Raw genomic sequence first — 124,163 nt, 5'->3', positions numbered from 1 at the left:
CCTTCCTCCTGCCTGCTCTTTTCAGAGGCGGGTCTGCCTGCTTGCAGCCGGGCTTTGTGACAGGGCAGTATTGCAGGGTGAGTTGTGTGAAGCAGACTTGGGATTTATTGAGTAAAGTTTCTAAGCTGGGAGTGGAGGCAGAAGGGTCAGGAGGTATTTACAGCCGCATAATTTGAGGCTAGTCCAAGACTGTAAAAAAAAAAAAAAAAAAAAAAAAAAAAAAAAAAAAAAAAAATAATAATAATAATGCAAAAAAAGGGGGGGTTAAAGATTTACCTTTATTATCTGTGTTTAATTGCCTGTCTGTCTGTCTGTGTATCTGTGTGTGGGTGTGCACTGTGTGTGGGTGTGCAGTACATGCTCTTAACCACTGAACCATCTCCCCAGCCTCGAGGAAAAGATTTTAACATCAATTAAAGTAAAGGCATGAGGTGAGTGAGGGCGGAGCTTAGAGAAAGGACGCTGTACATCCAGAGCATGGGTGCTGCTCCGAGTGTCTCAGCAGCGAGAACTTGGTGGCTTCTGAAGTTACATTGCTCAGGGGGTTACTAAGGGGTGTGTGTGTGTCTGTGTCTGTGTCTGTGTGTGTGTGCGCACATGAGATCCCGGGTGGCTTCTGGCGTACACTGGGTAAGAGTACGGGCTAATAGGATGAAGCAGAGGCCAAAGGGACCCTCACGACACGTAGTACACAAGGAAGCGGAGGCAGGCTTGGACCGGAAACAAGGCGCTAAGCTTGTCAGGGAGATTCTCAGGAAGTCACAGCTTTAGAGCTGGGAAAGAACAAGGTTAAGCTCCCTCATCGTGCGTGCTGAGTCTTAAGCAAGTTTGCTGCTATTTTAACGTTCTTACTGAAGTGTCTGTGTGAAGAGTACTGCCTCGATGTAGACAGTCATCACAGCACATTAGTTGGGCCAGTATTCTTGACTCAGCTGCCAATAGGGTTTGATCAGACTTTCCTGTGCCCTTAATTTTCCCAGTTCCATACTGCCTCACTCTTCCTGGTGTAGATACTGCCGCCCAGTTATAGGGGCATCCGTACAAAGACTATCTCTGCTATGCCCACCCTGCTCCTTATTCACTGGTCAAAACCACTCCTGGTCTGCAGTTGGCTGCCTGCACCAGTGACATCCCCTCCCAGACCATCCATGCGGGACGGCCTCCTGAAGGAGAGGGAGGCCTGTGGGAGAGGCAAGAGTTGGCTGGTCTCTGTTCCTGGAGCGCTGTCTCATTCTGTACAGTCAGGAAGTGCTGGTGGGGGTCTTCTCTCCCACCTGGGCAGGTACAGACAGGAAAAGGAAATGAGAGAAGACTGCGATCCATGACATTGCCCTGTATTTGCTACCAACCAAGTTCTGATGGAGGAGGGTTCAGGCACAATTCAAGAAGAGACACCACACACACTTCCCAGATGTCCAGATGTCTTTCCTGATGGTGGCGGTTTGAATGAGACTGGCCCCCACTGGCTCATGTGCTTGAATGCTTGGTCCCCAGTTTGAGAAAGACATGTGACCTTATTGGAGGAGATGTGTCTTTAGGGGTGGGCTTTGAGGTTTTAGAAGCCCATGTCATGCCCAGTTAGCTCTCTAGCCCTCTGTCTCTGTCTCTGTCTTTATCTCTCTCCCTCTCCCTCCCTCTGCCTCTTGCTTGAGGATCAGATACGAGCTCTCAGCTACTGTTCCAGCAACATGCCTGCCTGCTGCCATGCTCCCTACCATGATGGCCATGGACTCACCTTCTGAAACTGTGAGCTTTCAAATAAACTCTTCTATAAGTTGCCTTGGTCATGGTGTTTTGTCATGGCAATAAAAAAAGTAACAAAGGCTCTGACCTAACATGGCTGTGAGAATCACCGCAATAAAGTCAATGGTGTCAGATTAGGATCTGGGGCTCTAGCAGCCTCCAAGCTCACTCATTTAGGACACTCCCTAGGGGTTGCCTGGGTGCAGCTGGACCCTACTGGGTAACACAGATAAGTCTCCCACATTCCAATATGCTGAAATGACCCAAAGGTCCATGAAAACATAGGTCCTAGCTCGAAGGTAGGCTGGCCTGAGATGCTTGAGACTGGGCTAAGTGGGATCCTTGGCTGGCTGTCACCTGGGAACTTGTGAGATCCCCAGAATCTCACCTCCCACCCAGGATCTGCGGGATGGACACACGGGCAAGCTTGAGCAACCTGCTCCAGCCCAAGCCTCTTACTTGAACTTAATTCAAACGTTCTAGAAAATGTGCTGGCCAGCCATGCAAATACATTCTTGCTGCCGCTTGCTCATCCTCCCGAAAGACTCCCCGTGTCTCCGAAAACTGATGACTTCAGGCTGCTGTGTGCAAAGGTCCCTCACCCCGGGACATGTAATCCAGGCACAAAGTCCAGAAAAACATGGAAAGAAAAGAGCAGACACAGGGATTAAGAAGCTGCAAAATACAACCAAATGGTGCTCTCTTCTTATCCCTTTGATTAAAAAATACCTAGATGGAGGGGAGAGGGGGGATTCGGTAGCAGAGCACTGGCTTAGTTTGCACAAAGCTCCTGGGTTTGGCTCCTAACATTATTGAGAGAGAGAGAGAGAGAGAGAGAGAGAGAGAGAGAGAGAGAGAGAGGAAAAAATTAACTCCAGGGCAGCAGGTACAGCGACTGAAGAAGCACAGAGACCTGGGTGTAGCTAAATGACAGAGTACTTTCCAACCATGTGCAAGTCTCCATGTTCAACCTTCAGTACTCAGGGCTGGTGACGACGGGAGAAGTACGGAGAAAAGAAAAGGATGCTCTGTGGGGAAATATGGACCACTTGCTGTCAGGAGCATCAGCCACAATGCAGCCCAGCATGGGGAGAGATGTGAGCATCACTCGACGCTCTTCAATGCCAGCTGCTTTCAGTGTCCTGTGAGATGACAAAAATCCGAAGAAACCGTCTCGGCCAAAAGCCATGCCTCTTCCTGTTTCTGAGACTGCAGCACTGGAATGACATGGGTCAGCCAGAAGCTGGTGGTCCCGAGGGCAGCCACGAAGGAATAAAACTTATTCCTCTCCTTTTCAAGGCACAACAATGAGTCTTTACTTCCCTGATCTGGAGCTCAGTTTTTGGAAATGGCCAGAAGTTATTCAGAATCATGCCAGCTGGTTGAGGTGGGTGAGAGAACTAAGCTCCATGCTCAGAGATAAATCTGAAATGCAGCAATAACATAACATCTCTGTGTCTTCCTGCAGGCTGTCACCTTCTTGAGTGAGGACAGTTGCGGGTCCCCAGTTATCACATTCCCAGTCTCCCACCTCCATCTCAGTTCCTACCCAGTGGTCTGCCATTATCTATGACCGCGCTTTGCTTTGTGATAAGCCCTATCCATTTGCTATGCTACAGTCTGTGGATCTCATCTGAATTCTTTCAGTGGAGATCATAAAGACCAGAGAGCCCCGGGGAGTCCAGAGCCAAATCTCTGCAACAATGTCTGCAGACTCTTGTTGTCTAAAGACCAGCTACAGTCTCTAGGAAGTAAGCCTGCATATCGGGAGAGCCGTGTTTGGCTTAGAGAAGAGGGGCTAGAGACTAGTGTCTGTCATCATTGCTAGATCAAGCTGGCATGTGGGCCCTCCATCCTCTCGGCTCCCCAAGGAGGACCCCATTGAGATAATTGTGTTCTGATTCCAGAATGAGTTGAGTGGTCCACTCCCATCCTATTTGACTCTGATACAAGTTCTCTTTGTGTCCGGGGTGTGAGCTCAGACAGCTCAGCCTGGCCAGGGCTCAAGCAGATCTCCCTGTCAGGCTGGCTCACCACCCGCTCTCTACCGGTCTCACTGGTAACCACGAGGGCTGGCTCTCTACCGGTCTCACTGGTAACCACGAGGGCTGGCCGTCTTGGTGGCTTCCCTGCTCCCGGCTCCCAGCTTTTCATCTCCTCTGTCCCCCAGCCTGGATGAGTCTAAACGCTGATCTTCATTCTGTTGGGCACCAGGACAATCAGCATCACCTAGAGTTGGAAGCAGATTCTAAGCCTGCTCCAGACCTGCAGAAGTCGTCTCCATCTCCCCCTAAGGCCTCCGGCACCCACCACAGGTAGAGGAGCTTACAGAAACAGCGGCAGGGTCTGGCCCTCCCCTCCTCCACACACGCTCTGCTCTTTTCTCTCCCAGCAGGAGAGCGCAGGCTGCCTAGGAACCAGCATGCGGTTTGGAAGCCAAGCGGTGCTCATTTGGTTTTATTTATCTTCTTGGAGCTTCGTCTATTTTGGGTCTCAGCCATTCGGAAAAGGCTTGGGCTGTTTTACACTCGCCCAGGGTGGGGTGGGAGTGCTGGAGAGAAAGTTAACATTCCTGTGCCCGTGCATCGCGGTTGTAGGCTTGCCCAGCGGCAGGCCCAGTCTCCACCTGGCCGCCTGCCCAGTAATCGATGCGGACCATCTGGGTCAGGCCCTTCCCGGGGCCGTATCTGTTGTTCTCAAAACAGAAGAGAGCGCTGCCCTTTCCTTTAGAGAAGTTCTCTTCTGGGAGGAGCAGGGCTTCTCCCCACAGCATGCCATGCCTCCCTCCAGCACTCGGTGCAAGTCACACGGCGGCGTCAGGTGATTCGGGCTATGTGTTCCTGACCAAGGGTGGTTGGCCCAGCGTTGACACGTGACTGAAACTAGCCCTTCCGGTGGTCTGTGGAGCCGCTGGCACTGAGGCTGAATGGAGTCTGTCCGAGGGATTTGTAAACTGCAATGACATCCGTGAGTGCACCCCTCACCCCGTTTTCTCCTATTCAGCAGTTTCCTGGACACCCACAGGAGCTGGGCTCATCTCAGACAAGCCCCAGATCAAAGTCGGACCCTGAGGAAGGCTTCACTTTCTTCTGAAGCCTGTCCCAGTCCTGAAAGCCCTGGACCCCCCCGGACTCGGAGCTCCCCAGAGTCTCAAACCATTGCCCTTTCAGTCAGAACGGCTTTGAACTTGATTTGTCACTCAAAAAGCTCTAACACACTCCCTCCGTGGAAGTCTTTCCGCAGCGGCCGTGGCGGAGACAAGGACCTTAAGCTCCCAATGCGGCTCTTGCCCTGTGTTTCCTCCCGCGGGAATACAGCTCCTGCCCTTGATCTGCAAAGGTCTAAGAGCCTGCTGGGCTCTCCTGGTCCCCCCTTCCCTCTGGATGCCTCAGCACCTGCACCCGGGCAGCTGCACAGTTCTCTCGCAGGGCACACAGGTACGTCTCTGTTTCCTTTGCTTCCCTGTGCACCCGAGAGCCTGTAGTCACAGCAGTTTTGGAATCCCAGGGCGTCTCTAACATCATAGACACAGAGCATCCAAACTCACCTTGAGGCTTTTAAACTCAGTGTCTGTGGAAAAAAACCGTGTTGTAGTAGATGTTTGTGGACGTGCACTTCAAGAAGAGCCATGTTCTACTACCCAATTTATTTATTTTTTTAATGTTTTCAGAAAGTGGTGGCTGGAGACGGCGCAGTGGTGAAGAACACCTGGTCCTCTTGCAGAGGCCGAGAGTTCAGCTCCTGCACCCACAGTGGGCAGTTCACAGCGGCCTGTTAACTCCAGCTCCATGGCATATGGCGCCCTCTTCTGGCCTCCACGCGTAACTGCACTCATGGAAGCCCACACATCCACACACAAAAGTAAAAATCTAAAGCAGGTATTTTCATAAGCGGAAGGACACTGGGCTACATATCTTCATCTGTAATGGAGGCAGCACTGAACTTCAAGGTTTCAATCTCTGCGAACTTCGCTTCTTTACATGGAGCAGACACTAGTATTACTAAGACGTTAGTATAATCTGGCAGAGGTTTTTTTTTTTCCCCCAAAAAACAACTTTTAAGTTCCATTTTCAAAATTTTCTTCACTATATTTACTCCTTAAAAGCTTAATTTTTATAAAATGTAAGTGAACTGCGGTGACGTAGGTTATTCAGGTCAGTTTGGGAGAACAAAATAAAAGTATTAATTCCACTGCTTATTGTAAAGAAAAAAAATCCCGAATAGCCAAAGCAATCCTAGAGAGAAGGATCACAGCTGGAGGTGTCATAAGACCTAACTTCACATTAGATCACAGTGTTATAGGGACAATGGCGGCCTGCTGTGGCATTAAAACCAGGTTGACTAGCCAGGCGGTGGTGGCGCACACCTTTAATCCCAGCACTCAGGAGGCAGAGGCAGAGGCGGGAGTCCCAGGACAGCCAGGAATGTTACACAGAGAAACCTTGTCTCAAAAAATCGAAACAACAACAAAACAAACAAACAAAAACCAGATTGACCGGTGGATGGAAGGGTGGATATTTGAAAGCTATGGCCAGCTAACTTTCCACAGTGGCAACAAAATCACACAGTGGGAAACCATACGACAAGTCCTGCTGGCAAAACTGGAAATCCCCATGCAGAAGAAGGAAATCAGATTTTTATTTTTCATCTTACATAAAAATCAACTCAGAAGCCAGGTGTGGTGGCATGTGCCATTAGTAACAGAACTCGGGAGACAGAGGCAGGTTGATCTCTGGGCTAGCCTGGTCCACATAGCAAAGTCCAGACCAGTCAGAGATACCTAGTGAGAACTGCTCTCAAAAGAAGAGACAGGCAAAAAGGGGGTGCACGGGGGGAGGGCGGGGGGGGGGGGCTGAATCTGAAGTGGATTAAGGACCTCAATTTAAAGTCTGAAGCTGCTAGAAGAAAACAAGGATGAGCTTCAATGTGTTGAGTCAGTAAGAACTTAGCGTGACCCTCACAGCGCTGGGACTACCACTGAGAAGTGGTAGATGAGGCTGCCTTACCTTCAAGGGTTTCTGCACGACGGGAGAAACAGGCAGAGCCTGCAGCCCACTGGACGGGAGAGTCTGCCTCAGACAGAGGGCTAACGTGGAGCTTAGGAACCTAGCCCAAATGCCCAAGAAACAGAGCTAGCTGCCAGTCCACAAATGGGCTAATGCCACAAATGAAGAAATGCCAGTAGCCAGTAAGTATTTTCAGAAGCGTTCAACTTTCTTAGTTGTCAGGACGATGCGAATTGAAGCTGTTTTGAGATACCGCCTCACCTAACCCCAGCCCAAACGGCTGTCAGCGAGGAATCTAGCAACAAATAACAGAGAGGACACGGAGAGGGAATGAACCTTTATTCCCTGCTGGCGGGAGTGCGCTTTAGTACAGCCAATATGGAAATCAGTTTGGAGATAGCTCAAAAAATTAAAAATAGAACTACCTACCATATGACCCAGCTATTCCACCCCTGAGCATGTACCCAGAGAACTCCATACCCCACCATGTAGAGATATTTGCACATTCATGTCTATTGCTGCTCCACTCATGATAGCAAGGAGATGGAACCAGCCAAGATGTCCATCAGCAGATGAACAGATAAGGAAAATGTGGTATGGATACACATTGAAATATCGTTTAGCTATACGCATCCAGCTATAAAGAACAATTGAAATCATGAACCTTCTAGGAAAAATGAATGGACCTAGAAAGTATAAGTAAGCAAGGGCTGGAGAGATGGCTCACTGGTTAAGAGCACTGGTTGCTCTTCCAGAAGACCTGGGTTCAATTCCCAGCACCCATTAAAAAAAAAAAGTAAGCAAGGTGACCTAAAATCATAAAGACAAGAATCCCATGTTCACCATGGTATACAAATCCTCGACTATAATGCATACATGGAGCTGTGAAAACAGATATGAGTGTGGATAACGTCTAAATACTTGGAAAGGAGGCCAAGAGTGGCATTGTTAGGTGACAAGTAGGATTATGCTCCAGAATACATGACTCCTGAGTGAGGATGAGAAGTGAATATCTTCTGGTTTCTACTCCATCATACTGTGTCTCCTCCATGGTAAACATGTGCGGGCCCACATCTTGAACTGCTAGCAAGATCGGAGAGCAAACTGGGAAAGGCACAAATCTCTGAGACTACAAAGTCGACCCCCAATGACATGTTTCCTCCAGCAAGGCCACATCTCATAAACCTATCCAAATAGTGCCATCAACTGGGGACCTAGTGTTCAAATGCCCAAGACTACGGGGGGACATCTCATTCCCACCGCGACACTCTCTGACAGGTCCGCTGGGTTTTAGTAGGTTTTTCTGTTCCTGCCATCTGAGTGGGCAGCCCTAGGCTTCCCAGACAGGCTACTGAGAAGAAACCATTCAACCATGCAAGGGGACTTGTGATGACCCCCACCCTGATTTAAACAGTTTTTAAATGCTATATTTATTTATTCACTGTGTGAGTGTGTGCTCCATACAACAGCAGGTGTGGGGGGTCAGAGGACAACCTCCTCCACATCTACCATGTGGCTTCCCGGGGGTCAAACTCAGACTGGCAGGCTTGGTAGCAAGTGCTTGATCCACTGAACCATCTCACTGGCTCTCACTGAGCTGGGTGACAGAGCTATCCATCCACAGACACAGTGACAGAGAAAAGAATATGTCCCTGGACACAGGCTTCTTCCTTCTGCCTGTCCTTTACTCTGTGACAGCACCTTTATTTTCCTTGAGGATCCCCTAATCCCCATTAAATCATAAAAAGAGAGAGAGAAAGAAAGAGAGAGAAAGAGGAAGGGATCAGAATCCAAGAGGATACTCCAAGAGGGACCTGCCATATTGCAAAGTCCACTGAAGAAGTGAGCTGAGTACCAGCCCAGTGCTACAGCTCTGGCGTGATTTGTGCCCCCAAAGGTACTGTTGTAGACAGGAGGAGGAAGTAGGTCCTTGGGGGGCATACTCTGTAGACTACTTTGGGACTCGGGATGCTTACGCCCCCAACCCCACCCCTCCCATTTCTCCTCTGCTCTCTGCAGCTCTTTCCTGTCCACCATGACCTCCTGCCGTGGTGGCTTGAATGACCCCTGACGCCATAAGCCCTAATAAATCTTGGTTCTAGTGTGTTGGCTACTTTGTTTCAGCAACGAGAGAGTCAGGGGAGACTGTCCTCTGGCTTCAGTGCATACATAACTCATCCTGGCATCCTGGGACAGGCAAAGTCTGCATTTCTAATGAGCTGGGGTCGGGGTGGTGGTTTGAAATTAAGATGCCCCCCCCCCTGAAAATCCCACAGACTAAACTGATTTAGAGAATCCTTCCTCAAAACTGTCTTTCTAGGTGATTCTAGGTTGTGTCAAGTTAATCAAAAGTTAGCTATCACAGACTGTGCTCCCAGCAGAGTCTCGAGATTATTCTAGAACAGAAAGGTTGCCCTAGATGATTTTATCAGAAGTTACCTCCAGCCTCCATAATGGTGCCGTATCAATTACTTCACACACAGTTGGGGTCTAGAAACTGATTTTTTTTTTAATTAATGAAAGAGACTGTCGATCAGGATACATGTTTGTGTACTTTGTAGCTCTAGGGAATAATCAAAGGAAAAGAAAACTCAGCAGAAGTAGCTACATTTGTTTACCGCCAATTGTGGCCAATTTATTCATTTGTTTTCTCTTGGAGGGATTTGGGAAGCTCCATTTTTAGCATCTCCCCTGCTCTGGCTAGAATGTCTTTATCTAGTCTGTAATTCCTAGCCTCTCCACCAAGAGGAATTAGTGAGGCAGGAGCCGCCTCTCCCCGCTTACCAAGGATTCTTAAGGCAGGAGAGGCAGACACGGTGGCCTTAGAGGCAGTAGGGTTGTCCCAGCTCCCCACCTTGGCCATCTCTGTTCTACTCTCCAGGAGGTTTCCCGAGAGGCGGATGGATATGCCTCCCGGAATATTCTTCCGCTTGCAAAGAGAAAGCCTGTGGGTGTTGACGCCACAGTGCCTTCCTCCCACCTCCATTCACGGCTCTGCCAAACCATCCTGTCCAAACAGCGGTTGATAAGGCTCGCTGGAAAGCGTGGGGCAATCCAAACGGAGCACAAACCCCATCTTAATCCTGGAGACGCATTTGACCAAGGATAGTCATGACACATACGACCAGGGCCTGGCGCAAGGTTGTTCTGACTCCAGGAGGATGGGCTGGACTCTGCAGGGTCTGCCTGGCAATGTGCAGACCATCCCCACCTTGACTTGTATTCCCAGAAGCTGAAAGAGCCATTATTTCACACTGTGTGTTGTGTTGCTTGTATGTATGCATAATATATAGCTATATGCATATATTATTTATTATGTGGTTTATAGATATACATACATACATGTATGCTTAGTATTACTTGCATGTATGTATAGTATTTCAGGGCTCACTACTTGGTATTGAGAGCGCCTCCCCAGGAAAGTCTAATTCTTCCTCTTCCTCAGTCATTGCTTACTCATAGTCTTTGTCTAAGGATGGGGGCCCTGCGGGATTCCCAGTTTAGGGTGAGTTATTGTTTTGTTTTTGAGACAGACTGTGTAGCCCAGGTTAAGCTAGAACTTGCTACGTAGCTGAGGTGACCTTGAGCCTCTGATCCTCCTGCCTTTATCTTCTGATGCTGGTGCTACAGGCGTGTGCCTTGCCTGGCTCATGAATGCTGGGGACTGAACCCAGAACTTCGTGCATGCTAGGCCAACACTCTACCAAGTAAGCTACACCCTCAGCCACGCCATGAATGTCTGTTAACACAGTTAGTCACCGCGTAATGACATTTCTGTCAACACACCATCTATAAGGTGGTGGGCCCAGCACAGGACCGTGGAGCTGAGAACTCCTGTCACCCACTACTTTTATTGGGCTTTTTCTACATTTGAGCACATAAATAGCACTGCACAATGACTACACCCAATAGTCACGACAGTAAATTACTGGGCATTGTGTAGAGGGGAGGCGACTACACTGTGGGCCGGGTACATCATTCAGCTTTGCAGACTTACACTCTAATGTCTGCACAATGACGAATCTGCCTAGCGAGGCTGTTCACACCCATAGTTAAGGGGCACGTCAGTGTGCACTCTCAGCTCTTGCCATCATTATCCTAACCACCTCAGGAACGGGAAGAACAGGAAACACAGCAAAATCCCACGCTGAAACAGACGCTTTTGTGCTGTCCTTGGTGCTGAGGACATGCTCTGCATCGTGCTCTGCATCGTGCTCTTCCCGGAACCGAGCATGCTGCTCTCTCTCCCTCTCTTCTCTCCTGAGGCGAATACAAAGCTGCTCCACTGTCTCTAATTTATATTACCGTTCGGCCTCAGGAATCCAACACTGTGGGCCGGGGAGGTGGCCCAGCTGGGAAGAGGGCTTGCTGATAAGCCTGACAGCGTGGATTCAGTTCCCAGCACCCACAAGGTGGCAGGAGAGAACCATCTCCCAAAATGTGGCCCCTCACCTACACCCGCACATAAACAAATCAATTTGTTAACTGAAAAACTTTTAAGAAATCCAACAACCCTTGGGAGGCAGAGGCATGTGGAGCTCTGTGAGTTCAAGGCCATCCTGGTCTACATGGTGAGTTTCAGGCCAGCCAGGGCTATATAGTGAGACGCTGTCAAAATGGGGGGTGGGCAGGGGGAGATGTCCAACATGTAAGCAGAGGTGAGCACTGGATTACACTGTGTTCCTTTGGGTTGCTGGAGGGCTTCTCTCCAGGTTCCCCAAGCCCCGCCATCCCACAATCCACTTATAAAATAATCATTCAGACGCTTATATCACTTATAAACTGTATGGCCGTGGCAGGCTTCTTGCTAACTGTTCTTTTATCTTAAATTAACCCATTTTTATAAATCTACACCTTGCCACGTGGCTGGTGGCTTACCAGAGTCTTTACATGCTGCTTGTCCTGGCGGTGGCTGCAGTGTCTCCCTCCTCAGCCTTCCGCTTCCCAGAATTCTCCTCTCTCCTTGTCCCACCTACGTCCTGCCTGGCAACCTACTTCCTGCCTGGTCACTGGCCATCAGTGTTTTATTTATATAGAGCAATATCCACAGCACCTTTGGCTTCTGCAAATTCGTACCCAGCCAGAACCCCTGCACAAGACCCTATTTGCAAATAGAGTCTTTGCTGGTGTGGTTAAGATGATGCTATATGGGTAAAGTGAGCATCCTTATGAAATCTGCTGGATAAAGAGGAAGAGGGAGGCAGGAATTTAAGTGGTGCATCTATAAACCAAGGACCATTAAGGACTGCCAGAGACCAGCAGCATCTAGGAGAAGCAGGGAAGGAATCTTCCTTGGGGCCTTGGGAGGGAGAGGCCAACACCAGGTCTGGATTCCTAGCCTCAATGCTGTCTCAAAGTTGAGCCCTATCACCAGAGAGGATAATGTGGGACAGGAACTGAGGCCAGGGGGCTCAGAGGGAGCTCCAGAGGCTGTGACGGAACAGTCACACTCATAGCCCTACTGTTCTTCTTCCCGGTGCCGACAGCTGCTTTCTCTCCACAGCAGCAGATGCACAGTCATGGCAGAGTCCGTGAGACGCAAAAATATTCCATTGACAGAGGATGCAGGTTCCTGGAAGCATCCAGGTCCCCTCTGCTCACTTTCACCTGTTCCATCTCAGGAATATGAATTCTGGGGCCCAGCAATGCACAGTCATGAGGCCAGCATAACCCAGGCTTCTGTGTTCGTCCCCAGCCTGGATGGCCAGGCAGACAAACGCTCCTGGCCGCGCTCTGGAAGAAGAATCACCTGAGCAGGACGACAGAAGGCCCCAGGGAGGAGACAAGCTGCTAGCTCCTGTCTGACCAGGGCTCCCTCCAGGGAGATCACTCTCAGGGCTGGTACCAAGACTATCAGGATAAGCACTGGGCAGAGTGGTGGGTGCCCTCAGTCATTTACTTCTATTGTCAATGGGATTAGTGGAGCATCATCCCACATCCTCAGGCCCCGTGAGTGCCCAGCCAAGCCCAAACCCCCGTTCCTGTCCCGATGTCTGCACGGCCTTGTCCCCACTTTATGATATACAATTGTGTTATTTGGTGTGGGTGACAGGAACAGACCCTACCCCCCAGGGGAAGGTGCAGAGGCCCCCAGTATGGCACCGGGGACCAGCAGCGCTCAGATGTTATCCTGTTGGGAGACATCGCTAAGAAAATTAAAGAGCATCCGGGTCAATTACAAAAAGTTCACAAGGTGGGAGGGAAGTGTAAACAGTGAGCTAAGAATGGTTTTATACACATTTAAATAACCGAAAGGGTGACGCGTAATGCTTAATGCTGCAAACTTACATGAACTTGTAACTGGTGTGGAACAATAAAAGATTTCTTAGGCTTATTTTCATAGTATGTGTTTAAGTGTTTGCCTGCATGTGTGTATGTCCACCACATGGGTACTGGGCGACCCTGGAGGCCAGAAGAGGACCTTGGGCCATTGGAACTGGAGAAATAGATGGCTGTGAGTCACCGTGTAGGTAGTGGGAACTGAACCCTGGTCCTTTGCAAGAGCAGTGTACACTCTTAATCACTGACTCATCTCTCCAGGCCCAACAATAAAGTTCCATGGGGACACAGGTACACTTTTCATTTTCACACTGTTGGTGGCTGAATAGTCATGACAGGGAACATGTGACCCGCAAAGCCGAAACTGTTTTCTGATTGGTGATCTACAGAGAAAACGTGCTGGACTCCAGCAGCCAAATTGTCCGACTGTGAGTCTTAAATCCTCTCTGACTGGCTGTGTAGCTCTAGGTCAGTCAACCCTCACATTCCGCCTCCGTTTCCCCAGCTCCGAATGGCCAAGATAGTCTCCTGCCAAGATACGTCAACGAGGTTTAGGGAGATTAGTATTTTCAAACTCTTCCCACGGTGCCTGAAGCCCTGACTTATCATAGATGGCGTCAGCTTCTACGTCGGCTTCCTTGTGACTATGACAAAATGCCAGAAATAAAAAACACATAGAGTGAGAAGGTTTGTTTCGACTCACGGTTCTACTCCATGACTGAGCGGACCTTTTCTTTTTAAGCTTCTGCTAGGAGCAGAAGGCATTAGCCAAGAGCATGAGGCAGAGAAAAAATGTTTAATTCATAGCTAGGAAGTAAAAGATACCAAGGATGGGGCTTCAACCCCAATGACCTAAGGACGACACCCCCATAGGCCCCACCTCTTCCAGGTTTTATCATCTCTCAGCAGCACCTGTGGACAGACATTAACATGGATCCAGAGTACAGCTGACGGACTATATGACTCTCCAGGCATGGTCTGGGCCCTCATTCTCCTGGAATCCTTAACACCCCATGCTGGTCTTCCAGATCAGCACCGAAAACCTCCAGCCGCCTCCCCACTTCATGCACAGAAGTTCTTCAAAACTGACTCATCGTTTTTCCGAACTCCCCCCCCCCCATTGCTCCATATGCAAGCAGACTCAGGAAACCTGAGCTCGGATTTCTCAAGTCTCAGATGGCTTCTAATTTGTTACGTGGGAGGAAAACTCTGCATCCCCTCGCAGATGCACAGGGACTGTTTTATTCATCTCACCACCACTTCCGACTCTTCAGCGTGGAAAGATTTTTTTTTTTTCAAGCTCTGTTGGTCTTCATTCTGAAATGTTAAAACAAGGTGATGGGGCCTGGGTTTCCTACCAGGCCAAAGCTGTTACTGAACTGTTTGTGGGGGTGTGACCTGGGCCCTTGCTCTGTGATCCGGGAGGAAGAGATGGAATGGGATGGAGGATGTTGGCAGCTGCCAGCCACAGGAGAGAGCAGAGCTGGCACAGGGCTGCCCTGCTGGAGATCCCACTGCCCAGCAGGCTGGGCATGTCAGCATGGTCACATGACTGAGTGCACCCTGCCTCAGCCCCCACTAGAAGGCAAATGGAGGTGACAGGCAGCATTTCTGAGTCTGGGTCTCAAGACACGAGCGTGTGCTCTTCCTCTTCCGGCTGCTCCCTCTTCCTGTGGACTACAGCCATGCAGAGGAGACAGTCTTGGGGCGGCGACGCAAGTGGGTGGAGGTACCTGCTTCCCTGAAGGACCCATGGAGCACGGGGCCTCTACCATGAAGAGGCCCTCGTCCAAGGGTCCCTAGAGAGAGAATCAGCTACGTGCTTTAAGGCACAGCGTGACTTTGATACAGCTTGTTTGCTCTGTCTGCACAAAGGCCATGTGTTCCCTTAGCCTCTGCAGACTACAGACGAGGGCAAAGATTGAGAGGTCCCCACTTCCTAAAGCCCATACTTGGTTGTAAAGCTAGATTCGCACGGTGAAGCCCTGCGCTGCGCCCACGTACCTTCAGTGTTGTCGAGAGACGGAGCAGTGTCTCTGCAGCTGTCCGTGGTGTGCCGGCCGGCAGCGTGACCGTCTGGACCCAGAGAGGAGAAGGATGCTACACAGTGATTTGAACAAGGCACACTTGTAGCTAGAGTTTTCCTGCCTTGCCCACAGTCAAGACAAATCTTTGTCACCCGCCAGTCCCACAGCCACTCAGACCCAACCAAGTAAACACAGAGACTTATATTGCTTACAAACTGTATGGCCTTGGCAGGCTTCTTGCTAACTGTTCTTATAGCTTAAATTAATCCATTTCCATAAATCTATACCTTGCCACGTGGCTGGTGGCTTACCAGCGTCTTCACATGCTGCTGGTCATGGCGGCAGCTGGCAGTGTCTCTCTGCCTCAGCCTTCCACTTCCCAGAATTCTCCTCTCTCCTTGTCCCACCTACTTCCTGCCTGGCCACTGGCCAATCAGTGTTTTATTTGACATACAGACCATCCCACAGCACACACTGAATGCCGACTCAGTGACTGTAACAGGATTGGAGCGTGATCGTTTGCCTGGTAGAAGAGGAGGAATCCTACAGCACCTATGAAAAGATTCAAGGAAGAGCCTTTGCTCCAGGACTGGAAGGAGGGCTCAAACTGGAGGTCCTGGAGGCGGGAGGGCGGAGCCTGCAGCCCAGGTCGTGTGGAAAGTCTGAGGGATGTGGCTTCATCTTGCTGGGAATCAGCCCTCTAGGATGCCAGAGGAAGCTGCCCATGAGTAGACAGACCTCTTTGTCAAGTCTTCTGCTACAAATCCCCTGTGAAGCTCGCTGGGCCGCCTCTGTCCACACAGGTCCGAGCGCGCCATTTCTGCAGACATCTCAAACACAGTTCTGTATAACCAATGATCAACTTTTGTTCCTCTGCCTACATTTTCTTTAGATGCTTTCGAACTTTTTTTTTTTTAGACTAATGTGTGATTCTATTCAAAACGCAAACCCATCCATAACACGGATGATGAAAATAAGACATGGAAAAAAGCCGAGTCCAGGGCCCAGCTCAGCAGCTGGAAACTGGGGGCGCTGTGGGGGGCTATAGGAAGCCTTTTGCTAGGTGAAGCTCTTGTGCGGCCTTGGGACCCTGGAGAGGCACCCTTCAGTAAGTCACGCCCTACCTTGGACCCCAGAACCACGAGAGGGATAAGTCTGCATGCTCTGTGAGCAATCTGGTCTGTGGGATTGTTATAGCAATGAAAACGGACCAACACCTCCCCCACACTTGGTGAACAGTCTTCCATGAAACCTTCCTCTCAATTCTATTCAAGTATTCCTCACAGGCAGCCTGCTCTACACACGCTTCCATTGGGAACCAAGAAATTAACCCCTACCCCATCCTGTCATTTCCGCTGCCCAGGAGCCACATTCTCTTCCCCTTTGATTTTGAAAGCAGGCTCCCCAGGCTTATGGTCACACAACCGTCATTCCCATTTTAGCTAACTGACCTTGGACAAGAAGCTGGGTCTTTACCCATAAAGTGTGGGTGGCAGGAGCCTCTTTCCGAGTGTGAGAACTCAGTGGGATGCAAGGCTCTTACTTGACACAGGACCCAGCCCAAAACGGGTGCTAGGGAAATGCATTTTCACCCAAGCCCAGGTGCTATTCTGGCCCAGGTATCTTTCCAGCCTCCAGACTCTCCTCAAGAGCATCCTCCAGGCCCTTGTTATGCTCTCTCTTGCCCCCCGGTCCTGGTCATGTCCCTGCTCCTCCACTCTATGTTGATCTGAATATGAGGTTAGGGCTGCAGTGGTGGCTGACTGGGACATGAGCCCAGAAGCAGCTCCTTCTCCATATGAGGTCAGCTGGCTCCAAGTTAGCACAGAATAGCACAGGACCCCTGCTCCCTCCTGATGGCTGGGCACAGCCACCCTTTAGAGACCCCTAGGAAGACTGGTATCAACATGTCACATTGCTCAATGTATTTTACCTGTTGGGTCTTCTGATTTCACTGAAAGGCAACGGGGGGGGGGGGGGGATATACCAGGAACACAGGCTAGTGTGGTAGGTGGGTGGGGCCTGAATCTGGGGCAGGAAGCCCGAGTGTCCCTGCTCTTTCCTGGAAAGATGTTAAACTCTTTGGTGGCTTGCCCCAGGGAGATCTGTGAGGAATTCCTTCACAACCAAGGAGAGCCAGCCGTCTAGAGCAGATGAGCACCCGGGGTTCTGCTTCTAGGTCTCTGAGCCCTGTTCAGTTTCCGGATGCTAGGGCAGAGATTCAGACCTGCAAGCGTCTCAAGGACCCGTGGAAATGATTAGACTCTAGAAAAGAATGACTGCAAATCATTGAAGAAGCGGAGTCACTCTGCTGAAATGATTAATTTATATATTCATCTCCATTAATTGCCAAATTGAGATAAAAATCCGAGTACATTTGAAAACCATTTGTAAGTCAGATTTTCTCACTTTACAAGAAATCACAGTGTACTAGCAAGTGACAGGAAATAACAGCTGATCAGGAATTAAATGAGTGATTGTAGGTAAATCATTGCAGTAGCAAATGTTTGTGCCTGCCCCCTCCTCAGGCCTCCTTCACACCAGGTCATCTTGGTCTGCCCTAACTCCTCAGGCCTCCTTCACACCAGGTCATCTTGTGTCTGTCCTAACTCCTCAGGCCTCCTTCACACCAGGTCATCTTGTGTCTGTCCCCTCCTTATCACCTCTTCTGTCTTAGTTAGGTTTTCTATTGCTGTGAAGAGACTCCATGACCACAGCAACTCTTATAAAGGAAAGCATTTAATTGAAGTGGCGGCTTACAGTTCCAGAGGTTTAGTTAGTCCATTATCATCATGGCATGGAGCATGGCCACATGCAGGCAGACGTGGTGCTGGAGAAGGAGTTGTTACATCTCATTCAGAAGGCAACTGTCTCACTGGGCATGGCTTAAGTATGTATGAGACCTCAAAGCCCACCTCCACAGAGACACACTTCCTCCAAAAAGACCACACCTACTCCAGGAGGTCACATCTCCCAACAGTGCCACTCCCTATGAGCTCATGGGGGCCAATCACATTCAAACTACTACATTCCACCCCCATATTTTGTAACAATACCAAAATGCATTTAGTTCAACTTCAAAAGTCCCCATAGTCTATCACAGTCTCAACAATGTTTAAAAGTCCAAAGTTCAAAGTCTCTTTTGAGATTCATACAATCTCTTAACTGTAATCCCCATAAAATCAAAATCAAAACAGATCCCACACTTCCAACATATAATGGCACAGGATACACATTACCATTCCAAAGCACAGGAAAGGGAGCACAGTGAGGAAATACTGGACCAAAGCAAGACTGAGAACCAGCTGAACAAACTCCAAACTCTGCATCTCCATGTGTGATGTCAAAAGGCTCTCCAGATCTCCAACTCCCTTCAGCTTTAACTGCAACACACTTCTTTCTCTTGCTCTGGTTCCATTCTCTGTTAGCAGCTTTCTTCAGCAGGCATCTCATAGCTCTGGCATCTCTAACATCTTGGAATCTCCAAGGCAATCAAGGCTTCAACTTCATAGCTTCATGCAATGGCCACTTCAGGCCTCCATTCAGGGACACCTGTGGTGATATTTTGTTTCTGCTCTAACAAATAAAGCTTGCCTAGAGATCAGAGGGCAGAGCTAGCCACTAGTTAACCATAGAGGTCAGGGAGTGATGGCACACACCTTTAATCTCAGCACTTGGAAAGAGGAAACAGGAAGTGATATGGCTGGACATATCCTCTCTTGGAAATGATAAGGTGGGGTAGAGACAGAGGCTCGGCCCTTTTGGTCTGAGCATTCGGATTCAGTAGAGCTAAGAGGTCTCTCTAGTGGCTGCTCCTTTCCTTCTCTGATCTTTCAGCTCTTACCCCAATACCTGACTTTGGGTTTTTATATTAAGACCAATTAGAATTCGCAGTATAGACATCCTTGACCATGCCTGGTCTCAGCAGCTTTCCTTGGTCTCAGAGGCAAATCCCACAGCTCCTTCTTTCTATCCTTAACTCCAGAACCACATGACTGAACCCACCAAGTTCTGCTGTTCTCTGGAGCTAGAACGTGAAGCCCTCGTTCAATTACATCTTCACCAGCTTTCTGTCCGTCACTGTCTAAGCTTGAACTTCCGCTACAGACCAGGCTGGCCTCAAACTCAGAGATCTGCCAGCCTCTGTCTCTGGAGTGCTGGGATTAAAGACGTGCATGACCACACTGACTCTAAGCTTTTCTTTCATTCCTTTTCCCAAGTTGGAAACTTAGCTGGGTCGGATCCTGCCCTGAGGCCACCACTCCCTTTATTCCATTTCTTAATCCATTTGTCTCCTTGAGCACAGGACTGAGCTCCATTCCACTTCCTGGTGCTCCTTTTCTCCTCAAAATTTTGTAGTTTACCCTGACATCAACTTGTGGCCTCAACATGTGCCTGCAAAGGCAAGCACACACACACACACACACACACACACACACACACACACACACACACACACTTGTCACTTCTGGCTTTTCCAATTCCCATTCTCTAACTACAATTAACTAATTATTGGGATATTAACCAGACCTTTTTCAAAGCTGCATGTATTTGTTCATTTTTGCTGTTGTTGTTGCTACAGTAAAATATCTGTAGTGGGATGATTTTTAGAAAGAAAGATTTCTTTAGTTCACAGGCTTGAAAGTCCAAGGACATGGTAAGCCTGGCACAGGTCTGACTCTGGTAAGGATGTAGACATAGGAGCACGTGGGAGAGGGAGAGATCACATCACCAGATGAGCCAGAGAGCAGGAGACACAGAAGTCCTTGTACTCACAGATAAGCACTAGGAAGCCAGCAATGTCAAACATACAGAGCTGTCTCCTCAAAGGGAGAGAGAGGTATAGCCTTTATTTTTCTGCCCAGGAGGCTGGGAGCTGATGTAGTTCATATCCTGGTGACATTTCCACCTTGGTCACTGTGTGACAGAGACCATACCAGATCTTCCCCCAGACCCTTAAAATGAGCTTGTCAATCTATAGAACCCATCTTTATGGAAGATGTCACATGTACTTTACAAAGCTTCTACGAAGTCATGTCTCAGCTTTACTGTACACGTGGGATTGAGTTAATTATTACTGTGGATGCGGGCTTTGAGGTCTCATATAATGCTCAAGCCATGCCGAGTGTCTCAGACCACTTCCTGTTGCCTGAGATCAAGATGCATCAACTCTCAGCTCCTTCTCCAGCACCATATTTGCCTGCATGCTGTCATGTCCCACCATGATGATAATGAACTAAACCTCTGATAATGTAAACCATTCCAATTAAATGTTTTCCTTTATAAGAGTTTTTCCAGTGTCATGGTGTCTTTTCACAGCAATAGAAACCTTAAGACACCAGTGTTGGTGTCTTTTTCTGTTAGCAGTTCATGACCTAACTTGCTAAATTAGGCCAAAACAATTTGGGAGGAGAGTTAAAAACAAAGGAATGTGATATTGGCTCATTTGTGTTTCTTTCTAAATTCATGTGTTGAAAGTCTTAAACCCCAATACCTTAGAATGTGACCGTTTGTGCATAAAAGGGTGTTAAAGGTTGTGACATTCAGAAGAAGTCATCAGGATAGATCCTTGACCCAGCATGACTCTTGTTAAGAGAAAATCAGGGCAGAGTGTGCAAAGCAAATGTGGAGAAGCCAAGGTGGTGGAATCAAAACATGAGAGAGGCTCCTGAAACTCCCAGGAAGTAAGGGAGACTTACAAGGTACAGAGTTCCTGAAATTTACAGGACTCAGGAGGCCGCTCCTCAGGGTTACGTAAAGTAATAATAATTGCTGGGGATGGGAGACTCCAACCAACCAAACTGCCTGGAAGGGAGCTCCAGGGAGGTGCTTTCGTGACTCATCACCCACGCTCCTGTAAGTAACCCAGCAAACTCACTGGTCCTCCAAGATGAATTTGTCAGTTCATGTCCTGTCTGGGGAGGGAGATTTCAATCTAGAAGTCAGCATTAACTAGACACACCGATTAGATCTGCTCTAAATGAAACACATTCTGTACTGGACAGCTCTGTACTTTCTATGGCTGCCAAGCAATTCACAGATGATTCTGGATTATGCTAAATTCACTCACACAAAAGCAAAAAAACAACACCAGTGACTTAACATAAAGTCTGGCATGTGTGTTTTTTTTTTTCTTTTTATTTCTTTATGTTTGAGACAGAGTTTACTATGTCAACCAGGCTGGCCTCAAACTTACAGAGATCTTCTGGGAATAAATGCATGCACCACCATGCCCTGCCATAGTTTTGGGGTGGGTGGGGGAGATGTTTGTTTTTTAAATAGAATGCAAGTACCTCCTTGTCCAGAATTTCATCTTGGAGGTTATTGGCTGGTATGCACTTGGGTCTACAAAGCTCCTATCCAAATCTGCCTCCCAGCCCAGAGATACTGTGCTACCAGTAGACCTGAGCCAGCCTGGCAGGCCAGCAATTCTGAGCCCTGTGGGTAACCCCAGTGAGGAGAGGAAGTGGGTTTCGGTTACCCACACTGTCAGCTCCGGACAAGACAGAGGGAATCAAGTATCATTCCAAATTCTGCCAAACAGAATTCACAAGCAAGTCCTATGGGCACTGTGTAACCTGTGCTCCTGGCTCAAGAGGCATCCATTAGGTCCTCTTGCCCCTGACAGCCACTGAGTGAGGTCACTTCTGCTGACTTCTCATGACCAGAATAGCTGCCCTCTAGTGGCCCGGTTGGAGGATCTCGCAAGCCTGATCCAGCTCCGGGCTCCTAGGAAGCCACTACACAGGAGGACTATCTCCTCCCTGCACGGACTCTACTTTATCATTTTCTGATACCTCCTTCTCCTCACCCAGGTCTCAATATATAGCCCAGCAGGCCTGGAGCTCAGGGTCCTCCAGCCTCTGCCTCCACGTGGTGTGATCACAGGTGTGTGCCACAGTCCATCTATCTTCTGTACTTGTCTGATCAGGCATTTGGAGACTAGTCCGTGTTCTCTGTCTTCTACCGGCCCGTGGTCAATCCAGGGACCACGCTTGAATCCCAGAGCCCACGAAATCATCCCAACACCCCATCCCCAAACCTCCATGGTGTCCCTGTCTTGCCTCCTCCTTCCTTCAAGGCTAGATCTGGCTTAGTCTGTTGAGGTCTAGGGCGGACTGGGGCTTTTCCTGATGCAGGGAGAAGGAACTTGGCTCCTTGTCTAAGACCAGGAATATGCTTGGTAAGGCCAGTAGTGGCCTTGGGGGCTGGGGGAGCTGTGGCTTTGAATCCTGAGCACCCAACTCTTCTCACCCTAAGGTGCTGTGGTTATCAGTCCCGAGGCTGCTGCTGTGCGTTTGGTCTCTACGCCCTTGCGGTATCCTGTGCTCTCTTTGCCCAACACTGTTTGATCAGCTTCTTGCTGACTTTGTCCCATTGTATAATCGCTTTTGCTGACACTGTCCCATTTCTTTCAGGAAAACTGTACACAAGATGCTGCATTTCTTAATAAACTTGCTCACACGAGCCATCCACTTATGCAAGACCTCCTGACCCAAAACTTTCCAGTCTTCTCCATCTTCTCACCTCCTGGCCATCTCTCTCTCTCTCTCTCTCTCTCTCTCTCTCTCTCTCTCTCTCTCTCTCTTTCTCTCTCTCTCTCTGACTCTCTCACTTGAACTGGGAAATGACCTACTGGTCCAGATCACAGCTCTCTTCTCCTCTCTTCTGCTTTCTCCAGATCCTTGTGGACCTGTGTGGGCAATGTGCCTCCTGTATCTAGAAACTTGTCTCTTCATACAATCATTTCTTTTGCTGTCTTACTATATCTGACTAAAGTTAATCCTGGCTATGTTTTTAGCACATTCCCTGAAGCAGAGTCCTTCAGAGAGGGAAGGGGGAAGATGGAGGGGCCTGGTGCGCCCAGACAGCATGTCTAGTGGCATGCTGTCAAAGGGATCTACAATAGGCAGGGCTTAGGAGAAGTCCAGAGCTTCTGGCCTGGCAGAAAAGAGGAAGCTAGATAGCTATTTTAAAGGTTTAGGTACAGTTAAGGAGGAACAGAGTGTATTGAAGAGTATCCCCCACAGAGATATGTATAGATCCTGACCCCCAGATCCTATGATTGTGGTCTTTAAAAAGGGGTAATCAAGAGATGAGGGACAGAGAGATGACTTAGTGGGCAATGGCTCTTGCTGCCAAATCTGGTGCCTGAGTTCCATCCCCAGGACCCACATGGTGGAAGGAGAGAACTGACTCATGCTGCTTGTCCTTTCATGTCCACACACACATGCACACACTCATACACACACACACTCATACACATGCAAGCACGCACGCACGCGTAATAAAAACTCTCTCCAAGCCAAGTGTTGAAATGTTATTTTGTTGCAGTAGCCACAGGAAACCGGAAGAGGAACCCTGAAGGAGGAGATAGTGAGGCAGCAGGCAGCCTTTCTGTTCTGCTGATGGTGTGCTCCCCCATCAGTACAGGCTTTCCAGACATGCAGCTTCTGTTCAATTGCTAACTCCAGCTTCGCCACCCCCTGTTGCTGTAACAAAATGCCCCAAGCTAGTTCTTCACTGGAGAAAAGGTTTGTTTGGTTTCTGGTTCTGGACCAAGGGTCCCCTGGCTGCGTCACAGCGTGACGAAGCAGACGAGAAGCACATGTGGCACCTTCATTTGATGGCAACTCTCCCAGCACACTGACATCCCAGCACCAGGGTGGCTGACACAAAAGGATCACGAATTTGTGACCAGCTTGTGCCAGGATGTCCCTAGACCCTCTGACCAAAACAATACAAAAAAATGGCAATTGCAGTAGCCCCAGTATTCTGCGGACTAACTCTGTGAAGCGATCTGTGATGGTTAGTTAGTTCTCTCAACCGGACACAAGCAAGCATCATCTGGGAAGAGTCTCCACGAGGGATGATCTAGTCCAAGTTAGTCTGTGGCAATGTCTGTGGGGAATGTCTTGATTACATTAACTGCTGTGAGAGTTACATTACATTAAGTGCTATGGGAGGCACTTGCCGCTCGCTGGGTTTGGGTTGTGGACTGCATGGAAAAGGGGGAAGGTAGCTGGGCAAGCTACACCATTCCCTGTCTGCTTTGGCCGTGGATGTGACTAGCTGCTTCAGATTCCTGTCACCTTAACGTCCGCCCCCTTACATGTGCGCCACCACATGGCACCCAGCCCCAGCACCTGAGCCTTCCAGAATCCACACACTAGAACCGTCTAGAAAGCAGAACAAAGCCCAGTTCTTAAAAAAGAAACTTTTTAAATGAACTTGCCAGACAGGGTGAGATGCCCACAGGAGGCAGGGGCAGGGGGACCAAAGCAAGTTCAAGGCTAGCCTGGTCTACATATGGAGTTCCAGGCCACACAGAGTTACAGATCTGTGTCCAAAAAAAAAAAAAAAAAAAGACTCTCAGGACCCCACTTTCTTGGCTTAACAACAGAAACACACTGCCTTACACTGGTTTCCATCAGGGTGTCCTGTTTCAGCCTCTAGAGTTCCCCTGGAAATCACTTTGAGCTGAGCACTGCACTTCTGGCACCCAGGGCTTAATTTTCCTATGGTGATGGCTCATTCTGCGGTATGAGCAAACAGGCCTTGGAAGTTGTGCTCTAGGGGACCAGGCCCTGTGTCTTTCTCTCTGGAACATGAGTTGTCTAGTCTCAGCTCTCACAGCTCTTTTCCAAACGGATATTTACGAAGCACCTAGTGACTGACCAGGCCTGTGCATGTATGTAGCCGTCCTCCAGGTCAGGGGTTGGTGGCCCACAGGACCAGGCCAACTGTGACACTGACATTGAATTACACACTGTGGTGGCAGAGGCTGTGGTACCTCCTCCTGTGTCATGGCCAAGGGACAAGTCAACCTGAGGAGACCCACACAAGCACTGGATTCCACAAGCTCCAGGGCCAGGGCTCACGGTCATGTGCTAGGAAACCAGTTAGGGGGCAGGGACAGTGCGAGCTAGGACTGGAGTCCAGATGAGTCAGTTTGTGCTGTGGATAGCGCTCTGTATAAATAAAATGCTGATTGGCCAGTAGCCAGACAGGAAGTATAGGCAGGACAAGCAGAGAAGAGAATGCTGGGAAGTGGAAGGCTGAGTCAGGAGATGCTGCCAGCCGCCACCATGACAAGTGAGATGTGAGATACTGGTAAGCCACAAGCCACGTGGCAAAGTATAGATTAATAGAAATGGGTTAATTTAAGATATAAGTACAGTTAGCAAGAAGCCTGCTGCGGCCATACAGTTTGTAAGCAATATAAGTCTCTGTGTGTTTACTCTGTTGGGTCTGAGCAGCTGCAGGACTGACGGGTGAGAGAGATTTGTCCTGACTGTGGGCCAGGCAGGACCAGGAAAACTCCAGCTACAAGTTTGGAAATGCAAGCCATGACTTGAACTGGGCAGCCTTGCTGGAAGGCCTGGGATACAGAACTGAGCTCATGACATGTAGGTCATGAAGTCAGCCTGAGAGGCACAGCATGGGTCAGGCAAGTGGCATCTGGACAGGCAGAAGGGACAGTGCCAGTACAGACACTGAAAATAACACAACTGTCAACATCCTGTCCCACCTCTGGAGAGTGGTGTCGGAGGGTAGCCATGAGGGAGGGACTCAACCACCATGGTAGGGTCTGAAGAACAATCGCCAGGAAGCACACAAACTCAGGAAGACGCTCGTCTGCTGCCCCTATCAAATATTTGCCTTACATTTAATGTTAAATTGTTATTAGGTGGGGGATAGGAGGAGCAAAAGTTCAAGGTCATCCTTGGCTACATAGTGAGCTTGAGGCCAGTCCAGGATGCATTTGACCCTGACTCAAACACAGACAATAAGCCCGAGCTTTGGCCTTGACTGTACAGAATAAGTAGGGAGAGACGGCTCTATCCTGTGAGAGCTTGATAAAAAAAAAATCATGTGAGGCTGGAGACATGGCTCAGAGGCCAAGAGCAACTGCCGCTCCTGCAGAGGACTGGGGTGCAGTTCCCAGCACCACAGTGGGCAGGTCACAGTCACCCGTGCGTGACTCCAGCTCCAAGGGATCTGATGCCCTCTCCTGGCCTCAGAGAACACTCTCTCACGCATGGACAGAGACACATGCGCATTTTCAAGACAACCTTGTATCAACTGAGAAGACTTGCCTTTGACTGTGGGCTAGAATTCTTTGTGTGACCTTTGACAAGAGGCAGACTCAACACTTGCAGTGTTTGCCTTCTCGGCGGGGAGATGGGACCTGGTCTTTGTGCTTTAGCATTCTACCACTGAGTTACATCCCCAAACAAAACTACTGTTTCTCTTTGTTTCTATCCCAGCCCCATTCCAACTGTTATTTCTTGAGCCAGTTCTTCATAAGTTATAGCTTTTAAAATGTGCACATTTCATCCATGTTAGGAAATGTTCCAGCTGTGAATACACCTGTCACGGAAGGCCCACCTCCAGGGAAGCCTGGGCACTGGGGAGCCAAGTGTCTGTGATTCCTGTTCTAGGCAGCAGGGCTGGGTACTTACAAGCTCCCGCCTCACTTCCTTCCCTGCACTCTCCAGATAAGTTCACCAAGACGATCATGGTGCCGCTCTGCGGCTGCCCCCCTAATGGCCCCTCCGCGTGATCACCTGCCACGCCACACCTCAGCTCCACTGACAAACGCATCACACCGAGCGGTTAATGACAAGCTGTATTGGGCGCCAAGGCTTTCAAAAGCACCACATTAAATGTGTTCCTCTCTGTATTAACGGTCTATTCTTCAATTCTTCAGAGCTTTCTTTTCAAGGCTTCCTATATTGACTTCCGTGCAACGTAGAAGTCCGAAAGTCCTATCATGCCATTCTTTTTAGATTCTCTGGATGGAAAACAGAAGGAGATGCGATTAGAAATGTAATTTTTTTTTAAGGATGTCACTTAACTGACAAGGTTATCTCAAACACAGGGCACTTGGGATGCCTTACCACAGACTCCTGCCAGTAAGCAACAGTCCTGAGCTCTATTTTTCTGTACAACAATGGCTGCTTATTTCCAGGTCAAGCGTCAGTGCTAGGGAGCCACTCGTGTTAGCAAGTGGGCAAGAGTTGCCCAGAACACGCCACACCACGGTTCTCGTGACAGCCAGGGACCACACTAACCTGCCCACGACCCCCACAGTGCTCTCTGTCGCCCACCCCAGCGCGCTCCCTCTCTTGTACATGGGCCAGAGGGAACCAGGACCGCAGAGCCCACATGGTTTGCTGTGCCTCAGCAGCTAAGACGAACCATGTGCAGCATCCCTGTCCACGGAGGCACAGATATCAAGGGCTACAAACGCTGTCAGAACCAAGCAGACAGCAAACGAGTGGACGGATGGAGGGTGGGCAGAGAAATGAATCTCTAGTAGGCAGACATAAGCAACAGCTCCCTCTGTGGAAAAGAAGCCCAGTTAAAAGTTGATGAGGAGGAGGAGGAGGAGAGGCAGGGCAGCCCAGGGAGCCTGGCCTCGGCTTCGGGGTGCTCACATGCTATGCTGCCCGATATTGGTGCATTCTAAGCACACACAGAGTGCTGGCTGGGGATCCCAACAACCCCAGCCCATGCCTTGCGTGGCCCCCAGCACACAAGGTTCCTTAGGTAGCTGGGTCCTTCTCGCTTCCCTGAACCAGTACAGTCAGGATTTTCCAGGGCGGGTGCAAATGAGGACCTAAAGAGCCGAGCTGAGCTCTCCCCTCGGCATGTAGTGGCCCATCATGAACCTCTCCCCACTCATGCACTCCGCCCACCTCTGTGCCTTGCCCTCCAGCCACACGGGTCAAGCCACGGACCATCCTTCTATCTCCCAGCCAGCACTGCGGTCTGGCTTCAGCCAGCACGCTCCTCGGCGGCCATGTTTGGCTCTACGGTCAGGCTCCGCCCCCCACCCCCACACACTCTCACGGAGTTACTCCCAGGGACATCCCTGAGATATCAGCCAAGAACCTATCAGCTTCCCACAGACTTCCAGGCCAAGATGACAGCGCTCCCACATCCACAGAGAACCTCCCAGATGTGGGCACCTCAGGCCACTTACTACAGAGAGAAGAGACCAGCCCTAGGCAGCCAGGAGTGAAAAGTTAAAAGCCCCCAAGCACCTTGACTTTCTATCGATGCCAACAGCATGAAGATACACTGCACAGGTGCCATGTGCCAGCTCCTCACTCGGGAGCCGTGGAGTGACATCAATGACAGTCTGTGGATAACTCGGCACCTGTGGGCTGCAGCCAGGCTGCCCACTGGTAGCAATTCATCTCTACGTTTCATGTGTTGGTGAGGTTAAGTTTATCATTGTGACTTTTTAACAAGCTATCGTTTAAACTATCTGACAGTACACGCTAGAATTAAGCTTTTCCTGTGACAGGACACATTTTCTCCATCTAAAGTCTAGGAAGATGGACTCCCACTGTGTGACACGGAGAAGACAGACGGAGGGGCTGCTGCTCTTTGCTGATGGTCTCTGACAGGCAGCTCCCCTTCGTCACTGCTGGAATCAAGGCAAGCACCTTTGCCTTCCGCCAGGGCAAGTTCTCAGCAAAGAGAGGTGGACAGAGGAGACTCTCCAACTCAGTCCACAGGACACCCACCGAGAGCTATACTTACGCCTTCTCTCTTAAAGTGGCAAGATAGGTCTCTGTGTCTGAGGCCGGGAGTTCTGGGTCCAGGTCAGATAAGTACTGGTAGATGTAGGCATAAGTTTCAAACGGAATCCGAGCAGGCCCACCCTCCGGGTCAGTAGTGAGGATCTCACAGACGTTCTTCATGGCAGTATTCAGTGTCTAGGCAGGGAATGGGACAAGGATTGGACACAGTCACTCTTGGAGTCTGAGATTTAAAGACAACACCAGTGACAGAAACGCAAGTGTGCGCTGTAGACATTCTTTGGAGTGTGTTCTCCATCTTAGTGAAGATCCAGGTGGATGCATAGCTTCCACAACATAAAGCGAGAAGGAAGGTTTGACCAGGATACAACTGACCAGACATGGTGAATTCATAGATTTTATACCTAAATGGGAATGACTGCCATAGACAAGATAAGTCTGGCTAGTTTTGTGTGTCAACTTGACACCAGCTAGAGTCATTAGAGAGGAAGGAGCCTCAGTTGAGGAAATGCCTCCATGAGATCCAGCTGTAAGTGATCAATGGGGGAGGGTCCAGAGTCCATGGTAGGTGGTGCCATCCCTGAGCTGGTGGCCCTGGGTTCTATAAGAAAGTAGACTGAGCCGGGCAGCGATGGCGCACGCCTTTAATCCCAGCACTCAGGAGGCAGAGCCAGGTGGATCTCTGTGAATTTGAGGCCAGCCTGGGCTACAGAGTGAGATCCAGGATAGGCACCAAAACTACACAGAGAAACCTTGTCTCAAAAAAAAAAAAAAAAAAGTAGACTGAGCAAACCAGTGAGCAGCACCCCTCCATATGGCCTCTGCATCAGCTCCTGTCTCCACGTTCCTGCCCTGTGTGAGTTCCTGTCCTGACAAGCATCAATAACGAACAGCAATTATGGAAGTGTAAGCCAAATAAACCCTTTCCTCCCCCAACCTGCTTTTTGGTCATGGTGTTTCCTCTCAGCAACAGAACCCTAAGGCAATGAGCATATCATTTTAAACCATGAACCTCCTCCATGTGGTTCTGGGTTTGAAGTCCAGCACCATTTAACAATGAACTTTAGCGCTGCAGCCCCACCAGATCCAGAAACATCCTCTGCACCATGCCACGGTCCACAGGGAACCAGTGCCCACCAGAGTTGGCTCTGAGGAGGGCATGACCGGCAGGGCAGCTGGCCCTGTGCATCTATCACTACCCTGGCTGCTCAGTTTTCGACCTCACTCACACAGAAGGCTTCAGGTCTCTGTTCCTTCACAGAACCTCACTAGGTTGGGCTATAATGGCTCCCAAGAGAAGCTTAAGGGCACAGAGTTTATGCCGGGCAGAAGTCAGCAAATACAGAACTTAGAAGGGTCTCAGTGCCAGTTCCACAGCACCCGAAGGGACACACGTGAGCAGGCAGTAAGCCACGACTCCTCACTTCTTGTATGGCACTGGACCCCTGTGGGGCGTTTACCCACCAACCCCACGGCTCCCCAGAGTTTTCTTGAGTGTGGGCAGCAGGAAATATTAGATAGAAGGATTTATTGAGGAGAATCTTGCGGAGATAAACAGATAAAAAATGAAGGATAGCCTCGAGAGGGCCTGGAACCTATTCCAACGGCCCCCGACTGTCTCTGCCCCAGGGTTTTTATAGAGACACCAAGGGGTGGAGCAAAAGACCTTTTCCCCCAGCACAGCCAAGTGCAGACCATCTCAGACACCTGCACTCAGGCCTGTGATCCTGATCATCCTCTATGCGGACCTGCTGGGTAAAGCCACGAGGAACCCGAGAACGGGCTCTCACAGACCCCCAGCTGGGGGTACCATTTCAGGAGCTTGTGGGACCTTTAGGAGATGGGACTGAAGTAGAGGAAGTGGGTTTCTGAGAGGGCTCAGTCTGAGGCTGACGTCTCACTTTCTGATCCTTGGACATGTGAGCATTCACAGCTCACCTGCCTTCCACCATGGAACCAGCCCCGGGAGCCGCCATGCCTCGCCCACCACAGTGGAATAGCATCTCAAGCCAGGAACCAGCCTCTGTCTTTGCTCCCTGTAGTTGCTTCCTGACAGGCACTGGTATAGCGATGATTGCACCCAACATACCTACCAGCTCACGTCTTCATTTCTCCTTGTGGAATGTAGTGTGTAAAAAGCAGAAAATGAGATGTACTCCCTTGCAGTTCCGATGTGTTCCTAGTGCATGTCCCGGCCACAGAGGAGCCTGCACGGGCAGCTGTGGTCCTGTCCGTGTGCTAGCAGCCACGTGGGCGCTTGGGTGCCTCCCTGCAAGCACAGCCCACACCGAGACAGAGCTCACTCTCCACACACTGTGGGGCGGGTGAGACAGGGCCGAGCAGACCCCTGTACAGGGATGATGGAAGAAAAGGCTCCGCACGCCCAGCTGCACTTGACCCAAGTTACACTCTAGAGCTTCTATGGCATCTATCACCTAAGGGAATTAAAGGCAAGCCACAAGGTCAGTCCCCCAAAATGACCTAGGTTAGGGGGCAGGAAGGAACCCTCTGTGACCAGTAGCTTTTTGATGTAAATTTATTTCCTAACGACAAAGCGGCATAGAAGAAAACAGGAACTTGATTGTTTTGACATAGTCACAGTAGACGATGAAAGCTCCATTCTTTACAAAATGGCGCCACCTAGTGTCACTCACTGTATATACAGCTCAGATTTATTTTCATGACTGGAGAGGTGGGACAGAGTAATCCCTAAACCATGAATTATCCTGTTCTTTCTCATTGTTAATATTAAACTTTCATGCCTATTTTTTAGAGGCTTAAGCCATCAACATTAACCTCAAATGTTAGATATTAGTCCCATGCTATGAAAATGTTAATTTCAGAGCCCCTGATGAGTGGCACAGTGCCTGTTTCTCTAATAACTAATCGCATTTGACTTTGTCTTTCCAGAGAATACCCCACTGGGCAGCACAGCCCCGGGAGGACACCTGCTTTGTCAATGTCCATGACTCAGCACAATGACGTCAAGAGCTGACCAGAAACCACATACCCAACCATTGCTGGACCTGAGGTCACCAACTTGCTACCTGCCTTCTCTCAAGGGACAGAGCTTCCTCCTGGAGCCCGAGCTGCAGTATATCCATGCACCTGGCCAACCATGGACTGCAGTAGAGAAAGGCACACAGCTCCGCTCCTGGGAATGAAGGGAAGTTCTAGAGACCCCTGCATACTAGCCCATCGGAAACGGAAAACAAGAATGGCTTTTATTTGAAGTAAAACTGAGTAAGAAACGTGCACATGGACCAAAGCTGGGGGAAGGAGGGGTCAGAGGCTCAGTGGTTCCGAGCATGCACTGCCCTTCCAGAGGACCTGAGCTCAGTTCCCAGCACCCATGTCAGGAGCTCACAAGGGATCCAGCATCCTATTCTGGCCTCCACAGGCATTCATTCATGTTTACAATCCCCAGCCCCCCACATACAAATTTAAAAATTGATAAAGAATTAAATAAAACCCTTTTTTAGAAGAGGAGTGGGACATTAAGCAAGGATCATGAATTATGTACAGTTATATACTCAGGAGTGTAAAGACTGAAGGAGCAAAAGAAAGTGCTCATCTGGACAGCAGAAGGCTGCTTCTCCCGAAGTGCCTTTCTTCACAAACACCACGGCTCCCTTCACTTAACCACAGGCTCATTACACTCGGGCCTCCCAGGAAGCTCCACCCACTCCCTCCCACTCCAGCCCCCACCCACCTCAATCATCCTGCTGTCTTATTCCTAAATTATTGGAGTTATATTTTGAGGGCAGTAAAGTTACATTGTATCTACTACTTATTAATACTGCATAGCATAGTAAGTCAAACGGAATTTTATGTCTCTTCCCACAGAAGAAGAAAATGTTACCAGTTTTCAAAATTATATTGTTCAAGTAAAAGAACTCATTGGTACATCCCCTTTGAAAACCTAAACATATTTCAAGAGTATCCATGTGTTTGCTCTGCTCTTAACGTCTTTTAAATTGGGGTCTTCATCACATAACTAGTCTGGTCTCCAGAAAAAAAATAACTCCTTTCCAAGAGCAAGTTAGTAATCAAAGTGTTTTCTGTAGCTACTTAAACCCAAATTATTTTTCAGTCAGGTACATAATTACACAGATTATGCTGTTGGTAGATACATACCCCACCCAGGGAGCTACATCCAAGAGCTAAAAATTTTATCCACTCCACTTTTTCTTCACATGGATCCAGTTCCAGGATAGCTCTGAATTTTTCTACTGGCAGACACAAGTTTTTCCACTTCTTCTCAAGGTCTGGTAATTCCACGTATTGTTTGTGGCTACACTGTTTAGAAAACACAATATGACATGCTAAATGTAAGTAGAAAAAGCATACACATAGATGTATCCATACACACATCCAACACACATTCACAGAATGAAAAGTAATATCTATACATACAAAAGCTAGCTCTTGGGTTCTTTCCAAGAATCAAAGTCATCTTCAAATGTGGCAGAGCAGGCCTGGGGACAAGGGGCAGCTGTCCCAATGTTGCGAGGGGCACAGAATGGCCACAGAAGCACAGACAGTTTAGAGGTTCACCCACCTGCTTGTGCAGGACCTTCAGGAGTCCCTGGGTCAGGCCTGTGTCGGTCTTCTGAGTGGCCACAGGCATTTCAATTCTGTCCTTTATAGGAAGTGGGTCTCCTCTGGACAGGGCTGAAAAATACCTGGAATGAGAGACATCACTGAAGAGCATCCACACACAGGCAGCGGCCAAGGCACGCAGGGTCTGACAGGCCAGCTGCAGACACGGAAGCCCTGATCCCTCGGCTGAGCGATCTCCTGGACCTTCACTGTGCACTCTGGTTTCTCAGGCACGAAGATTGGTGTCTGAGGATCCTGGAGGCACCAAGTGACCGAGAACTCGGGGGGGGGTGGGTGTGTGGGGGGGGAATGGACTCACTGAACTGTGCTCATCTCATTGTTGGTCTCATTGATCCCCTTCCTCCAAGAGCTTTGAAGATGTGGACAAAGGGACCAGAATCCGATGTTGTGTTACTTCACTTTTTTAAAAAAGATCTTTATTTTTATTAAATATAGCGTCTGCATGTGGGTAAGTGAATGCCGAGTGCAGATGTCCTTGGCAGAGGTGCCAGATGCCCTGGAGCTGTGTGACAGGGTGCCAGGGGTTTAACTCGGGTCCTCTAGAAAAGCAAGCAAACACTCTTTTTTTTTTGGGGGGGGGGTGTTTCGAGACAGCGTTTCTCTGTCTAACAGTCCTGGCTGTCCTGGAACTCACTCTGTAGGCCAGGCTGGCCTCAAACTCACTGAGATCCACCTGCCTCTGCCTCCCAAGTGCTGGCACAAGCAAATACTCTTCAGGTTGACCCCTCTCCAAGCCCCACACCTAAGGCTATTCATTGTTTTTGACAGCTGCTTTCTGAGGTATTCAACATTAAACACCTAGGATACAAAGGTCACCTACTTTCCATTTTTCCATTTGCATACTTTCATTGTCTTCAAACACTGAAAAAAAAAAACCAAAAAAAAAAACCAAAAAAAAAAATGGAACAAAAAAAAAAAAAAAAAAAAAAAACAGTAGTATGGTAGCTTTCCACTTGACTAATACTAATCAGCTTCTAACTATCACATCTCCTATGCTGACCAGACGAGTTAAACATATCAATGCTATCTGAAGTAACAGAGACCAGAACACCACTGGACTGCACTTCACCTCTCCCGGATCCTGTAACCTATCCCTTTACTTGTTGTAAGTTACCCCAAAATAAACCTCCCTTTTAACTACGTGGAGTCGAGTTGCCTTAATACATCCTCCAATAGGTATGTATGAGTCACCAGAAACCGTCTACATCTGTAACATAGGTGGATGTGGACAGTGGAGACAGTAGACCAAAATCAACTCTCTCTCCTGGCCCTTGAGGGTCAACTCTGCTTATGCGGCTAAGACTTGTGTTCCTCTGAGGAGTGTGAGGACAGGAATGAGAGACGTCCACCTAAATGGCTACAGGCTAAATAAAGGGGGCGGGGGCAATACTGTGGCTCAGCAGGATTCACACCTATTTCATAGTTGTTCCTTAGCACCAAAGGAATCATGAAGTCCTTGAGAAAGCCCTTCAAAGTAATTGTGAAGTGTTCTCAAGTGGGCCAGGGTGGGGGCAGGGTCTTGGAGTGCTATAAAGAAACTTTGATAAAACCCTTGTCTTTCCTAAGGCTTGAACAATGGTTAGAGCCAGCGACCATGATGGTACAGGAGACGTTGAGAGCGCGGGCAGGTGCTGGGTTCACAGGCGACCCTGATGGAGTTAAGTATGTCCAGGCTCCAGCCCTTGGAACCTGTACATGGTGCTCCACAAGTCTTTGCACAATGAAGGACTTTAGATGGGGAAATTGTCCTGAATAAACTGGATGCCTCCCAAAGGGATCCTCGGGAGAGGAAGGCAGAGAGAGGACCCATGGACATAGAAGGGCCACCAGAACACAGTTCTGACAAGGAAGCAGGTGGCCTCTCAAAGCCATCCCAATCACCTGTTGCCTGCTTCAACTGATGAGTGGCTTTTCATCTCTGCTGTTTTAAAGCAAGTCAAGTTGCTAAAAGAAACGAATCCGATATGCCGGGTAGCGGTGGCGCACGCCTTTAATCCCAGCACTCGGGGAGAGTGGAGAGGGCAGAGAGAAGCGGATCTCTGTGAGTTCGAGACCAGCCTGGTCTACAGAGCGAGATCCAGGACAGAAAACTACTCAGAAAAACCTTGTCTAAAAAAGAAAAGAAAGAAAAAAGAAACGAATCCACTCTTGGCTATATGGTTCAGAGACAGCAAATTTTAGCTAAAAATACTTATTCTCGTGATTTTTAAATGTAGGAAAGAGCTGTCTTGTAAAACCGAAAGAATGAGTAGTAAGACTATAATGATCTGGTCCTGGAGACGGTTCGTGTTTTTTTTTTTTCTTTTGTTTGCTAGCTGTGAGCTGTGCTGTCCAATTTTCGCGGATGACCACCCAGCATAAGCACATTGTTCTAGGCGGTTTCTTTTATAAACGTCCCTCTAACTGATTTTTTTTTTTTTTAACTCAGTGGGGCCACTTTTGGCCCAGCGGTTGGTCTGTAAGCTTTAGTCTACACCCACAACTGAGGCGTCTGTACTCGGAAACAGGGTGAGGTCCCGGCCGGCGCTTACCCCGCCGACCACTGCAGCACGTCCAACGGCTGCGTGCGGATGGCAGCCTTGGTGAACTGCTTCAGAATGTCGGGCAGCTCCGGGGGGATGTGGATCTGCTGCGCGCAGAACATGGTGTCGGGCAGCGGCATCGTTCTGGGCAGACCGCGGCGGCCAGGGACGATCCGGTGTGCTGCGGGGAGGAGAGGCAGGGGTCAGCGCAGCGGCCGGTCTCCGCTTCTTTACCGGCTCCTCCGCCCGCTCCAGGGGAACTGAGGCTCAACCGCCCAACGCCCGAGCGCGCGCGGTTGTGGCGTGCGGTCGGTATCCAGGCAACCGAGCTGCGCAGGCGCACGGCCTTGGCGAGCGAAGGGTGGACGCTGGGCCTAGTCAAAGTGTCCAGTGTGTTACCCGCCCCACCCCGCTCCCTGCAGAGGGGAGAGCGCTGTTTTCCTAAAACACAGAGGCTGAGCCAGTCTGGACCCCAGGAGGTCGCCAGCTGTCTTCTGATGAGACCAGGGCCTTGGCTTGGCGCCTCAAGCTGCGGACTAGGCTCTATTTGGTCCACACACACACACACACCGCCCCCCATATGAATACATGTTTCCAAACCAAAGCAGCTTTGGCAAAAAAAAAAACCCATTAAAGTTGATAGAATGGTTAAGAACTCTCAGATAGTGTTGACCGAAGCGTTCACATATCTGGGAACTACTGAATTTCCTGATGCCTTAGCTATATTGCTAATATAGCTATTAATATAAACTGTTTATCCTATGCAAGAACTTAAGCTGGGGTTTAAAGAGTAGATAGAAATGCCCATTAGTTAGTTAGGTAGGTTAACTCTCATTAACACCTAAATCATGGTCTCCATTCAAAGGAACGCAACGCACTTTAGGTAAAATCGACACAGTTCAAGCTGGGTGAGGGGACTGGCACACAGCAGTTTCAGTAACCCAGGCTGGGGCGAGGCTGGGCTTCATCTGGGCTCAGAGTTGGGAGAGCAGCCTGGGCAACATTTCGTGTTTCAAGAAGTAACCAGGTCTGTCCCCACCCCACACCACCACCACAAAAAATTAGGCACATGGCCGGTAAAGCTGGAGATATGTAGAACAATCGGGGTATCAAGGCACTTATTCTTTTTATTCTTAGAGAAGTCTCTTGCAGGTTTTAATTTTGGCAATTTTTCCTTAATTATATCTTTAAAAAAAAGTGTGTCTACTATTGGCCTTCAAAATAAAATTTCCTCCAGAAGTCACTGTTTTGGGCGTTACTTAGGACTGAATCATTTTGCCTTTAATTAATATTTACCTATGGTATCAACCCCTTTGCTTTTCATTCTGTAACCAACATCCAATTACTTCAGTTTTTCAGCAGTGAAGAACCCACTGTCTACCTATTGGAGGGTCTGCTTTACCCGACCCACAGACAGTTGAAAGGAACTGGCCTTCTAAGCAAAGAACAAGTGTGTGGTTCCTGAGCAAGAAGCTCCTACTCCAAGGGTGTCCTAAACAACAAATGATGGCGAGCAGACACTTAGGCTCTATTATACAGGCAAAGGAAGAAAAAAATTCATAAACGGCCAAACTGACTTGGTGACTGTGTACCTGTGGGCTTAAAGGAGGTGAGCGCCAAGAGGCAGCAGAAGGCTGATGGAGGAACTAGGTGTGCATCCCTGAGGAACTACAGATGCCACGGAGGAAGCAGCTGGGTCCCGTGTGCTGGCCCAGGTGTCTGACTTCCCCTCCCATCTTTGGGTCACTGTGGTCCTTGAAGGCAGCCATCTTCCCTGAGAGACTATCTCCTAATCACTATGTGTGCAACGAGTGGATAAGGAGAACTAACGGCCAATTGTTTTGAGTATCGGTTTCCTTTGATGGAGACTTCCAACTTCACAGATTAAAGATATGTGATTCAGAGAGCGTTTTCTCACCACTCCAACTTTAAGTAACAATGTATTTAATTAGGTGGAGATACGAAATTTGTTGAATGCTTTTGAGAAATCAAGATGTCTTCACTCTAAAGGAGAAAAGCTTTCCTTCTCTGGTATTTGGACAATGACCTAAAACGGTTTCTGACATGCACTTAGCAGTCTCCATCACAAATTGAAGGCTCATGGCATGAAGACACAGGAAGGGGGCAGCTTCAGCCTGTGGTACAAGCAAAGAGGCCTCACTCCACTCAGTAGTGCGCTCCCCACTTAGGTTCAAAGTAAACACACACAACCAAAAAGAAAACAAGGCTACAACTAACATTCACTTTATTCAATTCTGTTCTCTTGACTCAGAAGGCAACAAAGGACCACATATAAAAGGGAGCATTTTTGAATATATGTACATAAAATTGGTCTGGGTACAGGCGTCACGGTGATAGAAAACTGACATCCCACATCACTAGTGCTCTAGTCCACTCCTACAACAGACACGTCGAGGCCTTAGTCCTTCACTTCCATCTACGGCACACCAGGACTGTCAGGATTACAAAGTGAGGCACTCATACAGACAGGGGTGGAAACACACAGCACCACGGTACTGTCTACCCTTATACTAACGCCAAAGCCACTGTTGGAGAGTGTTTGAAAAAAGCCCTCACTCATGACAGCTGTTTAAAGATTTGACACAGCAGCGACACGCTGAAAACAGGATATCTGATTGGCAGGGCAAATTAAGTGTGTGGATACAGGGCAGCTTAAGCAAAGAACTTAGAGACCCTTCACAAAAGAGGTCTTTAGTAACACTTCAGTGGTACTCTGCTTCGTCTTTTCCCTTGATAATGACTGAACAGTTAAGACTCTAGGCTTGTTTTAAACAAGAACTTTGAATGTCACAATGTAAGAGCGAGGCATCACAGACTAGCCTGATACCCTCCATCCTGGAGAGGAAAGGAGCAAGCTACTTCGCAGCACCGTGCTGACAAGTGCCAGAGTTCTTGCTTAAGGGCACCAGCTCCTGTGTCTGTAAACACAACAGTGTAGAAACATCCAAATGCATCTTCTGTGTTTGTCTTAAAAATTCATCTGTTCAACCTAAACTTAAGAACCTACTTTAATGGCACATCTGTGCAACACAGACAACATGCCTAATAGATAAATTCATCGGTGGAAAGTTACTGTTACTTGTGTGAGGGGAAGGACGATCTAAGACTTCACAGTATTAAACCAAATGTTGAAATAAAAATCACTTGTTCACATCTGCAATAGAGATGTCCTATCTCCTCCTTTCCCCCCAGAGCACGGGAGTGGGGGGTGGGGTGGGGGGCACAACTATAAACACAGAACTTTAAGGCTAGCTACACACACATTTTACACTGGCATTTTCTTCCGCTTTCCTCTAAACTATTAGTACTTTGTAGTTTAAAAATCAATCCATAATTTGTTAATAGTGAACAACTATACATTTCAAACTGACCATCTGATCACTGGTCATGTAAAACTAATCCCAAATGGTGATTTGTCTTCAAATTACAAATAATAAAGCACAAAGGTCTTTCCTAGTAAACTTCCTTGAAGACTGGATTAGCCCAATTCAAAATAAAGCAGAAGTCTTTAAATTCCCTGTAAAAACAGGCAGCAAATAGGAACACAGTTTCTGAACTGAGCGTTTTAAATGTTTATGACATTGATGAATAAAAGCTGTATGCCACCCCAGCAAATATTATGCACAATAAACTCTTATGAGGACATATCTAACTGAAAGCCCCAGGATAAAGCAGAGCTGAAAAACCCTGGAGGAATTCCACAGTAAGAGAGCACAGAGTCTCCTGCCAGTAAAATGGGGGCAAATTTTGGTAACCTGTACTGTTTGTGTTTGTTTTTCAACAAAACAAGGTTCATTTAAAATTTTGGAGGATTAATAATTTTAAACTTTTTGTGGTAGATCTATAAATTATTTAAAATTAAAAATGGATCGTAAACAATGTTATATGCCCAACTCACGGACATCTTTCTCCCCAAAAGACTGGTTTTTATAGACATATCCAGGGCAGGTGGCAGGGCATCTTAAAATGCTAAGTCTTTACAGCAGGACTCAGTCTGTGAGTGAAGGGGGCTGCTGGAAGGACCTTACTTTACACACAGGAGAAAGAACTGTTACAAAGTGACAAACAGTGTTAACACTGGATCCCATGGCAAGCACTGTTTCTGTTTCAAATATACTGCAGTTTTAAAACAAAATATTTGCTTATCACTTAGTGAATAAAAACAATAAACAAAAGCAGAACACATCGCTCTGTATATTGGTAGCTTATGTTTGGCTTTTGTACTTAAAAAGAGGGGGGGGGGGACCAAAACTTAGACCTTCCCATCTATGGGTTTTAATACTCCATGGAATTCTTTTACAGTCTATGACAGCTTCTAACACTACCCTTACAATACACCTTCACCATTAAACACTGGGATGATGGACCAACCATCCTAGTCTCTTCAACTTCACGGCTTGAGTATTCAGTTCTCCATGATCTCACAGCACTTCTGCAATGCAACTCCTTCCTATGTAGAAGACCAGCTCAGGTTGCTTCCTTTCTACAAACAAAATTTAGTTTTATTTGCAGTTTTCCATAAACAAAAAGCTTTGGAAACTGAGATTTCCTGACGTTTTCACTGAGCCTCAGCTGTAGCATACTGACAGCATGTCGGGTGTTCCAAGCCCCACACCACAGCCTAACGTTAGCCTCCCAGCTGTCACAATGTGTCACAATGTGGGCTGTTGGTGTTATCCCCGAAGATTTCTCACCTAGCATGACACTTCTGGCCACTGCTGACAGAAAGAGCGAGCTGTATGGAAGGGGAGGAGACTAATGAAAATCTTCATTGGTAGTTTATCTAAGTATAGACATGCCCCTAACAAGCATAAAACCCCAACTCCCAATGCTGATCACTAGGAATATTAAATTATCAAAATTAAAAATAATTTCCTCATCTAGCACAACATACTATACAATATTACAAACACAGACACATGAAAACAATCGGGCAGTAGAAAATGTACAACAGCTTTGGTGTTACACGGAATAACTTCCAAACATGACTGTCTGTGAGGCACTCTGTCCATGTCCCTTCCCAGACTCCACTGCTCCTTCGGCTCCTGGTAAGGACTGACCAGCCAAGGACAGGATGCGGTTACCTGGTGAGAATTGCTGGCAACACCATCAACTGTGCTCCACAAGATGTCACTCAAAGTCTCGCCTATACACTACTGCTCTGTGGCACATTTCCTGTCGAGATCACAGCAGGTCCAAAATAAAGTGACAACTAGATTTAATAAATTAATATACATTTGTTAAAGATGTACAATGCACATTCTGTTTAATCCAAGGTTTTAGGGCGTCAAGGAACTCCTATTTACACATGTACAGAGGTCAGATAGCAGTGGTGTCGGCAGATGCAGGGAGGAGCAGCAGTGCCGGACGTGCTGCTCTCTGAACGCTGAGGACACAAGTCAAGTACATCAACTTAAAACAACGCTGAGAGATCACAGGGAGAATCTCCAAAGTGAGAAGTCCACAAAAAAAGGACACGGAAAGGCAAGGAGAAGGTCAAGGAGCTGAGATAAGCACTTTATTCTTGGGACGACTGTGGAGGTGGTGTGGACGGGCCTTGCTTGCCAGATTTGCGCTCATAGTTCACCAGGCGCTGCCCCACAAGGTACCTAGAGTGCAAAAACAGGGTGGTTACTTTCCTGTATCACACACACACACACACACACACACACACACACACACACACACACACACACCATTCTTCCAGGGAGCTGCCAGTGACACCTTGTTAAATGTACTCAGATCCACTTACTAGCACTCTTTCAAAAGGCAGGCCAGAGAAGAGCAAGATGGAGCAAGATCTTAGGTCGGGTGTGGTTTGTGGGAAAGTGCCAGAGGGTGGAGACTGCACACGATGTGCAGTGCCTTTACTGCAGTGGGGAGCTGAGGTCCAGAGTGGGTGCAGCAAACAGATGAAGAGCATTTTCTTGTTTCCACTGGTTAGGGCTCACACTACATAAGCCACCTTAGTGTTCAGATTTTAGGAAGCAGCCTACAGACATGACGGGCAAAGGGCTGGGACCTGAAACACTTTGGTTCTAGAGCCAAGGAGCAATGGAGATAGCTGGTGAGACTGAATCATGTGACCGAACAGAGGAGTCTGCTAACTTACACGCTGTGAAGAGGGAAAGGCGATGGCAAACAGGGTGGGCTCTAGTTGTGAGGTACACAGTGGGGAGGCTGGAGAACCTCCACAAGGAGAGGAACATCTGCCCACCCGCAGCAGGACAGAAGAAGAGCTGCAAAGAGGGCTCACTGAGTAAGCAGATGTCCTGGGCCCCGACGCCTGAAGGTGGCAGGAGACAAAGCCAAGGGCATCAGCTATCAGAGCTGGGCACGTGTGTGTGGAGGCACCTGCTGCAGGCTCTGGGGCAGACCGGGGTGGGCCAGGAAAGCCATGCAGGTGTGTGCTCAGACTAGCGCATGCACGGAGCTGTCAGGAACAGAGGGCTGGGACCCCAGCTGGTTTTTCAGTGACACAGGATGGTAATGTCGTGCCACATGATTATTCTGAGGATAGGAAAGCAACCCACAACAAAGGCTTGGCACATGTTAAGAGGCTCAATACGGCCAGCTCTGGATTCTCACGATCATCTTCTAACCATTTCACGCATCTCTTTTCTGTCAATGCACACAATCCTCAAGACATCACTCAGCTTCTGCTGTTTATAAAGCTCACAGGTCTTACTGCTTCTGTATCCATGATCTCAGTATCTCAATTCTTTTTTCATGAAGTTAATCATTCTTTACACCACTGCTCCCCGACAAAGCAGTGCTTTTTGAAACTGAGGATTTTATAAATGTCCTAAACTATGGTGCTATCTCGCAGAATACATGGAGCCCTATCCAGCACACATCATCACATGTACATCACATCATCAGGATATGTCAAGAATGCGGGCGACAATGAACAAGCAAAGAAATACAAGTATATACACACTAAGTGATGGTGATTTGCTCAAGACCCAAACTCATTCAATGACAGAAACAAGATTCTGAACTCATGTTCTACTCTTTCAACCTCCCTCCCTCCTGGAAGTCCATGCCCCCTTCTCTCTGCACCTCCTACAGATCACGCTATGCCCAACGGTACATACACAGACACACAGCACATGCTAAAGAGTGCACTGGGCCACCGAATGGGAAATAAAGCGTGGACACTGGAACCCAAACCTTCTCCTCTCAGTGACAAGGAAGAAGGAAGGTGGTGACAGGAGGGAGAAGGAAGGGATGACTGAGAGGGAAGAGGGAAGAGAAACGAAAATGATGCTTGAAAATACTATGATAAAGCAGTATTCTGTCTGCTAATTAAAAAATAATACACACATTAAGAGAGAGGTGAGCCCAGAGCTCGAGAAGACTGAAAAGGGTAAACATGAGGAAGGAAAGAGGTAGGGAACTCTGCAGTACTCCTACCAAAGCAGTACTTCAAAACTGACCACACTGAAAACCATCCTCTTCGATCTTGCAGGGGCACTGTCCTTTATACTCCGTCTGTCGGTACTTGTATTTGTATGTCATTACAGTTTTCAGAGACGCCTTGAACGATTTAACTTTCCTTCTTGAAAACATTTCTCTTAGTATCCTCAGAATAAGGAAGGTGGCTATGGACTCTGTCTCAGACAGGCATGTACCAATGAAGGGCAGCACTGTCAGCACGGACGTGATGGCTCCCAGGCCATCAGGCCCAGGCAGTTATAAACGTGCTTTCTTTGTAAGACACATGAGAGCACAGGACTCAGACTGCTCTGAAGCCATCGAAGTTCCCTAGTTTGATCCTTCCCAGGATGCCCTCCTCTCCAGCCACAAACACTCCATGCACTCAATCTGTTAGCTAACCCTGTTAATGCTACATACAAAGTACGTCCTCTTCATTTTTCTCATGGTTTATCATATTGAGCACAAAACCCACAAATGACATCACCTTAAGAGTAGCTAGATGAACAGAATTCTGGACTTACTTGTCATTTTTAATGTGTTCATAAAGGCGCTTAAACTGGCGGACCTGGAAGGACAGGATCCCCATCAACACAACGACCATCAATAAAAACGGGTAAATCCGCCGGTGGACTAAGTTCTGCATCTCCGCAGTAACACCTGGTCAACCAAACAAAGACAGTCTTATTAAAGCAAAAGAAAATGGACTAATAGGCCTGTGGACTACGGTGAGGTCTGGCCTAGGACAGCAGAGAGACTTCACAAATGCTCTCAGACTCGAGGACTACACACAGGCAGTGAGTCTTACACTAACATCTGCTTCTTTTCTGTGAAATAACTTGAGTGCAGGTAGGTGCTTCCCAAGTTTCATCAAATGCAAACTTCCTGGACTCCACAAGCAGTTGGTGGTGTCATTTATGTATTTCAGCTGTATCACCATTTAAAAACTGAAAATACTGTGCTTATACTATACAGAGAATGGACTAGGGCTCAATGGTAGAGTGCTTGCCTAGCTGAGTGTGGCCTTAAGTTCAATTTCAAGCACTGAAAACAAACAAACAAACACTGTGCCTAAAAGATAGGAGATCTGACTAGGGATGAATTGGTATAGTGGTTGGCCAGCTGGGTTCGATACCCAGCAGCACTGCATAAAACCAGTCAGTGGAACACACATATAATCCCAGTGAAAGGGAGACAGAAACAGGAGAACAGAAATCCCAGGTCCTCCTCACCTATACACCAAGTTCAAAGGCAGCCTAAACTACCTGAGACCCCACCTTCCCACAATTCCAAACACAGTATATAATCAAACATGTATTCGTTTTTATAACACTCAAATACTTCCTTTTCAACTTCCAGCTTGAGAATTTTAACTCTCCTTTGGAATAGGGGAGGCTTTAAAACCAGAGCAAGTATTCTGAAGGAAGTTTACCTAAACTGGTTTACCCTAAACATCATTCATCTACTGTGGTGAAAGATCATGCACTCTGGAGCCCAGTGCAGCTAGAATCTCCCTTTTCTCTTCTTAAAACTTACAATTTGAGGAAGATGTTCAATCACTATGAACTTTAATTTCCTCACCTCTAAACTGAAGTTGATAAAAACCTTCAAGAGGTCTTCTAAGAACAAGAGACAGGGGTGGGGAGATGGGCTACACAGCAGAGGACCTGGGTCTGACCCCTGAGCCCACAAGGGAAATTTTGGCACGATGGTGACACTTGTAGTAACATTGCTGCAGAAGCAGAAACAGACAGATCCTTGGCATTCAATGACTAGCCAATGTTGCCTATTAAGTGAGCTCCAGACCAGTGAAAGACCCTGTTTCAAAATAAGATAGATTGTTCCTTATTGTTACCTAAGCAACAATATCCAAAGCTGCTCTCTGGCTTCCCCCAACACACACCATGAAGAATAACAACAATAACTAGGTAAAGCACCAAGACAGTGCCAATAAGTGCTTTATTATTCATTTACTACTGTTACCCCTTTGATTAAGAGTTTCCCAAGAGGTATAATAAAATTTACTTTTCTCCTTTTCATTGAGACAGGATCTTGCTATGTAGCACAAACTGGCCTCAAACTTAAGACTGTCAAGCTTCAGCCTCTCAAGTACTTGGATTATTAGGCTTAATTATTAAAATAATTAATAAAATAAATTAATTGGAAATTTCTAATCCTTTCCTATGACAGTTTAGGTGTGGAAATCAAATAGTAATTTGTGTGTGTGTGTGTGTGTGTGTGTGTTTTGAGACAGGGTTTCTGTGTAGCTTTGGCTGTCCTGGAGCTCCCTCTATAGACCAAGCTGGCGTCAAACTCACAGAGATCCGCCTGCCTCTGCCTCCTGAGTGCTGGGATTAAAGGCGTATGCCACCAATGCCCAGCTTTAAATCGTGATTTTTGTGTATACAGTGTTCTGCCTGCATGTGTGCCTGCAGGCCAGAAGAGGGTACCAGATCTCATTACAGATGGTTGTGAGATACCATATGGTCACTGGGAATTGAACTCAGGACCTCTGGAAGAACAGCCAGTGTTCTTAACTGCTGAGCCATCTCTCCAGTCCCCAAATAGTGATTCCAACTCTACATACTATCAATGGGGAAACTGTAATATACTTCAATAAACATATTAAAAAAAAAAAAAAAAAAAGCCAATGGGATATTCCAAACAGCCAAAATGGCAACAAACTAACTTTGGTTTAACTTTAGTATTTTTTGTTGTTGTTGTTGTTGTTCTTCTAATAAACATACTCTTTGAATTACCTACCTAGTAAAGGAACCACACCAGAAGCTATGACATACGGTATACACAGGGAAAGTAAGAGCACGGAGATCACTGGAGCCGCCAGCTTACGAATGATATAATGAAGGTCGATGTTCCGAATGCCATTCGCATAAACCTGAAATGTTAAAAAGCAATGGTTACGGTGTAGGTCATTGAAATGTTCAGAGGATAAAGGTGACTGTCATCAAGTTTGATCTCTGGGACCCACAGAACAGCAGGAAAGAACTGACTCTCCCAACTTGTCCTCTAACCATCACATGAGTGCTGGGGTACCCAGGAAACCCTAATCATCTTAGAAAAATGCTGCTATGTAGTTCTGCAGGAGAAAAAAAATGGATGAAAGTGGGAAACCTTGAAAATGAAAAGCACTGTTGTAGACAAAGAGATAAGACAGAACTGTCTTTATTCTCTTCTCTTGGCTTCATGGCTTCTTAGAAGCCAGGGTGTGGCCCAAGCCAAGCCCTTATTCCAAGATCTGAAGAACAAGCAGGCTTAAGCCTCTAAAGACATGGTCCACCTCCTAGCAAAGCAACCTGCATGTACTATCACTAAGGAGCAGCATCCCCGTGCTTCTCAGTCAGCCCTCATTATTTTCCTCATCTTGTGTCCCCTTGTCCCACCCCACCCCCCCCCCACTCTAAAATGCAACAGACAAAGGGATCCCACAAACAATAACCTTTTGTGGCTCCCAGCTACAAATAAACACTATTTCCAGACGTCTTTGCAAAGGTCAGAGAGTTTCAATTGGGAGACATTCCAGTGTACAGGCTCCTACTTCTACTAGCAGGGCTATGCTGCCACAGGCACACACATGGTGGCCTTCTGATGTACTATTTCCTGGCCTGACTCTTGGTCTAAGAATCAACAGCTTGAGGGTCCAGGACTACCTTCAATGATTTTCTCATGTACGCTGGCCAGAGAGAACTTTAATTTCTATATATCAGGAAGAGGTGGGTCTTAAAACTGCTGCAGACCTGTAAGACTATCTATCTAGCAATTTCCTAACAATAAAAAAGCTGAGCTACTCTGCAGTACATTTTCTAGATAACTAAAGTTTAAAAAAGCAAGTACTAAAATAAATCTTTTCATAGGCTATTTGGATAGAAGACATCTTTCTGAAATAAATTACTGTACATCCTATTGGTTAGCATTCAAAAGCACAATCCACTTTTTTCAAGGTTAGCACCATAATAATCAAGTTACCTGATAGTTCCCTAATAGAGCAACTGTCTTAGACACTATGTAACCAGAGTATCCCTAAGCAAGCCTGCCTCTATCTGTTATTTGAGTTTTGTCTAGTACAGGTGTAGAAGTAGGAATACATCAGAATGTCTGCAGTGGAAAAATGACAAGGATCAGTTTTCCTTCACTTTAGACAAACCTGTAGGTATTTTAATTTACTGGCTAACCTCTGGGTGAGTTATGGGTGACTGACAAAAACCCACCATGGTGTGTGAAATCAGAATGAGCACTCAAGTGCCTTGGCATCCTCAGCATAAGTATGGCAAGCAGCACCTGAAGCAGCACTTGTAGGAAATCCTCCTTTTCGCTCTTTACATAAAAGCAAGATACAAAGGGTGGTTCACCCTCCTGAGCCTACTAAGAAGGGCAAGTGTAACGCAGAGACAACATGAACCTTTATAGGCCTAGAAAGGACCACAGGAAACAATGCTGATGAACCTCATTATGCACTGTCTCGGCTTTTTCAACAGGGTCTCATGTGGCCCAGGCTGTTCCTGAACTTGCTATATAACTGAGGATGACCTTGAACACATGATCTTCCTTTCACATCTCAAATGTTGTAAGTCAGGAACGCAGCAGCACACATGGCTATGAACCACTTCTTTATCATTTCTCTTCTTCTCCCAAGAAGCTGCTTATGGTTTCAAAATTCCTTTTCTTTGGTTTATCTAAAATTTTGTTAGTCTTTCTTAAAAAACAATGTTATCCGCTAGAATTCAAAGTTACCTCTTTAATAATTACTTATTCTCAAGGCATTATTACTTTAACAGCCATAATATGAGAAACAAAAGTGCCTCCTCCTTAAAAAAGGGAAGAGAGGCCGGCAAGCTGGCCACGTGGGTAAAAGTACTTGCTATGCAACCCTAATGACCAAGTTTAATCCTGGAACCCCACAGTGGAAGGAGAAAACCGACTCCCAGCACGTGCACACACGCACGCATGCACAGAGAGAGAGGAAAAAAACTGTATGTGCACATTAATGAAAATAGAGAGCTCAGAAAAGCAGAAACATGAAAACTAAAATTCCATTAGCTAAATACAACCAGGACCTATTTCCCAGTAACTTTCTCTGAAACTGACTTCTTACCTGTTCAATGACAGTTTTCAACCACCACTGAGGACCCATCAGAGTGATAGCTGCGATAATTTTGGCATGCAGCACTCCTAGTGCCCAGTCCTATGGTTAGAGAAAATCAACAACACTTAACACATCTTCACTGACTTTGACGAAAGTTTACACAATGCTGTTCAGTTTCAGAACAGAAGCTGCACAGGACTGGGAATGCTGACAGCTTCTGGGAGAGAGAGAGTCAGTTTTCTTTAAGAGTTCTACGCTGACCAGGAGGAGGCAAACAGATCTCTATGAGTTCAAGGCCAGCCTGGTCTACAGAGTGAGTCCCAGGATAGCCAGAGCTGTTACACAGAGAAACTCTGTCTTGGGGAGAAAAAAAAAAGAGTTCTTCGCTGGTGGGTAAAGGCCACACACCCACAAGTATATACGGGTAGCACATATTTGATGGATTAAAAATACTTTTCTTCCCAAAGGAACAAAGTTGGGAGCCAGTGAGGGAAGGGGGGATGAATCTAGGAAGAGTGGAGGGAAGGAATGAATGTGATCAAAATAAAGTGTACAAAACTCACAAAAAACAAAGAGCGGGGATTAATATATAAAAGCTCAAGATGAAGATAAATCTTTTAGAAACCTACATTATTCTCTCAAGAGAATATAGAGAAGTCTGGGCATTAATGGAGACCCCAACAAGCGAATAAAATGAATGCTATTATTTTATCAACCATACTTGTTGCTTGTCCTGTGTTATTGGTATGGACTGACCAAGTTATGTTGTAATAAGACATCTGGGGCCTAAGAAATTACTCCAAAGGCTCACAAGCTCAGGTATTTGTGGTGTTCCTGAACTGTTACCAGATCAAGACTATTTTCCACTCCCAGTACCATTGAAACTAAGGTCCTCATGGTACCCTGCCTCCAACCTCTCCCCTTCAGCTAGCCAGTGACTACCCTATCCATCCCATCCCATCAAGACACTTTAAACAATGTACATCAGACCCTACAAGCATTAGTCCTTGCTTAGAAACATAAATCCTCATGACGACACAAAATATTCCCTTACATTTTTTTTTAAATTTCATTATTTATTTTGGGGAGACAGGGAACAAGTGCATCTCATGGCACATGTGTGGATCAGTTCTTCCACGAATCTGTGAGTCCATATATGTGAGTCCTGGACAGCAAGCTCAGTGAAGAGCAACATTTCAATCCAAAAGTATTCTGAGGGAGGGATTTGTATAGCCTTTATATTTTAAAAGCAAGAGCAAAGTCATTACTTTAACATCTTTACCAGGGTTCCCAGAACTGAAAAACTATCTTCCTAAACCAACTGCAAAAAGTAAACTAAGATATTCAAAGCTATTTTTTCTGATCTCAAACCATTAGCAACAATCACAAGGATAAGACACACATACCTGCCAAGGGTAGAAAAGGGGAGTCTGGTCAAGAGGGACCCTCAGAGGAGCAACAATAACCAGCTCAAACAGGAGCCCCAGTAGCAATGGGACAACTCCGGCCAGCAGCACAGCAACTATCAAAGTCTTCATGATCTAGGAGCAAACAGGACACCTCATCATTACAGAGGAGACTCTGTTATAACAAACTCTAGTCCACTATCAGGCCTGATGCCCATGGGCAACTGTGCTATTTTAAAAAACATCTACACACACTTTTATGTTAGATACTTCAGTGAAGTTTCTTTTTTTAACGCATATATGTACATGTCTTGGGACATATGCAAATGGAAGCCAAAGGACCATCTCAAATGTCACCCCCTCCTTTAAGAAAGAGAGTCTCACTGGCCCAGAACTCATCAATTAGGCTAGGCTGGTTAGCCAGCGAACCCAGGCAGCAAGTACTCCTGTTTCTGCCTCTTCATAACTGAAATTACAAGAACACATCACCATACCCAGGATGTTATGTGGGTCCTGGAGACTGAATCTGGGTCCTTCCACATTGTGAGGCAAGAGTTTTATCAGACTAGTCATCCCCAAACCCATGAAGTGAACTTGCTAGAATGCATGAATGCAGAGCTCTAGCTGCAACAAAACCTATTACTACTATGGAATATTGCTGTAAAACAAAATTTTTCCAAAAATTTCATTTACTGTTCTATACAACTAACAAGATGACTTTGCTATTTTCCTCAAAATATCTTTCTCAGTACTTGACTTTTATCTGCCTGCAAAAAAAAATCTACTGATTCGCCAGAGCACTGACCTAACAGGTACCTAACTCATAAACTGATATGAACCCTCAGATGATTCATCCTAACTCTATTTAAAGAAATTAATCAAGCCAATCAGACTGACCACATTAGAACAGTCTGGTTTTCTGATGAAAAAATAATCTGATCAATACATTAACGACTAGAGCTAGTGTATTCACTATGCAGCTTTAGAATTTGGATTAAGTAGCAAAATAAGAACAAATTGATAAAAGGAACTACAAAATACTTACAATGAAATCAGTCTTACAGTGACTCTGGGTTCTGGTGACCTCTTTACAAGGTGGTTTCAGTGGACACAACTATTCTAACATATGACCAAACATGGGATTGGTGGAGTAATACATACTACCTCTTTACATGGCATTTGTGACTATATAAAAGACTACCAAATAAAACTAAAATTAGCTGGTTTCTGTATTAAACATTGTTAAGTTGCTCATTATCCTAAGGATTAAGTAGCAATGAACTCCCTCCGCTCATAATCTACAATAAATCTCTCACTACACACGTGGATTTTATCAATACACAGTAATGATACAATGGTGGAAAAATGAAATATGCTAGTTTGATTAGAACACACCTCATATACACAGGTATTAATGAGTTAGCATGTAGGTGCAAATAAAAATTATAAAAATTAAGAATGGTTTCAGCATAAATATAAATATATAAACTCTAAGAAAGCAAAATATAAACTCAGATTACCCAAATGACTACATAAAGAAGTGCCCTACCGTGTTCACTAGCCCAGCCAACAGTGTGTACAGGTATGCATGCCCACACTCAGGTAAGGATCTAACTGACTCTGTGAAATCAGGGTTTGAGATTACTTGTTCATTACTTGTGCATTCACATCTCCAAAAGCATTTTCTATAATTCTTAATTATTTCACAAGATCACTTAGCAGCATTCTTCTGTTAACTCAAGTGCATCTGGGTACAGAACTGTGGCTTTCAAGTGAAACGGAAGGTTACTACCTTAAAGGAACAGTCATTCTGATAAAAAGATAAACTCTCCTGAAAGACAGTGACAGAGAGAAGATAAATAGGAAATAGCTGTTAAAGTATTTACTACCATCAGACAGGACCAATCTCTTATTACAGAAACCTACCATGAGGGACCACTCTTTAACCTTCTGGAAAATCACTCTGCGTCCTTGGGGCATCCAGGCCACCAGCACCGTCACCGCCCTTATGGTTAGCCAACATACATAGAGACCACAAGCAGCCGTGTACAGCTCGTGGATTTTGGCGGTCCCCGTCCAAAATGACATTAACCAACGGCCAGCAAATACTGAAAATAGAAAGGCTGACAAATGAGACATGTGGCTAGGTAAAGAGAACTGTAATCTTGACATTCTGTAAATATTTTCACATCAGAATAAACAAAAACAATTCTCTAGAAAACAGAATCACTTCATTAAGAAATACCTGAACACAGGGAATCAATGAGCCGACTCTCCCAGAAATGCACGCTGGCATGCCATGCCCTTTACCAATTTCCCCTATCCTATCCTGGGAAGTTAGGAGCATTGGTGCTTTCATTATTTTTACTGCCAACTAAAATTATTAGCTAATAGGATAAAGATAGAAATTTTCTATTGTTTGTGCTGTCAACACTTTATCTAGGAACCTTATAAACAATTTAGGTTTTCTTCCAAATAATCCTGTCATTTGCACAGAACACTCAGTTTTATAAAATAAAGGAGTGGGCACAATAACATTTCAAAACACAGTATCAAAGAATACTGTATAAACCTTCTTTTAAAAAATCAACACCAAAATAGAACAACAAGACTGGTTTGAAATCTCCCTAAAGGTTGCTAGTTTTGTGCTTTGTCTTCTGTTTTGAGACAGGGCTTGACACTATATTCCAAGGTGGTCTGAAACTCAAATGCAGTCTTCCTGCCTCAGCTTCCTGAGTGCTGGGATCTCAAGTGTGAATCACAGGGACAGCAAAGACTGGTTGGGAATAAACTCTATGGCACAGCCACCCAGTAACCTGCTCAAGCATATCATTTACAGGATTGTTTAACTTTCTGTCCATAACTGATTGTCAATAAAGCTGCCTACAATCTCTAGTGCTCTCTGATGGACTGCCTTCCTCCCCAGTACTGCGTCTGAACACCTAAACAGAGCTGGTCAGTGCGTGAGCACTTTCACCTATCCTCTCACTCATGCTCCGATGGTCAACCATTCATCCAACAGACATGACCTTCACCTCAGCCACAGGCCTTGACCCAGCAGTCACAGAGCAGAAGATAGATCTGAATGCGTGTCTACATAATAAAGCTCATGCTTTTGCCTGGTAAACTGTATAATACCTCTAGTCAAACTAAGCTGGCTCAACAGTCAAACATTACAAGCCATACCATAATAAGCACAGACTTCTCATCATCTCACAAACTAGTCTGAATATGGAAATAGCTCTTTTACAGACAAACACTGCACTGGGAGTACAGTAAAGCATTCGTTAAGCCTGAGGTTCAACCAACAAAAAAAGAGGATGGATATATTTGTTCCATGAAATAAGTAAATGTGCATATTAATCCTAAGACACCAAAATCACCACTGACACCCTGCCAAAGTGTTTAGTGCTCTATGTAAGTGTCTACTCAAGAGTTTGTCTCTGAAATGCCTCTATTAGTTTGACATTTAATGGCCAATTTCTATTCTCTCTCTTCCTTCTGTTCTTCTCTCCCTTCCCTCTGCTTCTGAGAAGACGGGTAGCTTTCGGCCTATCAGTTAAGTTGTAGCTAAGGGAGGTAACCTATGGGAAGAAGCAAGACTCCATTAGCCTCAAATGTGCACCTTGTCAAAGCTCTTCTGTAATGAACTAAAACTACTCTTCCTACCATGTAGGACTAGATTAAAGGAAAATGTTTAATAACCATATTCAATGACGCTGAATTACTTTCATATTACAAAATTCAAACATAAAAACTAGTTTATTTATTTTTTAAATACTGGTAAAACCATGGGCATGGAACATAAAAACTCTGAGGATGTTCACATTGTAGCTAGGTAGTTAGCCAGCTGGGCTGGAAGAAGGACAAGGAAGCTTCAAGTCTTACAAGGTCAGAAGTCTTCCCGCAGAGTGTTCAGCCAAGAGGACGTTTGCATCACACATACTCCCATTCCCCACGGCTCAGAGACCATTGAGGAAGAGGGAACAGAAAAGGTCAAACACAGCAGAACAGGCCCACTATACTCACAAACTCACAGCAGCTGTGTTTGCTGGCACATGATCTCAACAGGATCAAGCCAATCGACTTCTAGCACCGAGTAGGAAGGAGTTCATGAGTCCTACCCCTAACTGGGGAACAGCTGATGGCTACTAGGGAAGACTCTGTTTTCTGTAAGGGTAGGGGCTCCTGACAGGTCGACCACTCTATAGTGCTGGGCGGTGGTGGCACATGCCTTTAATCCCAGCACTTGGGAGGCTGAGGCCAGTCTGGTCTACAGAGCAAGTTCCAGGACAGCTAGAGCTACACAGAGAAACTCTGCCTCGAAAAATCAAAATAAAATAAAATTCTCAAAGAATCAATAAAAATCTTTTAAAAGTCTCCATGTAGAAATAGTAAAACTTCACTTTTAAGCAAATGAAGGTAAAAATCATAATTTCTCCAAATTAATAATTTTTTTAATTTTTAGAAACATCACTTTAAATTAATTTTAATGTCCCTAGTTATTCTTTCCCATCCTTATAACTACTCATGGAACAAATTTTAATACAAATTTGATGTATAAAATTATTGAGCTAGTATTATAATCAAGAATCATTCACTATACCATTTAGTGGTTAATTACTATCAGTATTATTTGGAAAGTCTTGACTGGACATAAACAACAGGACAAGTTATTCTGTGATTTGTCACTGGCTTTGTACACTCCATCCCACTGATAGATGACCTCTGGAGAGGACGGCAAGCTACTGTATCCAATCAGAGAGGTTTACTTGTTAGATGAAGAAATCCTGCTGGTTGGTTGAAATGTTTAGCAAAGTCAAGGCCAGAGAAGATCAACATTTGTGAATCCCAGAGTTGAGGAAACAGTCTAACTTTATAAAGTTCTTTACATACTGACTGAGAAAATGTCTTAAGTCTTACAAATGACTTTGAAAACCCACAGTACGATGCACCATGAAAACTGAGAGGCTGTAGTGCCAAGCTCTAGAATAAACCCACAACTGTTTTTGGAACTGGTGAACCTATGCACTGTGGAGTCCAACAGGATGAAGTACCCCTAAGGGATCAATAGCCTATAAACCAAACAACTATTTCCATTTCTATTTGATGACAAATCTCTTCTCCATAAGATATACCCTGCTTTGAGAAAAGAATCTTAACATCTAATAGCTGAATGCGAGGATAAACTCATACCTGGTAAGGTAAGGCAAATGAGGCTGGCAATTAGTAATGTTATGCACATGAAGACAATCAGCAGAAATATCTGCAAGAAAAAAACAGAGGTTGTAAGTGGTTCCCATGTCCTCAATGTATTCTGCTACTCCTCAAAGAATCCACATAACACTCCCACTAAAAAAGCCTGCCACTGGGAAAGGGACACATGCCTGTAATCCCAGAATTGATGAGGAAGAAAGAGGAGAGGGAGGCGGCCTGCACCTGTGCTCTCGGGGGAAGGAGTGTTTTCACACAATCCGATAGACCCACAATAAAGAAGCAAACATTTATACTCAGTAAAACAAACTCAACCAAAATTTAATATTAACAAATTTAAAATATCCATCCTTCTAAACAGTGCTATTCAATTAGATGTCCTGTGTGGTGATAGAGACATCTAGTTCTGCACTGTCCAACACAGCAGCCACTGGCCACATGTGGCTATTGAGCTCCTGACATGTGAATAGTGTTGTGTAATGATTTTAAATTTTATTTTCATTACTCTTAACTATAAATAAATACATATAGCCATTGGCTATTGTCTTGGGAAGTAACAATGGAACAACAGTGCACACAACAGCACACACAGGGAAGAGGAGCCCCCTCTCCTGGGCTGAAAGGCTGCACTGTAGTTCATTTTCTACCTTACCAGGTACACCTTCCCAAGACCAGAGGGCAGAATTCTTGAGAAAAAGCTCATTAACACTCTAACTTTGCCTGCCTGAACAGCCTTCGTGATTCTGTCTCCAATGGCCTTTTTCCCCCTAATTCAGCAAGAGGGCTGAGTGAAGACCACGGAATAATGAAACAGGTGTTCACTATGAGGTCTGCTTTTAGAATCCACAGAAAAAGGAACCTTCTTGTTTCCTTCCCCACTGTAAGCAACATTTTCTAGAATATGTTGTTGCATCAAAATAGATGTGTTTCTCAGTGGGGCAGGAAGCACAAAATCACGAGTGCCAACTAGTATACACATGATGTTCAAGACTCTCCACTTGGCTGTAGCCCATCCAAGAGTCCTGTCTGCCACTGCTTCCTTTGTCCCTCATCTTTCCTCTGCATACACCCCCATCCTCTAAATTACAATCAGTTATCCCCAGTTCCAAGCTTACCATGTCCCAGGTGCCCTTTCCTGGCATATGCCTGGAATGCCCTTCCTACTTTGCACTTCTTAATCTGCTTGCCCTTTCAGCACTAAAGACAGCTTGGGTATCACCTTCCCCATGAAGATTTCTATGCACTTGTATTACAAACCAGTGCCCTCAGTAAACATCTACTCTGACAACCCCAATCTGCTATTATTTGGTTTTGCTTTTTAATCTCCCAAAGTTCTCTGAAAGTGGTTTCAGGGCAAAGACTGCATGCATGATCTCTATAATCCTAATACTCATCAAAAATACCACAGACACTCAAGGTGTGCTTAGACAATGGCTACATATGACCCACAGGTAATCGAAAAATAAGATGACTATTTTTACAAAAAAAGAACTGAGGATAAGAGGTTTAAAAAAATCTACCCAAATTTCAAAATAATCAGACTCATAACTTCAAACCATTATAAACAGGGATTTGAAATACAACAAATTGCATGTAAATGGCACTAATCATCAGGATAAATTTCTGACAGGATTGTGAATCACAGAATGACTGCTAGCTTCAAGACCATGAAACAGGCATATTTTCAGCCAAGCTGGTCTTCAGTTTCATTAGATATCAACATGAGATGACCACCCACATCTGGCACATGCCAGGTCCTTAAGTATATACTGGACATGGTAAGCTTGGAATTACAGATAACAGAATATATTTAGGAGATGGTATATGCAGAGGAGAGGTCTGGGATGGGCAGGAGCCAGAGAGAAGAGCCTTGAAGACCATACATACACTACTCCACACTCACTGCATTGTGCTTTGTGGGCCTTTGCCCACTGAGGAACACAGTTCTGTTCCAATCCAATAGCTGCAAGTGGTGGGGATTAAATCAGAGGCAAACACTAACATGTCATTACAGTTCCTGACACACACTTGAAATGTTATCCATCTCGCTAGCTTCTAATTTACAATCTTTTTTTCTCTCAAACAACAAGAGCTAAAGTCCATAGAATCCTAATTCCACACAGTATCCATCTCTAAAACCTGATAACTTATTTTGAACGTCAAAGCTGCATGAGTAATAAAATAGGTTTGTTTCCAGGAACCATAAAGCATAACTACACAGCACCAATTTAACAGCATTAATTCTCAAAAGAAAATTGAAAGAAAAGACTAATATACAGAAATCAGGCTATATAGACTTACCCTGAGTGGGAAATTAAAAGGCCGGCGGTAAGGCTGAAAGCCGACAGGTCCTCCCTGCTGGAGTATGGCTTGATGGGCTGCATGCAGACCCTCCCCAGCAGGAACAGCATTGTTGTTTCGAGCAGGCTGGTTGTTGTTGACCTGCTGATTTGCACTGTTCTCATTTTCTTCCTGGTCTCCCAGTAAGTAGGAATGAAGGTCCCTACATAGAAGTTACACCAGTGAGTCTCATTTCAGGTCAGAGTGACAATGACAAGCATAGTGTATTTTCTTAAAGGACAGAAAACGTGTATGTGGATTCTATAGAGACCATTGCTCCTGCTATCTAGACTAAATGCTAGTGTCTGCTTCAAATTAAACTCTTCCAACTATGTTAGCTAGCTTGTGGGACACTCCACAAATTCAACCTATTTTGTCTCCTCACCCAACATCTGCGAAGAAGTCAGTGATTTAGAGGAAAACATAGACAGTTGGCATTAGGCTCCAGAGTGAAAATCTTTTTCTTCTTCCCAAATGATTGCTGTGTCTCCTGTACAAGCTACAAATCAATTTAGACAAGAATAGCACTGGAGAGAAGGATGGTGTTTTATCAAATATAACCAAGTCTACACCACACAGTAATTTACCACAGTTGGCCAAATATTTCACAGAAACTCCCTTATCTCATAGACTCAATAAATAAATTCAGCTCAATAAATACAAATGGTTGTGGGGATTAACCCTGATCATCAACCTGACAAGATCTACAGTCATAGTGTTGGCCAGTTTTATGTGTCAACTTGACACAGGCTACAGTCTTCTGGGAAGAAGGAACATAATAAATTAAGAATATGCCCCCATGAGACTGGCCTGTGAATAAGCCTATAGTGCATTTTCTTGATTAGTGATTGATGAGGGAGGGCCTATCCCACAGAGGGTGGGTGCCACCCCTGGGTGAGTGGTTTGGGGATGGGGTGAGTATAAGAAATAGGATGATAAAGCCCTAAGAACCAAGCCACTAAACAGCATTCCTTTATGGCCTCTGCATCTATCCTGCCTACAGGTTCTTGCCTTGAGTTCTCACCCTGACTTCCTTTGGTGATAGACTGCTACCTGGAAGTGTAAGATGAAATAAACCCTCTCCTCCCAAAGTTGCTTTTGGTCATGGTGTTTTATTATAGCACTGGAAATCCTAATTAAGACAAAACCTAGGAGACAGGCCTCTGGAATGCCAATGAGAGAATATCTAAATTAGGCTAAGGTGGAAAGAACCATACTAAAAGTGGGTGATACCATTCACTGGGCAGGCCAAGGATCCTGAACAGAATAAATTAGGAAAGCTAGCCGTGGACTAGCATTTCTTTCTCTCTGCTTCCTGAATGCAAATGTTATGTGAGTAGATGCCTCAAGCTCCTACTGCCAAGACTTCCCCACCACAATGAACTCTACCCTCAAAATGTAAGCCAAAACAAACACGCTCCTTTAATCTGCTTCTGTTGGGTATTTATCACAGCCACACGAAAAGTAACTAAGTAACAAACAAGAAATCAAACCTTAGAAACTTTCTTTACCTGGTTAGCATCCCTAACAAAGTAAATATAAAATAAAGGTAAGTTAGCTTGTCTTTAAATGCACTGCATTTTTTAACTTTTAAGTTAATTTGTATTGATGGAACGGTCACATTCCTATATAAGCACACCATGCAGTCTAACTGTGCTGCTGGCCCCAATACCCTTTGTTTGCCACATCTAACAGCACAAAAGAAGGTGCAGCAGTGAGCCTGCACCAGGAGACAGGGTGCACACACCCTCCTTGAAAGGTAACCTGTGGACAGCACTCAGCTGTTATTAAACCTAGGGTTTTCTAAGCGTTTTTATTTACATGTGTGCATGTGTGTATATATGCCATATGTGTGGAGGTGCCCACAGAGCCAGAAAAGGTGTCAGATCCCCAGAGTTGGACTCACAGACAGTTGGGGGAGCCTGACATTAGTTCTGGAAATGAACTGGATCCTCTGGAAGAATAGCAAGAACCCTTACTGCTGAGCCATCTCTCTGGACTCTAAAACTACTTTTTATTGACTGGAATGAAGAACGCACTTCTTTCAGGAAGGTTATAAAACAAGATAGGCCATGGTAGCACACGACTGTACTCTCAGTATCAAGAAGACTGGGGCATGAGGACTCTATGGTAAGACTGTCTCAAAATTAAAAATAAAATATGGGGCTAGAGATGTCACTCAGTGGTATAGCATTTGTATAGTATGTATAAGGTCCTGGCTTCAATCCCCAGTATCAAAAAAAAAAAAAAAAAGGAAAAAAGAAGTTATAGAGATAGACAACACAGAAGCCCAGGGAGTCAGCTGCCATACTCACAGCAAGTATCCAGCGGTAACGGTCCATGCACGCACAAGCCCCTTCAGCCACTGCCTCGTGTGTCCCTGTTCCAGCAATGCTGGCAAGACGACCTGCAGCAGGAGCAGCTCAAGGGACAGCTCACTCACTGGAGCATCACTACAACAGTTACAGATTTACGACATGAGTCCTATTTCCATTATGATTTATAAAACATCTAATCAGATTAAACAAGTTTCCAAGCCAAATGAACCCATTGTCTTTATTGCTTTTCTCCCACTCGCTCTTCAAGTCAGTGAGGCTATCCTCCCAGACTCCACTGAAGCTGCTCCTGGTCCCTTGGTGTCCATGCCACTGTGCTCACTTACACTGTGAGAGCAGCATATTAGAGCTGCTCACTCATCCTCCTAACTAGCTGCTTCCCCAGTCTAGAAATATGAGGCCCCGTTCTGTCCTCTTTTTCAACTAAGCTTATTCCTTGTGTGACTGTGACTTGCATACCACCTTCATTTACTACTGATATTTCTTCCCTGACTCCTAACTTGAATATCCACGATGGAACTCAGTGCACCACATTGATGTGCACTTAGAACAAGCATCCAACCAAACCATTAATCTCTTCCCACTGTCACCTCAATACATTAAGCCCATATTTCCCATGCTAAGAAAGAACTTCTGATTTCTGACTTCCTTCTTTACATCTCACATCCACACTGCTGGACTCATTTTGACTCTTAGCTTCCACTGCTACCTCCTTCACCTGTGCCCTTCCCATCTCCACTAGGATCATCACATTCTCTTCTGGCTACCCTCCTGCTTCTAACCTCATCACTCTCACTCTCTCTCTTATCACTGAGGAGCCAGAGTGAGCCCGATAGTCAAAGTGCTAATTACAGCCTCAAAGACTCAAAAAGCTGGCTTTCAAGGACTTCTCTGACTTCATACCCAACTATTGTGCTCTCTCCTTCTTAGCCAAACTAGCCTGTCAAACAGACCTGGGTGCTATTGTGCCCACCTGAGTCACTCTCAAGGGATGCACATGACTCAGCACCCCTTCCTCACCTCCCTTCAGGGCTTTCCTCAACTGTCACCTCTATCAGTTACTCCTAAATTAAAACCCCATTGTGGGCATTCTCTATTCTTTTCTCTCCTTTTCCCTAGAGCAGTAATGATTATTAAGCACATCACATGTCTTATCTATTTAAAAGCCTTTCTCCTTGCCCCAAAACATAACCTCTACTATGGAGGAACTACTGACAACTTTTTAAGAGAGGAATAATACACCTAAACTTTCAGAAAATCCAGACAGCAGGGATGAGGGTGGGATATAAATGGAGAGCAAAGGGAGACGGAAACTAAGCTACTAAGTGGTAACAAGTTGGTTTAGTGCAAGGTCTTAAGGAGTTGGAACCCACAAAACTTAAAAGGACAGAAGTAAACTTAGAGAAACAATCTCATTCCCCATAGCTTGAGGAGAACTCTGGGGTAATGAAGTCACTGAAAAGTTTAAACCCAAAAGGATGAAAGCCTTGAGTCTTATTTTTAGTTAATAGTTAAAGATGTACACAAAGAAAAAAACAATGCTACTAATTCTCATTAAGCGTGGTAACTTTCTAAACAAATGCAAAAATAAATCTTCCTTTGAAAAATGTAACTATTAGCATGTATATGACTGAGAGTATGGCAAAATGGAACTATCACATAAAATGTTTAATGTAATTTGAATATTAAATTCCCAATAGTGACAGATCATTATAGTTTTTCTAAGTTTTAAAAATGTATCTATAGGGTTGGGGACGCCACTCAGTCGTAAGGTACTTGCTTACCATACTAGCACTGAGTTCAAGCCCCCAAACCACCAAAATAACAACAAAATACTTACCTGTAGAGCATGACATTGTAGGGAAGAAAATTAGGCAAGAGACTCTTAATTATACGTATAGGAAGCCAGAGCATCAGAAGTACAATGGAGCCAAAGACAATCTGCAGTAAGAAACAAGCACAATGCCACTGTGAGTCCAGCAAGCTACTTGGTAAGTGCATTCCACTGGCTGAGGTAAATACAGTCAGTGTGCTCCCCAGCCCTCCCAATCTAAAAGGATACAAAGAACAACAATACTGTATGAAATTAAGATAGCATTGGATTTAAAAAAAAAAAAGGTCTGCTCACCACTGACAAAATAAATCTTCGGAGATGCCTATAAATGGGCAAGTGGATCATTTCCTGTACTGGATTAAAATCTGGATCATTCAAATTCCTTAAAAACCATAAGACACCAGGTCGAAGTACCTGCAAATATATTTAAAGTGTGATAGATACCCAGAAAAATAAGGTCCTAAAGAATTCACAACTGTCAATGGAAAAAGAAGTTCCTTAGCTAGAAATTCTATCAAACTACTGTGCTTTTAATGACTTTTGATGCTTTTAATCGAAAACTGGAAAACACTGAGACCAATTTATTAAGAAATCTGGATCACTGAGGTAAAAATATATAAACATTACTACATACTATATGATGTATAGTATTTAAGGGAAGGATCCAGACCCACCCCCTATCCTCCTCAAATTTTTCACAGAGTAAAGCACAAATGACATTCAGCCTCTGTGATTTCACATTCCATTGCCAGTGGCTTTGTAGGCCTTCTCCTCCATCACCAGTCTTAGTAAATAAGATAAGCTAATTTGTGCAAAGGATTTATTCATTTCCAAAAACAAAGGAGAACAGGAATTGTGCCTTTGTTTCTCATTATTACCCCAGCATAGAGGATAGAATCTGGAACTTGAGATGCATATTAAGGAAACACTAATCTTCCCTCATTTTTAAACCAGTTAGAACAGGATCTGGGAAGGTACCCACCTGGCAAGTAAACTGGGATCATAAAGGATCCTCACTGTAATTCTGTATTTCAAATGTCAGTTCCTAAATATTTCAATATTTTCAATTCTATGAAACTTCTCTTGGGATGAAGTCTAAGACCAGTTTATTATATACCACTTTTAGGAGTTTACAACAGAGTGTAAGTATGACATATATCAAGTAAGAACTTTAGTTTTTAATTAGCCTTGATCATTTTTAAAACTATAACATGCCATTTTTGACATAAAAATCAATTTAAAGTAATCAAACCAAACTCTGTTAGTTATTCCCTCTTAGAATAGTAGAGAATATGGTTTAGTTAGGAAAATACCCTACCTAACCTTTGAGGGATGACTGGGTGTCAGTGCTGTGGGAATTCACTCCAACCATGACCTTGAGGTATCTGGCCCAATAAAAGCATGATTTTTTTTCTGGGTATGTGATTGCTTAAAACTGAGGAGGAGGAGGCAAGTGCTCATCCTCTCTTAGGGTGGTTGGAAACTGGACGGCTGGTCCCGTTGATCGCCAGGCAGAATGGAGGAGGACAACAGCCGTTTACTTTGTTCTGTATCCTCCCCATTTTTTTTTTTTTTAAATCTATCTATCTATTTATTTACTTACATACTTAACTTATTTGTCAGTTTTTTGAGACATAGTTTCTCTGTGTAGCTTTGCGCCTTTCCTGGAACTCATTCTGTAGCCCAGGCTGGCCTCGAACTCACAGAGATCTATCTGCCTGCTTCTGCCTCTCAAGTGCTGGGATTAAAGGTGTGTGCCACCACTGCCCAGCTTCCCATTTTATATCTTTTTTTTTTTTTTTTTTTGGTTTTTCGAGACAGGGTTTCTCTGTGTAGATTTGCGCCTTTCCTGGAGCTCACTTGGTAGCCCAGGCTGGCCTCGAACTCACAGCGATCCACCTGGCTCTGCCTCCCGAGTGCTGGGATTAAAGGCGTGCGCCACCAACGCCCGGCATCCCATTTTATATCTTAATAAGTCCTTGATACCTTTTAACAGACTCTCGTGGATTCGCTTAATAGGTCAAAGCAAATCTCTTCTAAAAAACGCAGAGCACCAACACTTCACTATAGGACCTACCTCTCTCAGTAACAGAATGAAGGAGGCAAAGTAGAACACATACACCATTCCCACCAGCCAGTGCAGAAACATCGTAGTTCCTGGAGCTGACTGAAAGCTCAGTTCTCGATCTTTCAGAGTAGCATCAAACATTTCCTGAGCCAAAACAGAACAGGTTAGAGATCTGTGCTACCTATACAATGCTTAGTACTTCCACCATTAAGAGTAAGATCACCCACCAAATGCACGTAATGTCAATGTTTTCGGTTTTCAGTTCTCTTAATGCCATTTCACAGTGCCACAGGCTATATAAGAGTATATAGTACTTTAAAATCTTGAAGCATGGGCAGACAATGTGGCTCAGTGGGTAAAGGCACTTGCTACCAAGCTGATAACCTGAGTTTGATATCCCTGAGATTCACATGGTAAAGAGAGTGGATGCCTGCAAGTTAGGCTCTCACCGTTACATGAGTAAATACTCAAGATAAATACTGCCATTAAAAATCATGAAGGATAAACAACTAGTTTCACTGGTTCATTTCTTTTCTGTGACATGGTCTCATGTATCTTAGGCCAGCCTAGAACTTGCTCTGCAGCTGAAGGGAACCTGGACGTCCTGACCCTCCGAGCTACCACACTCAGGACTTCATGCATCCTAGGCCAGCATTCTACCAACTGACCTAGGCTTTCAGGCCTTTACTAGTAAAAACTACTACATAGGATCTTCATTTCTTAGTTACAGGTCTTCTTTCACAAAAGGTTTTAAATAATAAAGAATAAGAGTAAACATCAATCTCAGAACCAAGAACAGCTTTTCTACATATATTCTGAAAAATCAAAACTAAAAGCAATTAAAATTTAGTATCATAGTTTTAAAAACTGGCCAACATTAGTATAAAATTTAGGAAGGAAGAATGAGTAACAAAATTCTCCAATAGTTATAAAAGCTCCAATCAAAATACCCTGACATTCAAATACATACAAGACATTAAATAATACTCAAGACAAATTAATGACATTTAGACTCAATAGTGTTACATTCTAAGAATAAGTAAATCACTTTTCTTTAAAAGGAATGTTTTCTAAAGACTTTTTGAAGCTTTGAAATGAAATTATGACAGTGGGTGCTCAACTCACCAGAGAACAAATATCCAGCCACCAGCCACAAATGAGAGGGAACACTCCAATTTCTACCACAACTAACAAAGAAACCTTAATTAAATAAAAATAAAGGTCATCAGTATCAACCAAATGGAGATCAAACCACTTTGAGCTTTCATTTACAATTGGATTACCTTAACTACAATATAGCAGACTCCCAGCAAGCGTCGAGACCTATGAAACTTAACAAGAGTTGCCAAGGCCTGCAGCATCAAGTCAAGGAGACACTGAACACTTGAGAATGGGAGACAAGAAACTCTTCAGGTTATACTAAATGTAATAACAAATTTCATTTATTTCTAATTCTTCCTACACTCATCCCTTCACAAACACTAGCTTTTATGAAGACATAGGGGAAAGCAGCTTTGTTATTAATGAGAACTCTTTGGTATGAATGGCACTGTACCTCCAAGCTGACTCGTTAAAGGATACATGACAAATTATCAGCGTTATTGCTAAAAGTATATATCCAACAATTGTTGTGATTAGACCTTCAAAATGAGATGCTTGGACCTGAAAATAAAACAAATAAATAAGATAAAGCTTTCCCTCGTGGTTGATAACCCAGCTTTTAAGTATACTAAGTGATCTGAATGATAGACAGTAAACTGCTGCTTCAAGATATTTATAATTTAAAAACTGAAATCTCCTTTATGAAGAATCTGGAAACCAGACCCTCTCATATATAGACTGCTAAATATTACTGAAGACTGATGGACAGTAAAGAATAACATTTTATCAAGAGTCAAAATAAGAGAGTGAATGAAATTTCCCAATAAGACCACAATCTTAACACCAGCCCTTATTCTCACAAAGGTGCATTTGCTAAGAGCTGACTGCTAGCATACTGCCCAGCTTGCCCACCAACCTGCTAACAATCTGACCACATCATCTCATACCCTTAGAAGTAACTGTTTAAGCTTCTCTAACTCTCCATTGCTGGTCTAGAGGCTTGCAGAAAGAAAAAATTGGAGAATGACAAACATTTCTCATTCATATCTTTTCATTTCCTGAGTTATGTGTAATAAGTAGCAACAGTTCATAAAGTCAGTGTCTACTGAAACCATTTGTCTCAGTCCTGTAGGTTCTCACAAGCAACCAATAAGAGGCATCAGAGCAGTAGAAGATAATGGAACATTCCCAAAAGTGATCCAAGAACTCACACACACAAAGGAAACAAAAGACCCCAGAGTCAGCTCTTCCTTAAAAGAGAAATCCTCAGAGTCCACAAAGTAGCCATACTCCATGGATCTTTCAAAACTCCAGCTGTGGTAGTCCCTTCTTAGTACAAAAGACAGTCTCTTATTCATGGGCAATGTCATCACCATCTAATTGCTATCAGAGTCAGACATGCACATTAACACTCTTTACTGCTAAAGAGCTGCAGGATGCCAGGTTACTGAAATGTTTGCTAAGCTAATAAAATGTTTTAGATTAAAAAAAAAAAAAAAAAGCAGCAAGCATCTATCCAACTATTCATCCATCATTAGAAAAAGACAAAATGTAAAATATCAGCAATTTCTTGAGAAAACACTATATATAGTCCATTATCCCAAGAGAGACTACTATTCCCTTTTTAAAAATTGATAAATATACTGATATTTTTCAAAATTCACTTTGGACCACCTCAGGAAAGTACAGAGAGGCACACACACATTCATCAAGTGAAGGAAAAGCAACCTATGGGAAACCTCAGGCCCAGCATACTGTGAGGTTCTGCAGCACACCTGTAATGGCTGGCATATGACATGCTACTTCCTGAGCAACTGTCCAGTTTCAAACAAAAAGAACAAGACTGTGCTGACTAAATGTTCCTTTGCACAAGATACATTGAGAAATGAATTCTTCAAAATATTCCTTAGTGGGCTGGAGACATGGTTCAATAGAATTAAGAGCATTTGTTGCTCTTGCAGAAGACCCGGTCCACTTCTCAGTACTAGTATGGTGGCTCACAAGCACTCATAACCTCAGTTCCACGGTATCCAACAAGACACTCATGGCATACATACATGCCAGCAAAGCATTTATACACATAAAATTAAATATTCCTAGCCAGGCAGTGGTGGCACACATCTTTACTCCCAGCACTTGGGAGGCAGAAGCAGGCGATCTCTGAGTTCAAGGCCAGCCTGGTCTACAAAGTGAGTTCCAAAACAACCAGGGCTACTCAGAGAAACCCTGTCTCGGAAAAAAAAAAAAAAAAAAGAAAAAAGAAAATTCCTTAGAAAATAACAAACTTGGGGATAATTAGCAGAAGTAAAGTTCTGTAAGTATTATACTCACATGTTCCTCAAATCCCAAACCAACAAGGGAGAAATGACCAATGTGGTAAGGACAGAATGCTAAAAGAAAGGAGAAAATTTATCATTAGAACAATGAGCACTCTTAATGTAATCGCCACTAAAGGAACCAGGACATCTTTGAGAAACAGTAGGTTCTCGGAGAAAAAACCAAACTGTACCTGGCACAATAAAACATCAAGGTCTAACAAGACCCTGTCAAAAGGACACAGGAACCATTCTGAAGAGGGTGTCACTGGCATTTTTAAAGAGATGATATGAGCTTTAAACATTAATAACAACAATTCAATGACCAAAATTGATGGGAACACATAGAAACCAAATCCATGAGCTCTTCTTAATACTCAAAGCTCCAAATATCAACCACAAAGGAAAAAGGCAGCAACATGAAAAGAAACACTTCACGTCTGGGAAGTGGCCCGCACACCAGCTCCTCACTTTGGACTAATCACTGAAAGGACACCACCTGCCCAGCGTCTCCTGAGAACCAACCTCACACTAACTGGATTGTTGCTGTTGATAAAAATGATCTTTTTTTTTATAGAAAAGCTAGCCAAGAATGACCTTTAAAATGCCAGAATTTGAAACATTCGGCACTTTTCAACACCTAAGGAGGACTGACACTAGGTGTGACACTAAAATATCATTCCACAGATTTCTTTCTTGGTGTAAACGGAAAATGATAAAAATCACATACCTCTTCCTATGTCCCATTCTGAGTCAAAATGCATGCCCAATAACCTTGTCAAAGATGACTGAACCTGACCTGATCAGGCCCTTAAATCTGACTTCCAGTTTAGAAAACATGGCAGACAGAGGATGAGGGTAGAGGACATCAACACACACATCCTAACAGAGTGGAATAGGAAGCTCAGGAAAGACTATTTCAACCTCCCAGTAATGTGCGCACATTATTTGGATCTTTATTCAAACACACCAACTATAAAATGGCACTTGAGGGAACTTTGAATTTGTAAATATGATGGATTACTGGGAAACAATGAATTCTACTAAGTTTTAGATGACACTTTAGTTAAATCAGAAAGTATACTTCATTTTTCTTATTAAAAAATTTTATGCTTCTCTTTTCCTGAAGCTTTTCTAGCCAAATTTCAGTTTGTTCTTAATAAATTATTGTTTCTCCATAGTAACAACAAACATCCTGACTGATAAATACGGCAGAGGATGATTCAATCACTGAGTAAAAATGCAAGGAATGTACTAGGAATCTGGTGTCTAAGTCCACATTATATGTACCTTTATATTCCTAAAGCACAAGTAAAACAAAAACGTGCAACAAAATTCCTAGAAAGCCAAACTTCTATCACGATACCACAAAAACTAAACGCATAGGTACAACTTACCAAAAACAAGAATGAACAATGTATTTAAAGACACCACCCAGAACACGTGTTCCTACAGGAGAAAGCATTAGTAAGAGTCAGTGATATCTCATGTTTAATTGAACAATTCCACTTAGTCATAGTTAAATCCTGAAAATAACTAGAACTGATCGCCCCCACCCCCACCCCACCCAGACAAGGTTTCTTGATGTAGCCCTGGCTGTCCTGGAACCCGTAATGTAGACCAGGCTTGCTTTGAACTCACAGAGATCCACCTGCTTCTGCCTCTCAAGTGCTGGGGTTAAAGGCACACGCCACTATGCCTGGCACATTTTTTATCTTTAACTATTAACTTTAAAATGTTATTTATTGAAAGCAGAATCCTATTACATTCACCCCTACCTCTGATTCCCCTGAAACTGTATAAGGAAGGAAGTCAAGCTGCAAACGACTTTCCTATTTGACTTTAACAACTCCTGCCATTCTTATGAAACACCAATGAGGTAAAGGATATATTTAAGTAAACAGCAAGAGACAGATATTATCTGGATTTTTGTAGCAGTGCTGGCCACTGGATCATGCAACCCTCAAGCCTGTACTTCCTCTGGGCTTCCTGTTCTTGCCATGTCTCCATCTGAGGCAGTTCTGCTACTGCAGACAAGTCCTATCTATTGAAAAATCCCAAATAACTAGCAATTTTGCATTACGTGACCTGAAAACACCATTTTTTCCTTTACAGAATAAACTTCTTGAAAGAATTACCCCTCATTTAAAGACATGCCTTTATTATCTTGTGTGTGTGTGTGTATGTGTGTACCTGTCTGTCTGTCTGTCTGTCTGTGTGGGAGTATATGCACATTAGTACAAGTACCATGGAGCCCCAAACTGTTAGTGTCAGATCCCCTAGAGCTGGAATGACAGGAAGTTGGGCTATCTGACACTGGCACTCAGAACCACAGAACTCGGGTCCTTGGAAAGAGCAGTGTGTATTCTTACCTGATGAGCCATGTCTCCAACTCTAGCCATCTACTTTTAAGTTGCAGCTTTTGGGGTACTGAGATAGCTCACCAAGTGAAAGTGCTTATTGTGAAACCTGACGACATGAGTTTGATCCCAGCTCCCACAGTGGAAGGAGATAACAGATAACAGACTCTGGCTTCTACACACACCAGTAAAGAAAAAACTTAAAAATTAAAAACCATAAAATAAAAAATGAGGTAAGCTTTACTCCTATGCCAGACTTCCAGCTAAGACTGTGGTTCCCACCTGTGGCATGGACAAGGCTGTTTTGTTCTCAATGGTGCAGGCATTAAACATGTAAGACCCAACTTCAAACATCAACTTCTTTTAACTACTATTAACTTTGGACTTTTTCTCAAATATTTAATAACTTTATTAAATGTTAAATAACATTCCTTTAAATATTTCTATTGTCAACATACAAAATAATACTTTCAAGTATCAAATAATCAAAATTCAAAGAGTTATTTGGACTTTTAGTATAAAGAGGAGCATACTCCAAGAATTTGGAGTTACTGGATAACAGAGACAACTCATAATTTCTATCAAAAGTAATACTTCCACTTACCAGAAAAACTAATGATCCATCAAGTCCAAGCATCTAAAATAAAAATAATAAGCATTAATTTAAGATGCATAGGACCTTCTTATAGAAAGATTGCTTTCCTACCAGTATCATTAAACAGTTTCCAATCACTACTTTCTAAACCTATCATTACCAGAATGTTAAAAAAATAACTCTGTGTTTTTAAGTATTATATTTTGTGTCTTCTTTTACCCTAAGTCATATGGAAAATATCATCTAGAAATTTCCATCCTGAGTGTGCTCCCAACCCTAGGTAAGCTAAGGCAGCTACAGAGACAGAGAGTGAACCAGTATCAAAAGGCTGACAGGTGGAGCTCAGTGAAAGAGTGCTTGCCCAGCATGCCCAAGGCCATGGGTTTGTATGCCCAGCACTGAAAAAAAGAAAAAAAAAAAAAAAAAAACCCATCCTGAGTTTCTTACGGTAGTCATTATAGAATTCCTTTTATTTTCTTCAATTACAGTGTGGAAATCCTATTTAAATTTTTACTTAGTTTTTCCCCAAGTCCACAATCTCGGTCGGTCAACCTGCCTCCGGCATGAGCAAGGTTCGCAGGAAAGGCAGGACAGAGGCCGTACTGTCACCGCCTGCACCACAGCTGCCCACCACTTGTTTTTGAAGAAAGTAAATCTTGATTAACTGTTCCCATCAAATTTAACTATGAAATTTGTGTTTACAGCTAAATATCCAAACTTCCAAACCCACCACAGGACTGAAACACAAGGACAAGGGACAGTGAAAGTTCTTACTCTTTCCCAAGTAAGCTCTTCTGCAGCCCGGTCCCACTCCAGAGCGTTCCAGTTCATGTCATCTGAAAACACAATTGCCAATCAAGATCACTGAAAGATGAAACTCTAACTAGTAAGAGCCACTTTTAATTATCATCTGTTGAGAAGTTAAACCACACTTAAAATTTTATCAAACATAATTTACTTCCTAGATTATAAGACAATGCTAGATTGTGGTTAGTACTAGAAAGTTAATAAATAGGATTAAGCCAAAGACAAATCTAATTGATGTGGGTCAAAAAAGAATCTGGTAGATTTGAGAAAAAAGAAGTTAGTCAAGGGATTAACTTTCTAATGAATTAGTAAATTATCAAAAGATAAAAGTTTAAAGCTCAGGCTCATTAGTGGTTAAGAACTCAGACTGTTCTAATGGACCCAATTTAGTCCTTAGCATCTCTCATGTCAAGTGGCTCACAACTGCCTGGAACTCCAGTTCTAGGGGATCACCCTCTTCTGGCCTCCATGAACACCGCACACACAAACACAAACCCACACACACCCACACAAACACACACACACACACACACACACACACACACACACACACTTAGAAATAAACATATATTTAAAATGTAAGAGTTGGATCAGGTGGTACAAAGCCTGTAATCCTACCACTCAGGAGGTTGAGGCAGATGTACTGCAAGTTCTGGGCCAGTCTGAACTACACAGTGAGATCCTGTCTCAAAAAAAGAGTTAAAAAAAAATGCAAAGCAGATAGGGATTAAATAATAAATGAGGAGTGTGCAGTCTGGACTGTGCTTTACTCAGGACTTAAATAAAAGTGGAAGAATACTATGAACACCAGATAGGGCAAGAACAGATGCAAAGACTACTCAAGAGCTACTGCACTAACCAAGACAGGTGACCGCCAAGCACTAGGGCAGAAGCAGCCAAAGCGGTTTTCTCGGAGCCTCTGAGCTTTCCCTGAGAAAGCCGACTGCTCCCATTATCAATTTTGTTTCTTCTTATGTTTCAGGTCTCAGTGCAAAAGTCACTTACTCTGAGTTTCCTGGGGAACCTTATATAAGACAAATATCTTCAGAGCGACCCATATACACTTAACACAGTGTATCTCCTACTTCTTCCTTCCACCAGCACCTCCCAAAAAGGCAGGCCAGGCATTTTGTTCACAACTGAATACTTTGTCTCAAGTGTCTGGCACTATGCACACAGACACTAGCAAAGTGGATCGATGATAACACAAGAGGACAGGCAATGAGCTCTGACAATGCAACACAGGGCCAGAGTTTGCACTGATAGAAAACGAAAAGATGGTTTCTAGAGGTGGCACCTGGCCTGTACTGTACACTTGAGGGGTTCTTTTTTATTTGAAAAGTGCAGTAACTCCATGGAAGCAAAGAGAAAAATATGAGAAACAAAAATAAAAAACAAAAACCCAGGAAATTCTATACCAAGCTCCCTCCTCAAACATGGACCTTATGTACCTGTGTGTTCCTAACTGCTAGCTTGTCGAAACAGAACTCGGACACATCATGAAACATGAAAGCACTGCTCTCTTTGTGCTCAGTGCAAGCTAATAATGACCGGCCGTCCTGAAGGGTGAGCAAGGGCACGGGGCAGACACTACCTTGGGCTCCATTGTTGGCGTCAGCAGCATCTTCCACACCCGCATCATCTTCCTCCTCATTGTCCTCCTCCTCCTCTTCTGCTTGACCGTCCTGGGCATCAGGGTTCTCACCCAGCACTGCATTCTCACCTGCTGGGTTAGCTGGCTGATCAGCAGCAGCGTTCTCTGCACCATTTCCTCCTACAGGAGCCTAAAATGAAAGAAAAGCCCAGGAATTCACCCACGTGGCTCAGTTTTACTCTAGTTCCAAATCATACTTTACCCTGCAAGAAAAACAAAACCAGCAAAGACAACCCCACTAAAGTTAAAAAAAGAAGTATCTTTCAGGCTCATCTCTTTTAAATGTATCTCATTTATGACCAACTTGGTACATAAGAATGTGAACTCACTTTTCAATGTACACATTTCAGAAAGCACTAGAGGGCTGGGGAAACAGTTTCTGTGGGCAAAGCACTTGCCACCCAAGTGTGAGGACTGGTTTGGATTCCCAGAACTCAAATAAAGCTGGGCACAGTAAAGCATCTGTAATTCTGTGCTCCAACATGGGGACAGAAGAATCCCTGGAAGCTCACGGACCAACTATAGAGAACCCAAGATGCTGTCTGTCTTCAATAAGGTACAAGGCAAGGACTTACACCAAAGGTGGTCCTATGGCCTACACATGCACACAATGGCACATACACAACTACACTTATATACATACACATGAACACAGATACACACACACACAGCATTATAAAATATGGGCAAATCTGGCTATCTTAAACACATCATCCATAATCTTTTATAAATATGACAAGTATGTCTAATTCTCTTAGGGATGAAAACACATTTTTTAAAAAAATGTATGCACATGTATACACACATATACACCTTAATTTGCTGCTATTAACACTTGAGTAACTGATTTCTAGTTTGACTTAGAGAATAGGATTTTCCATATATGGCCTTTATTGATTCCCAAATGCATTTTCTTCTGGCTCTTTTGGGCTACCAAGCCAAGCATGGTGGCCCAGGGTGGTAATTACAGCTACTATAGGGAAAAAGGTAGATTTGAAGCAGGAGGATTATAAGTCTGAGGCCTACTGTTGGACTTGGCCGGATTCTTATCTCAAACCAAAAATAAAAGGGCTGAAGGTGTGACTCAATGGAAGGGTAGTTACCTAGCACATGTGAAGTCTTGGACTCAATCCTCAATTCCAGAAAATTATAAAAAAATCAAAATTCTGCTACCAACCAAATGCAAAGACATAATTCCATTTAACTGTTAAGTTAAAACACAATTCCCAGGGCTGGAGAGATGGCTCATCGATTAAGAGCACTGGCTATTCTTCCAGAGGACCTGGGTTCAATTCCAAGAACCCACGTGGTAGTTCACAACTGTCTGTAACTCTAGTTCCAGAGGATCTGATACCTTCATACCAATGCACATAAAATAAATTTAAATAAATTATTTAGAAAAAAACAATTCCCTTGGATTTAATGAAAATCCTGAAACAAAACTACATTAAATGCTTCAAACTACAAGGTAGAATAGCAATAGTGCTTCTCTTAATCTTCTCTAGCAGCACTACCTGCATAGACGTGGGGTATACCCCTACTGCTCTTAGGGAAGGAGGAGGAAAGTGAGTTTGAGGCCGGTTTGGCCTACATATCAAGACCCAGTCTAAAAATTAACAAAACGACTATGGGTATGTATGGCTCGGTGACAGAATGCTGGCCAGTGTGCTCATGGCCCTGGGTTCCATCCCCAGAACAAGGGGTGTGTGCGGCAGGGCTTGTGGTGTTGGGTTCATCTATGCATGATTTTCTAAGGAAAAGGCGTACTCTGTAGTAAAAAAATTCCAGACTTAATGAAATCAATCTTATTATTAAATAATCATTAATATTATTTATTAATAAATTGTTATTTATTATATATAAATTATCTATAATACTGTATAATTTATAATAAATTATTAATAAATGATAAATGTTATTAATATTATTAAATAATTATTAATATCAATATTAAAAAATCATAGGAACAAAGATTAATTACCACTGAATAGTTTGTGACCAACTGTTTCACTGAAAAAAGTATATGAAGTGTGAACTTTTCACTTCACTGAGCAGTAGCTGTGTGACATTCTTGGCCCTACAATTTCCCAGCAGGCAAGATACTAAAAACCTCTTGCTGTGCCCTCCTGTTAACAGGCTGCCAAGTATCCTTGTAAGTGAGCACATCGTCACTCATAAGAAAACCGTACACAATTCTTTTCTTCTTTAATTTTGTGTGTTGTGTGTGCACATGCCCACAGAGAGAGCTACACATGCCACACTGCATGTACAGAGGTGACAGGACAGCTCTTCTCTGTACACTGGCTTCTGGGAACTCCAAGTAGGGTTATCAGGACTGGGTGGCAAGCATATCTTCCTACTGTGCCATCTGACTGACCAAGTTTGCTACTTTTGATAAAGTTTTTCCTACATAATAGAAAAGGCATTTCACATACGAAGAAAAAAGCTGGGATAGGTGTAGAACACTCCTAAATGTTGTGCAGCATGTCAGAAACCTGTGTGTGTTTGTGCGTGCGTGCGTGCGTGCGTGTTTTGAGTCAGGGTCTCTCTACTATGTAGCCCTGGCTATCTTGGAACCCACTGAGCTCCACCTGCCTCTGCCTCCTGTGCTGGATTGCAGGTGCGGCCACCACTTAGCTATAGGAAATTGTTTCTTACCTTCTGGGCCCAAGTTAAGCTGCTGACCCATGCAAAGAGAATGGAAGAGTGTGTTAGTATTCCCACTAACACTGTTCCGATTTTGGAAGATTAGTCAGAGAAACATTCTTTTTCCATTCCACAGTCCTCCCAATCCCTCAAACTTTCCCACTGTCCTCTTCTATGACATGAGCACATTTAGGTGGCACATGAAAGTCAAGGGTTTGGATTGTAGAGGGTGACAATAACTTTCAGATACTGCCCAAGGAAGATACATTTCACGTGAGGGCTTACCTCATTTTGGTGGTGTCCAGCAGCATTGAAGGCTGGAGCAGCATGCTCCAGCCAAATTGGTGCTCCCCCATGGACTATCTGCTCTCGTAACCACACCAGGCTAATGAATGCACAAAGTGTGCATGTTACCACAAAACAGCCCTGTAAGCAATCTGCCAACAAATTTTCCCTATTTAAAAAAAAAAAAAAATTAGACACAATTAACTTCAAAGGACACTTGAAAAAAAACCCAGAAAAATCTTAACTTTTCAGTAAAATTCAGTTGCTTCTAAAGGATTATATATAATGACATTGAAATTCTATCTTATAAGCTAGCTAATATGTACATTTATATACTTATATTATTGTATACTTATATTAAGTAGATATAAAATAACATCAGAATATACAGCTATTAATTATCCAGCCTATCCTTTTAGCACAGCCAAGAAACAGGAGTATAAAGGTTAAAAAAAAAAAATCCAGCAAAAACACTCAACAAACCCAAACATTGCATTTATACAATTTACTAAGTTGAGCAATTCTGCTTGATCCTTCTAACAGAACTTTAAAGCTTAACTGACAGGGGTAACTGACAGGGAAGCACATAAATGAACACACTCAATAAGAAAGGTGGGAAGCTCCCTCAGTGACTGATAAAATGGCAACATAAAGAAGGTTGAAGGACACTCAGTATACCACGGACCAGATAGAGAAACTCACAATGCATGGTGCAGAAACTCTTTAAATGGTAAACCTAGCTTTAATGCTAGCTGCAAAAATACCAAAATAAATCCAAAGAGGCAGAGTGTGGTTCCTTTAGTAACCACACATGGAAATGTTAGATTTGTAACACTTGGGAGTCTTTGCTCCTTTTCTGAAGAAATGTATTCTTCACTATCTATGTCTGTGATTTCAGAATAATTCAAGCATAACTCAAAAATGATAGATGTTAGAAAACTGACTACTTTTTTGTCCCTGGTAAATTTAAGGAAAGGTCAGTCTGAGAGACCTCAGCCTAGCAGCCCCACACTGTAACTGCTATCATTCCAAAGGAGGTCCTGTCTACAGTATCTCCAAACCATCCCTTACTAAAGGGATCATCAAAATCAGGATGAGTTGGGGCTGAAATATTCCTTCTCCATTTCTTCTTTGCCAAACAACTAACTTCTTATAGATTTTAAATGGAACCACACTTTAGAGCCCTTTTCTCTAATGCCTGCTTCCACGTGAACTAGCTTCATTTTTGCCTAGTCCTGAGGTGAGGATGCCCACATTCCAGAGCTTAGAAAAGGGCTTATGGGCTCCCACTATCCCAGTTTCAGAATGCTGAGCCAAAGTCCTCTTGTGGAGAAGCCTCCATTAACCTTCTGAAGATGAAAGGCTGTGTGGATAACTCTGGCACCTCAGACAGACCCATCTTAGACAATCCAGCTCCAGGAAAGACACATGTGACTCAGACAAGCTTGGAGATGAACTGCCCAACTAAGCACACCTAAGCCACACCAACTCTGACCTCCAGAACTGTGAGCAAGTAAAATGGCAGCTATCTGACACCATGATGTCTCAGAATTGTGTTTTGCACATTTGTGTAAATGAGATGGTTTGCCTGGAGATAACCCAACTCATCTGCACATAACTCATACTGCCACATACGGTACATGTGCAGAATTTTCAGGAAAAAGTTGTATACTATAGAGAATATATAATACTCTCCCTCCCCCCTAGCATTCTTCTGTGAGTAGTCTAAAGAAGGAAGTGTAGCCCACAAGCCAGTCAACTGACATGCCAACACAGGCCCAGCCAAGTGCTAACGTCACATGAAGAGAAAAGCCACAGTGAACAACTTTTTAATGCACAAATCAAGTAGCTTCCTTGTTAGAAGGAAAAAAAACGAATTGCTGTTCTTAGATGAATTTTCAAATAATAAGAATAAAAACATAGGTTAGGTATAGTGACACATGCCTTTAATCCCAGCACTTGGGAGGCAAAGGCAAGTGGACCATGGTGAATTCAAGACCAGACTGGTCTACAGAGCAAGTTCCAGGACAGTCAGGGCTATTATACTACAGAGAAAGCCTGTCTCAAAAACCAAAACAAACAAACAAACAAAGGAATATATACAAGAGGAAAAACATCCTTCACATTGCCCAAATTCCATTCTCACACTTGATACTCACGTTGACAGCATGTCTAGTGGCAGTGTCAGTAGTGAGCTCACGGAGCCAGTAAACAAGCACTTGTAGATGCGGCCTACAAACAAGGGCACAATGGCATAGTCACAACTAGCACCATGAACTCACAATGGCTCAAGGAAGCAGAGGTCAAGTGGAACATCACAGGCACCAAGAAAACAAGCTTTCTTGTTCTCTGTAGGCCTGAGTCTCATACTGGGTTTTAGTTTTTGTTGTTTTTTTAATTGCAGGCCTGTCTGCATGGTTGTCTGAGTATGAGCACCCACATACCATGGTGTGTGTGTGTGTGTGTGTGTGTGTGTGTGTGTGTGTGTGTGTGTAGAAGTCAGAAGACAACTTTCTACCTACCGTGGGTTCCAAGGATGAAACTCAGAAGCTTGTATGACAAATGCGTTTACCTACTGAGGTAGCTAACTGGCCTCAATATACTACTTCTTAGCTAGGCAGTGGTAGTACCCACCTTTAATCCCAGCGCTCAGGAGGCAGAGGCAGGTGATCTCTGGGTGCAAGGCCAGCCTGGTCTACAGAGCAAGTTCCAGGACAGCCAGGACTACACAGAGAAACATTGTTTCAGCATGGGGAGGGAAAAAAAGCAAAACAAAAAAAAAAACAAAACAAAAAAAGCAAAACAAAACCTATTTTCTAAGAGCATAAAAAGAGTAAACAGTAAATTCTCCATGGCAGTGTTGGCTGGTCTCTGCAGAACCATTTGAAAGTAGGGCCTCACACGTGTTAGACAAGAGTTCTACACTGAGCTACATTCTTAGTTCTAGGTATCTTAAACTTGCTTAGATGTTAAGGGGGCTAGATTAATGATCTAAATCATAACATGAAGATTGTTTTTAAATCTAGAACTACAAAATTCAGTAACTATTTGTAAAAACAAAAGATTTCAGTTTGGGAATCAGGCGTCTTTGAACTGAGAAGCTTCTTCAGCACAGTGCATAATCCAATGACCTTCAGGGACCAATGAGATGGCTGACCCCAGCAACCTCTGCTCAACCCTGGGAACCCATGGAAAGCTGGAGAGACAAACATTCCACAAAGTCGTTCTGACCTCCACACACACCATAGCATAAGAGCACACACATAGAAAATTGTTTTTAAAAGACTTTTAAAAAAAAAGTTTCAAAAGGTCTTAAACAAAGACTATCTTAAATTATGGCCATGGAGGGAAAACACAAGCATAAAAGAATTCATTGTCATCCTTAACCCTCTTGTTCAGAAAAGGTAGAATGTTGTTTAGTGAGAAAGGCAGAATTCTAGAGAGAAAGCAGTAACAAGACTAGGGCTTTAGAAAGGGACTAAGGAAATGCTGAGGCTTTTCTTCAGAACACTTCTTGCACATTAGTTCAAGCACTGTCCTTAGTCTTATGTCAGACACTTTCAATGAGTTCAATGGTTTCTTTTACTAGTCAACTCAAAAGGGCAGAAGAATAAAAAGTGTCCATAATGGAAATTACTTACATCCCTATATAAAAGGAAGCAAACATGCTTATAATAAGTAAAACTAACAAACCAACCACCAGTCAATACCCAAATGGACTGACAGCATTAGGGCTCCTCAGAACTCTGGCATGTACTAGGAAAGAGGGATGGGAAACAGAACTAAAAAGTAGAGTCTGGGGGCTGGAGAGATGGCTCAGCAGTTAAGAGAACTGGCTGCTCTTCTAGAGGTCCTGAGTTCAATTCCCAGCAATCACATGGTGGCTCACAACTATCTATAGCGGGACCTGATGCCCTCTTCTGGCATAAAGTTGTACATGCAGATAGAGCACATTATATATATAAATTAATTAATTTTAAAAAATTAAAAAAAAGTCTGTAAGAGTATGTATTATATGATGCACATGTGTATATGCAAAGTCAGGACAGAAATCAAGCTAATTACAGTGAAGTCAAACATTCACTTATGCTCGACTGTATGATCTGTTGATTTTAGAAAGGCATGTTGTCTTCCACTTCAACTGAATGATTTTTTTCTTTTTCAATTCTTATGCCCCATGAAGACCAAGCTGGCCTCCAACTGGAGATCCTCCTGCTTCAGCCTCTATATAGATAGGATTAAGGTGTGTATCATTTACAGTGTGTATCATTTACAAGTTTAAGGTGGCAAACATTCTGAACACCTAAGTGTATTTTGTTCTTCCAACTGAGTATATTTGGAAGGTGAGGAATTTACAGTAAAAAACTGTTTTATCTGGACTTGCTACTGTCCTGTTTAGGTTTGTGGTCTCCTTCATAACAGAAATGATCAACTCCTCATCTCCAATAACCTTACCTTGTAGAACAACTTGCTAGGTGTTACTAAAAGTGCCAGCTCTAGCTTCCACCTCTCCTATTTCTCTTACTCGAACTACTTTGTCCCTCTGAATTATATTGTAGGAGAATTCACTGGCTAGATGCTCACTAAAGTCACTCTCCACCAGTGCTTATGTCTTTCATCTCTGTAGGTAGTCAAGCTAGTTTTACTTAAGGAGACATGAGAATGTAAATTACATCGTATCTAAAACCCTTGCTTGTTTTAAAGTCCACAGAATCCTATCTATATACTCTGCCATTCATGTATTATCAATACCGCTCCACGTCTTTAAGAAAAACACCCTTCCCTCCTCCAGAAACAACTCAGTGAAGATGTTTTCTAAACAAGGCTTTCCTAATATATGATAACATAAATCAACTAATTAAACATCATTCGTAGTATTAGGCAACACAATTAAAATATAAATCATTTATAAAATAAAAAAGTTATTAAATAACTCCAGAAGAGGGATGAATACTCACATGCTGTAAGAGGAACAACTCCCAACCATGCAAAGGCCACAAGTGTATAATGAAACCAGTATCGTATTGCAGTGCCAATACTTGTAACCAGTCCAGCAAATATGTCTTGGATTGGTAGCCGTGAAGGCATATCTGGAGAATAAACTGTAAGAGGAAAAAAATACACAGGATTTCATGAGGACTTTTAAATAACTTAATTCATAAATACAAAGTAGAGATATTGTGCTTAAGTATTTTTCCTATATGCCACTGAATGTCGAATCATTATGATAATGCTACATTTATACAAGTCTCTTTTTTTATAGAAACCACAACTAAAATACGTAAATGAACAACAACAAAAAAAAAAAGACCACAGAGCAGAGAAAAAGCATCGAGAGGAAGAAATCTACCTCCTCTGCTTACAGCCTTGAATCTCAAGCAGTATCAGTTTACACATATGTAACATGCAAGCCATACAATGACATGGCTTCTCAAACTATAAAGGATCAAGAAAAGGTAACAAGGGCAAAAGCAAATCTGAAGGCATGTTATCAGAGAGCTTCCCAAATGCAGGCATTGGCCATGGCACCCAACAGCCTGTGACAGTCATTTCATGAAGGACCAACAGTTCACTGACGTCACTTAGCCAACCCTCCCCCAATTCTAACATCTTACTTTAATTTTCAAATGATAAATTCAGACATCTTTGCAAAATGTAATTCAAATGTGGTTCAAGAACAGTCCCACATTTTAGGAAATATCTTCCTAAGAATTGTTCCAGTAAAAACTGCTATTTATTAAAAAGCTCTACTTCAGATAATACACATTGTCTTTCAAATACCTCTTTCTCTAAAGGGCCCAAAACAAGGAATTATTATATAAAATCAATGATCTAAAATCTATAAAACAGAGCTGGGGGAGGGGAAATATAACCAAAACTAAACAAAAAGACAATGCTGGCGAGTACTTCAGATACATAGTGCTTGCTTAGCACAGATAACATGCTAGGTTTAATACTAAGCAGTCAAAAAATAGTAAAAACAAAACATTCAAGAGCAGTATCACAAAACTACTCGTCTAGAACATAAGTCATAAGCTCCAACAAATGGCAAGTCTGCACATGCCACAGATCACCCAGCCAACAGGACACTTGGTGGAAAGGACAGGAGAGCTTCCTGAGGAAGGTCTACAGGAAACACTGCACAAATGTCAGGAGAAAAGCAAGCATACAAAGTAAAAGTCCACAGGATATTTTCTATTAGTCAAATTTCATGAAGACATTCAACCATTTAGTCTAGTTTGCTATAAATCTTTACAAGCAGTAATGAGTTTATACAACAGAGAAAATAAGGACTATTACAGAATACAAGTGGCATTTTTGCTGGCAATGAATAAATAAAACACAGTAACTTCAATTATACATGTTTGTCAGATAGCAAGCAAAACTAATGATAAGTTACAGTATTTGTTCTAAGAAGCACAAGAGTCTTAAAAAAATGTTAAATACAAAAAATCAGGTGCAATGTATAAGGATCACAACATGAAAAACTGTGCTTCAAGTTTTTAATAATTCGCCAGTACAGTACTATCTATTTGATATAACACAAGTATTATCATTAAAATTTTAGACATCTGAAAAATAGTTACTGAAGCCTTACAACACATGAGCTTAAAAGTTTGTTTCCCGGGGCTGGGAAGATAGCATGCAAGCATGAAGACCAGAGTTACGATCTCCAACATCCACGCTATGCTGGGCGGGCATGGGTACCATGGCCTGCCTGTATCCAGTGCTCAAAAGGTCGGGCCAGGAGATCCCAAGGCAATCTGACTGGCTAGACTTGTTGAAGTGAGGAGTTCAAGATTCAAATGACAATATATAAGGTAGAGGGCAAAAAAATCAAGGACTTCCCAGCCAGGCGTGATGGTGTACGCCTTTAATCCTAGCACTCGGGAGGCAGAAGCAGACCAAACTTGGTGAGTTTGAGCCCTGCAAGTTCCACATAGTGAGTTTCAGGACAGCCAGGGCTGTTTTACAGAGGAACCCTGTCTCTAATAAAAAGAAAAAGAAAAAAGAAACCCCATATCCATCTCTAGCTCACTCAAACGCACTTATGTACACATGTGAACGAACACACACACACACACACACCCCTCCTACACGCACACATGTGCACCCACACAATCAAACACATATACATTTTGAAAAGTTGGTTTCCAAAAGAAAAAAGTGTTCTTACTCTTTACTATTATTATTTCACTCTTACAGCTTTACCTCAAAAGGAGTTCAGGCTGAACAGCACTAGATTCTGATGAAATCAAGTCAGAGATAATAATGTTTCTTAAAAGGAATGAATGTTGACACATACTGAGAATGTATAGATAAAATGAAAACTGACAGGGTATCCTTTAAAAAGAACAGCCCAAAAAATTAAAGAATATAGTAAGAAATGAGAGCACAGATAAAGAGAGAGAGGCCATGTGAGCTGAAAAACAAGTACAACTAAGTGATGGGTTTTCACTCACTCTACCTCTGTGTATGTTTAAGCTAGTCTGTAAATAAGCAAAAACACAAAGAAAACAGCCTACAAAACATGCATGGGTATATTAAATTAAAAGAAGACAGTTTTAAAAATATCCTTCTAAGTGGAACAGGTTTTTTCTATTACTATCAAAGACAATGAGGTTGAAAATTATTGCTTTCAAACTCTAAACACCTTTTGTTGCCAGAAATAACAAAAGAAAACTGTAGTGAAAATGTCAAATGAACTTACTTGGTGTGAAAGCAAATCTGTGCTTGCATAATTCACAGTATTCTTTTCGACTGTGTTTCAACCACTGAACTAAGCTGTAATTACAAAGACATTCATGAATACAATATTTAAAACAAAACAGCATTAAGATTTCATTGAAAACTAGTGTTTTTATTAAAATTTTTGTGTCATAGAACTTTTATAGTTTTCAGAATTTCAAATGTAGACTATTTTAATTTTTATGTGCTTTCTAAGAGTATAAAACTTAAAAACAGATAAATATAAACCAATATACATTATATTAATAAAAAGATTTTGTGGTGGTACTGTGTTCCTCAAAATATTGTGTACCTTAATAAACTTATCTGGGGTCAGAAAACAGAAAAGCCACTAGTTAGGCAGTGATATCACACACCTTTAATCCTAGCATTCCAGAGATAGAAATCCCTCTGGATCTCTGTGAGTTCAAGGCCACATTGGAAAAAGCCAAGCATGGTGACACACACCTTTAATCCCAGAAAGCCAGCCTTTAATCCCAGGGAGTGATGGTAGAAAGAGAAAGATACATAAGGCGTGAGGACCAGAAACTAGAAGCATTTGGCTTGGTTAAGCATTTGGCTGGTTAAGCATTCAGGCTTTTAAGCAGCAGTTCAGCTGAGAGCCATTGGGATGAGGACACAGAAGCTTCCAGTCTGAGGAAACAGGACCAGCTGAGGAATTGGCAAGGTGAGGTTAGCTGTGGCTTGTTCTGTCTCTCTGATCTACCAGCATTGACCCCAATAACTGGCCTCAGGTTTGATTTTATTAATAAGAACTTTAAGATTCCTGCTACAAGATTTAATTAGCCAAAATTCTAATCTCTTCAGAGCTAAATGAATACTAGTAAATAATCCGGGGTCAGCATCAGTTTTGATACTGGCCTTTCAATGCTCACAGCTGGTAACCAGGGCTGAATTCCCACTCTCCCCCTGGCAAGTTATGTGCTTATAGCACAAGTTCTTCAACCTGTCTGTGCTCCATTTCTTCATCCATACATCCATATAATGTTCCAGACTTTTCTTACAAAGAGCAAATGAGTTAAAATGTGTAAAGCACAGAAGATAGTTCTTGTCACAGAATATTTAATAAATATAAGCTATAATTGTGCCACTCAAAACCAGAAAAACGTAATTCTGTCCACGAACAAAACAACTTCTCAGTGATAGAAATTAACAATAGGCTATCGTTAGCATATCCACTATATACCAAAATAGCATGTCTGGTATTAACTATGGGTCATTGCTTAGTCAAATTATAAATATGGTTATAAATTTTTAGAACAAAAGCTTAAAAATAATGAATTACTGGTCAAGATCACTGAAATGACCAATTTTATTACAGAGATGATAAAATTGAATTTAAGAATGATACAATTTTCCAAATGACTTACCATTCTTGATGAATAAACTTAATACTGCCAGTACATACACAAGGATGATAAAGAGGTTTCTCGGGTGTTCCTTCTGATCGACACACTCTACATATGTCTGATAACAAAGGAGAAAAATAGAATTACCTTTAGTTATGACTCTTATACAAAAAGACCAACAAAACAAAAATATTTTGTGCTAAAGGTAAAATTTATTATATCAATCAATAGGATGGAAACCTGAAAACTGTGATGAAACTTTCATTAAGGGTATATCAGAATCTAAGTACGTTCCTTCAAAATGCATAAAGGTGAGTTGTTCCTTAGAATGTTCTGTAAATAAAGCTGAAAATAACAAAAAGTTTAATTTATCTACACTTGCAGTATCCTATAACAAACACTCAACCAAACAAATAAGCAGAATCAGGTCACCTGGCCACAAATATTAGTGTTGCAACAGTGTAACGTTTTACGAGTCTAAATCCAGGCCTAAGGGTTTAAGCACCACAAAACCATCTGAGAGGGAAGGGAAAATGATACCAAAATATAATGACATACATGAAAATGCAACAATGAAGCCCGTCACTTTGTATACCAACCTCAAAATTATTTTTAAAATGAAATTATTTCTAAAATTACTTTTCAGGAAGCAGGTGAGATGGCTCAGTGGTTAAAGACACACTGGCTGCTCCTCCAGAGGACTCACTCCAGCTTGATTTCCAGCATCCACTTGGTGGCTCACAACTGTCTACAACTCCAGTTTCAGGACCTAACGCCCTCTTCTGGCCTCTGCAGGCACTGCATGTGCATGGCACATGCTGATAAATACTCATACACATTAAAGGAAAAATCATTTTTAAAAATTTTTTTTTTTCTAAAAAACCATGTCTGAGGACTTAAGACAGTAACAGCAGAGGAATGCACAGTAGATTCTCTTTCCTTGCCTCACATACAAAGAAGGAAACTAAGAACCGGTGACACACGCACACATAGTGTGCACACACACAGTCAGGACCCAAGGAAGGTACCTCAGAACCTCACAGACTCCTACTAGAGAAAGGGAAGCAGAAGCTATAGGAGCCCAGGGCTGAAGAGTCAGCACAGGGAGAGCATTCCCTACCCTAGCACCAAGGGGAGCACACACATCTCCTGCCCTCCCGTCGCTGTGGCTAGCAAACAGCATGGAGGAAAACCTCAGGAGATCGTTTGTGCTCTCTCGCTCATTTCCCCTAAAGCTCCTCTGCAGCACCACACTCTGAAATTTCACTATTGCTATTCCTTAGCCTTCTCCAGCATCCCTCACAGCCAAGTGCCAATGAATCCCAAGGGCAACTGTCAATGTTCAAAGGGGCAAAGATACACCGTTTGCTTCTGACTGCCTCTCCTACAGGGAATTCCTCACTCAATGTAGAAGAGCTGCAGCTCCGATCTCTGCTTCACTAATGAACTTAGAGGGCCTGTGCTGCCCTTTGGATGAGAAGACACAAGCTGAGCACCACAGCACACCAGTTCTGGCCACTTGGATCATTACAGACTTCCTGGCTGCTCATTCTCGAGTAACAAAATGCTGCTTGTCCAAGCCAAGCGACACTAAACACTCAGGAAAACCTATTTGGTTATTACATGACTCTCCCTGGTTACCAAGCAACCAGACAAATCTCTTCACCAATATGGAAAAGTCACACTTCTCTGCCCACAGAAGAGCTATCTCACAGCTCAGTCTCTGTGGTAGAGTTCAATGAGGTTGCTATCACTGCTCTGTCCTGCTGGAAGTTAGTAATATGCATGCCCCTGCCTTCCTTTGAGAGACAGTAGTTTAGCAAGCCCCCTCTGTGAAAAGGAACCAAGATTCCCCATCACCTCAGTTCCAGGTTAGTCACTGCCACAGCAGAAAGTGCAACTAACACACAAAGGTGACAAGGCCATGGGTGCTTATAGCCGAACTATGTTATCTACACGTACCAGGGTCACTAGTGCTGTGGGTGCAGATTAGCTTTAAAATTATCAGTTATCCAGGCAGGAGATGAATGCTGCCCAAGGTCCTACACATCACCACCACACTGAGTCGACACAGGAATTCATTACTATAGATCAACCAAGGGGGCAGGATGGTGTGAGTTAATACAGGTGGGTCATTACCACATATGGATCCTGTATCAACAGCTCTCCTTTGAGAATGCTCCATGGGAACATGATGCAAAGAAAAGAGCAGTAACAAACCCAGGCTCACATGAATGGGGATTGCCACATCACCTACCCCCCAGGAAGGAACATGGTGACTGGCCAGCTCCCAAGTATGGTTTGGGAAAGAGCAAGGATGCAACTTACTGGTACACTGTGGTCAGCAAGAGACAAGGACAAGAGTGAGTGATAAAACATATGGACATGGATAACTAGTTCAAGGCAACGCAACTCTGTGAGCTGAGAAAGCTGTGCTGGGACCAAGGTAGCGGTAAACTCCAGAGTGCTCCAGTGCAGGAGGAGCCTATGGGGAAGGAGGACTGAGGTGGGAGATCTCCTTAGGGGGCCCAACACACCTGGAGAGGACAGTGATTTTTCTCATCCTTCTCAGAAACAAACCAACAACATAATGCCATGCACAGACAACCAACTTCAACTCAAGCCAGAGCTAATGTGTAGCAGAGAAGCTGGATCCTTGGAATTCTGTAGAGTACCTTTCTTACTCAGAGACTGAAAGTAAGAACTACCTTCTAGCAATCCTGAAGAGTCTCTTTTACTCACTGCTGAGCCAATTTGCAGGTTTCTTCTCTTTTTTTCTTTTAAGATGGGATCTCACTACATAGCCCAGGTTGATCTTAAACTCAGTGCTCTCCTGTGATAGTCTCCAAATGCTTGGATTATAGACATAAAACATCACATCCAGCTTATAGTGGTGTTTGTAGAGGGCACATGATATTGGATGCTACCACAGATTTCTTTAAAAAATCCAACTGTTGTTCTATTAAACTAGACACTAAAGACAACTGTAAAGATAAACCAGGAATAGTGGCACACTCCTTTAATCTCAGCACTCAGGAAGCAGAGGCAGGCAGATCTCTGCATTTGAGGACAACCTGATACACATACACAGCAAGTTCCAGGACAACCAGGGCTACATAAAGGGACCATCTCAAAAAACAAAAATTGTAATATAAAAAAAATACCCACTCTTCTCATCAGTTTGGGGGATTTGGAAGATATTTTATGAAAAATAGTATTATATCACCATAGTGAATATACTATTTAAGTAAAATTAAAAATGGTTCCATTTTATTCTTTCAGGTCTTTAAGAATGTAAACATTGTGTTAAAACCTCAAAAGCTTGAGAACCAGGCAGGGCCAAGGGGATAGGTAGCTCAGCAGGTAAAAGCATGACTCACACAAGTCTGACAAATGGAATGTGACCTCTGGAACTCAGGAAAAAAGCTGCACGCAGTCACCTGCACCTGCAATTCCAGCACCTGTATAGCAAGATGGGCAGTGGAGACAAGAGAACTGCCTGAAAGCTCAGACTACCTAGCCTGGAGCACACAGCACAAGAGCAGGAACAAGATGAGACCCTGTTTTAATAAGGTTGATAAAGCAACAATCAACTGAAAGTCATCCTCTAACCTCAGCACATGCACTGCAGTGTGTGTGGGGGGAGGGGGGAACAACATGTTTTTTTTTTTTTTAAGTTTGAGAACCACTGTTCATTAGTAATTGTTCTGATACATTTATTGGCTCTTTGAAGAAGGTGGGGAGTGTCAGATAATGGTAATGATCCTTTCCAAACAAACATGCATAGAATTATTAAGGGCCTCCTACACTTAAGACTAATTTTATGGGAGAAAAAGTAAGGTCATTGTAGACTGCTCATTCATCTTGTTTCAGAACCATGGAAATCATTTTTATAATTATAAAACAAAGTTATATCAAAATGGGAAATAAGCAACTCCTAAATGAAAGCACAAACAAATTAATAAACCCAAGCCTATGTCATGACTAACCACAAAAAAGAAATGAAGACACTTTAAAACAGCAATTATGGAGCCTGTGAGATGGCTCAGCAAGTTCAAGTACTTGCTATGTAAGCTGGATGTACCCATGTAAATGTGAAAGAGAATAGACCACATAGTCGCCCTTTGATCTCCACATACACTGTGCACTACAACCATGCCCACAGATACACACAATAAACAGATGCAGTTTAAATAAGACAGACAGACAGACAAAACAGCAAGGCCTGGAGAGAGCACAGACATTAATAGCATTTGCTACTCTTGTAAAGGACGTGGATTTGGTTACCAGTACACACATCAGACAGCACATAACTCTTAACTCCAGTTCCAGGGCATCTGACACTTCTGTGGGTACTGGCACTAATGGGTGTACATTTATACACAAGCATATATATACACACACACACACACACACACACACACACACTAAAAATAGATAAATCTTAATAAAAAAATAAAGCCATCAATACACTCATACATCCCTAATAGACTACACTCTAAGAAATGCAAAGAAATCCTATGCATAATTATTAACTGTTAATAGAAACAATAAAAAGCAGAATTAATATAAATAATATTTGTGGTCATTTAAAAATTTACAGGACAGAGGCTACAAGAGGGCTCTAGTATGTAACAAAACTTAATGCATACAAGAAAATAGGAAAATCCACATTAATAATTTTCTATCTTACTGACTCGGTTTTTTTTTTTTTTTTTTAGCATAATGAACAATACACTGTACTGGCAATAGTTCCAGCAAAGGAAGGAGACAACTTAAATACTATCTGCCTCAACAAAATTCCCAAAAGTCAACAATCTAATTCAACTTTTACCACTGCACCCAAAACAAATGCCACATGAAAAGAATGTGATCCTAGCCCTCCCCTTGCCAATGAAAGCCCACAAGACATCAACCTCCTAACATACCAAGTATACAACCCACCAAGATGATTTTAAAAAAAAAAGAAAGGGAGGGAGGGAGGGAGGGAGGGAGGGGGGAGAGAGAGTGAGTGAGACAGTGAGAGAGAGAGAGAGAGAGAGAGAGGAGGGAGGAGGGAGGGAGGGAGGGAGGGGGGAGAGAGAGTGAGTGAGACAGTGAGAGAGAGAGAGAGAGAGAGAGAGGGAGGGAGGGAGGGAGGGAGGGAGGGAGGAAGAAGGAAGGAAGGAAGGAAGGAAGGAAGGAAGGAAGGAAGGAAGGAAGGAAGGAAGGAAGGAAGGAAGGAAGGAAGGGGCTTACTTTGAATATAATTTCTACAATAAGGAGCCACTTTTCTCACTCTATGGGTATCAGGAAAGGCGTGCCAGGGATCCAGAAATCCTAAAGAGCAACAACAAAGCACCCACTACTAACATCAAAGGGGCTAAAGGGGAGGAAGGGGCTTTCACTTCCAGCTGCTAGTAATGAGGCCATGCCTCTTCTACCTGCACATCATAAAAAAACAACCTGTTTAAAACAAAACCCGAAACATGTTAATGTGAACCAGAGGCTGCACAAAAGCAAAAATATCCACAATACAACTGAAAAAATCACTCATACCAAACATAAGGAAAACCCTAGCCTAAATGAAAAACCATAACCAATAGATGTTAACATCACAACCATCATAAAAATGAGTCCGTGAGCAATGACAAACACATTTGAAAGATTGAAGATCACGTTTTCAGAGACATAGAAGATAAAGAATCCAGTGTAAATTTTTGAATTAAATAAGCAAAAACCAAAACATTTACTGGAGAAAATTGAATTTAAAATTTGACAATAAAAACTTCTCTATCTAAATAGCAAGAATACTTAAAAGACCTTAATAACTATAACAAAGTATATAACAATTTTGTCAACAGAGCATTGGGAGAGAAGGGAGGTAGAGTAAACAACGTTCACTAACAAAACTCTCTCCTTATCCACAGGAAACCAATACCAAAAACAGTGAGTGCTTGAAACTAAGAACAGTGTCAAACCCTACATATACTACACCTTTCTTACATGCACAAATAAATGTAGGTGCACTGAAACACACACACACACACACACACACACACACACACACACACACACACACAAGTAGCAGGAAAGGATAAATAACAATAGTAAGTAGGCAATTCTAATAAATGGTAACAGACTCACAAGCATCAATAATGGTTAAGCAAAGTGAGAAATCTTTGCACATGAGTGTTGTGATAGCATCGCAGTTGATCTGATAACTCAGGTACTAATGTGTGGGCAGCAGAAACAGTGCAGAAGCACTCGATGCAGGGTGACTCGACCTAGACACAAGTTACTCAAGAGGAAGAGCAAGTAGTTCTAGGCCAATCCTCACCACAGGACACTGAACGTACCCATTTGTTTCCTTAAGTCACTTTTATTGTATTAAAAACAATAACAGGCAAGGCCTCAAGTAGGAAAAAACAGTAAAGGGATTCTAAAATATCACTGTATCCCACTTGGCAATTAAGAACTCTTTACCAGTTAAATAATTCAGTATAAAACTTCTAATGCAAGAGTTAACCATCATTCTTTATTGCTAAAAATATACACTTTAATCCAAGTAAGTGCCTTTTCCACTAGCTCCATTTATCCTCAAGTGTATATTCAATTTATAACTGGCTACGAACTATGTGAACAAGAACAAAAACATGAACACACCAGGAGTGTTCAACAATCACATTTCCATTAATACTATGGAGACATGATAAAAGAAAACAAAAAATGTTTGTTTTTAACACATCACAACTACAGTTTCCCCTCCCTCTAGAGAACAAAAATTTTAATTGTGGAGTTTGATACACATCCTTCATTGGATCTTAGGAGAAAGTAAAATTAATTTTCTATTGTCATGGTGTTTTTTTTTCTCAGATTTATTTTATGTTTATGCATGTTTTGCCTGCATGTATATATGTGCATCACATGTGTGCCTGGTGCCATGGGAATCAGAACAGGAGTCTAATCCCCTGGAACAAAGTTAAGGATGACTGTAAGCATCCTGTGGGTGCTGAGAACCAAATACATGTCCTCTGGAAGAACAAGTACTCTTAACTACTGAGCCACTCCAATCCCTCTGTCACGGTATTAAAAAAATGAAACAAAAACCACTCAAGGTTCAAGAGACATTTCAAGAATCTATTTATTGTGTATGCACGCATGTGTGCATGCGCCACCGGCCTCCCGTGTGGAAGGCAGAGAACGACTTGCAACAGGCCATCTCTGTCCATCTTATGGACCCAAGAATCGGGTGCAGGTCCCCCCCCAGCTCTGGCCGCTAGTGCCTTCCTTCACCTACCGTGTCATCTCACTGCCTTGTCACAGTACTTCTAAAAACAACTCCAACAGATGTTTTATTACTCTCAAGGTCTCTCTTAAGAAATTAACTGCCTCTCGATCTCAGATGTCTTCTGGGGGAGAGCAGGGGAGTACTGCTATTGTTTTGAGATAAAGTATCATGCAACCCAGGCTGGCCTCAAATTCACTACTTAGTTAAGACTCTGAATTGTTGATCCTCCTGCCTCCTCCACCTCCTGAGTACTTTGTACCCCTTTTTATCTATATGTGTTCGTGCATGTGTGCACATTCGTGCAAAGGTACTCAGACCAGAGGAGGGCATTGTATCCCTTGGAGATGGAGTAACATGTGATTGTGAACTGCTCTAAGTGGGTTCTAGGAAGCAAACCCTAGTCCTCTGAAAGAGCAGCAGCACTCTTAACCACTAAGCCATCTCTTCAGCCCCATCACGTCTTTTAACTCCTATTTGACAGAACATACTAAGATAGTATCTTTACCATCTATTCCTTCAATTTTATTATGCTCTTTTATTTGTAAAGCGTATTTTCCTATAGTGAAACACATTGAACATTAATGAATGCAGATTTAAAAATAACTATATAGTACAGCTGTAGATGTAACCAATCGTCTTATTAAAATAAGAAACACAGAGCCAATGTAAAAGAGAAAGCCGAGAGGTCAGAGCTCAGAGATAAAATCTTACCTCCTGCAGTGCTCCTAACTTCCCTGAGAGAGAGAGCTACTTCCTGTTTGTCTGTGTTTAAATAGTCTTTCTGTTCTGCCTTCTCATTGGTTCTAAACCCAACCACATGACTGCCTCATCACTGCCTGTAAGTACCGCCCTCCAGGTCTTAAAGGCATATGTCTCCAATACTGGCTGTATCCCTGAACACACAGAAATCTACCTAGCTCTTCTAACCATCACGCTCTTGCTATGGCTCTAATAGCTCTGACCCCATGGCAACTTTATTTATTAACATAAAATTAAAATCACATTTCAGTACAAATAAAATATCACCATATATAGCAGCTAATCAAAAAGACTTACGGCCAAGCTGAACATTTCCAAATACTGTACCAGGTTCTCATTCTCTGCGAATTATGTCTGAATTCTTTGCTTCACTTTTTTATTGGAGTTTTAACAAGAGTATAAAAGGTATATGTGTGTGCAAAAATAGTGGCCAGAGGAATACCTCAGGTATTGGTCCATCTACCTTGTTCAAGATAGAGAGATGTTGCATACACCAGGCTAGCTGTGTATTCTCCCATCTCACATCCTGTCTTGCTACAGAAGCAATAAGATTAGACATGCTACTGTGCCCAGCTTTACTTGGGTTCTGGGGATCTGGACTCAGCTCCTCCTCACATGTACATGGCAAGCACTTTACCTACTGAGCCATCTCCAGACCTGCTTTTTTCTTTGAAAATTATTCTATGTAGGATGATTTGAGGATGTCTCAGTTCTTCTGTTGATGATAAATGTGGTAATTTCAGAATTTACTGTTATTACTAATAAGACTATTTTATAAAACAGACTTAGAAAAATTATGAGAAGAGATAGCAGAAAATTCAGTACATGATATCTCTTATTATTAATGTCTTATTAGGATTTGTTATGCCTTCTTAAATTTAATAACCCAATACTGATACATTATCACTGAAGTCCACAGTTATTCAGAATCCCTTAGTCTTTACCTGATGTTCCTTTCCTGTATACTCCATACACACTTAGCAGTCCTATCTCCTTGGGTTTCCTTAGATTCCAGGAGTTTCTCACTTTTCCTGTTTGGATGACCTTGACTTTAAAAGCTACTATTCAATGCCCTATACTGGAACTATCTCATTCCTCACTGGTTTGGAGCAGACTACAAAGGCACACTGCCACTCTGATCACACCCTATCCTGAGTATACAGCAGCAACATGATTCAAACAGTTTCATCTGGAGGAAATAAGTTTTTCTTATCTGTCATTAAAATGTTTACAATTAGTAGCTTCAATCATAATAGGCAAATATTAAAAACATATGATTGAAAAATATTACTCTGGATGTCTTTAGCTAGCCTACATATGCAAAAAGAGGTACATAGCTAAATTGTATACTTTTACCATATGGAATATAGTTCTTTTAAAACTTTAAGTGCTCCTAGCATTTGGGAAGTGGAGGTAACAGTCCACAACCATCCTCAACCCCATAGAAACTTCAAGGTCAACCTAAGCCTATGACATCCTGTCTCAACCCCTGCTCTGATCTCTAAATTCTTTGTCCATGAGAATCTTATCTATTTTTTTTATGTGAATTTGGGAAGAAGTTGAAAATTCCAATCCCTGGGCCTGCAAGCTGGTAAGGGCTTTTGTATTTGAAGCATAAGCATGACTGGTTGAGTCCAATCCCCAAAGCCACATAAAGTTGGAGGGCAATAAATTAGTCTACAAATGTGACTCCACATTCACATACATACACCTCATATACAGTAATAAACATTAAAATTCTGATTCCCCATGTATGTATTACCTTTCCAGATTACTATCATTACAAACCAATAACCTTTACTGTTATTCTTGGAAGCCTGAAAACTACATTTTCTGGCCTCCTTAAAGAGTAAAATTGTGTTAAGATTCTGTCTAGAAGGAGCACTTCGGAAAGCAGGATGAAGGAAAGAAACAAACTTTGTACAGTTCTGGTCCTAACAACTGGCAGAGACAACTACTTTCCAGGTACAGGGCTCCAACCCGTTAACAGAGGTTAGGTGGGGATTCTGCCAGCAGCTTGGGGGAAAGGATTCAGCAGCAGAAGCAATAGCTACTCTCAGCATCAAGATGCCTCTCTAACACTTAAGCTCCTCCACCACCTCTTTCTTTTTTCAGTCCAGTTTTGTCAGTAAAGGGTGCTGACGAGCATTTAAGAGGAAGGGTGCCCAGCCTGGGCTACCAAGTGAGTTCCAGGAAAAGGCGCAAAGCTACACAGAGAAACCCTGTCTCGAGAGAAAAAAAAAAAAGAGGAAGGGTGCTTTCTTACTCCTGCTACGATGTCAGTGGTTAGTGATCACTTTCCCATAGTCCTACTGATGAAGACCTGACCCACTTCAGACCTGTCACAGGCACAAAGGGAACATTTGGTTTGGTCATTTCATCAGATCACTTTAGCCACCCTATTTAGAATGTCAGAAATAGAATTTAACTTTTTAAAGTATAGTATTCTTTATCTATCATCAAGTTCAATGGAAAAGTGTACAAATCAACAGTTGAGTTATTTACATTTCTACATCATGATCACTACTTTTAGAAAACCATCACCCCAAGAAGAAACCTTGTAACTAACAGCAGTTCTATCAGGCCTCCCCACTTCAAGCAACCACCAATCTACTTCTCTCTATAGATTTGTCTACAATAGATATTCCATACAAACTGAATCATGTAAGATATGGTCTTCTGCCACTGGTTTTCTTCACTTAGCATAATGTTCATGAAGTCCATTCCAGGTGTCCCTTGTTTCTAAGCACTAGTGAATAATGCCCATTCATACACAGGACACATTTATCTATGAAATGATAACACTCTTATTTCCACTGTTTGCCTATCATGATTAAAGCTGCCCGTAAGATCCACCTTTTGCGTAAATACCTACTTTGAATACTACTGGGTATATACTTAGGAAAAGAACTGCCTGAATTATATGGTTATTCAGTACCTTTGTAAAAACCTACATCCAGCATCCTTCTTTGGGAAATCAAGCTTCCAGAAGTTTCAACCTAGCCCAAGACAACACACACACACACACACACACACACACACACACACACACACACTCCTACAGTTAGTTTTGGGCTTCTCAATTGGGTCTAACATTCTGAATTAACCTTGGTTTACTAAAAAGGCCATGGCTCCAAGTTCATTTTCCTGTGGATATTCAGTTTTTCCAGCACAGTTTACTAAAAAAAAACCCCTATACTTTCTTTATGGAATTGCTTTTGCACTTTTGTCAAAAATCAACTGCCCATGTACATTTTACAACACATGGAAGCATCCCATATCATTAGACCAACAGATTCTTAAGAAAAGAAAAAAAAAAAAAAAACAGATTTACTAACTTTATGTTTATCGGTATTTTCCTGCATGTATGTCTGGTACCCTCAGAGCTAGAAGAAGTCAGATTCCCTGGAATTGGAGTTATGGATTGTTGTACATCACCATGTGTGTGCTGAGAAATGAACGGGGGCCCTCTGCAAGAACAAGTACTTTTAATCACTAATCCATCTCTCCAATGCTAGGTCAAACATTAAACATTTTAACAGCTGGTTTAAATATTTTAATTTAAAAACTGACATTTTCATAGTAACAAACACATTACTATGAAGTCCATTCCAGGTGTCCTTTTAGTACCTTTTACAAAGGTACTGAAACTATCTGAAAATACTCCTTCCTTTTCAATCCCAAGTTTTCATTTACTAAAACATGTAAATAGTGAATGCAAATGCCAAGTGAATATTTGTCTTCCAATAATCCACATATAAGACATCTTTAAAGATGTGAAATAATACTAGACTTCATAATCAAGATTTCGACCTTGGGAAAATATATTTATCATGAAGTCATTTTTGTTAGCATGCACTGATTTTATTACTTTTAAATTTTATTTATTTTATGTATGTATTTATACACACACACACACACACATACATCACCTCCATGCCTGGTACCTGAGGAGGTAAGAAGGGGCATTAGATTCCCTGCAATTGGAGTTACAGGAAGTTGTGAGGCAGTGTGTGGGTGCTGGGAATTGAACCTGGGTCCTGTGCCAAAGCAGTACATGCTCCTAACTGCTGAGCCTTCTCTCCAGCTTCATCGTTACCTTTAAACACACCTAACTTTTAAAGGTTGTTTATCAAGGCTAGTGAGACAGCTCAGCAGGCAGAGGCATTTGCTACCAAGCTTTACTCCTGAGTTACACCAGGACCCCATATGGTAGAAGTGAATAACCAACTCCTCTAAACTGTCCTCTGACCTCCATACTCAAGCCTTGAGTGCAAACACAGAATAAACATAAAACAAAGTTTTACAAGACTGATTTCCCTTTCTAATAGGGTAAGTATCTATATATACAACCCACAGAAACATAAATGCTTGGGTTTCTCAATTTTAAGAGTGCAAAGAAAGCTAGTTCTGTCTCCAGCATGTCAGACACTGACACGGGACTCCAGGTATGAAGCCAGCCTAGGAGACGCAGGAAGTTCAGGGACAAATAAGGACTCAGTCTCAAAACAGACAGATGAACCATGAAGAGTATAAAGTGTTCTGAGTAAACTGAGAGCCATCTCTCTGTACCAGCATCCTTTGGACTACTTCTCTCCAGAATACCTGACAGAAGATATGGAGGGAGCCTAATTCTGCCTCACTGTTTAAAGAGAACAGTGATCTCAAAGTGGCAGGGAAATATAGCCAGTAGGGCTCTCTGTGACAGCCTGCAGTAAGACTTGTTACATCTCAGACCCAAAGGATGACCCTCCAGGCCCAGTGCCCCATAATCCACTTCTCTCCAGTGAGGACCCACCCTCCCAAACAGCACCGCCATCACACACATTAGCCCCTAGGGGTATTCCTGAAACAGACCAAGTGCGACAACCTTCAAAATGTTCCACTCAATACAATGCCTCTAGGCACTATGCAATGTCTGAGGAAGGAAGAAATGAAATTTATTTACCTAGTTAGCAAAGGTTCAAAGAACACAGTAGGTGTTCAATATTCAGTCAAATACAAGCCGGGCAGTGGTGGCGCACGTCTTTAGTCCCAGCACTCGGGAGGCAGAGGCAGGCAGATCTCTGTGAGTTCGAGGCCAGCCTGGGCTACAGAGTGAGTTAAATACAGACAAAATTTTTAAAGGCATGGTGTCTCCAAATCTCCCATCTCAAGCATGTTCCAGCAGAACGGCACAACAAAAAGATAAATTTCACTAGGTGCAAACTGTACTTTATCAACCTATTTTCATCCTTACAGAATACATCATCAGGTGGACGTAAAAGAAGTTCAGAAAAATGAGAAAGGATGCAATACTGAGGTTAAGCAATAATAAATAAAAGTAGAGGAAATGTGGCTAGGCAGTGGTGGTACATGCTTTTAATCCCAGCACTCGGGAGGCAGAGGCAGTATCTCTGTGAGTTTGAGGCCAGCCTGGTCTACAGAGAGAGTTTCAGGACAGCCAGGGCTACACTGAGAAACTCTGTCTGGAAACACAGTAAAGAAAGTGCTTCACTGACTTCTGAGCCTTCAAGAACTGAGCGTGCCTGTGCCATCTCTCCTGCAGAAAAACTCCCCAGACATGACTCTATTTGAAGAGGTGGTTACATCACAGTGCAGTTGTTAGTGTAGGACCTACGCTGTAGGACTGTTCTGGTAAGAGAATGAAACACAGATCTGTGTAGCTGGAACCCTCATTAACACACACAGGAAGATATCCTTAACTCCTCAGATCCAAAGCTTCTGTCCAAAAGAACTGTACTCAGTTAACACATAGCTTATAACACTGTCATGGCAGTCCTTGGAAATTAAAACAATTACCAAACCCCAACTTTTCCCATTGTTGGCTGATAAAACTACTCTGGAAATCATTTCCTTTTAACTCCTACTCCCTAGAGCATCTCAACTATTAAGTTCTTACGTGTTTATACTGATCTGCTTTACATACATTCCATTCCTACTATCTTAACTTTCATGGCCCACTAAAATACAATGGACATTCACAAGAAGTTTCCCTTGATGACTGATTTCGTATTCCTTTTTAAGACCTCATTCTTCATTACACTAAAAATGAATGATCTTCATGTCCTTACAGAAGAAAAGGGGAACAGTAACTCAAAAATGGCCTCTGGATAGCACAGCATTCACCACAGCATTCCAATCCTAAATACTCCAGTTCAGCCATGCAGCAGGCATCTTTTGGAATGTCTGGCCAGCTGAAGAAAAGACAATGCCAGTCAGTTTTCCTTTGATTTTTTTTTCATTACCTTTCCCACTATCACCCTGCTTCTTGTATAAAAATGAGCTAGTCATATTCTAGCTCCCAGAAATTTGGCATTAGCGCCTAGTAGCCAACAAGTCTACACAGGGAAAGAAACCAGTGACAAAGTGGCAAGAAAATTTGTATGTCACCTCTGCTCTAGCTAGAAGGAACTGTTCTAGAGGCCCTACCTCCTAGCAAGACTACAGAAAGTCCCACACTGGTGGCCCCTCTGAACTTCTAGACAAACACCCCCAAATGTCTTCCTGATGTAGTTACTCTCCCCAAGTTCATAGAGACGCCTTCCTAGTGGTTTCCTGACATTCCTAGCATGCTTGTACCATAGAGGCTATTCCTGCTCTACCCACGGAGCATGTACAGGGACAATCCTCCTATGTTCTCTGTTCCCTCTTCTGCTGTCAAACTGTCCTCATACCTGCTACTCTGCACAACACATGACGCCTTCTATTTAGGCATGCCACAGTTTACTCCATGTGCAATTTGTTTCCCCTTCCTCACCTACCACATTAACTAGATTTTAAGCTCTATGAAAAAAGAATTTTCTCTGTTTCCTTCCTAAGTCAAGCACACCAACTGTCTAGATTGAAAGACATATTCAATAAATATGCCAGATAAATGCAGGCATGTTTGGTTCACAGGTCTGTGGTCAGGATAAAGCGGGCCTGTCTGGAAACAGTTAGACTGATTTCTAAAATGTTTAAAAGAGGAAACTACTTGTCTGACTCTGACATCTGCCCATCTTTTTAATGCTTTTCTCCTAAATTTAAACAACTCCAAGTTTTTGCCATAATGTTAAACAATGTGATCAGTCACAATACAGTTTAGATTCATACTTTTTTTTTTTTTTTTTTTTTGGTTTTTTCGAGACAGGGTTTCTCTGTGTAGCTTTGCGCCTTTCCTGGAGCTCACTTGGTAGCCCAGGCTGGCCTCGAACTCACAGAGATCCGCCTGGCTCTGCCTCCCGAGTGCTGGGATTAAAGGTGTGTGCCACCACGCCCGGCTCAAGATTCATACTTTTAAAAATGAGTATTTTCCAGGGCCAGACAAGGTGGTAAATGCCAATGATCCCAGCCAGCATTTGGGACACAGAGGCAGGTGGATCTCTGAGTTTGAGGCCAATCTGTTCTACATTGTGATTCCTAGGACAGCTAGGACTATAGAGAAGAGACCCTAAATACATACATACATACATACAAAAAATTATATTTTCCATCATAAAATGCAAAATAGGACTTTTAGTATCCCACAAAAATATTGATAAAATTTTGTGTTATGTCTGCTAGTAGCTATTTAGCAAAATGGAAAACAAAAGACACTGCTTTGTGTACCACTGGGTTGAAATATTAGCATTCTACTGTAGTAAAATACTTAATATTTTTGATGAGAGCTTCAGACATGAGTTCTTGATTACAATATCTAGTCCAACACTGTAGCACTTTTCCTATAAGGAAAAAAATTATCTTTGAGCACAGTATAGAATTTCTTTTCTGAAATTGAAACATCTCAGTGCATTGCAAGATTGGACTCCTGACGTTTATAAAACAAAGAGGCTAGATGCCTAAGTTCTACTCTAGCTCTGAAGCTGAAAGAAGTGATGCCAGTAGTTTACATAACACACCTGTACTCACACAATCTATATACAGCTAATGAGTCATCTACCAAATACAAGAATGAGTTACAAAGTTGCTGCTGGTTTGACAAAAATATAATTCAATACATTTAGCACTTTAGCAATCTTTAAACTTTGGTAATTATTTACTATGAACAGGAAGAAATTATAAAATAAATGCTTTACTGTAAATACAAACATTCCGAGCATTACAGTATTGTAGATGGTCTATCAGAAAAATGCAACATGCTATTTTTAAGAGTAACATTCAGTTTCTGTGGTGATTAATTTACTAACAAATATTTTTCATAGAATAGTTTAAGAAAATAAGTATTTTTTTTTAAATAAGAGATAGTACTAACAGATTCTTTAAAAAGATTTTATTCTTTTCTTTATGTGTATGTGTGTGTGTGTATCTGTATGTCAGCTATGTGTGTTGGTACACAGAGGGGAGAGTATCTTAGATCCCTTGAAACTGGCATTAAAGGCAGTTGTGAGACATCTGACATGGATGCTGCGAAGTAATATGAAAGAATAAAAATGAATGCACTTGAATTTTTTTTCTTAATGTGTATAGGTACTTGGCCTGCATCTATGTCTGTGCACCACATGCATACCTGGTGCCCTTGGAGGTAGAAGAGAGCAAAGGATTCCCGGAACTGAAGTTACAAACAGTTGTGAGCTGACATGTGGGTGCTGGGACTAGATCTCAGGTCCTCTGGAAGAGCAGCTAGTGACCTTAACTATTGAGTCATCTCTCCAGCCCTATAGTAGGCACTCTTAAAGCTGAACTCTCTCTCCATTCATACAGTATGCACTCTTATTAATGGATACTTAAAATATCAATTTGTGAAGTCATGGGTTTGGCTCAGCAGGTAAAGGTGCTTGTTACTAAAGCTAACAACCTGAGTTTGGTACACAAGACTCACAAGGTTGAAGTAGAGACTGAAAGTAGAGAACCAGCTCCCACAAACCGTCCTCTGACCTCCATAATTACACCATGAAACAGGCACACCTACCTACCTACCTACACACACACACACACCAAGAAAACAACAACAATAACAAATGCTTGTTTCCTTTGTAATAAAAAAAATTAATTGCATTTCTTTAATTTAGGAAATAATGTACAGGAACCGGACAAATAAAGAGTAAAGAGTACTTGGCTGTTCTGGCAGAGGACCTAGGTTCAGCTCTCAGCACCCACAAGGAAGCTTACAGCCATTCCTAACTCCAGTTCCATCCAGTGCTCTCTCTGGCCTCCGTGTGGCACAGCATGCACATGGCGCACATACATACATGCATACACTCAAAACATTCATATGCACAAAAATAAACCTTTTGTAAAAGATCTATCCTGCAGTAACTAAGCAGGTAGAAGAGTTGTTTACAAGCTTTTTGTCACCTTCACTTTACAATATTTATCATGAAACTATCCCTCCCTCCCAGTGTTATTTCAAGTCAAATTTAAATTGTGAAAATTTCAAAAAGGCTTCCAATTCAAAACTTTACAAACATGGCCATTAGAACTCTTAATTTCACTTTCACATCCTGGAGAGATGGCTCATCAGGTAAAGTGACCTGATGTTCAACTCCTGGAACCCACTTGGTAGAAGGAGAAAACTGACTCCTATTGGCTGTCCTCTGACCGACACATACATACAAATAAGTAAATAAAATACCAAAATTCACTTTCACAAACAGTAGTTACATAGAACAGCTGAAAATATAGATAGTTCTTGTTAATTTACAACAACGATTCATCCTAGAAAGGAAATGACAAAAACAAGTCACTTAATGTTCACTTATAAAGAACTAAGTTTGGGGTCTGACATGAGTGTGACTCTTTCTCCTGCCATTTTCAACCTGAGTGAACCTGGGAAAATTACTCAGTCAAACTAAACTTTAGTTCCTTCTTCACCTGTACAATGGCAGGTTGCAGCCTTCCTAAACATGTTAACAGAATTGATATGCAATATAAGTGTTTAGTAAGGGGAATCACAGAGCGATTCCTTGGTAACTACTAGTTACTTTGAGAACAATATCCAAACCGATTTTAAAAATCATTTATGTCTTATCCCGCTATTTTAAAAAAAGGTATCCTTAAACACTAGAAGTACCATTTCCCTCATGACACCAGACACTCTTAGTTTCTCAATCCCAGAGTTACTAATAACTATGGTCATACAATCAGTCTCTGCAAGCACCAAGTGCTCAGGTGAAAAGAATTTGGATTTCATATAATATGCCAGTACAAAGCAAGCAATATACTCATGGCTTACTAGATTTATTCATTAAAACTTAAAAGGAGCAAGAGAGATAGCTCAGCAGTTATGAGCACTTGTTCTTGCAGAGGACCAGAGTTTGAATCCCAGCACCTACAGGGCAGCATACAACCATCAATACATGTGAACAAAACACTCGTATACATAAAACAAAATAAATTTTATTAAAAACAAGAAAACAAAAAATCTGAATCAAAGCCTGTCATGGTAGTGCAGGAAACTGAAACAGATGAACAGAGAGAAAACTCTTTCTTAAAAGACCAACAATACAAAAAGACAAACACTAAATATTCACTAAAAGGATGCGAAACCTACAGAGATGGACACTTACAAGATCAACCTGTGTGACTGAATCTTCAACAGTTTCATTTTACTGTCTTTCCAAAAGTGGTCTCCAATGGCAACTAGTCTCACTCACTGCACATAGTAACCACACTGTAGCCCTAATGAACTGGCAGCGACGAGCAATGAGAATAGGGTCAATTGTCTCCTACTGGCTGTGTGAGCCTTAAACAAGCTATTAAAATAAGCCTAAATGGTTAACACGCACATCCACCACCACCACCCTCCCCGGCAGTCGGAACTAAAGTGGACGCTCCTGAGCATGTTTTGTAAACCATATGCTTTTATCAAGACTTTAAAAAAAATCAAGTTTTATCAACTCATCACATTAACATAAAACTTTTTATTACTCTAATGACTTCAATATAGTGCTTGGTTCAATTGCCATTTGAAGTCGCCAAAATAAACCATTAGGCAGAAGAAGACGCTCATTCTAACAACAACGTATCCGAAGTGTAAGTATCCACACCGGTAAGTATATGATCAATAACCTCCTCTACAGACTCACTAATAAATCAGCGACTCTAAAACCATGAAACCGCTTTAAAACACCCATCAGCTAAGCATCTGCCTTCTATTCTCATTTTCGCCTCGTGTTATCTGCTTATTCCTCCCAACAACCACATCCAGAACACAACGTTCACAAACCAAACAAACAATTCTCGCTTGCCGGTGTCAAGTTTTTAAAAAAAAAGGAACGTAAACAGTAGCCTCTGTCCCTCCAGTCGTCTCTCGGACCCCTGCGCTCCCGGGCTCAGGTCAACGCACTTCGGGGTAAAGGTAAGCAGAGGGCAAGGTTTTCCAACGGGGGTAGGGGTGGGGGTGAGGGGTCAGGCCAGTTCAGTCCACTGGGCAGTCACCACCGGACCGCGGTGTGTTCCGCGAAGTTTCAAAGTCAACAAAGAAGTTTCGCGGCGGCCTACAGGACAATCAGCACACAGACTCGAACACAGAGGGGGGGTGGGGGGTGGGGGGTGGGGGGTGGGGGGAGAGTGGGGGAGGGGAGTGGAAAACGCCCCCCTCCCCCGGCCTTCGCACCGCCGCCGCCGCCCCCTCCTCCTCGGCGGACCGCCGTCCTCCGGAGCGGCCCCCGTCAACCCCCACATCTCGGGCACCCTAGGGTCTCGGGCACACCCCACTTCCCGGCGCCCGCTTCCCCCTCTCCCGGGCCACGTCTCGGACGCCCCACGTCCCGACACCCCCATGTCCCGGCACTCCAGGGCCCCAGCCTCCTCGGCGGGGTCGTCGCCCGAGGGAACCGGCGAAGGGGGTAACGAGGGGCGCGCAGAGGGTCACCTTCCGACCCGAGCCCGCGGCGTGGGGTGGGGAAGGACCCGCTGGACTCGCGCGCGCCCGCCCCGGCCCGGCGAGCAAACCGACCCCCCGGCTGCTGGGGGGTGGACGGGGAGGGAGAGCGCCGCCGCGAGCGCCTCGGCCCGGCCCGGCCCGACCCGACCCGGCCCGACCCGACCCGAGCGCGGGCGCCGCTGCAAGGGCGCGGGCGCCGCCGCCCTCACCTTCCTCGGCGGTGTCCATCTTGTCTAGGGGGGCGGCGGTGACGCAGCCGCCAGGCGCCCGCGACCCGGCAGAGCCCTTCAGGCCCGAAGGGAAAGAGGTGGGGGAGGAAGAGAGGACGCGGGGCCCGCGGCCCGGGCCAGGGGCGTGCGTGCGCTCAGGTGCGAGGGGAGAAAGCCGCCGGCGGCGACGCGGGGGCCCAAGACGGGGAAGAGAGAGAGAGGGGGACAGCGGCTGACAGAAAAGAGAGCGCCGCCGAGGGGGAGGGGCGCGCGGCCGAGAGACGGGCCTGGGCGGGGCGCGCGGCGGAAAAGGCGGGGCGCCGGGGCGCCGCGCGTCACTTCCGGCGCGCACTCCCGCTCAGCGCTGGGGCGCCGGGCACCCAGCGGGCGCGGGGCGGCGGTGCAGGGGGAGCAGAGCGGCCCCGTGCGGGCGAAGGCTACCCGGGATCGGGGGGAAAAAGAAAGCCGAGGCGGCGCTCTCGCGGAGCTGCGGCGTGTTGCCGGGACAAAGGGGCGCGGGGCGGCGGGGGCGAGCGCTGCGAGCCCGGCGGGCGGGCGCGCGGGCGGGGGCGGGACAAAGGCCCCCAGCGTTGGGGGTACTCGACCGTGACTCCCCCCGCCCCGGGCACTCGGCCTGGGCCCCGGAACGAGCATGAGCATGTCGGTTCCTCACCGGCGTGGCTCTGACGCTCGGTTCAAAGACGTACAAAAGCATCCCTGCAATGTAAAGAGATAAGCCACCCAGGTTATCAAAAATTCCTCCCGGGGAGGCTTATGCAATTGGTCGGAAAAGTACGCTTCACCGCTGCAAGCCGACACTGAATAGGCACACTTCTCAGGGAAATGGGGCCGGATGGCGACACAATTACACGGACGCTTACCTGGCGAGAGCTAAATTGCTGATGAAAGAATGATGAAAGACTGTGCTCTGCTCGCATCAGTTGGCCATCCTTCCTCGCAGTCCTTGGTTTCCTCTAAATAAGATAGTATAGGTTAGAAGCAAAGACGTCTTTCCAACCTCGACGCTTAAATATTCAGGTGACAGAAAATAGATTCAAGAAACCGAACTTTCTGAGTAGGAATTGGAAAGACCTTTCTTTTGATCCGCATCTGAGTAAGGCTTAAAATAATGAAAAGGAGCCCTTCAAAAACAACAACAACCACCCTTGAATAAAGTCATTGATGTGTCTGCCTTCTGCATTACTCGGGGCAAACTTACTGCCACAGTAATGGATAATAGTAGTAATGGATAGTAATAACAATAACTTTGCAAAGGCTGACCTTGAGAATTGAGCTGCCATTGAGTAAAGACTATCTCAAAAAAAAAAAAAAAAAGCAAAATCATCTTCAAAGGCAGCTCTTTCCCCAACTCTACCCCCCTTCCCACGTGATTCCAATAAGAAATCAGTATAAGGTCTATAGCAGCAACACACTTCGAGCCAGCTGAGACCAGGGACACAGAACCAGAACTCAAGCCTGTCAGCATGGGAGGAAGGATTCTGGGAGAGAAAATTTGGCTGAAGGAAGCAGTATTTATACTATTCAGGGCAGGTATGTAAACGTCTTGGCCACAGATGATGTTGGGTAGTGGAGTGGAGGGCTTTCTCCTTTTGATTTTCTGTTTTCTCTTGGGAACTCAAGGGAAAGAAATTTCCACCAGGTCTCCTTTCCACGGAGCAATACATTGTGCAGTTACTTACCTTTACTGGTTTAGACTATTAATAAAATAGAATTAGGCAATTTTTTTAGCCACTACTATGTGCCAGGCAGTCTGCACAACAACCTGTTTAATTGTGTAAATCAATCAGACCTGCCCAGATGCCTCTGATAGAAACTTAACTATGGTTAGGCTAAAAGGAGGAAACCACTCTTAACATGAACTTAAAGGATAGGACTTTGCTGGGCCACGTGGCTACTAGAACCAGAGTCTCTCTGCCTCACCCTCAGCTTGGCCTTTCTGTGCACATTGGTTTATCTTGTTCAGCCTGCTTCTTCTATATGGCTGGATACAAGGCCATTGATAGTTCTTGGCTTTAAAGCTCCAGCCTTACCATTAAACAGGGTGAATGTGAAGCTCTCTATTCCCGAGTTTAACACTCCCAGGGAAGAGCAACTAATTCATCCAGCAAATTGCCCATCCCTGAACCTAATGACTGTCCTGTAACAACACGGACACAAACATGTCTGAGGTACTGCCGCATGTGTGTGGAAATACGCTGTTTACTGTGCTCTGAGGGTTCTTTACTGATGGTGTAAGGGGATGTTGTCATTTGACCTGAAGGTGTCACTTTTGGAAAGCGCTGGAAACTTTGGGAGGTGGGGTCTAACGTCATGTGCCTAGGTAACTGGGGTGTGCCACCAGAAGACAGTCCATGTAGGTTTGTTCTTGGGGAGTTCTCACCAAAAAAGCCTAAGTGTAGCCCAGCCATGCTTTCAGCTCCTGATTCTAGATGCAATCACTTACTCCTGCTTGCACTTCCCCTTCCTCCTTTCCCACGTCCTGCACAGCTTGGGGCAACGGGAATGAAAACAGGACAAGTGTCATACAGAAAAGCTGGGATCCTGTGGGCCATGCTCGTTCTCATGGACTGCCATCACTAGGCAAACCCTGGAACCTCAGCGTGGTTGCTAGGAGCAGCAAGGGAAGAGTGAGCTGGTCTTTTTTTTTTTTTTTTAATTTACTTTAATTTTGCATTGGTGTTTCGCCTGCATATATGTCTGTGTGAAGGTGCCAGATCCCCTGGAACTGGAGTTAAAGAGAGTCATGAGCTGCCATGTGTGTGCTGGGAATTGAACCCAGGTCCCCTGGAAGAACAGCCATCTCGCCGGCCCCAAGTGAGCTAGTCTTAATGGGAGTCTCTGTAGCCGAGCTGTCTCACTTTGCAGTCATCTGAAGGAAGAAGCTGCAGTTAACTAGTTTTTGCACATACCGGTCAGTTGTTGTTAAAAAAAACACTTGGCCCAGAAGAAGGCTTTGCTATGCCTCTGAGCCTCACTGGCAGGAAGGCTTTGTCAGTTCCCACGGGTCTGAAGCATTGGTGTCCTTAACATGGCTGTGCTCATGTCAATAATACACAGCCCCTTAGGACTTCATCCACTCCTTACATATTCACTCAGGGCTTCCTCACTCCCCACACACCAGTCATCATGGGATCCTCACCAGACATGAAATTATGAAGGACACCATGGTCTTGAACCTACAGAAGTGAGCAAGGCGAGCCTCTTTTTCCTCTCCCAGTCCCTCTCCCTGGGACATGGTCTCACTGTGTAGCCTTGGCTAGCCTAGAGCCTCTTTTTCTTTGTAAGCAACTTGTGTCGGGTGTTTTGTTATGCGATGAGAAAATGACTCAGGAAGACAGGTGGGAGGACACACTATAATTTTTTGAGCAAGAACTATGACAATAGCAAACGAATAATAACAGTAATTAACCAAAGTCCCTATTATGTCCCATGAATATCAATAGCAATTCTGCAAAGTAAATACACCCATTTCACAGATGAGCTGTCAGATTCCCAGCAGGAAACTAGCACGAAGGGGAAAAGGAAGCAGCATTAAGGCACAGCTCGGCCTCACTCTGGGGCTCCATATTTTAAACCTCGTTGGTTTAGCATTAGCAACTTCTCACTGTCCTTACGTCCTCAACTCTGTCTTTTTTGCTGTGAGCTTAAGTGTGTCTCCAACCTGTGACCTTGCAACAGTGGCACAGAACTCTCCTGAAGAAACAGAGGTACGGTAACCAAGCCAAGAGCTTTACCACGACCGTAACATTGACAGTAACAAATCAGAGGGCAATTATGGTGCCGTGTTAAACTCCTTCCTTCCCTCTTCGCTTACTCTCCTTGTCTTCCTCTTCTCACCTCCCTTTGTTCCTATCTCCCCTCTCTTTCTGTCTTCCTCATCCCGCTCCTCTTCCTGGAAATGGGACCCAAAAGCAAGGTGGGCAAGAAGAGTATGCAGGGGAAAGAGAGAAGCCTGGTGTGGCCAGACAATCTATTACACTGAACAGCTAAAGATGTTAAGAGTAAAATGGCCAGATTCCCCAGTAATAGAGAAAATAGAGAGAGGGAAGGCTAGAAATATTCCTGGAAAATTAAACACATGTGTCACTCCTCACATGTACCACAGCTCAGACTAAAGCCATTGGTGATGAAATCATCTCAGGTAATGAGTTTGGTAGAAACGAGCTTGGGCCTAAGCACCATGGCACACATCTTGGAAGACAGGGGCAAGGTGATCTCTGAGTCTGAGGTCAGTCTGGTCTATACAGTGAGTTCCAGACCATCCAGGACTAATAATGAGACCTTGTCAAAAAAAAGATGAGCTTGAGCTGTGAGGTTCCTAAGCTCCTGGCAAGAGTAAACATGAATTCTTTCTGGATGAATGTACCTGTGTTGTACTCACTGACCTTGTGAGTTCCTTTGTGAAGCTTCTTGAAGGGCATGTGCGTGTCTGTGCGCCTCCGTGTGTGTGTGTGTGTGTGTGTGTGTGTGTGTGTGTGTGTGTGCGCGCGCGCGCGCGCACACATGTACACATGTATACAAACTGCAAGAGTAAGAAATAACACACAACAGACAGTAGAACTCACCCCCACGGTCCTCCCTCCCATCCCTGGAGAGGCACACAGTCTCACCCAGACTCAATCTTCAGGTCTCCCTGCACACAGAGTTAGTAGATACTGTGGTCTCTTCAGTTACCCACCACCTGGTATAGTTACCTGCCCTGACACCAAATCTCTGATGGCTTCCTTAGCTTATAATCTTAACAATATGTACTCTTTTAAATTCTTTAACTTGTGGTTCAGAAGCTCAAAAACCTCTTAAGAATTATCTGTCTTAGTTCGGGTGTCTGTGATAAAAACACTATGGCCAAGGCAACAGAAGGAGGTGTTCGGTTGGGTTCCAGAGGCGCACATCACCGCTGTGGTGGGGAGCTTGGCCGCAGGCTGGCAGCCATGACACTGGACCAGCAGCGGTTGAGAGCTCACGTCCCCATCCATAAACAGGAAGCAGAGAGAGCACCAGTGTTTTTTTGAAACCTCAAAGCCTGCCCTCAGTGACATACTTTCTCTACCAAGGCCACACACACTTCCTAATCCTCCCCAGATAGCCACCAACTGGGGACCAAGTATCAGATGCCTGAGACTTCTGAGGACATCACATTCAGACCACAATACCCAACACTGTTCTCGCTCTTACAGAGTCACACCAGTCAGTAACATGGGGGCAGAAAAGGAAGGAGCTTGAGGCAGAGCCATGAGCACCCGGATCCCGTAAGTCCTGCCCAACTGGCCACATTTAGTTCATGTCCACCCTGTCTGGTCAAAGACCAGAAAAGCCTTCCTCCGCCCTACCTCGCCCCTTCTATCGCTTTCCTCTGGGTCTCCAAGTAGGGTAGCCCTCAAAGGTTCTCTACACTCTGCCTCGTGCCCCCCTTCTTTGTCACCCGGATCGTGAGCACCCCTCTCTGGAGCTTTCCAACCTCTGGAGAAACCGCTTGTGTAATAAGCAGATGGTGGCCAGGCCATGTGTAACAAGAGAACTCTGTCCCGCAGTCTGCAGCAGCCGGTTCGGAAAGCCATGGCCCAGTCTCTGCAGCAGGGAGCCTGATACAGCCAGGTCAGGGTTCAGTCTAGAGCATGGACCCGGTGTGTTTGCTGCTGCTTCTACTTCAGGACCAGCCAGAGAAAGTAAATAGGGTCCCATTCCAGACACGTGGAATGCCCGGACTCCAGTTAGCTCCTCTGCACCTCATTCACACCATTGGCCTCTCCCCAGGTCTCCTCCCTATTCCCCTCAGCCTTTTTTTTTTTTTTTTTTTTTTTTTTTTTTTTTTTTCATTACAAAGGTTTCACTTTTCTGCTTGCCTTTAGTCTCTACCCAAACACAAATAGTAATGGTGGACTCCTTTTCTGCAGATAATCTCTGCTTGTTCTCGTTTGGGTAGCCTTTGTTTATTTTTACCTAATTTTAGTGGCTAGTTCTGAGGTCTTATGTCTGGAATCTTGCCCACCCTGACCTTCCGATACTCTCCTCCCCGCTCTCTGAGGGAGGGCTCTTCACCAGCCTCCAGGCTGTCTCATTTCAGCAGGAATGATGGTGCCCGAGAATTAGCCCTTCCCTTCAGTGACTCATCAGTTTGTTCATTGTGTCAGAGGAGAATCCAATCACTGTTGGACACCTACAGAGCCTCATTTTAGCCCCTGTGCTAGGGAGGTAGTTGCCATGGTGATAGATGCGGCAGGCAGGCAGGCAGGCAGGCTCTCTGCAGAGTGGCTGGCTACAGGCATCCCATGCCAGGAGGGGCTGAGCCTTCTGCACGGTCTGTGTTACTCAATGTGCCCAACCCATCCCCCACCTCTGAGAATACAAGGGAGGTAGAGAGTGGGAATCTTCCATGTCCATCATTCTTAGAGCCTTGTTTAGCATACCCCCCACGTTGGTTCTTAATGGTTGCCCTCACTGGGTTGTGCAGCTTAAACTGTTGCTCAGCAACGAAATAACGAGATAAATGCAACCTCCACTGAATGAGCATGAATACCTCAATTTTTTCAGGAGGGTGTGAATCCAAGAGCTCCATGCTAAGATGGGGGTAGGGCAGGTTAACAGCAAGAACAGAGAAAGTGCACACATGAGCGCACATTCTGGTAACCAGCATTCAGCTCCAGGTAGAGAAATGGAAGGAACATCTCCGTTTCTCCAGGGTCCCCAAGGAGGCTCCTCCTACCTTCCTCGGTGCCCAGCTCTTCGACATGGATATGATTCCATTACCACCTTGCTGCTCTACCTGGTTTGAAACTTTTTGTAGCTAGAATGAGACTGTAGACCTTTTGTATCTGACTTAATTCATGGGCACTATGACAGTGAGAGTCCCCATATGCTTGCAGTAAGGTGTGTGTGTGTGTGTGTGTGTGTGTGTGTGTGTGTGTGTGTGTATTCACACATGCACACTGCTGAGCCCAGTTCCTCTTCTAAATAATTCCCAGCTTAACAAGAACATTGAAGCCTGTAGTACAATTCTCACCGACATTTCACCCACAGTAGCCAAATGTTACTATTTTGCCATTTTCTTTACCAATGTTTCTCTCACTGTCTATATAATGTATCAATTTATTTAAAAAAATTAAGAGATTATAAATATACATTCTTACCCCTAAATATATATATATATACATACATGTATTTTAAGGATTACTTTATTTTTAATTATGTAGTGGTGGGGTACATGTGAGTGCAGGTACGTACAGAGGCCAGAGGTGTAATTCCCCCTGGAGCTAGAGTTATAGATAGGTGGTTGTGAGATGCCCAGTGTGGGCACTAGAAACCTAACTTTGGTCCTCTGCGACAGTAATACTTACCTGCTGAGCCAGCCCCTACTGTGTGTATGTATAGTTTTTATTATATTTTTATTTCTTTTGTTTGAATGTGTGGGTGGGGGGGACCATGCCACAGCTCACAGGTGGAGATCAGAGGACAATTGTAGGAGTTTTCCCTCTCCTTCCACCATGTAGGTCCCCGAGATCAAACTCTAGTTACCAGCCTTGGAGACAAGGGGTCTTCGCCTGTAAGCTATTTCACCAGTTTGGGGTTTTTTTTGTTGTTGTTTTTGTTTTGTTGTTGTTGTTGTGTGTTTAGCAGAGTCTCACTAGGCATCCCTGACTAGCTTAGAACTCAATATATAGATCAGGCTAGCCTTGAACTCCCACCATGATCTGCAGTGATGGAATCCAGGTGCCAGAGTCTGATTTGCCGGCACTAAGAATTTGAAAACAGCTCCTTAAATGTTGGAGACGATGGACCTGGGAACATGGCAGAGTTGCTGGTCCAGGTCTCTGCGGGCTTTGCCCCCTGCCCCGAGGACCTTCCGTGGTCCCCGGAACCTTCTCTAATCTCCCTGCTGCCCCACCACTGAGAAGAGAAAGGAGGCAGCATGGAGTAAAGGGGAGGTGAGGGAGGAAGAGCCTGAAGCTGTCCCCCTGGGCGCTCTCCTGACGGAGACAGTAAGTTACAAACACTCCTAAGGCCCTGCCGGGTCTGACTCACTCTTCCCCTGCAAGCAACACAGTCGATGGTTTAGTTGATTCAAACAGTCACACAGCCCTGGCGTAATCCATCGTCTCCATTGTCCTCTCTGCAGGAAGAAAGTCATCCCCACCAGCCGTCACTCGCTCCTCTCCAGCCAGTGACAGCTGCTGGTCTGCTTCTGGACTACAGAATGGGCGGTTTCAGAGAGTGTGCTGGTTTGAATGAGAACGGCCTGCCGTGGGATGTTCTGTATGTCAAATTACTCTGATTGGTCAATAAATAAAGCACTGATTGGCCAGTGGCCAGGCAGGAAGTATAGGTGGGACTAACAGAGAGGAGAAAAGAAAGAACAGGAAGGCAGAAGGAGTCACTGCCAGCCACCGCCATGACAAGCAGTAAGTGAAGATACCGGTAAGCCACGAGCCATGTCGCAAGGTATAGATTTATGGAAATGGATTAATTTAAGCTATAAGAACAGTAGCAGCGGCGGTGGTCACGCCTTAATCCCAGCCTTGAGCAGAGCAGGTGATCTCTGTGAGTTCGAGGCCAGCCTGGCTACCAAGTGAGTTCAGGAAAGCGCAAAGCTACATAGAGAAACCTGTCTCGAAAAAAAAAAAAAAAAAAAAAAAAAAAAAAAAAAAAAAAAAAAAAAAAAACAGTTAGCAAAAAGCCTGCCATGGCCATACAGTTTGTAAGCAATATAAGTCTCTGTATTTACTTGGTCGGGTCTGAGCGGCTGTGGGACTGGTGGGTGAGAGAGATTTGTCCTGAATGTGGGCAAGGCAGGAAAACTCTAGCTACAATGGCCTCCATAGGCTCATATATTTGAATGCTTGGTCCACAGTTTGGAACTGTTTGGGAAGGATTAAGAGGCATGGCCTTGTTGTAGAAGGTAGCCTTGGAGATTTCAAAAGCCCGCAGCTTTCTCAGTTAACTCAATCAGCCTTGTGATTATATCTCATGATGTAAGCTCTCAGCTACTGCTCCAGGGCCATGCCTGCTTGTCTGCTACCATTCTGCCTGCCATGATGGCCATGGACTTACTATCTGAAACCATAAACCTCAATAAACTCTTCCTTCTATAAGGTTTCTTTTTTTTTTTTTTTTTAAATCATGGTGTCTTCGCAGCAATAGAAAAGTAACTAAGACAGATAACGTGATCTTTCATAACTAACCTCTTTAAGTAACATGCTTCCAAGGCCCACCCATAGCATAGCATGAATCAGCACTTCATTCCTTTCTATTGCCACATATAATAGCCCATTGTTGCGCCAATTCCTAAATGGTCTTTTTAATAAAAAACACGGAGCCAGATATAGGGGTGAATGCTGAAAGATCAGAGAGACAAAGGAACAAGCCACAGCTACCTCTCACCTCTAGGATTCCTCAGCCTGAAAAGTCTTCAGTTCCTGTCTCCTCACGCCTTATGTACCTTTCTCTGCCCAGCCATCACTTCCTTCTTAGTGCTGGGATTAAAGGTTTTATGTGTGTTTCCCAAGCAAAGGCACGAGATCTGGCATTAAAGGTGTGTGTCACCACTGCCTGGGCTCTGTTTCTCTCCTAGACTGAGTCCATCCAGTCCATCAAAGTCATTGAGGGTGGCTTTGAACTCACGGAGATCCAGATGGATCTCTGCCTCCCGAGTGCTAGGATTAAAGGTGTGTGTGCCACCACTGCCTGACCTCTATGTTTAATCTAATGGCTTGTTCTGTTCTCTGATCTTCAGGAAAATTTTATGAGGGTACATAATATACCACCACAGCCCATTGTATTAATATGCCCTGTTTTGTGTATATCATCCTCAGGTACTGAACACTCAGATTGTTTCTGCTTTTTTGCTGTTACGAATAATCATAACAATCATAGTCATATTGTGTGGATATGTGTACTTTTGGCTTCATACTTTGAAGCAAAATTGCTGAGGTCAAGTGGTAGGTGACTTTGAGGGACTGTCCAAACCTAATATTAGATGTTGGGGTAAGAGGGAGCAATTTAAAAAGCAAACAAGGGTGGGAGATGACTCAACAGTAAGAGTGCTTGCTGCCAAATCTGATGACCTAAGTTTGATCCCCAGGTCCATGAGGTGGAAGAGAAAACCACCTCCCACAAGTTATGCCATGCCATGCCATGCATGTACACACACACACACACACACACACACTGAATGAAATTAAATGTAACCTAAGAGGAGACAACAGACTGCACAGCACTGATCACTCCCCACCTGGGGATTTAAGGAGAGGCTCTCTAAGGATATCCCAGAATGCAAGAAAGAGGAGATGTTCTGGAAAGGGAATGGAGCAGAAGAACCCCCGGGGAATAAGTACTTCCTCCTCCCCCAGGGAAGGAGAGAGACAGGCACCCCACCTTGTAGTCATAACCCATGCCAGATGTTGTAGCTAGAAGTGGGAAATCCACAGGGGCGCCCAAGAGAGGCCAGCTCTGCAGGGGGATCTGCCAGGTCTGGGGAGGAGCTCAGCAGCTGAGACAATATTTGCCTCTACCTCCCAAAGAGTCTGTGGTGTTGGCAGCAACTCAGACAAGAGGCTTCTGGGAAGGAAGACCAGATTGCATTAAAACCAAGCCATGTCTGAGTATTTGATGCGTATAGCAGTAGTGAGAAGAGAGAAGATAAACTGAGGCACAAAGTCAGCGACACACCAGGAAGTTGAGATGGGAACCTAGAAGCCCTGGTACTGTGTACTTTCCCTGGGCAGGTGCTCGGCTCACATCCTGGTGGTCTTGGAGGTGGAGAGCCAGGGAGCCTGAGGGTGGAAGTCTCACAGGGCTGCTGTCTGGGAGACAGGGAAGGAGAGGAGGTAAAGGCTTAACAGCAGCGGGTAGTGAGTGAGGAGAGTCACATTGCTTCTATAGGCTTTCGTTAACATCTTCCGGAGAAAGCACAACTTGGTCTGACGTTCTCAGCTCGTGGGCATGTGCCGTCCCTAATGGCTTGGTATGTTTGCAGTGTAAAACGTCCCCATGGGATTGTGTGTTTGAAAACTTGGTCTCTGGCTGATGGCACTCTTTTGGGAGGTTATGGGAACTTTGGGAGGAAGTTACATGCCTTGAGAGGTGTAAGCGCGCCCTGCTCCTGCCTGCTGTCCTCCTCCTGATCTACCGTCTGTGCCTCCAGCCACAGAGCAGGCTGCTGCTGTGCCTCCCTCCGTGAAGAACTCTAGACCCAGACTGTGAGCCAGAACAGACCCTTCCTTCTTCAGGCTGCTTCGTCAGGTGACTTCAGGCTGGTGAGGAGGAGTCACGCATATACAGCTTTAAGAGCACCAGTGAGTTTGAGTGCCAAGAAGTTAGCTTCAGGAGGAGACTTGGAGTTGGGAGGGAGGTCACAACGTTCTCAGTTTGGGGAAGAACATTTACCATCTGCCTTGCTGGGAGCTGCCCAAGAGAGCTCCTTCTGCAACTTAGCCCTCACCCCGACCCCATGCCCACCAGTGTACTTGCCAACCCCTCCAGGCTCGGCACAGACAGCCAATGGCACCTCAAGTTCAGCTGCCCTGTGCCTCCTGTGTCTCATTCTTCCTCCTTTCTCTTCCATGTTCCTTTGCTCTGTCTGTCTGCTTGTCAGTAAAAAAAACAGCCACTCTCCTCCTGCCCAAAGCTCCCGAGAGACTGGCATCTCAGGGTGACACCATGTCTGCTCTAACATTCAGGCTGTGGGCTGAAGATAAGGATCCGGGTTCTAGAAGAGGGGTCCTAACGCAAAGTCAGAGGGAAAAAAAAAAACCAAACCAAAACAAACAACAAAAACAAAACATCGCCTGGATGGGAAGGATGTGGCTAAAATTTGGGCTTGAACTATAGAATGGCAGGCCAGAGAGTACAAAATTCCAAAACCCTTGATTATGTTCTTGATTTTCACTAAATGTTTTTGAGGGCCAAGTTCATGGCCAAAGAGAACTGTGAGTACAAAGGCTTTGAAAGGAAGAGGTTGTCAAGGGTGAAGCATGGCACAGTCTGGCCTTTGGTTTCCTAACTGTGGCATTTCTGCACTGTACCCCCTTCCAGGGTTTTCTTGGGATGAGCCCAGGCTGCAGAGGTGGCTGGGTGTCAGTGTGGAGCTGGTCTCCATCCAAGCATGCCTTCTTATTGCTAGAGCTTTGGTTTGGCAAGGCTTGGCAGGGCATAGGGGGTGTGTGAGAGGATAAGTCTGAACACAGTGTGGAAAGATCATGCAGGTCTTTCTCTATGCTGCTCTAGTGCACGAGGAAGTTCGAGTTTGACCACATCCTCTTAGAATTGGATCCTTTCATTTGTTCTACAACATTGGGCAATGTTTAGATATCAGGAAACCAAAGAGAGTTGACCCACAATTACATAATAATAGTACATTTAAAAAATATCAAATGGATTCTGTGGTAGTTTTTTATTAGTTTCTGATGAAAAAAAAAAAACTCATTTACAATAGGAATCTTAAATGTCTATCAGCCAATGAAAATGTGGTGCATAGTGACCATGGAATTTTATTCAGCTGCAAAGAAACATGTAATGTGCAGGAAAATGAATATAACTGGAAAATATGATGTTAGGTAGGGTAACTTGGGAAGACATACTCCCTCATGTATAGCTCTCATTATATGTGTGTATTTATGTGGGAGTGAGTGTGGGCAGATGTCAGGAAAGCAGGAAGCAGCCTGGGAGGGGGAAAGAAAAAGGCTTTAAGGGAGCCAGGAGGGAGGGTAACAGACCACGTGACCTGGAAGGTGGAAAAGGAAGTACGGGGACAAAGGGGAGAGAATGGGGGTACAGAGATGGGGAATGGAGGGAGGAGTCAAAAAAAAAAAACCAACAAAAATGTGTGAAAGGCTGTGAGCAAATGTGTTATTTTCCATGCCAATCTAAAACAGCAACCAAACAAAAATGGAGGTGGGGCTGAGGGGAGGGCCCAGGCCCAGTGTCCCCAGAAACAATATAAGAAGCCAGATACTGTTGCACATGTGACCCCAGCAGGGGCCAGCCAGCTGGGAGAAGGTGGAGCTGCAGAAGTGAGAGAAGCCTCAACTTGCTGGAAGGAGAGTCTTGGCTTCAGAAAGCTGTCCTCTGATCTCCACATGTACGCATGAGCGCGCGCGCGCGCGCACACACACACACACACACACACACAAACACACACAGACCTATGTACACCCATGCACACACACAAAATAGCCTGGTCTACAGAGTGAGTTCCAGCACAGGCTCCAAAGCTACATAGAGAAATCCTGTCTCAAACCACCCCCCCACAAAAAAGTAAAACAAACAATAAAACCACAGGAAATAACATTTCTCACATTCATCTACAACTGATTTCTGATGTTTTAAAAAATGATTAACTGCATACTGCATTAAAATTGCACTGAATATGAATTTTCCATTAAAAAAACATTTTAGCCTAATTTCACTCAGTTCACAGTTTCAGAGTTAAGGGCTTAGTGGAGCACGCCTTTAATCTCAGCACTGGACAGGCAGAGGCAGGGGGATCTCTGTGAGTTGGGGGCCAGCCTGATGGTCTACATAGCAAGTTCCAGGACAGCGAGAACTACGTGATCGAGAAACCGTGTCTTAAACATAATCAACCAAACGAACAAAAAGAGCTAATTGAGCTCATTCTTTCCCAAGTGTTACTGGTAGCATGGTGGTTGGGGTTACAGGCAGGGCCCCGAAGGAATGGCGTGCCTATATGTTTTACTCCTCTGCAGTGTATCGCCCTAGTCTGTACAGGACCACTCTGCTGCTGGCCTGTAAATCACTTTATATAAAATGTTGCAGAAGCAGCACCGTACAAGCTCTGAGTCCAGGCCTTGAGAGATGATGGGAACCTTTTTAATCCCTGAGGACCGGCAATGACCTCCTATCAAGAGGACCCAGACCTATCCCTCAACTGGAGCTGTCCCATGGCTGACTGAACAGGGAGAGCAGCAGAAACCTCAGGCACCACTCAGTGTCGTTTCAGGACTCTGGGAGCTCAGCAATAAGTGACTAATACAACTGCTGTCCCGCCGACGCCACGGTGGAGTCCTTGGCCCGGGGAAGACCTTATGGACTTAGGACAGTGTTCAGTAGAAGAGCACTTGTTGGGTGTGTGTGTGTGTGAGGCCTGGGTCCAATCTGCAGATGCCCAGCTCCAAAAACCAAACCCTCAAACAACAACCACGTTTCCCGACCTCCCAGTACTATGAAGTAAGGTTCCCACCACGGAAGTGACTGGGAAATCCTACTGATTCACCTTTCAGCCCCAAATATAACAATGTGTGCCACGTGGAGTTTTATCACTGAGCAAAATAGGGTGAGAGGAAGCGGCTAAAGGGACTGCGTGCCTGCTGTTCGTTTCTGCTCTCCCCTGCACTCCAAGGGTGTGGCCAGTGTGGCCGTGCCCTCTTCGGCTTTCTGCATTAGGAGCTGGGCCCTTCCTCCCTGCTCTTCTTTTCGGGTGGGAGCACGCCCCCTCAGCAGCTGCCGGCACGCTGGTAGACAAGGCTGTTTCCCTAAGGGGTGCACGTCTCCTCTCCCCAGTCTCCCTCCCCGATAGCATGACATTTCTTGCAGGAATTTAAATTAAAACTCTTCTTCCTAGTCTCTACTGCAGGATAAACTTTGCTGCTTTATGGAAAAAAGAAACACATAGCCAGGCACGGTGGCCCACGCCTTGAATCCCAGCACTCGGGAGGCAGAGGTAGGCAGAGCTCTGTGAGTTCAAGGCCAGCCTGGTCTACAGAGAGAGTTCCAGGACAGCCAAGGTACATAGTGAGACCTTGTCTCAAAAATAACAAACAACAAAACAAACAAACAAAAACCCACAGAAACACACAATCAGGCAGTGTTTCTTTCCTAGGGTTCCATTGGATTTTGTTTTTGTTTTCTGATACAAGGTCTCTGTGGTGATATATTGTGTACCCTAATAAACTTGCCTGAGGATCAGAGGACAGAGCCAGCCATTAGATTAGACATAGAGGTCAGGCAGTAGTGGCACACACCTTTAATCCCAGCACTTGAGATCTCATGCCTTTGCTTGGGAAGCACACACGCCTTTAATACCAGGAATTAATATGTATGGCAGGGCAGAGAAAAGTATATAAGGTGTGAGGAAAGAGGACCTCACTCTCCTCAGGCTGAGGATTTCGTAGAGGTAAGAACTAGTGACTGGCTGTTCTGCTTCTCTGATCTTTCAGCCTGATATCTGGCTCCGGGTTTTTTATTAAAAGACCATCTAAGATTCGAACAACAGGTCTCATGTAGCTGACCTCCAACTCATGATGGAGGACAACCTTAAACTTCTGATCCACCATGTCCTAACGGCTGGGATTACAGGTGTGTGCAATTATGCCTCCTTAAGCAGTTCTGGGAACCAAACGCAGGGCTTCATTCATACATTAAGCTGTAAAAACTGTTATACCTCAGCAGCTCTCCCTCCAGGTTCAGCTTTCAGAACACTGTCAATGAGACAAGTCAGATGAAATCTTTTGAGGCCTCATTTCTGTCACTCATCTACTCATGTCTTAGGCTATGTGAATAATTTGTTTCCTTCTATGTTTGAGGAGTATTCCATTGTGCAGATGTACAACAGCTTGTTGACGTTCGTTAGATGTTAAGGTTGGTTCTATTTGGCATGATTATAAAGAGAGCTATTATAAACCTCTCTTCATTTTAATTCATAAAACTACTTTATCAGCAGTAATATTAAACAGCCATTTATAATGTCTGACTTTATATATCAAGACTTTACCTTAGTAGTTTTGGGAGTGTTAAATAAGGATATCCTTTTTATTATGCCTTTTTTTAGTATATATTAATTGTAAAAAAAATTGATGATTTTCATTATTACATTTATTTTGAGACATGTTGTCACATAGCCCAGCCTGACCTCCAACTCGTTATGTAGCTAAGGATGACCTTGTACTCATAGTTCTCCTGTCTAAACCTCCCACGTGCTGGGATTCAGGTGTAAGCCACTGTGCCTGGTTTTCCTTATGACATTTTCATAAAAACACACTTGCGTCACATTCACCTACACATGACAGTCTGCCTCCAACCTTCTGGCCCTCTCTCTGCCTGTCCTTTAACAGTTCCCTTTCCGTTGCATAATCTGCTTTTCTAGAGTCTACATATGAAAGAAAAGATGCAGTCCTTGTCTCTTTCTCATTTGGAAAACAGCTAGGTTTGACCTCTTGTACCAAGCAGGCTGTGGGTGGCAACAGACACCAAGCTTAGCACTGGGATCAGCTGAACAACTGTGTGTGATAAAGTGTCAAACTCCATGCAGTCTGTATCAATCAGGGGACTTTCCAGAAAAACAGAATCGCCCGAGTTAGGGCTTCTTTTGCTGCAATGAAAAACCATGACCAAAAAGCAAGTTGGGCAGAGGGTTTCTTTGGCTTACACTTCCATATCACTGTTGTCATTGGAGAAAATCAGGACAGGAACTCAAACAGGGCTGGAACCTGGAGCCAGGAGCTGATGCAGAGGCCATGGAGGGCTTGCTTAGCCTAATCTCTTGTAGAACCCAGGACCACCAGCCCAGGGATAGAACCACTTGCAATGGGCTGGACCCTCCCCATCAGTCACTAATTGAAAAAGTACCTTACAGCCAGATTTTATGGAGGCATTTTCTCAGTTGACCTCTTTTCAGATAACTCTAGTTTGTGTGTCAAGTTGATATAAGACTAGTCAGCACAATTGACCCTCCCTTGCCAAATTGACACACAAACACATCACAATTAAGCCATGCTTTTCCTTTCTAATTTATCCCCAAGATCTCACATTAAAATTTTTAAATAACTTTAAAAGTCCCACAGTCTTTACAAATTCAAACACATTAAAATTTCAGTCTCTTTAAAATACCAAATTTTTCTAAAAATCCAGAATGTCTTTTGTTTTGGTTTTTTTGTTTTGTTTTGTTTTGTTTTTGTTTTTTTTGTTTTTTTGTTTTTTTTTTTTTTTTTTTTTTTTTTTGAGACAGGGTTTCTCTGTGTAGCTTTGCGCCTTTCCTGGAACTCACTCTGTAGCCCAGGCTGGTCTCGAACTCACAGAGATCGCCTGCCTTTGCCTCTTGAGTGCTGGGATTAAAGGCGTGCACCACGACCGCCCGGCCAGAATGTCTTTTAAAAGTTCAAAGTCTTTCAGCTGTGGGCTTCTATAAACATCATAATTAAATTAAATACCTTATTCAAGAGGGATGAACCAGGACACAGTCACAATCTGAACCAAGCAAAACCAAATTTTTCCAACAGTGTAAATAAGTCAGTATCCGATTATCTGGGATTCACTCATGATCGTCTAGGCTCCTCCAAGGAGTTTGAGTCACTCTCCGGCTCCACCCTCTGCAGCACACACAGATCATCTTCTAGGCTCCAGCTGGCTCCACTCCACAGCTGCTGCTGCTCTTGGTGGTCATCCCATGGTCCTGGCATCTCCAAAATTCAGAGGGCCCTGCTGCAACTGGGCTCCACTTTCACCAATGGCCTCCCCTGGATGCTCACAGTACCAGCCTCAGCTGCTCTGCATGACCCCTTCATGCTTTCAAAACCAGTACCACCTGGGTGACTCTTAAACTACCAAGTTTGGCTGCCAGCACAAAGTACAACTTCAGTTGCTTCTGAAACACACAGCTTGTATGTGCTGACCCTGAGGAAACACTTCCTGGAAGATTTCACCTCAATGATGCTGGTCTCTTCTCAATCATGGCTAATTTCTTAGCTCCAGCTAACCAGCATCAATTGGTCCAGTGATACAAAGGTTTCACCTCAATGTTGCCAGTCTTTCGTTAATCATGCTGACTCTTCAGCCCCAGCTGACCAGAACAGTAGAATCTTAATTCAGGATAGCAAACCACCCCATAGGGTCTTTAAACTTCCCTCCAAAACTTCACAAGCCAGACCTCCATCTTCTGCACTGTTCTCAACATTTTTTATCTTCCAAGCTCGTACAGAACAGCTCACTGAACTCTCAAGACTCAGTGGCTTTTCAGTCCAAAGTTCCGAAGTCCTTCCACGGTCCACCTAAAAACATGGCTAGGTCTGTCACAGCAATATCCCACAATCTTGATACCAACTTGTCTTCGTTAGGGTTTCTATTTCTGTGACAGAACACCATGACCAAAAGCAAGTTGGGGAGGAAAGTCTTACACTTCCACATTGCTGTTCAATAGGCTGGGTAGCTAGAGCTATGTTTGGATTATGCCTCTTCCCTGAATTCAAATGTTGAAGCCCTTCTCCTCACTGAGACTGAATTGGAAGGTAGAGCCTGGAGGGAAGTAGTGAAGGAGAAATGAGGTCACGGGCTGAGGCCTTTCTACAACAGGCTGCTGTCTTTTCAAGAAAGACAATTGTCGTGTCTCTTTTTTTCTACAGGTGCACAGAAGAGACGCCACGTGAGGACAAGCAGAAGGCAGCTGCGCGGGAGAGGCAGGCAGGAAGCCCCACCAGACACACATCATGCTAGCACTTTGATCTTGAGCTTCTGGCCTCCATAACTTTAGGAAAATAAATATCCATTGTTGAAGTCACCCCATCTGTAGTACTTGGTTATGGTAATCTGTGGGGCGTTTACCCACCACCCCCACAGCTTCCCAGAGTTCTTGAGTGCGATCAGCAGAAAATATTAGATAGAAGATCATTTGCAACAGAGCTTTTCCATAGCTCCTTCAGAGATTTTCTCCCACTGATCTTATTCTCATTTTGCTTGCTCCTTCCTTCCCCAGATGCAGAGCTTCAGCTGTCTGCGGCTCTGTACCTCTGCTAGCTGCCTTTGGAGGTAGGGGCTTTTTTTCTCCCCCCAAATCTGCCTCAAACTCTAGCAGCTTTGTCAGGTCATGCATTTTCTGGGGAGGTATCTGTCCCTTCTGTTTCTTCAGAGTCTTTCTCCCAGACAGTTCCCAGTTTGGTATCAGTTTATCCCCTCTACCCCAGAAACAGTTTCCGACACTACAGTGGCGGCTTTCCCTGCTCCTGAAGGTAGGGGCTTTTTGTCCGTTTGTTTTTGGGGTCTGTGCGATTTGCGTACAGACTGAAAATCCAACAAGGGAGGTTTTTGCCATCTCTAAACTCCCATTAGGAAGATGTTTTGCCTCATCAGGCCTTCACCTGGCCCAGTCCCCCAGTGGGTTGTGTTTGCTTGTCTGGGTGCTCAAGGACAGAGCTTATGCCAGAGACAATCACCCCTCAGGGCTACACTCCCTCATCTCATCGGGAATCAGTTGAAACAAAGCTTTTCTCAAAGAGATGCTTTCTCTGACAGAAAAGAAAGCTTTACTCCTGGATAGTTCTGTTTTACCCTGACTGGGCTCTTTCCCCAGACAGCTTTCCGACTCAGCAGCACAACTGCTTCAGACACAGTTCAGCTTTACTGTTTTCCCAGAAAGGTCCTTTCTCTGATAGGAAAGCTTTTCTCAGATTTCTTTTTGCAGCTGTGGACCTATCAACCCGGGACTTGTAGAAAAGCAGACAACTGTGCCGTTCCCACCGGCTTTAGCTTTGTTTGTTCATTAGCAATCTTCCCCTGGGTCCTGCACCTTCCTGCCTCAGCTCTGTGCTCCAGGAAGTTTACCACTGCAGGAACCCTAGTATCCCCGAAATGCACTCCAACTCAGAGACGCTGGCCAGTCACCTCTGGGTTTTTGCTCAGAAGCGAGGATACAATGCTAACAGTTTCAGGGAATCTTTGCATAGGATGATTAGGAGCACCTTTTCATTCTGAAACGCTCAAACAAAACCCTTGATGCCTCAGCTTGG

The 124,163-nt window shown here is 44.2% G+C and overlaps 2 protein-coding genes and 1 long non-coding RNA gene across 6 annotated transcripts; 1 reads left to right on the top strand and 2 right to left on the bottom strand.

The window, feature by feature from the left end:
- Window positions 1-3,860: 3,860 nt before the first annotated feature.
- LOC119088748 lies at window positions 3,861-5,883 on the top strand. Its single transcript, XR_005092468.1, has 2 exons — window positions 3,861-4,710; window positions 5,414-5,883. It is a non-coding gene; the product is annotated as an uncharacterized LOC119088748 (long non-coding RNA).
- A 20,789-nt stretch (window positions 5,884-26,672) lies between these two features.
- On the bottom strand, window positions 26,673-36,049 carry Ropn1l (rhophilin associated tail protein 1 like). Its single transcript, XM_028882039.2, has 5 exons — window positions 35,766-36,049; window positions 33,173-33,296; window positions 32,749-32,910; window positions 28,613-28,788; window positions 26,673-26,852 (listed from the first exon to the last, which is right to left on the bottom strand). Exons 1-5 carry the CDS (start codon window positions 35,894-35,896, stop codon window positions 26,789-26,791), a joined length of 657 nt encoding a protein of 218 aa, XP_028737872.1. The 5' UTR covers window positions 35,897-36,049; the 3' UTR covers window positions 26,673-26,788.
- A 1,935-nt stretch (window positions 36,050-37,984) lies between these two features.
- Window positions 37,985-104,710, bottom strand: Marchf6 (membrane associated ring-CH-type finger 6). Of its 4 annotated transcripts, none has more exons than XM_028882034.2 (27): window positions 104,419-104,710; window positions 84,396-84,492; window positions 82,988-83,061; window positions 80,235-80,378; window positions 77,436-77,508; window positions 75,277-75,445; window positions 72,286-72,475; window positions 70,659-70,720; window positions 69,894-69,926; window positions 68,327-68,378; window positions 66,946-67,004; window positions 65,095-65,175; window positions 64,797-64,865; window positions 64,639-64,713; window positions 63,523-63,657; window positions 61,740-61,859; window positions 61,452-61,552; window positions 59,591-59,728; window positions 57,237-57,438; window positions 54,918-54,987; window positions 51,648-51,844; window positions 51,514-51,552; window positions 49,722-49,856; window positions 48,325-48,414; window positions 45,978-46,110; window positions 43,739-43,874; window positions 37,985-41,386 (listed from the first exon to the last, which is right to left on the bottom strand). In XM_028882034.2, the coding sequence occupies exons 1-27, from the start codon at window positions 104,435-104,437 to the stop codon at window positions 41,296-41,298; spliced, it is 2,784 nt and encodes a 927-aa protein (XP_028737867.1). In that variant the 5' UTR covers window positions 104,438-104,710; the 3' UTR covers window positions 37,985-41,295. The 4 variants fall into 4 exon arrangements, with proteins under 4 accessions (XP_028737867.1, XP_028737868.1, XP_028737869.1 ...); XM_028882035.2 differs by having other exon boundaries at window positions 41,269-41,386; window positions 51,648-51,829; XM_028882036.2 differs by lacking the exon at window positions 51,514-51,552 and having other exon boundaries at window positions 41,269-41,386.
- Between the last annotated feature and the right edge of the window lie 19,453 nt (window positions 104,711-124,163).

This window comes from Peromyscus leucopus, chromosome 11, assembly GCF_004664715.2.
Source record: "Peromyscus leucopus breed LL Stock chromosome 11, UCI_PerLeu_2.1, whole genome shotgun sequence".
NCBI lineage: Eukaryota > Metazoa > Chordata > Mammalia > Rodentia > Cricetidae > Peromyscus > Peromyscus leucopus.
The sequence above is the reverse complement of the archived record's forward strand: the minus strand, read 5'-3'. Positions and strand labels throughout refer to the sequence as shown.

Bases quoted from the DNA above. Each gene is read 5' to 3' on its own strand.
- Ropn1l (XM_028882039.2), bottom strand. From the start codon at position 35,896: ATGCCGCTGCCCGACACCATGTTCTGCGCGCAGCAGATCCACATCCCC. The intron at 33,297-35,765 runs GTAAGCGCCGGC...CTCTCATTCCAG, and splicing joins GTGCTGCAGTGGTCGGCGGG to GTATTTTTCAGCCCTGTCCA. The intron at 32,911-33,172 runs GTGGGTGAACCT...TTTTCTAAACAG, and splicing joins TGAAGGTCCTGCACAAGCAG to TGTAGCCACAAACAATACGT.
- Marchf6 (XM_028882034.2), bottom strand. The intron at 69,927-70,658 runs GTAAGAACTTTC...TTTTTATTTTAG, and splicing joins AAGAGCTTACTTGGGAAAGA to ATGCTTGGACTTGATGGATC. The intron at 64,714-64,796 runs GTAATCCAATTG...TATTTAATTAAG, and splicing joins TCTGCTATATTGTAGTTAAG to GTTTCTTTGTTAGTTGTGGT.